The 135,000-nt window shown below is 46.8% G+C and overlaps 3 protein-coding genes and 1 long non-coding RNA gene across 9 annotated transcripts in view; 3 read left to right on the top strand and 1 right to left on the bottom strand.

Moving 5' to 3' along the window:
* The first annotated feature begins 45,039 nt into the window (after window positions 1-45,039).
* On the top strand, window positions 45,040-98,525 carry glra3 (glycine receptor, alpha 3). 4 transcript variants are annotated; one of them, XR_014911916.1, is made up of 11 exons: window positions 45,040-45,433; window positions 64,469-64,605; window positions 66,129-66,196; window positions 78,525-78,748; window positions 79,613-79,695; window positions 84,149-84,286; window positions 86,125-86,339; window positions 87,970-88,119; window positions 89,407-89,535; window positions 91,384-98,277; window positions 98,389-98,525. XR_014911916.1 is itself a non-coding variant. In XM_085408199.1 (10 exons), exons 1-10 carry the CDS (start codon window positions 45,372-45,374, stop codon window positions 91,708-91,710), a joined length of 1,533 nt encoding a protein of 510 aa, XP_085264325.1. In that variant the 5' UTR covers window positions 45,040-45,371; the 3' UTR covers window positions 91,711-98,455. The 4 variants fall into 4 exon arrangements, 2 of the variants coding, with proteins under 2 accessions (XP_085264325.1, XP_085264326.1); XR_014911915.1 differs by having other exon boundaries at window positions 91,384-94,196; window positions 97,856-98,455; XM_085408199.1 differs by having other exon boundaries at window positions 91,384-98,455.
* An 85-nt stretch (window positions 98,526-98,610) lies between these two features.
* On the top strand, window positions 98,611-113,966 carry hpgd (15-hydroxyprostaglandin dehydrogenase). 2 transcript variants are annotated; one of them, XM_085408235.1, is made up of 8 exons: window positions 98,611-98,851; window positions 99,242-99,365; window positions 101,819-101,925; window positions 106,279-106,375; window positions 109,136-109,177; window positions 110,359-110,435; window positions 110,524-110,687; window positions 113,427-113,966. In XM_085408235.1, exons 1-8 carry the CDS (start codon window positions 98,759-98,761, stop codon window positions 113,548-113,550), a joined length of 828 nt encoding a protein of 275 aa, XP_085264361.1. In that variant the 5' UTR covers window positions 98,611-98,758; the 3' UTR covers window positions 113,551-113,966. The 2 variants fall into 2 exon arrangements, with proteins under 2 accessions (XP_085264361.1, XP_085264362.1); XM_085408236.1 differs by lacking the exon at window positions 109,136-109,177.
* Window positions 113,967-116,871: 2,905 nt separating this feature from the next.
* Window positions 116,872-135,000, bottom strand: part of wdr17 (WD repeat domain 17) — a 27,606-nt gene continuing 9,477 nt past the window's right edge. Inside the window, exons 10-32 of one of the 2 annotated variants that reach the window (XM_085408161.1) lie at window positions 131,749-131,840; window positions 131,587-131,669; window positions 131,415-131,501; window positions 130,159-130,323; window positions 129,889-130,004; window positions 129,707-129,793; window positions 129,467-129,616; window positions 129,020-129,150; window positions 125,981-126,106; window positions 125,485-125,640; window positions 125,300-125,364; window positions 124,856-124,988; window positions 124,684-124,772; window positions 123,941-124,040; window positions 123,711-123,850; window positions 123,044-123,155; window positions 122,739-122,880; window positions 122,136-122,238; window positions 121,932-122,033; window positions 120,522-120,620; window positions 118,538-118,605; window positions 118,324-118,421; window positions 116,872-117,306 (exon numbers count right to left, since the gene is read on the bottom strand). In XM_085408161.1, the coding sequence (XP_085264287.1) occupies window positions 117,187-117,306; window positions 118,324-118,421; window positions 118,538-118,605; window positions 120,522-120,620; window positions 121,932-122,033; window positions 122,136-122,238; window positions 122,739-122,880; window positions 123,044-123,155; window positions 123,711-123,850; window positions 123,941-124,040; window positions 124,684-124,772; window positions 124,856-124,988; window positions 125,300-125,364; window positions 125,485-125,640; window positions 125,981-126,106; window positions 129,020-129,150; window positions 129,467-129,616; window positions 129,707-129,793; window positions 129,889-130,004; window positions 130,159-130,323; window positions 131,415-131,501; window positions 131,587-131,669; window positions 131,749-131,840 (2,564 nt within the window). In that variant the 3' untranslated portion in view covers window positions 116,872-117,186. Of the gene's footprint in view, window positions 117,307-118,323; window positions 118,422-118,537; window positions 118,606-120,521; window positions 120,621-121,931; window positions 122,034-122,135; window positions 122,239-122,738; window positions 122,881-123,043; window positions 123,156-123,710; window positions 123,851-123,940; window positions 124,041-124,683; window positions 124,773-124,855; window positions 124,989-125,299; window positions 125,365-125,484; window positions 125,641-125,980; window positions 126,107-129,019; window positions 129,151-129,466; window positions 129,794-129,888; window positions 130,005-130,158; window positions 130,324-131,414; window positions 131,502-131,586; window positions 131,670-131,748; window positions 131,841-135,000 lie in introns of both variants that reach the window. The other variant, XM_085408160.1, reaches the window with a different exon arrangement.
* Window positions 132,291-133,177, top strand: LOC146668902 (uncharacterized). The gene is made up of 3 exons (XR_014911917.1): window positions 132,291-132,611; window positions 132,747-132,857; window positions 132,990-133,177. It is a non-coding gene; the product is annotated as an uncharacterized LOC146668902 (long non-coding RNA).

Below are 135,000 nucleotides of genomic sequence, written 5' to 3'. Positions count from 1 at the left end.
GACACTCACAGACACACTCACACACACACTCACACACACACTCACACACACACACTCACACACACACACTCACACACACACTCACACACACACTCACAGACACTCACAGACACACACTCACACACACACTCACAGACACACTCACACACACACACTCACAGACACACACTCACACACACTCACACACACACTCACAGACACACACTCACACACACACTCACACACACACTCACAGACACTCACAGACACACACTCACACACACACTCACAGAAACTCACACACACACTCACAGACACACACTCACACACACACTCACAGACACACTCACACACACACTCACACTCACACACACACTCACACACACACTCACACTCACAGACACACACTCACACACACACTCACACACACACTCTCACACACACTCACAGACACACACTCACACACACTCACACACACACTCACACACACACTCACAGACACACAGTCACACACACACTCACAGACACACACTCACACACACTCACACACACACTCACAGACACACTCACAGACACACTCACAGACACACACTCACACACACACTCACAGACACACAGTCACACACACACTCACAGACACACACTCACACACACTCACACACAGACCCACTCACACACACTCACACACACACACTCACACACACACTCACAGACACACACTCACACACACTCACAGACACACACACACACACACACACTCACACACACTCACACACACACACACTCACACACACTCACAGACACACACTCACACACACTCACACACACACTCACAGACACACTCACAGACACACACTCACACACACTCAAACACACACTCACACACACACTCACAGACACACACTCACACACACACTCACACACACACTCACACACACACTCACAGACACACTCACAGACACACACTCACACACTCACACACACACTCACACACTCACACACACACTCACAGACACACTCACACACACTCACACACAGACCCACTCACACACACTCACACACTCACACACACTCACAGACACACTCACAGACACACACACACTCACACACACTCACACACACACACACACTCACAGACACACTCACAGACACACACACACTCACACACACACTCACAGACACACTCACAGACACACTCACACACACACTCACAGACACACACTCACACACACACTCACACACACACTCACAGACACACAGTCACACACACACTCACAGACACACACTCACACACACTCACACACAGACCCACTCACACACACTCACACACACACACTCACACACACACTCACAGACACACACTCACACACACTCACAGACACACACACACACACACACTCACACACACACTCACACACACTCACACACAGACCCACTCACACACACTCACAGACACACACTCACACACACAGACACACACTCACACACACTCACACACACTCACACACTCACACACACTCACACACACACTCACAGACACACTCACAGACACACACACACTCACACACACTCACACACACACACACACTCACAGACACACTCACAGACACACACACTCACAGACACACTCACAGACACACACACACTCACACACACACTCACAGACACACTCACAGACACACTCACAGACACACACTCACACACACACTCACAGACACACAGTCACACACACACTCACAGACACACACTCACACACACTCACACACAGACCCACTCACACACACTCACACACACACACTCACACACACACTCACAGACACACACTCACACACACACTCACAGACACACTCACAGACACACACTCACACACACACTCACACACACACTCACAGACACACTCACAGACACACACTCACACACACACTCACACAGACACTCACAGACACACTCACAAACACACACTCACTCACACACACACTCACAGACACACACTCACAGACACACACTCACACACACACTCACAGACACACACTCACACACACTCACACACACACTCACAGACACACTCACAGACACACACTCACACACACACTCACACACACACTCACACACACACTCACTCACACACACACTCACAGACACACTCACACACACACTCACAGACACACACTCAAACACACACTCACAGACACACACTCAAACACACACTCACAGACACACTCACAGACACACACTCACACACACACTCACACACACACTCACACACACACTCACAGACACACACTCACACACTCACACACACACTCACACACACTCACACACAGACCCACTCACACACACTCACACACACACTCACACAGACACTCACAGACACACTCACACACACACTCACACACACACTCACACACACACACTCACACACACACACTCACACACACACTCACACACACACTCACAGACACTCACAGACACACACTCACACACACACTCACAGACACACTCACACACACACACTCACAGACACACACTCACACACACTCACACACACACTCACAGACACACACTCACACACACACTCACACACACACTCACAGACACTCACAGACACACACTCACACACACACTCACAGAAACTCACACACACACTCACAGACACACACTCACACACACACTCACAGACACACTCACACACACACTCACACTCACACACACACTCACACACACACTCACACTCACAGACACACACTCACACACACACTCACACACACACTCTCACACACACTCACACACACACTCACAGACACACACTCACACACACTCACACACACACTCACAGACACACTCACAGACACACTCACAGACACACACTCACACACACACTCACAGACACACAGTCACACACACACTCACAGACACACACTCACACACACTCACACACAGACCCACTCACACACACTCACACACACACACTCACACACACACTCACAGACACACACTCACACACACTCACAGACACACACACACACACACACACTCACACACACTCACACACACACACACTCACACACACTCACAGACACACACTCACACACACTCACACACACACTCACAGACACACTCACAGACACACACTCACACACACTCAAACACACACTCACACACACACTCACAGACACACACTCACACACACACTCACACACACACTCACAGACACACACTCACACACACACTCACACACACACTCACACACACACTCACAGACACACACTCACACACACACTCACAGACACACACTCACACACACACTCACACACACACTCACAGACACACACTCACACACTCACACACACACTCACACACTCACACACACACTCACAGACACACTCACACACACTCACACACAGACCCACTCACACACACTCACACACTCACACACACTCACAGACACACTCACAGACACACACACACTCACACACACTCACACACACACACACACACACTCACAGACACACTCACAGACACACACACACTCACACACACACTCACAGACACACTCACAGACACACTCACACACACACTCACAGACACACACTCACACACACACTCACACACACACTCACAGACACACAGTCACACACACACTCACAGACACACACTCACACACACTCACACACAGACCCACTCACACACACTCACACACACACACTCACACACACACTCACAGACACACACTCACACACACTCACAGACACACACACACACACACACTCACACACACACTCACACACACTCACACACAGACCCACTCACACACACTCACAGACACACACTCACACACACAGACACACACTCACACACACTCACACACACTCACACACTCACACACACTCACACACACACTCACAGACACACTCACAGACACACACACACTCACACACACTCACACACACACACACACTCACAGACACACTCACAGACACACACACTCACAGACACACTCACAGACACACACACACTCACACACACACTCACAGACACACTCACAGACACACTCACAGACACACACTCACACACACACTCACAGACACACAGTCACACACACACTCACAGACACACACTCACACACACTCACACACAGACCCACTCACACACACTCACACACACACACTCACACACACACTCACAGACACACACTCACACACACTCACAGACACACACACACACACACACACTCACACACACTCACACACAGACCCACTCACACACACTCACAGACACACACTCACACACACTCACACACACACTCACAGAAACACTCACAGACACACACTCACACACACTCAAACACACACTCACACACACACTCACAGACACACACTCACACACACACTCACACACACACTCACAGACACACACTCACACACACACTCACAGACACACTCACACACACACTCACACACACACTCACAGACACACACTCACACACACACTCACACACACACTCACAGACACACACTCACACACACACTCACAGACACACACTCACAGACACACTCACACACACACTCACACACACACTCACAGACACACTCACAGACACACACTCACACACTCACACACTCACACACACACTCACAGACACACTCACACACACTCACACACAGACCCACTCACACACACTCACACACTCACACACACTCACAGACACACTCACAGACACACACACACTCACACACACTCACACACACACACACACTCACAGACACACTCACAGACACACACACACTCACACACACACTCACAGACACACTCACAGACACACTCACACACACACTCACAGACACACACTCACACACACACTCACACACACACTCACAGACACACAGTCACACACACACTCACAGACACACACTCACACACACTCACACACAGACCCACTCACACACACTCACACACACACACTCACACACACACTCACAGACACACACTCACACACACTCACAGACACACACACACACACACACTCACACACACACTCACACACACTCACACACAGACCCACTCACACACACTCACAGACACACACTCACACACACACTCACAGACACACTCACAGACACACACTCAAACACACACTCACAGACACACTCACAGACACACACTCACACACACACTCACACACACACTCACAGACACACACTCACACACACTCACACACACTCAAACACACACTCACACACACACTCACAGACACACACTCACACACACACTCACAGACACACTCACACACACACTCACACACACACTCACACACACACTCACAGACACACACTCACACACACACTCACACACACACTCACACACACACTCACAGACACACACTCACACACACACTCACACAGACACTCACAGACACTCACACACACACTCACAGACACACACTCACACACACACTCACACACACACTCACACACACACTCACAGACACACACTCACACACTCACACACTCACACACACTCACACACACACTCACAGACACACTCACAGACACACACACACACACACACTCACAGACACACACTCACACACACACTCACAGACACACACTCACACACTCACACACTCACACACTCACACACACACTCACAGACACACTCACAGACACACTCACAGACACACACACACTCACACACAGACCCACTCACAGACACACACTCACACACTCACACACACTCACACACACACTCACAGACACACACTCACACACACACTCACACACACACACTCACAGACACACACTCACACACACACTCACAGACACACACTCACACACACTCACACACAGACCCACTCACACACACTCACACACACACACACACACACTCACAGACACACACTCACACACTCACACACACACTCACACACACTCACACACAGACCCACTCACACACACTCACACACACACTCACAGACACACTCACACACACACTCACACACACTCACACACACACTCACAGACACACACTCACACACACACTCACAGACACACACACAGACACACTCACACACACACTCACACACACTCACACACACACTCACAGACACACACTCACACACACACTCACACACACTCACAGACACACTCACACACACACTCACACACACTCACACACACACTCACAGACACACACTCACACACACACTCACAGACACACTCACAGACACACACTCACACACACACTCACACACACACTCACAGACACACTCACAGACACACACTCACACACACACTCACACAGACACTCACAGACACACTCACAAACACACACTCACTCACACACACACTCACAGACACACACTCACAGACACACACTCACACACACACTCACAGACACACACTCACACACACTCACACACACACTCACAGACACACTCACAGACACACACTCACACACACACTCACACACACACTCACACACACACTCACACACACACACTCACTCACAGACACACTCACAGACACACACTCACACACACACTCACAGACACACTCACAGACACACACTCACACACACACTCACAGACACACTCACACACACACTCACACACACACTCACAGACACACACTCAAACACACACTCACAGACACACACTCAAACACACACTCACAGACACACTCACAGACACACACTCACACACACACTCACACACACACTCACACACACACTCACAGACACACACTCACACACTCACACACACACTCACACACACTCACACACAGACCCACTCACACACACTCACACACACACTCACACAGACACTCACAGACACACTCACACACACACTCACACACACACTCACACACACACACTCACACACACACACTCACACACACACTCACACACACACTCACAGACACTCACAGACACACACTCACACACACACTCACAGACACACTCACACACACACACTCACAGACACACACTCACACACACTCACACACACACTCACAGACACACACTCACACACACACTCACACACACACTCACAGACACTCACAGACACACACTCACACACACACTCACAGACACTCACACACACACTCACAGACACACACTCACACACACACTCACAGACACACTCACACACACACTCACACTCACACACACACTCACACACACACTCACACTCACAGACACACACTCACACACACACTCACACACACACTCTCACACACACTCACACACACACTCACAGACACACACTCACACACACTCACACACACACTCACACACACACTCACAGACACACACTCACACACACACTCACAGACACTCACACACACTCACAGACACTCACAGACACACACTCACAGACACTCACAGACACTCACAGACACACACTCACAGACACTCACAGACACACACTCACACACACACTCACACACACACTCACAGACACACTCACACACACACTCACAGACACACACTCACACACACACTCACAGACACACACTCACACACACTCACAGACACACTCACAGACACACTCACAGACACTCACAGACACACACTCACACACACACTCACACACACACTCACAGACACACTCACACACACACTCACACACACACTCACAGACACACTCACACACACACTCACACACACTCACAGACACACTCACACACACTCACAGACACACTCACACACACTCAGACACACTCACAGACACTCAGACACACTCACAGACACACTCACACACACTCACAGACACACTCACAGACACGCACTCACAGACACACACTCACACACACTCACAGAAACACACACACAGACACACTCACAGACATGCACTCACACACACTCACACACACTCACAGACACTCACAGACACACACTCACAGACACACACTCACAGACACACACTCACACACACTCACAGACACACTCACACACACTCACACACACTCACAGACACTCACAGACACACACTCACACACACTCACAGACACACACTCACACACACTCACAGACACTCACAGACACTCACAGACACACACTCACAGACACTCACAGACACTCACAGACACACACTCACAGACACGCACTCACACACACTCACACACACTCACAGACACACACTCACAGACACACTCACAGACACTCACAGACACACACTCACAGACACTCACAGACACTCACAGACACACACTCACAGACACACACTCACACACACTCACACACACTCACAGACACTCACAGACACACACTCACAGACACACACTCACACACACTCACACACACTCACAGACACTCACAGACACACACACACTCACAGACACTCACAGACACACACTCACACACACTCACACACACTCACACACACTCACAGACACACACTCACACTCACAGACACACACTCACACACACTCACAGACACACACTCACACACACTCACACACACTCACAGACACACACTCACACACACTCACACACACTCACACACACTCACAGACACTCACAGACACACACTCACAGACACTCACAGACACTCACAGACACACACTCACAGACACGCACTCACACACACTCACACACACTCACAGACACGCACTCACAGACACACTCACACACACTCACAGACACTCACAGACACACACTCACAGACACACACTCACAGACACACACTCACACACACTCACACACACTCACAGACACTCACAGACACACACTCACAGACACACACTCACACACACTCACACACACTCACAGACACTCACAGACACACACACACACTCACAGACACACACTCACACACACTCACACACACTCACACACACTCACAGACACTCACAGACACTCACAGACACACACTCACACACACTCACAGACACACACTCACACACACTCACAGACACTCACAGACACTCACAGACACACACTCACACACACACACACACACTCACAGACACTCACAGACACACACTCACACACACTCACAGACACTCACAGACACACACTCACACACACTCACACACACTCACAGACACTCACAGACACACACTCACACACACTCACAGACACTCACAGACACACACTCACACACACTCACACACACTCACAGACACTCACAGACACACACTCACACACACTCACACACACTCACAGACACTCACAGACACACACACACACTCACAGACACACACTCACACACACTCACACACACTCACACACACTCACAGACACTCACAGACACTCACAGACACACACTCACACACACTCACAGACACACACTCACACACACTCACAGACACTCACAGACACTCACAGACACACACTCACACACACACACACACACTCACAGACACTCACAGACACACACTCACACACACTCACAGACACTCACAGACACACACTCACACACACTCACACACACTCACAGACACTCACAGACACACACTCACAGACACACTCAGACACACTGTGGGGATTCAGCACCAGTCAGGACCTTGCAGTAATATAAACTTCCTGTCACGCTGCTGTGGAACATGAAGGATCCAGAATGACTCCGGGTTATGAAACAGTCAGCAGCAAAGGTCACTGCTGAATATAATCAGGACCAAACCTGCTGCTACATCCTTCTGAGGAGGAAGCCTCAATATTCAATTTCAATTCAATTCAATTCATCTTTATTTATATAGCGCCAAATCACAACAAAAGTCGCCTCAAGGCGATATATATTTTCTTATGTGAATGAATTTATTCTAAACCTCCTGTAATAAATGAACAATTCAGTTTATTTGTATGGCAGCGAATCACAACAACGCCCGCCTCAGGGTGCTTTATATTGTAAGGTGAAGACCCTACAGTAGAAAAGCCAACAGCTTTCTGCTGCGACCGGTTGGTGTGAGGGCCAGACTGGAAGACAGCCACTGACAAAGACGCAAAGACATCGTGGGCTGATTCACCACCGAGCGGGCGACAGCTCCTCCTTTAGCTCCCAGAGCCGATTGGCAAGAAGGAGACTCTGCCAACAGGTGGAGCACCCGCCCACAACTCCACCTGACAGCAGAAAAAGAGTCTTCACACTTAGGACACAAATGGAAGACAAAATATAGAAATAGTGTCAAATAAAATAATTTTAATTGCAGGGACATCGGTTGACTGGTTACAGTAAAGTAGGCATTATGTAGCAGATTTATTTGACTGTGGGACTTAATGTTTTCTAAGCTTTGATAAAATTGTGGAGTTATATAAGTTGCAGCGTAACCAATTCTGGAGATATGTCCAAATACATAGTTCATTATCGAAGTGGCTGCGAACCCCCTTGAGTTGTCCTGTGGGCGGCCCTGTGGAAGTCCTGCTCTCAAAATCACCCTTGGGTAAAGGCATCACCACTAAGATTTATCATTTATTGCAAGAACGGTCAGCTCACCCTCTCCTGAAAGTTAAGGGCTACTGGGCCCAGGACGTGGCATTGGACATATCTTCAGTTGAACGGGATTCATGTTTTCAAAATGTTAATACTACGTATAAAGAAACAGGCAGCAGATTTATTCAACTTAAGATAGTCCATAGGTGGCATCGAACACCACAACAGTTGTATAAATGGAACCTGGCCTCTACGGACGAATGTTGGAGATGTGATGGTCAAAACGCTTCGATCTTACGTATCTTATGGAGATGTTCGGCACTTCGGGATTGATGGGAAAACATGATGGAGGTAATTTTCAGTGTTTTGAAAAGGAGATTTGGTATCTCACCAAAACTGTCCATACTTGGTATAACCACAGAACTTTCTGATGGAGATTTTTCCAGTTATACAAAAAGATGGATTATTCTGGCTCTACGGCCAAACGGGTGCTGCTAAGACATTGGTGGAAAAAGAGCCCCCCTCCCTATGAAGAGTAGCTAAAGACAATGGCTCAGTTACGAAAAAGTGACTCGTGGTTTATTGGACAAATTGCATCAATATGATTGTATTTGGTCCCCGTTTACAAGCTGGCTGTCTGTAACTTGAAGATTGGTGTGTGAAGAAAGAATAGGATGACTTCCCTTTGTTTTTGTTTTTGTTGTTGTTGTTTTTGTTTGTTCGTTTTTTAAATTATTTATTTATGTATTTATCCTTAAGTTCTGTTATTAAAGTATAAAGTGAAATAAATAAAAATTGTTGATGATACAGAAATAGTGTCAAACAAAGGCAGCAGGTAAACTGAAGGGAATGAGAGAAGTTTCATGTTGAAGCATCAGAAGGACTGAACGCAACGCGAGGAGACGGACGATGTAGGAGGAGCTGGAGACAGAGGTGTGTAAGAGTTACGCTTAGTCAGGAGTGTTTTTAAATTGTCTGTGGGTGCAAAGGGTTGTCTGTAGCTCTGTGACAGACTGGTGACCAGGCCACAGTGTACCTAACACGCTCCAGTAACTCTGCATATAAGAAGATGGGTGGAGTATAAAGTGAAGGGCAGGACTTCTGTACTTCTTTCTTTGTTTTATTCTTAAGTGATTAAAAAAGTAAACAGACTTCAAACAAACTGTAACACTTGTTTGTGGGATGGGAACCTCACATCTGTAAGTGGGACACTCGTACCGTAGCACCCTGAAGGATTGATGTAGGCACGATGTAGAATTATAAAACACGGTTTATTCTGGTCTTGACAACCTGTGAGAAAACAATAAAACAAAAACATCACATCAAAATCTGCTCTTGTACTTAGTATCAATCAATCAAAAGTCCTTAATTACAGAAAAACAACATTTCAAATACACAAAGCTCGTGAGCTGACATCCATGATGGCCTTCTTCTCACTTATCTCTCTTTGAGCGATGTTTTCTCCATGTGTGACGCTGCCCGCGAGCTGCAGCATGCTTGTAACATGTATTCCACTACAGATTACAGATTACATGCCCCAAAATGTATTCTGTAACGTATTCCGTTACTTTACTCAATACTTTGGATTACTTAATATATTATCATGCTGTTTACAACTACATGGATGTGATTTATTACTATTACTGAAGGTTACTCTCCACACCAACACCAACCAGATGTTTAAATCTTAATATAAATGAGTAACAGCAGGTGGACATTAGGTAAGGCTGCACTTTTTGCAGCGATCTCATAAACTATTATTATTATATTTACATGCTTCCAGCTCCCGTTTCTGCTCGGTCACAGCTCCTACTTTTGCTTTTTCTCCCTCCCTCGCTCACAGACACATCACGGGTACAGCCCATGAGGCTGCATGCTTTAGGGCGATGCCAGTAACAAATAATTTTTAAAAATATTTCTTCACGTCATTATACGGGCAGCAAGTAGAGATGACATGGGCTGCAAGATAGAGACACAGACATTAGAGCCTCTTAATGCGTGTTTTGTTTGGGTTTCCACCAGAGATGGACCGGTCCGATATCAGTATCGGACCGATACCGATACTGATTTCGGTGAGAAGTAAAAAATGTAATTTGATCCATTAAATATCACAAAAGCACCTCACAAAACTACGACATGGCGTAACTCAGCTCATAACCTTAGCACGGCGGCTGTGGCGTGAGAGACCTGTCAGCGGTGTGGTTGATACGGAGCCCCTCGGATGACTTGGTCCAAAAAATAAATAAATTGTGGCCACAAAATACTATTTCGTGGGCACGAAATGACCACCGCACCGATAACCGTGATCCTTCAGGCCCTTGCAGTTGGTTGACAATAAAATCTATCCCAGCATCCAGGTCGCACGTTATCTATTTTGTGGCCACAAATGCGTAATTCGTTGCCATGTTAGATCCAATTTGTGCCCACAAATTAGCATTTCGTGTGCATGTTATACCTGTTTCGTAATATTTATACATTATATATATATATTATTTATACCTATTTCGTGCCCACGAAGTAGTCTCATTATCTATCAATCTTATCAACAGTACATTTGCATAATGACTGAAACCAGCCTGCTGAAGGAACAATGGGCTGGAGGTCAGTTCCTTAATCTTAATTTACAAAGCCCACTGATTAATGGCCATGAGTGGCATTCACAGACAGTTGGGGAATGGCTGCAATCACAGCATTGTAAGATGGCGAAAGATGTACCCTTAGGCCCCCTCCTCCATTCATCTCAGCCCATTGTTCCTCAGTGGGCTGGTTTCAGTCATTATGCAAATGTGCTGTTTATAAGATTGAAACCTGCAGTCAGCTGAGACTGAAGACGTCACCTGGATGAGTGACGAAACGTTTCTCCCCCAAAACGCTACGTCCAGAATCAACTTTTGGAGATTTATTTACCTGGATGATTGAGATGCATCAAGAAGATACCAAACGTGTTCTGAGAAATCGTCCTGCCCGTATTATAATTTGACGGTGACTTGTGACTAAACCTAACCATAACCTTAAGAAGTATTCCGGATGGGTGAGAGAAAAAGAGGTTAATTCGGCGTTGGTGTTGCACGCATGCGCCGCGTCTGCGCAGAAACATTGGATAGGATGTTTTTTGAGTTAGGATGGATTCCCAGAACACCGGCATTTAAAATCCGAGAAAGTTCTCCCAGAGAAGTAAAGCAAATGTGCAAGTTCACCTCTGAATGTTTGTAAAGCATTCCCACGTTAAGCTAATAACCCTCTCCTGTTGCTGCTTCAATCATGAAACTGATCAATGATCAGCTGATCGGCTCTCTTGTTTGTTTTTGGCCCACTTTGCACCAGAAAGAGGAAACCAGCGGCTGAACAACAGCAGCACGTTTAAGCTTGATCAGCTGTTGTTAGAATTTATTTAATATTACTTTCTACACCAGGATCTACACTGGCGGCTGTGGCTACAATGTAGCTGCCATCACCAGTGTGTGAATGTGTGGATGATTGTGTACAGTGTAAAGCGCTTTGGGATCCTTAGGACCAAGTAAAGCGCTTTACAAATACAGACCATTTGCCAGGATCTTTTTCTACAGCTGACGTAACTGTGCAGGGGCGGATCTAGCAAAGTTTAGCCAGGGGGGCCGATAGGGCATGAACAGGAAAAGGGGGCACAAAGACATACTTTTCTTTCTTATTCTCATGTCTGGCTTTTAATAAATAATTATCTGAATCTTACAACCAAAGTTTTATCTGATGTTAAATGTATAGAAGTCCATTACTGTATATAGTAACTATTAAGTGTAATATATCCTACTAAGCTATAGTACTTTTTCCTTTGGGACGGTACCATCTGTCATGGTCCTGGGCCACGTTGGCCCAGTATTCTTAGTTTTTGTGTGTTTTGTATTTTGTTCCCTATTTATGCCTTGGTTCCTAGGTTGTTTAGTTAAGATGTTCCTTATTTGGTTACCTGCTGTGTGCCCCTGTGTATCTGTGAGCCCTCGTCTCTCCTTGTGTTTTATTCCATGTTTTCCCAGCCCGTTATGTCTGTGTTCTCCCTGTGCTCTCTCTCCTCCTGTCTGAACCTCCGTGTACTTCCTGTTTTACTTTGACAGTCTCTCGTCAGTATGCGTCATGTTGTGTTCACTCCTGCCCTGTCTCGTTATGGTTATCTGTGTCAGCTGTGTTCACACTTCCCTCGTTAACCCTCTGTGTATTTCTGTCTGCGTCTCCCTCATGCTGTGTGTTTCTACCTGTAGCTCCCTGTGTGTTTTGTTAGAGTCTTCCCAGTTTAGATTTTGTAGAGTTTTTGCCATTTTGAGTTCAGTCCTGTCTCCACTGAGTTTGCGTTTGGGTCCTATTTCCTGCCTGCCACACAGCCTGATCATGACACCATCTGTGCAGTCTGCAGTTCTGTTGAAGAAAGATGTTGAATCTATTGAATTATTGTAGAAAAATTATTGATCTCTGTGCATTTTTTTTTCATGTGTATTAAATTAAAGTTGATTACGTCAATTAAGCATTATGAGGCAGAGGGTGGGGGGTGGTTCCCTAGTTTTTTTGTCCGGAGTTGGCGGCCCTATTATTTAGGTTGCTTAATACACTCAACAAAAATATAAACCCAACACCTTTGTTATTGCTCCCATTCCCCATGGGATGGACGTAGAGACCTAAAATTCATTCCAGATACACAATATAACCATCCCTCCCAAACAGTGGTCACAAATCAGTCCAAATGTGTGGTAGTGGGCACATCTGCTATATTGAGATAATCCATCCCACCTCACAGGTGTGCCACATCAGGATGCTGATCTGACATCATGAGTAGTGCACAGGTGTACCTCAGACTGCCCACAACAAAAGGCCACCCTGGAATGTGCAGTTTTGTCTCACAGCAAAATGCCACAGATGCCACAAGCAATGAGGGAGCGTGCAATTGGCATGCTGACAGCAGGAATGTCAACCAGATCTGTCGCCCGTGCATTGAATGTTCATTTCTCAACCATAAGCCGTCTCCACAGGCGTTTCAGAGAATATGGCAGCACATCCAACCGGCTTCACAACCGCAGACCTCGTGTAACCACACCAGCCCAGGACCTCCACATCCAGCAGGTTCACCTCCAAGATCGTCTGAGACCAGCCACCCAGACAGCTGCTGGAACAATTGGTTTGCACAACCAAACAATTTCTGCACAAACTGTCAGAAACCGTCTCAGGGACGCTCAACTGCATGCCCGTCGTCCTCATCGGGGTCTTGACCTGACTCCAGCTCGTCGCCGTAACAGACTTGTGTGGGCAAATGCTCACATTCGATGGCGTCTGGCACGTTGGAGAGGTGTGCGCTTCACGGATGAATCATGGTTCACATTGTTCAGGGCAGATGGCAGCTGAGAATGTCCCAGTTCTTGCATGGCCAGCATACTCACCGGACATGTCACCCATTGAGCATGTTCGGGATGTGCTTGACCGGCGTATACGACAGCGTGTACCAGTTCCCACGAATATCCAACAACCTCGCACAGCCATTGAAGTGGAGTGGACCAACATTCCACAGGCCACAATTGACAATCTGATAGACTCCATGCGACGATGTGTTGCACTGCATGAGGCAAATGGTGGTCACACCAGATACTGACCGGTTCTGGGTCCCCAGACCCCCAATAGCGCAAAAAACTGCACATTCCAGGGTGGCCTTTTGTTGTGGGCAGTCTGAGGTACACCTGTGCACTACTCATGATGTCAGATCAGCATCCTGATGTGGCACACCTGTGAGGTGGGATGGATTATCTCAATATAGCAGATGTGCCCACTACCACACATTTGGACTGATTTGTGACCACTGTTTGGGAGGGATGGTTATATTGTGTATCTGGAATGAATTTTAGGTCTCTACGTCCATCCCATGGGGAATGGGAGCAGTAACAAAGGTGTTGCGTTTATATTTTTGTTGAGTGTATTTCCACTAAGTGCTCTTTAAAACACCAGAACAGGGAGGATGCTGCAGGTTTAAGTTTATTAGATTGATCAGTTTTGCTGATCTATGAAATATTTTGGGTGCAGTGTGTTTTTGCATACAGGTATAACTGAATAACTTTAGTTTAGTTTGTTAAACTTGAGTATGAACTCATACAAAATGCAGCAAGATATTTAAAAAACCATTTCATTAATTATAAAATACGCTATATCGGATTTATATCGGTATCGGCAGATATCCAAATTTATGATATCGGTATCAGACATAAAAAAGTGGTGTCGTGCCATCTCTAGTTTCCACCAGCGTGTAAGCTAAAACTAGAGAGGGCATAGCCTAACATATGAAACAGGAAAATACCGCTGTGTAATCCCTTTATTTCAACAAAGTAACTGTATTCTGAATACCACCTTTTTAAACGGTAACTGTAACGGAATACAGTTACTCATATTTTGCATTTTAAATACGTAACGGTGGTACATGTACTCTGTTACTCCCCAACACTGGCTACCATAAAGTGGCTGGTGGAGACCCAAACTGCAAACAACTGAACCCTCTATACTTCACCACCAGAGGGTGCAAAAGAGCAAAATCTGGACATACAGCTCAACAAACATAAAATGCAAAAGACCATTACACCATCCATCCTCCAGCCCAGCAGGTGGCAGTGCTGCAGCCAAGTGTAGAGGAAGAACAAACTCTACCCTCACTGGCTGCACCTATAACTGTTTGCTCACCTGTTCTGCAGCAGTCTTGGCCCCAGTCGAGTTCTCTGGAGCTTTATGTATTTATTTACTTTATTTCTTTGAGTTTTCACCGTCCAGTGAAATGCTGTTTGTGTGGATACGCTATGTGGGAGTGAATGTGAGCGCGAATGGTTGTGTGTCCCTGTGTGTTAGCCCTGCAACAGACTGGCGACCTGTCTTGTCCCCCTTACCCCCCGTGTACCCCGCCTCTTGCCCTTTGATAGCTGGGATAGGCTCCGTGACCCTGAAAAGGATAAGTGGAAGCGAATGGATGGATGTTTCATGAGCCTGACCTGATGTAGGGAGCAGCTTCTGTTTGGAATCAGTCTGAACACCACGAGGAGATTGTTTGATTGAACCCAACTTTGGACTCAGCCTTTACCGGTCAGTTCAGTCTGCGAAGTCTGAATCCACTTTGTTTTGTGATGTAATAGAATAGAAATGTTTGCGTTCCCACAAACGTTTCTCTGGGGAAATCTGCCACAGTATTGATTCTGCTCGTCCATCCTGACCATCAGCCTTCTCCTGAAACAATCGATTCAGCTCCACCAATTCATTCACTCACTTTATTTATTAAAGATGTGCACACTCAGGGGGCGCGTGGGGGCGGGGCTAACGTTTTAACCTTAATAATATAAAGTGTCCTGAGATGAATGATGTGATAGTTTGACCTGATATCAATAAAACAGAAGTGAATTTATTGACCTGTGCGGGTTACAAATCTGTCCCCACAAGGACGGGCTCCGACCGGTCGATAGCTGCAGATTTAGGGTCACTGTTCAGACCACAAAGGGTAAAAGGTCAACGAGCTGAACTGAACCGTCTAATCAGCCTGTCAGTTTTCTCACTTTAAAGACTCTCACTCTGCAGAGGGCCGATGATGCACGAGGACAGTTTTAAACGATAAATATGCTTGGTTTTAATTTGGACTCCTTCTGTCCTACCAGAGGAATGAAAGCATTGTGTTTCTCCTCTGATCTATCGCTGAGGGTTCTGTTTTTTCATTGTCTCTGGGTACAAACAAATGTCTTGGTTATTTAAATGTTTACTTACATCTACAGCAAAGTCAGAACATGTTCTCATCCCGGGGTGTCAAATAATCCAGTGTTTTCAGATCCCACGTCTCACCATCACACACAGGGTGTTGGCTGGTGTCAGTACCTTAATAGAAACGTGACTGTGCTTTTTCACATGCATGTAAAGTCTGCACACCGGGCTGGATGTGTAGCATTGGTTTATCACTGTCTGCGTTCTTTAGGTACATAAAAAATAAATTACCTGCGTAGTTTTAGGTCAAGATTGCAGTTTGGGTTAAAAATGTATATAAACTTCATATACATATATATTTATATTTACTACTTTCTAAACTGAAGACATCATATATGAAACAACAAACAACACATGGAACTATGTAGCAAAGAAAAAATGATAAATAACTCTAAATATGTCTTTGCTTTGTTGACAGCGCTGCAGACGCTCAGTGAGCTTCATGATGTCATCACCTGCGATGGTTTCCCTTCACAGGTGAGCCTGTCAGGGTTCAGTTGTGGGATTTTGTCCTCTTAATGAGGTTGGGACCATCAGGTGTGCAGAAGTCAGGTTGGTGCACAGCTGACAGCCAGGAGCCCATCACTGAGATGCACCAGCAGATTTTTAACAAATCCCTATTATTTGACTCCCAGGGAATCAAAATTAACTGACACTCTTTATAAATCAATAATAATAATATCAACTCGTTGATTGACTCGTGGGTGTGTCTCTGTTCTGGTAACAGAGGCTTGAGTTTGACAGCAGACCTTTCTGGCTGTTTGCTCGTTTGGTTTCTGACCAGAGCTGCTGACAAGCTGCCACTAGTTTTGCTTTCACTGCACTGGGATCAGTTACCATCAGCAGCTCGTGTGGAAATGAAGCTAGCAAATAAACAAGCAGCCTGTGATTTACCATCTTAATATAAGTTTCCTCTCACCAACATGTGAGATGTAGGAAGCTTAGAGTGTGATGTGAAAATGAATAGCTCATCACTGAGTACCTTAGCTTAGCTCCAGCAGCGTCTGGTTAAATGCAACAGGCAAAATGAACCAGATGCACCATCAGAATAGCATCTAGGAGAACATCACAACCACATGTTTAGCCGCATGTTCTCCTTAAACTGCTGGCTGTCTGAGTGGTGTCCCAGAAACGATGTGGGCTTCATAGATAATTGGCAAACCTTCTGGAGGAAACCTGGTCTTGTTAGGAGAGACGGCACCCATCCCACTTTGGATGGAGCAGCTCTCATTTCTAGAAACATGGACAAATTTATTAAACCCCCCAAAATATGACTATCCAGAGTTGGGACCAGGAAGCAGAGCTGCAGTCTTACACGCCTCTCTGCAGCTTCTCTCCTCCTGCTACCCCCCCAAAAACCCATCTCCATAGAGACTGTGTCAGCTTCCAAAAAGACAAAAAACAAACTAAAAACCATCAACAAACAACTTAAACATAAACAATCACAAAGAAAGAACAATACAGTATCCACATCTGAACCAAAGAGTAACACAGTGAAATGTGGATTATTAAATATCAGGTCTCTCTCCTCCAAGTCTCTGTTAGTACATGACTTAATAATTGATCAACAAATCGATTTACCAGACAGGTAAAGATGCCCATGCATGCAACAAGATATCCAAAGGCTGCCAGCATGCGTAGAAGAAGAAAACAGAGGCAGCTCAAAGTCATGAAATTGTGTTTTTGTCATGATCCTGGGTCCTTTTGACCCAGCGTTTTGTGTTTTCTCTTCGCGATTTTGGTTCTGTTCTTCCTCTGGTTAGTGTTTACTCTGTTCTGCCCGTGTGTTCCTGTATCTAGTCCGCGTTTCTTAGTTTGTGTCCTTTCATGTGTAAGTTCCTGTTTTATTGTGAAGGTCTGTGTCTTATGTGAGTGTTTTCAGTTTGCTTCCCTAGTCTCGTCATGTTAATCACTCCCAGCTGTGTTCCCACCTGTATGTAATCAGAGAGTTAATACCCTACAGCTTATGACAAAATTTGATCCGAAGTGATTGATGGCCCTAATCACGACCTTTTGACCTCCCGCCCCTCCCCCCCGGAAGCGTGTAATGAGCGTGACGAATCGCATCCGGAGAAGGGGGGTGGGAAACCCCCCGCGTGTCGAATTGCATCCTGAGAAGGGAGGAGGGAACCCCGGAAGTGCGCCATCTGTTGCTAAGCGTGTCGAATTGCATCCTGAGAAGGGAGGGGGGAAACCTCCGGAAGAGCGCCATCTGTTGCTAAGCGTGTCGAATTGCATCCTGAGAAGGGAGGGGGGAAACCTCCGGAAGAGCGCCATCTGTTGTTGGGAAAAAAAGTTTTTAGTGGGAGGGACTGCAGCGGGGGAGGAGAATAAAAAGCAGAGAGGAGGAGTCCGTCACAATTTCTAAGTCACAGACACACAAGATGGATTTCCTTCTGCAGCCCAGCAGCGTTCCTGTGTCCGATGAGATCTGCTCTCCCAAAGAAGAAGGCTTTGAATATGACATATTCAAATACAGCATATTTACTATGGAAGGCCTCGATCCGGACCTTATGACCCTACCGGAAATACTCCGGAAGTGTCTAGTCATTTTCAGACCTGATGCGTCATGTTCCCTAAGCACAGCGGTGATGCAGCAGCTGATTCTGTGCTGTATAGAGAGACAGAGCGGCAGCTAGTTTTCAGCAAACTCATAGTTTGAATTCTGTTTCGATATTATGACAATTTTCTCTGTTTTTTACAATAGCGGGTGTAATTTTACTTTCTTAAGCTGCACCGGCGTTTGTAATGGGAATAAAGAGGGACTTCCTGTAGAGATTTCAATAGTATTTTATTTTCCTATAATACAGACGCTGTAAAAAACCTTTAAGATACACCATAGCTTGTGATGAAAAGAAGAACTTTCTATCCGCTTGTAACCTACAGGCTGCCTATGTGTAAAAAATGAATAAATATCCCTTAGTGAATACTACTTTTCCTTTTGAGAGACTGAAAAACAAACCATAATTGCAGCGACAGGCGATCTTGTTTCACACACACACACACACACACACACACACACCCCGCGGGTCAAGGAGGAGTGAGACGGCGGAAGTTTTTTTTTTTTCTTCATTACTTTTACAATGGGTTTTCTCAATAGATAGAAAATGATGACGCTGAGGAGTCAACATCCGATATTATCATTGCTTGTAACCCGGTAAATAATTTCGTACATCTCCCCATAAAACAAGTCTTAGTGGAAAAAAGCTCATATTCGAATACGTTTATTAAAGCACCCCCCCCCCCCCCCCTCTGTGGGAAAGAGTCAACCATGAGGCGAGTTTTGTCAACAGGAGACGGGTTTTGTCCATTTGGTAAAACAAATATCCGCCTCAAAGTCGTAATTTTACCGTTGCAGAATGTGGAAAACAGACAGCCCTCACAGGAGGCACCCAGGGGCCCACCTCACACACCATAGTTAAAATATTTAAATTTCAACTAAATTTGTAGTAATGATCGGATTTCCTCACTTATCTACACCACACTCCTTGTCCTTGATTTCTTATCGTTTCTTATCGTTCCTCTGTCCCTTAATAGAAACCACATATATAGAAACTATCCTCCCTTTCAGTTGTCTTTTGCACTTCCATATCGCAAAGCAGTTACTGTAGGTTATTTTCTGCTTATGCATTAATGTAATTAATTAACTTATTTATCCTTAAGTAAGGTAATGACTTGAGTTCTAATGCTTTTTGTCTCTTGAGTTAGCTGTCAATGTGGGATTTTTTTCCCCTTTTGTCCAGTTAAAGCTGCCTTTCATTCTTCAACACAGCTTAAACTCTAATAGGTAAGCTTTCTTGTAATTTCTTAGTTCTGCAGGCTTCTTGAAAGACATCCGAGACTCTTCTTTGGATGCTGGCTGCCTTTTGTTTTGTTTTCTGTCAAGATGATCCCACACTGCTTCGATTATCTTGAGGTTCGAACCCTGGAGAGATCAATCCATGACTGATGCGTTGTTTCATCCAGGCATACTTTGACTACATTGGCAGTATGTTTGCGATCATTGTCGTACTGAAAAATGAAGTTGAAGCCAATCAGACACTACGTGGTATTACATGGTCGATCAAAATCTGGTGGAACTTTTCTACATTCATAATTTGATTAATTTGGATAAGAGCTCCAACAACACTGGCTGAAATCCATCCTCAAAGCACGGTAGAGTATCCACGCTGTGTTAAAGACGGCTATAGACATTCACTGTTGTATCTCTCTTCGGACCTCTTCCGTGCATATTTCAAATTTGGATTCATTACTCCATAAGACATATTACAGCTGATTTCTTTTTCCAGTCAATTTCTTGTGTAATTTGGCACACCTCAGCCTTATTTTTCTCTGTTCTCCTTCCTTAAGAATGGCTTATTAACAGCCACCCTTCCAACTCAGATAACTTTTGATGAGGTTTCATGAAATGTTTACAGCACTTGAGTTACTCGCCACGGCCATCCTAAATGCTAAAAACACTCAACTTTAATTCTAAATTACGTAATTAACGTTAACCAGAAAAAACAAGCCAAAGTCGAAATGTTGCTGAGCTGACCTGTGGTATGCTATGTCTTCTAAAGCACGTATAATGTAAACAGAACTGGTCTTTGCACAGAAGCCTGTGGAGCTTCATAATTAACCTCAGTGTGTGAAGAGGACTCTCCATTTAATAATAGCTGTAATAAAATGTTATGGCCGACGGTGTTAAACGCTGCACTTGGGTCTAGCAGGGAAGATTTCAACTTTTCAATACGAATGAAGGCTGCAAACTGATTAGATTAATGTCTGATGATCTTTTCCGTGCTTCTTCAAGTTTGTAACACCAAACATATTAAAGGATGATGTAAGGCTCACAGGAAGAGTTTAATTAGACACACATTTACTATTTTCTTTATACTCTTTCTTTCTTGACATGTTTAATATGCTTACTATCAGAGGAGAAAATGAACCTTGTGTAGTCTAAAAACTTTTTTATTTAATCAAACTGTAATGTTGTTGAACTCTGACGGACGTGTCTTTTAATCTTGTCAACAAATCCTTAATCACCTAAATCTGCCATTTATCATCTTGTAAAATGTTCCCTCTGCTTCTGTTGCACATCTCCCCGGACACTCTCTGCTTCACCAGCCCTGTGCAGCTGGTTCAACCCCTGCCTGCCTCCTTAAACTGGGGTGTTTAAATCTCTTTACCTCTGTTGTGAACTTCACACAAAGTTTGTGGTAACAAAATCAAACTGACGAGGATCTCGTTTGAAAAACACACTCACACTCACGAGACAAAATAAAAACAGACTGCTCAAAGCAAAAGCAGAGCCCTCGCAGCTGGTAGTACAAACACAGTGACAACATGCGTATTAGATATCCTCAGTGCCAAAAGCATAAATATGAAAAAAATGTGATCACCAAGAATATCCTAAAAATGGCATTGAGGTGCGTGTTACAGTAAAGAAACAAAAAAAGTAGCCAAATTTTCATCGGAAAATGTTGAATTTTAGTAAAAACAATGCTCTGTAGTTTGATACTGTCGTTACAGACAAAGCAGATGTTTAAAGCCTTTGGACGCTCATTTGAAACGCACTCATTCTCCTTATCAGCTGGAAACATTAAAGCCGTAAAATGACTTTTTCAAACAGATAAAAACTATTGAACAGCAGCAATGTTGAGCCTGTTCCAAAATTTGAATGTACATGTGTTGAAGGTGCGGGTCTTGTTGAATTATTAAACATACTTTCTTTAATTTTTCGAGCCACAAAAACAACAACTTTTAATTTTCTTCTGCTTGAGTATCGGCCTCGGGTAGTTCTACTTATCACTGCTCAGTCAGTCGTCTGTTTGTGCTACTTTTTTTCAAGGAGCAGTGGATTATTGGTAAGGGTGACTTTATGTGTTTAGTTACTTAAGTGGAAGTACTGTGGAAAGTTTTACCTTACATACATAGATCTACCAGTACAGCTTCTGAGGTATCTGTTTACAAAATGTTATAATCTATTCAAAGGTTCTTTGCAATTTTACATTGATAAACATTATCCTTAACACATTTGGCCCACATAAAGTACCATGGCCATCACACGGTCATTTAGAATTGTTTAAATAACTCGTGTCTTAAGTCCTTCCATCAAACAGAAAATTAAAAAAAAAAAAAAACATGGTTCACTTTTACATCACAAAATGTTAGAAATATAAGCCGTTCATAACAACCTGAAAGGTTGGGAGTTTAAAATGCAAACCGATGGAAGCAGAAGTAGAAGACTATAATGTCTCAGAGCACACGGTGTCTATTAATGTGTAGACATGTATAAATAAGAGCTTAATAAAGATGCTTAATTTCTTAAGAAATAAACAGGTGGCGTGATCTTTATCAAAAGTGGATGTTGCATCTGTGGCTAAACCCCTGTACCCAAAAAAACTTTAAAAATCTACTGTGTGTGAGGCTGTGTAAGTAAAGCTTGCCCTTCACACCTGCGTGTAATAAACCATTTGTTGGGGGTTGTGGATTTGGCACCTCAGCATTGTGAAAGTGGGGAAACATGTTTCTGGCTGTGCATAAGATTCCTCCTTACAACTTAGAATCTCAGTTCTAAATGAAATTCAGATGTTTTTTTAAGTATGGCTAATGTATTATTTGACTTCTAAGGCACGCACACACACACACACACACACACACACACACACACACACACACACACACACACACACACACACAAGAACAACACAGAGAAGAAGAAGAGGGGGTCGTTTTACTACACATCATAAAAACGCAATCATTCATCTTCCAACTGTATCTTTCTGTTCTGGCTTTAGAATCATAGGTTGTTTACTGAGCCGTACTTTGGGAGTCATACTGTTGTGATACTGAGGAGAAAAGGGTAAGGTTTGATAGACTAAACCCTTACACACACACATAACGTGAAAAACCTAAAGAGTGTGTGAGACTGCTAGCTGTGTTGTTCAGCATTAAACTCATCTACAATGTGTTAGTAAAGAGCGACTTGTACTTCTGTCCCATTAAGCAACGGTTTAACAAATTTCACTGCAAACTATAAAAGGAATCTGGATTTATATAGAACATAGTAGTGATGGATTAAGTGCAGGAAACACTAGTATAAGGTGTCTATTGAACAAATCTCCTTCAGCGTTCAAAATGACCAAAGTGAGGCCTACAGGCGTTTCTCTCGGTTGGTTGTGTTCAGGGAAAAAGCAGCTAAATACACTGAGACTGCTCCACATTGTTAGTGAGTTAACTCTGGATATCTGCAGGTTTTGTCAAACTTGGAGTGAACAAAAGCAGAAAAACAGTAAAAGATGCAGACGGTGAAAGTCTGGTTTATTTCATGAACACAATGAAACATTTTACAGTCCACAGAGCAAAGTAGCACACATGATAAATAGATACACATAACATGAGAAGTAAAACTCGTCGTCTTACCACATGTTATATTCTGTAAACTTAAAATAACCACAGAAATTAGAGTTTAGTGTTTTAAGTCATCTATTAAAAAACATGAGTCAACATTACTGAAGTGACGCTTTAACGATGCGTCTTATCACCGTGTTTATGATGATAAAACATGTTCTCTCGTTAGTAGTTGTCTGCGCTGTCACTTGTCATGAAAATGTCCAGAGCCAGGGTTCCTCTTTAATCACCATTGATCATTAATAAGGTCACAAAAGATTTGTCACATTATCCCCATAAACAAAATGCTTTTATAGAAATCATTGTGATACAAATATTTAGATTCTTGATTCACAATGTGCACGAACTCAAAATCTTTAGAGGTTCATATTTATAAAGTATCGCAAATAATACATTTATACCATTGTATGAGCTACACTTCTTGTAAAAAACTGATTGAAAAAAGCTCCTGTCGTGACCTTCCTTCTGTGAGGACACACACACACACACAGAGAGAGAGAGAGAGGGGGAAGATCATTAGGATTGGAGGCGTTTTTGGATTTTCACTTATTGTCGGCTTTACAGTCACATAAAATTCATTCCAATTTTTTTGCCTTTGCTTCAATTAAGGTGTTTCTTTAAATCTACAGCAGCTTCCTTTTCAAAAAGTTTACTGACATAGTAAGGAAGTAGCTAGGGAACTCAGTAAGTATGAGCAACAACAGCTTAGGGACTGTTTCTACAATAAAGAGGAATTCATCATCATCCGCAGTTCATCAAAAAAAAAAAAAAAGTGCCATTAAAAACAATTCAGCAGATCCTCAAAGACATTTATGCGCTGGATGTGCGTTGGATCCGACTTTGCTACCCACACAGAGCGTTTCTGACAGTCGGGCGCTGCTTATACAATAGAGAAAAGCAACAATACACCGTGTTTCTCTGCTCCAAGGTAAGGATGTCTGTTATACCCAGCGCATAAATGTCTCTGTGTTAACGCTGATTATTCAAACCCTGTTGAAAATGTGACACATTTGTTATCCAAAAACATTTCCTTTTTATAATTTTTAAAAATTATATTTTTGAATTTTTAATTGCATGACAAACATACAATAGACTCTTGAGCATATTTATATAGCTAAATACACAATGGTATAACCGTGCTAAATAAAAGAGGCCCAAGTACCAAAGCACTCTAATGCAAGCCTCTAAACTGCATGTTGATAAGTACGTGAAGCGTACCTCTACAGCTGAAAACAGATTGTATCCATACTTTGAGGATCTGCTGAATTGTTTTTAATGGCACTTTTTTTTTTTTTTTTTGATGAACTGCGGATGATGATGAATTCCTCTTTATTGTAGAAACAGTCCCTAAGCTGTTGTTGCTCATACTTACTGAGTTCCCTAGCTACTTCCTTACTATGTCAGTAAACTTTTTGAAAAGGAAGCTGCTGTAGATTTAAAGAAACACCTTAATTGAAGCAAAGGCAAAAAAATTGGAATGAATTTTATGTGACTGTAAAGCCGACAATAAGTGAAAATCCAAAAACGCCTCCAATCCTAATGATCTTCCCCCTCTCTCTCTCTCTCTGTGTGTGTGTGTGTGTCCTCACAGAAGGAAGGTCACGACAGGAGCTTTTTTCAATCAGTTTTTACAAGAAGTGTAGCTCATACAATGGTATAAATGTATTATTTGCGATACTTTATAAATATGAACCTCTAAAGATTTTGAGTTCGTGCACATTGTGAATCAAGAATCTAAATATTTGTATCACATTGATTTCTATAAAAGCATTTTGTTTATGGGGATAATGTGACAAATCTTTTGTGACCCTATTAATGATCAATGGTAATTAAAGAGGAACCCTGGCTCTGGACATTTTCATGACAAGTGACAGCGCTGACATCTACTAACGAGAGAACATGTTTTATCATCATAAACACGGTGATAAGACGCATCGTTAAAGCGTCACTTCAGTAATGTTGACTCATGTTTTTTAATAATGACTTAAAACACTAAACTCTAATTTCTGTGGTTATTTTAAGTTTACAGAATATAACATGTGGTAAGACGACGAGTTTTACTTCTCATGTTATGTGTATCTATTTATCATGTATGCTACTTTGCTCTGTGGACTGTAAAATGTTTCATTGTGTTCATGAAATAAACCAGACTTTCACCGTCTGCATCTTTTACTGTTTTTCTGCTTTTGTTCACTCCAAGTTTGACAAAACCTACAGATATCCAGAGTTAACTCGCTAACAATGCGGAGCAGTCTCAGTGTATTTAGCTGCTTTTTCCCTGAACACAACCAACCGAGAGAAACGCCTGTAGGCCTCACTTTGGTCATTTTGAACGCTGAAGGAGATTTGTTCAATAGACACCTTATACTAGTGTTTCCTGCACTTAATCCATCACTACTATGTTCTATATAAATCCAGATTCCTTTTATAGTTTGCAGTGAAATTTGTTAAACCGTTGCTTAATGGGACAGAAGTACAAGTCGCTCTTTACTAACACATTGTAGATGAGTTTAATGCTGAACAACACAGCTAGCAGTCTCACACACTCTTTAGGTTTTTCACGTTATGTGTGTAAGGGTTTAGTCTATCAAACCTTACCCTTTTCTCCTCAGTATCACAACAGTATGACTCCCAAAGTACGGCTCAGTAAACAACCTATGATTCTAAAGCCAGAACAGAAAGATACAGTTGGAAGATGAATGATTGCGTTTTTATGATGTGTAGTAAAACGACCCCCTCTTCTTCTTCTCTGTGTTGTTCTTGTGTGTGTGTGTGTGTGTGTGTGTGTGTGTGTGTGTGTGTGTGTGTGTGTGTGTGTGTGTGTGTGTGTGTGTGCGCCTTAGAAGTCAAATAATACATTAGCCATACTTAAAAAAACATCTGAATTTCATTTAGAACTGAGATTCTAAGTTGTAAGGAGGAATCTTATGCACAGCCAGAAACATGTTTCCCCACTTTCACAATGCTGAGGTGCCAAATCCACAACCCCCAACAAATGGTTTATTACACGCAGGTGTGAAGGGCAAGCTTTACTTACACAGCCTCACACACAGTAGATTTTTAAAGTTTTTGGATACAGGGGTTTAGCCACAGATGCAACATCCACTTTTGATAAAGATCACGCCACCTGTTTATTTCTTAAGAAATTAAGCATCTTTATTAAGCTCTTATTTATACATGTCTACACATTAATAGACACCGTGTGCTCTGAGACATTATAGTCTTCTACTTCTGCTTCCATCGGTTTGCATTTTAAACTCCCAACCTTTCAGGTTGTTATGAACGGCTTATATTTCTAACATTTTGTGATGTAAAAGTGAACCATGGTTTTTTTTTTTTTAATTTTCTGTTTGATGGAAGGACTTAAGACACGAGTTATTTAAACAATTCTAAATGACCGTGTGATGGCCATAGTACTTTATGTGGGCCAAATGTGTTAAGGATAATGTTTATCAATGTAAAATTGCAAAGAACCTTTGAATAGATTATAACATTTTGTAAACAGATACCTCAGAAGCTGTACTGGTAGATCTATGTATGTAAGGTAAAACTTTCCACAGTACTTCCACTTAAGTAACTAAACACATAAAGTCACCCTTACCAATAATCCACTGCTCCTTGAAAAAAAGTAGCACAAACAGACGACTGACTGAGCAGTGATAAGTAGAGCTACCCGAGGCCGATACTCAAGCAGAAGAAAATTAAAAGTTGTTGTTTTTGTGGCTCGAAAAATTAAAGAAAGTATGTTTAATAATTCAACAAGACCCGCACCTTCAACACATGTACATTCAAATTTTGGAACAGGCTCAACATTGCTGCTGTTCAATAGTTTTTATCCGTTTGAAAAAGTCATTTTACGGCTTTAATGTTTCCAGCTGATAAGGAGAATGAGTGCATTTCAAATGTGCGTCCAAAGGCTTTAAACATCTGCTTTGTCTGTAACGACAGTATCAAACTACAGAGCATTGTTTTTACTAAAATTCAACATTTTCCGATGAAAATTTGGCTACTTTTTTTTTTCTTTACTGTAACACGCACCTCAATGCCATTTTTAGGATATTCTTGGTGATCACATTTTTTTCATATTTATGCTTTTGGCACTGAGGGTATCTAATACGCATGTTGTCACTGTGTTTGTACTACCAGCTGCGAGGGCTCTGCTTTTGCTTTGAGCAGTCTGTTTTTATTTTGTCTCGTGAGTGTGAGTGTGTTTTTCAAACGAGATCCTCGTCAGTTTGATTTTGTTACCACAAACTTTGTGTGAAGTTCACAACAGAGGTAAAGAGATTTAAACACCCCAGTTTAAGGAGGCAGGCAGGGGTTGGACCAGCTGCACAGGGCTGGTGAAGCAGAGAGTGTCCGGGGAGATGTGCAACAGAAGCAGAGGGAACATTTTACAAGATGATAAATGGCAGATTTAGGTGATTAAGGATTTGTTGACAAGATTAAAAGACACGTCCGTCAGAGTTCAACAACATTACAGTTTGATTAAATAAAAAAGTTTTTAGACTACACAAGGTTCATTTTCTCCTCTGATAGTAAGCATATTAAACATGTCAAGAAAGAAAGAGTATAAAGAAAAATAGTAAATGTGTGTCTAATTAAACTCTTCCTGTGAGCCTTACATCATCCTTTAATATGTTTGGTGTTACAAACTTGAAGAAGCACGGAAAAGATCATCAGACATTAATCTAATCAGTTTGCAGCCTTCATTCGTATTGAAAAGTTGAAATCTTCCCTGCTAGACCCAAGTGCAGCGTTTAACACCGTCGGCCATAACATTTTATTACAGCTATTATTAAATGGAGAGTCCTCTTCACACACTGAGGTTAATTATGAAGCTCCACAGGCTTCTGTGCAAAGACCAGTTCTGTTTACATTATACGTGCTTTAGAAGACATAGCATACCACAGGTCAGCTCAGCAACATTTCGACTTTGGCTTGTTTTTTCTGGTTAACGTTAATTACGTAATTTAGAATTAAAGTTGAGTGTTTTTAGCATTTAGGATGGCCGTGGCGAGTAACTCAAGTGCTGTAAACATTTCATGAAACCTCATCAAAAGTTATCTGAGTTGGAAGGGTGGCTGTTAATAAGCCATTCTTAAGGAAGGAGAACAGAGAAAAATAAGGCTGAGGTGTGCCAAATTACACAAGAAATTGACTGGAAAAAGAAATCAGCTGTAATATGTCTTATGGAGTAATGAATCCAAATTTGAAATATGCACGGAAGAGGTCCGAAGAGAGATACAACAGTGAATGTCTATAGCCGTCTTTAACACAGCGTGGATACTCTACCGTGCTTTGAGGATGGATTTCAGCCAGTGTTGTTGGAGCTCTTATCCAAATTAATCAAATTATGAATGTAGAAAAGTTCCACCAGATTTTGATCGACCATGTAATACCACGTAGTGTCTGATTGGCTTCAACTTCATTTTTCAGTACGACAATGATCGCAAACATACTGCCAATGTAGTCAAAGTATGCCTGGATGAAACAACGCATCAGTCATGGATTGATCTCTCCAGGGTTCGAACCTCAAGATAATCGAAGCAGTGTGGGATCATCTTGACAGAAAACAAAACAAAAGGCAGCCAGCATCCAAAGAAGAGTCTCGGATGTCTTTCAAGAAGCCTGCAGAACTAAGAAATTACAAGAAAGCTTACCTATTAGAGTTTAAGCTGTGTTGAAGAATGAAAGGCAGCTTTAACTGGACAAAAGGGGAAAAAAATCCCACATTGACAGCTAACTCAAGAGACAAAAAGCATTAGAACTCAAGTCATTACCTTACTTAAGGATAAATAAGTTAATTAATTACATTAATGCATAAGCAGAAAATAACCTACAGTAACTGCTTTGCGATATGGAAGTGCAAAAGACAACTGAAAGGGAGGATAGTTTCTATATATGTGGTTTCTATTAAGGGACAGAGGAACGATAAGAAACGATAAGAAATCAAGGACAAGGAGTGTGGTGTAGATAAGTGAGGAAATCCGATCATTACTACAAATTTAGTTGAAATTTAAATATTTTAACTATGGTGTGTGAGGTGGGCCCCTGGGTGCCTCCTGTGAGGGCTGTCTGTTTTCCACATTCTGCAACGGTAAAATTACGACTTTGAGGCGGATATTTGTTTTACCAAATGGACAAAACCCGTCTCCTGTTGACAAAACTCGCCTCATGGTTGACTCTTTCCCACAGAGGGGGGGGGGGGGGGGTGCTTTAATAAACGTATTCGAATATGAGCTTTTTTCCACTAAGACTTGTTTTATGGGGAGATGTACGAAATTATTTACCGGGTTACAAGCAATGATAATATCGGATGTTGACTCCTCAGCGTCATCATTTTCTATCTATTGAGAAAACCCATTGTAAAAGTAATGAAGAAAAAAAAAAAACTTCCGCCGTCTCACTCCTCCTTGACCCGCGGGGTGTGTGTGTGTGTGTGTGTGTGTGTGTGTGAAACAAGATCGCCTGTCGCTGCAATTATGGTTTGTTTTTCAGTCTCTCAAAAGGAAAAGTAGTATTCACTAAGGGATATTTATTCATTTTTTACACATAGGCAGCCTGTAGGTTACAAGCGGATAGAAAGTTCTTCTTTTCATCACAAGCTATGGTGTATCTTAAAGGTTTTTTACAGCGTCTGTATTATAGGAAAATAAAATACTATTGAAATCTCTACAGGAAGTCACTCTTTATTCCCATTACAAACGCCGGTGCAGCTTAAGAAAGTAAAATTACACCCGCTATTGTAAAAAACAGAGAAAATTGTCATAATATCGAAACAGAATTCAAACTATGAGTTTGCTGAAAACTAGCTGCCGCTCTGTCTCTCTATACAGCACAGAATCAGCTGCTGCATCACCGCTGTGCTTAGGGAACATGACGCATCAGGTCTGAAAATGACTAGACACTTCCGGAGTATTTCCGGTAGGGTCATAAGGTCCGGATCGAGGCCTTCCATAGTAAATATGCTGTATTTGAATATGTCATATTCAAAGCCTTCTTCTTTGGGAGAGCAGATCTCATCGGACACAGGAACGCTGCTGGGCTGCAGAAGGAAATCCATCTTGTGTGTCTGTGACTTAGAAATTGTGACGGACTCCTCCTCTCTGCTTTTTATTCTCCTCCCCCGCTGCAGTCCCTCCCACTAAAAACTTTTTTTCCCAACAACAGATGGCGCTCTTCCGGAGGTTTCCCCCTCCCTTCTCCGGATGCGATTCGTCACGCTCATTACACGCTTCCGGGGGGGAGGGGCGGGAGGTCAAAAGGTCGTGATTAGGGCCATCAATCACTTCGGATCAAATTTTGTCATAAGCTGTAGGGTATTAACTCTCTGTAATCCCCCTGTGTTCTCTGAGTGTATTTAAGTTGTGTCTTCTGTCATAGTAGTTGCTGGTTCGTCTGTGTTGTTTCCCCTCGGTCTCCCTGCGTCTCCCCGTATGTGTTTCCCCGGACCTCCCTGCACCGTCATTCCTGGTTTGTGTTGTTAGTTTACCCAGTTTAGGTTTCGGTTTCATGTTCACACCCCGTTGCTGTTTGTACCCACTGCTGTAAATAAACACTCACCTGCACCAGAGCTGCTGCCTTTTGGGTCCTTACTACAAATCCACACGGCTTGCCCCGCAAACCGTGACAGTACGAACCAGCCACCATGGACCCAGCGGCAGTGAATCCGTCCGAGGAGCTCCAGGACGACATTGCGTACAATGTGGAGATCCTCCTCGGGCTGTGGCTGGAGAATCCTCCGTACGAGCTTCGCCGCGCCATGGAAGGTCGGCTACAACGTCTCTTTTCCGGCCTGCCATGGCTACTGAATTCACTTCCTCCGACCATACAGGCTTTTCTCCGGCACACACCTCACCTTCTCTCAGCCACTCCTGCCTCGCTGCCCAACTCGCCGGATGTGATCTTGCCCGGCCCGTCGGAGCCGTCTGCGGGGAGGAAACGCCGCAAGCGCCGCAAGCGCGCCACCCCACAGCCGGACGTTCGGGCTTCTAAATCGCCGGCTGTGGTGAGTGAGGACTCTTTTTCATTTTCAGACTGCATGACTGTTCATTCAGGGGCTGCGTTTTGTGTGGCGGATGTCAACGCGAGCTGCTTATCGCCTGTGCAGCTACCGGCAGCTCAGTTAGCTCCCCCGCAGCCACTCTCAGCTCAGTTAGCTCCCCCGCAGCCAGTGCTCCTTTCAGCTCAGTCTCCAGTGTCCCCTTCAGTTCAGTCTCCAGTGCCACCCTCAGTTCAGTCTCCAGTGCCACCCTCAGTTCAGTCTCCAGTGCCGCCTGTAGCGCAGGCCCCAGTAGCTCCAGTGCCCCCTGTAGCGCAGGCCCCAGTAGCTCCAGTGCCCCTGCTACCCGTAGCTCTGGCTCCAGCAGTACCGGTTCCACTCATTCACTCCATGCAGGGAGAAGATTTAAGGTCCAGTCAGGGAGTTTCTCGCGCTTTAGCTGCTTCAAGCACCGTTCTGCACTCCAGGGCTTCCCCAGAGGCTAGGTCTCAGTCCCCAGCTGATTCTGGACCCCTGAAGATTGAGCAGCCCTCAGAGAACAACTCCGTGTCAGTGCTGTCTGAGCAGGGCCAGTGCTCAGCACAGCACCCATTGCCTTCATGTCTGCCAGAGGACTCCATGCCTGCTGGCTTTGTGATGGCTTCTGCTGGAGGGTCCAAGGGGCCCGTCCAGCCTTCGTCTCGTGTCTCCTCTGGAGGGTCCGAGGGACCGCTCCGGCCTTTGTTTCCTGTTTCCGCTGGAGGGTCCGAGGGACCGCTCCGGCCTTCGTCCCGTGTCTCTGCTGGAGGGTCCGAGGGATCGCTCCGGCCTTTGTTTCCTGTTTCCGCTGGAGGGTCCGAGGGACCGCTCCGGCCGTTGTCTCCAGTCTCCGCTGGGGGACCCGAGGAGCCCGTTCAGCCACCTGTCTCAGCTGGAGGGCCCGAGGAGCCCGTCCAGCCACCTGCTGCAGCATCATCATCATCCTCGCCGGCTGCAGCATCATCATCAGCCTCGTCTGGTCCAGCCTCAGAGCCTTCAGCCTCGCCTGGTCCAGCTTCATCCGAGTCTTCATCCTCGCCTGGTCCAGCCTCATCCGAGTCTTCATCCTCGCCTGGTCCAGCCTCTGCAGCCTCGCCTGGTCCGGACCGCCATCGCCTGAGTGGCCGCCGTTGCCTTCCGCACGGCCGGCCCCCGGACCGCCATCGCCTGAGTGGCCGCCGTGGCCGCCGTGGCCGTCCGCACGGTCGGCCCCCCGAACTGTGTCCACGTCGCCGCCGTTGCCGTCCGCACGGTCGGCCCCCTGAACTGTTTGGACTCCTGTGCTGTCGGCCCCCTGGCCGGCCCCCTGAACTTTTTTGGACTCCTGTGCTGTCGGCCCCCTGAACTCTTCTGTTTTGGACTCTGTTTTTTCCTGTGTTCTGGTGTGCTTCGTTTCTTTTGGTTTTGGGCTCGTTTTTTGTTTTTGTCTTTTGGCCTTCTGGTGCTCCGGTTTTGTTTTGCTTTGAGCCCTCCTTCCTGGGCCCCCGCCGCCCGCCCTGGTCGGGTTGTTTTCTGTTTTTTCTGGCTGTTTTGTTTCTTGTTGGGCTGTCTGGAGCCAGCCTTTGAGGGGGGGGGTACTGTCATGATCCTGGGTCCTTTTGACCCAGCGTTTTGTGTTTTCTCTTCGCGATTTTGGTTCTGCTCTTCCTCTGGTTAGTGTTTACTCTGTTCTGCCCGTGTGTTCCTGTATCTAGTCCGCGTTTCTTAGTTTGTGTCCTTTCATGTGTAAGTTCCTGTTTTATTGTGAAGGTCTGTGTCTTATGTGAGTGTTTTCAGTTTGCCTCCCTAGTCTCGTCATGTTAATCACTCCCAGCTGTGTTCCCACCTGTGTGTAATCCCCCTGTGTTCTCTGAGTGTATTTAAGTTGTGTCTTCTGTCATAGTAGTTGCTGGTTCGTCTGTGTTGTTTCCCCTCGGTCTCCCTGCGTCTCCCCGTATGTGTTTCCCCGGACCTCCCTGCACCGTCATTCCTGGTTTGTGTTGTTAGTTTACCCAGTTTAGGTTTCGGTTTCATGTTCACACCCCGTTGCTGTTTGTACCCACTGCTGTAAATAAACACTCACCTGCACCAGAGCTGCTGCCTTTTGGGTCCTTACTACAAATCCACACGGCTTGCCCCGCAAACCGTGACAGTTTTCATGTTGTCCAGTTAGTCCTGGAGAAAGATCTTTCCTGGGGCGTGAGGAATCATCGTTGCTGACTTTGTAAGAAACCATATTTTAAATTGTTGTTTGAATTAATATGTTTGTTAGAGATAATTCTTAGGAACTGAAATCCAAATGGCAGAATTGCCAGACAGATGCAAAATCATCCAGACAAATGAATATCTGGTGTCTTTGTCTTAGGCGAGAATATCTCATCCACTGCCTCAGATCTATCTCAGAGCTCCTGGTGCTGCTAACAAACCAGTGAGACCACAGTTACTGTGGGTCATGTGCTCTGTGACCCAGACAGGCTCTTTGCTCATTACCCATAAATCACAGTCCTGCGTTCCTTCTTGGTGAGTCCTGCTCTCCACACAGGATGATTTCCACAGTAAAAATATACAGTTCTAGGACATTCGGGGTGATTTTACTGTGCGGCACACTGACCCCTTTATAATAAATATATCCTGCTTAGCTGCAAAAGTGGATTATCATATACAGAAAGCACATCTGTGAAAGAGTCCTCTTCCTAAGCAGCTCGCTGTGGTTAATTCTTCTCGCCACCCGGAGCTGCCTGATTAGGCCTTAATTCTGTGGGACAGGTCAGCATGGACGGAGCAGTCGCTTAAACCACCGTCACAGGTAGACCAACCAAAGAGGCTCAAAGATACCAGGACACACGCTCCTACTTCTTTGCTTTTAAAAGATGCAGTGAAGAATGTATCTTATTATCAGTTAATGTCAGAATCAAAATACTTTATTAATCCCAGAGGAAATGATGTGATCGCTGCAGGACAGTAAGAACAGTAACCGCCAAATTAAAGCATCAATTAAATAATACAAAATATATAAACATCCCAGTAGTTACACAAAACTGGACACACAATGTTGAAGATACACATATTCTGGTCTCTCCATCAGGTGATCAGTGATCCAGGGCATCAGAGAGGATCCACCTGCATCGCTGTCACACGGTCGAGCAGGTAGACGATGAGTCTTTCCAGGGTCTTCGTGACGTGGCGAGTCCTCCTGTAACTGTCCTTAGCCTCCCTGATCTTGCCCCTGAACCGTTCTCACCTCCTCTCGGTGGCCCGCTCTGAAAGCCTCTTCTTGTCATTGAGGAGAGCTTTAATGTTCTTGGTCGCCCACTGCTTGTTATTTGGGTAACAATGGACAGTCCAAGCTGGGACAACGGAGCAGAAGGTTATAGTCAGTGAGCCCATAGATGTCCTCACTGTGGGGCCCACAGAGAGCCTGACGATGAAAGCATACTTACACAGCAGGAGCGGATTGAAGAGAAGAGTTTGTCTCCCTTTTCCATAAGTATCGACTCGCCACGGCTCAACTTGATTCGACTGGTTTGCCATTAAAATCGCGTCCCACCTAATGGTACTCATCGTTATGGCAACAGGGCTGAGCATCCCGTGATGTAATTATGCGACACAAACGCTACAACAAAGGTGGACGTGGAGGCGACGATGCCCCTGCTGCTATGTCTGTGGCTTTTCATGAGATTCCCAGGTGTCCCATCCGTTTTGGTTTTCATGAATGAGATGCTCGAAGGACTCTTCAAGTGGCGCCACTTACAGCCAATCGGTGGCCTTCAGTCTGTTGGCGTCACATTTCGGGAGCCCCTCGGCTCACTTGGAACCCCAAGCAGGTAGTGAAACAGCACCTGGTGCTATGAGCTCCAGTAGTCGTGGCTGATTTGTGTTTAGCCACAAAAAATAATCCTGCCTTGTGGTCGAATGTTTGGAGGATGCAGACGACAGAAGAGCTTTTATTTCATATTAACAACCTTTTAAGCGAAACCCTCAGGAGTACGGCAGATCCAGCTCTGTAAATTAATAATAGTATTGTTCTAATTTAGGAAAATGCCTTTTGACAGGTTTGGGGAATGGAAGCCCTCTGGCTACGACCGGTCGGTCTCCTTCTATTTGCTCTGAGGCAAAAAGATGAAGTGACGTCTGCGATGTCTTCAGAGGCAGATTAAGGTTAGTCGGAATCGCCTGCAGCGGCTCCACCTGCTTTGATGCATTCAAAGGCTGTTTGTCTTTCCAGACTACAGTACATCGTTTATTTATTCGTACGTGTGCAGCAGCTGACGTGGTGCAACCGCTCATGATGGCTGTTTATTAATGAGGAGCATTAATAATAAAGAGCTGAGAGCATGTTGGGCTGTGACGGGTGAAGGAGGAGAAACCACGGGGCAGAGGAGCGCGTTTGAGACGGGAGGTGTAACCTTCAACGCTGTCAGATGGAGATGGCCTATGAGGTCGTCCCTCCCTCAGAGGAAGGTCACCTCTGCGCACGCTGAGCGCACGAAGCGGCGGATGTTTGCTGTTTGTCTCTAACAGATCGTGACTACTTTGCACTTCTGGCTGATCTTTCACAGATACGCCCACAGAGGATAGTGATTATCATTCATGTGATACTGTGTGCTGCTGTTGGCTCATTGGTGGCACAACACCGCCCTGATGAACACAGTGAGGATTTAGGACCTCTCAGGTGAGCCTCGAGCACAGAATGATTGAAAACCAAAGGATGGCAACATTTCAGGTGCACCTGATTTTAAAGAAAGAAAAGAAGAAGAAGAAACAAAGTCCAAAATCCAAATCTGCAGAAGTTGAGTGCAGAGCCAACTGGTATGTGTTGCTGCCACAGAGGACCCGCTGATAGCAGCAGGAGATCCTCCTGCACCAAGCAGCATGGTGGTGCTGGACCAATCATGCGCTTTGCCTTAGATGGAGTTTATCCTGGTCTTTAGGTCCCAAAGAGGAATCGTTCTTTTGTAGCACTTTATACAACTCGCCTCAATCACACAAGCACTTTTTTTTCTATCCAAGTGCTTCGGCTAAGTTTCTTGCCCAACGATATTTGGCATGCAGACTGGAGTAGACGGGGATTGAACCACCAACCTTCCAACGAGTAGGTGACCTGCTGTACTTCCTGAACCCCTGTGGAGCTGACAGTAGCCGACACCGCCCTCATCCCTGCTATTTAATCTGCTGTAAGCATGCAGACTCAAGGACTGCAGAAGACGAGCTGCCCGGCCAGATGTCTTCAGGTCCATCCACAAAATCCACTCATGATGTCTGCAGCTGAACTCTGGACAGTCGGGGACTCTAGCTCTCGTTCATGACCAGCAGTGATCTCACAGCTCCGTCACACCGTCTGCTGTTTGTGCTGTTTGTGCTGTTTGTGCTCCATTAGGCTCAAAGCGCAGCGAGGCCTTAAAAAATATATGACAAAATATAAAATAACATTCAAGTTATGTAGATACTCGAGCTTTATATGGTGATCAGCGATGAACTGAAACGTGACTCAGATGGAAGACTGGTACAAAAATAGATGCAAGAAAGAACATGTTTCTATGTATGTGTAAATATACATAAATAAATATGTAAACAAAACAAATGCAGCACATTGTAAAAACAGATTTATGAAAACAAAAAGGAAGTAACTGTCACAGGCTGGGTCTCCGACCCAGCACTCTGAGTTTTCTTTGTATTTTTTGATATGTTATTAGTTTGTGTTATTTCCTATTTGCCTTTAGTTTAGGCAGTTATTGTTCCTGGGTTTTCTATGTTTTGGGGTTTTGTATTTATTCATCACGTATTAGGTCTGTTAAGTTGTGTTGTCATGTTTAGTTTTAGTGTTTCCTGTTTTATTCTGACAGTGTCATGTGTTCTTTGTTCATTGTATTTAGCTTTCCTCTCCTGGTCCTGTCATTAGGTTTATGTCAGTCAGCTGTTCCCCCATGTGTCTCTCCACTTCCCCTGATCACCTCATGTATGTATTTAAGCCCTTTATTTTCTGCATGCCATTGTCGGGTCGTCTGTTTATTTGACCTCAGTCTTGGTCTTTGCTTGTTATTTTCCACCACAGTCATAGTTTAGGTTTTGGTCTCAGTACCGTTTTAGTATTTTGTTTCTTAGTGTCTTGTCAGTTTACTTTGGTTTCCTGGGCCCTATTTCAGGAAGCCGGTTTAGAAAACTCAGAGTGAAAAACGATACTCAGGGTTGAGTAACCCCGAACTGTCCAACTCGGAATATTCGGTTTCAGAAAGGCTGATAACAATTAGTTCAGTCAACGCGGAGTTGCTTTAACCCCAAGTTAAGCGCGCGCACGAGGATACATAAAGCCCTGATTAGTGGAGCACAGATTAAGCGAGTCACCATGGAGACGGAGGGAAAGAAGGCGCGGTCAATGTATTTTACAGCGCTTGAGGCCGAAATTCTGATGGCAGCATATGCCGATAACATGCAAATTTTGCGGAAAAAAAGTAACACAGCCTCAGCTGCAAAAGAAAGAGAGCATGCATGGCAAAACATAGCCGACAGAGTCAATGCGTGAGTGTTAATTTAAACATTGATCGAGGGATTTCCACCCATTTAACACGTTATTTTATTATTTTTTATTTTTTATTTTATACATTTTATTTTGTGATGTGATGTGAGCGCAGGAGCAACCCAACAGGCCCCAAACGTTCCTGGCAGCAAGTAAAAATGAAATATAAAAATATAGTCCAAACAGGTAAGGTGCAATTGTATTATGAGCCATAGTGCTTGGTCTGTTTGTCCGATGTAAATCGATTGCAGTTAGAGGCTACATTAATTTCCCCTCTGTAAGCACTTATTGAAATTATCTGAGCACATTACAAGTACATATTTGCTTACTCTGTATGCTCAAATGTGACCCGTTATAGCCAACAGAAAAAAAGCGGAGGCCTGAAAAACAGGTGGGGGTCCTCCACCACCACCACTCACAGAGCCTGGCCACTTGGCTTCCACATTTGTGATAATGTTGGCAGCATCACATATGATCTTCACAGTGCAGAGAACACAAATTAGCATCCATTACTATAATGAAATAATTTGTTAGTTTGAAATGCTACAGGGAACTATGTACCTGTACATTAATGCTGTGGAAAGACTTCCTGTTCACATAGTCTCCTTCATTTACTGAAGGAGCAATGATTGGAATGTGAGTGCCATCTATACAGCCAATCACGCCTGGGAACCCTGAGAATAAATGTAAAATTTAAGTAGTAGTTCAAGTATCACCACATCATGAATTAAGTTTTGTTCATCCTGATACCTGCAATTTTGTGGCATCCCTCTTTGATAAATCTTGTGGGTCTGTGACCGGGGAACACCACAGACGAGTACAGGAGACGTTTCAGTGCAACTGTAACATTCCTGACTGCCCGACAGACGGTAGCCTTGGAAACGTGCTCAGGGTCACCAATATTATACAGAAAGCTCCCGTTTGCAAAAAACTGAAGTGCAATACAAATAATATGTACAGAACTGAGAGGATGTCCGCGATGTGTCACATGAGCAATATTAGGCCTGAGGATGTTATTCAAATAAATTATAGATTGTGCTGAAAAACGGTGACGTTCACACAGGAAATCATCAGGAAATGATAAAATGTCCAAACGCGCTCTGATCACTCTCTCCCGGCGGAGAGCTCTGCGGAGAATTTGGGCTTCAACATCTACTGGCTCTTCAAGGAAGGGGCACGCCATGTCTGACACTTCCTACAGTCAGGTTTCCGACAAAGAGGCGGAGAAGGTCAGGGTTAGTTGAAGTAAACCTGCTAGGGGGCAGGTTAGCTTCACGGAGTGTGTCGTCATAGTAACTCACTCAGAATTAATCTAAACTCGCTTTGTGAAACCGAAAACCCAGAGTTTTCGTTAACTCAGGGTATACTTACTCAGAGTTTGCACTAAACCGGCTTCCTGAAACAGGGCCCTGGTTTACTTCTGCCGTCATCTAATAAAGCCTCACCTTTCTGTTAAAACTTTACTACTCCTCGTCGTCATCTGCTTTTGGGTCCTGTTTCCACACACATCGGCGCACCCCGCCGTGACAGTAACAGTGTGGGCTGAGTTTAAATAACAGCGTGCTTCTTCCTGCTTCTCTTGTTGATATATTTAATATTTATCATTATTATTATTATTATTATTATTATTAGTGTTGTTGTGTTTTGTGTGTAAATCATATTCAGCTCTGGTCGTAAAGAAAGGCTGTGAAGAAAATCAAGTAAGATTCACCTTAAAACAAAAAGATTTGACATCTTTTATTGGACATATGCTGGAAACAGAGCTGTGTGTGTGTGTGTGTGTGTGTGTGTGTGTGTGTGTGTGTGTGTGTGTGTGTGTGTTGGACCTGCGGCTCGGTGTTTTCATTGTCGTTTCTCTTCAGATGAGATCACATGATCGTTGGAGAGTCGGCTCTTCACAGGCTGTAATCTGCTGCACGGACTCGCTGCTGTGCTGCGCATCCTTCGGGATGTTTACCATGAGAAGGGGGGGTCTGAGGGGGTCGGCGGCTCCAGCCGCAATGATTTGACTTTTTTGGGCTCCTGGCGACGCTATAAAAAGTTCTTGGTGATGTAAAGGATGTGTCTGACAGGCTGCAGTCATCCATGATAGATGTGGTGAAAGTGGAGTGGGATCAGTCCAGGTACTGACATGTGAGCTTTGAGTGTTTCTGACTGTGATTCTGCTGTGCAAAACGAGGATCGTTTAAAAACTCCTCGAGTTTCTCAAACTGAATGAAGTGAGAACACGAGCTGGAGACAGCCATCATGGCTGCTGAGTTTTTGGAAGTAGAAGAAGCGTAGCACACGCACTGCAAGGCGAAGCCTCAACCCTGAAATCATCATAATGACCAGCAGGGGACGACGTGCTGGATCGTAAGCCCGTGTTACTGCTCTGTGCACACCTTCCTGGTGGGTTTATGTTCTCAAGCTAATTTCATTCTGAATAAAACATGTTTAATTTGGACATTCAGTCTCATTCGAGCCCAAAAGGAGAATAAAGGCTCACCTGTGAGCATGAAGAGGCCTCTGACCTAGGGCTGGGTATCGTCACTGATTTCTAGAATGATTCACAAGGTTCCCAATCGATTCGATCCACGATTCAATTTGCTTTGAATCTGGGAAATTTTGACAGTCAGAAATATTATAATTCAGATCAGTACATTTACATATTTTTGTATCTATAAAAAGGAAGCTGACACTTTCCAGACTTTATCACAGGTGTGAGCGTCACAGCAGAGGCCTTTGTGTCAAAGTAGCTGAAGAAAAAACAGAAAAACATGAAGGTGATTTTTCCTGGCCTGGATTTTATACAAATATTCTGCAGTAGATCAAAAACGAAAGAAAACCTTGAATCAACACATGAACGTTACCTCTGAGTTGCAGCGGTTTTATTAGAGACACAGCGTTTTGCATTTTCCATAATTTTAGAAAGTTTAAATTTGTTCAGTATTGAACGGCAGAAATTAGGTTTTCTTTTCGGAAGTATGTAAAACGAAAAAAAAGGGGGGGGGGGGGTTTCGTAGTTTGGATCTTCTTTTGCTGCTGGTTCGGTCAATAATGTTTGGAGACATCAAACTAACAGCTTTAGAATCAGCGCAAAAATGGCGTGAACACAAAGCGCGGACCCGGCAACGCATCAGAATCAGCGAGCTGTCGGCTTTCAGCCCCGACCGTGTCCGTGCCGTCGGGTGAGAAAGTCACGTCTCACTGATTCTGATCCGCGGGTCCACGCTGTGTGTTTACGTCTCTGTGCAGAAGCCGTGTTCCTGCTCTCGTTTACTGTCTTAGCTGTTTGGTGGTTGTTGAAATTTTGAGGTTTCACCTGAGATTCTGGCGTTTCGGGCAAAATAAATTTATATAAAAAAATCGATTCAGGATTTTAATGAATCGATTTCACGTTATCCAAGCCAGAATCGATTTTAATCGATAAATCGATTATAAAAAGCCACCCCTACTCTGACCCCTCACTCGGAGGTAAAGCGTGCTGTGGTGCTGCACAGACGCTGAGAGAGCCGGGGCAGGGACCATGCATGAGGGGCAGGTGAAAGGAGTGCGTTAAAAGTGTCACCGCGCTGATGTCTCGTTCATACACATTACTGTGAACATGATGATGAGTGCCTGAAAGATGTTCTCGCTTTCAGCACCTTCATCATCCCATCAGTGTCACATGTGCACGTGCGGCGCAGAGCCACGTTCTGGGTCGTTCAGTCAGCTCAGGAAATGAATGGAGGCAGCAGGAGGAGGAGGAGGGGTGAAGGTTCCTCCATCAAAGCTGAGGCTTCAGTACATCTGTTCCCACCCACTCCTCAGGTAACCTGAGTGTTACTGGTGTTCAGCATCCAGGATAAAAACATTCCCGACAACATCCCAAGAAGTCTGCCACACCTAAAGCACACCTGTAGATTCATCCACCCAGGCCCCGTTACAAGCGTGACATCACCTGAACCTCCGATGACCTCACAAGGAAAACAAAATAACCTTAATACCTCCACATGTTAAAATCATGTTTATTATTCCTGCAGCTGGAACTCCACACGTGAAGTCATAACTGAGGGATTATCACCATGGCCTCCATCCAGCGCACGGGAGCGCCGTCCTCCACACAGCCGCCAATCACAGACACATGTGGTTCTCCAAACTCCTGCTCAGCAGAGCAGAAAGACGATGAACCAGAGACAGATGGAGCCAGGAGAGGAGGAGGGGGGCAGCAGGGAGAGAAGAGGAGGAGGGGGGCAGGAGGGGAGGAGGAGGAAGAGGAGAGGAGGAGGGGGCAGGAGGGGAGGAGGAGGAAGAGGAGAGGAGGAGGGGGGCAGCAGGGAGAGAAGAGGAGGAGGGGGGCAGGAGGGGAGGAGGAGGAAGAGGAGGAGGGGGGCAGGAGGGGAGGAGGAGGAAGAGGAGAGGAGGAGGGGGGCAGGGAGAGAAGAGGAGGAGCAGGGCAGGAGGGGAGGAGGAGGAAGAGGAGAGGAGGAGGGGGGCAGCGGGGAGAGAAGAGGAGGAGCAGGGCAGGAGGGGAGGAGGAGGAAGAGGAGAGGAGGAGGGGGGCAGCGGGGAGAGAAGGGGGGGGGGCAGGGAGAGAAGAGGAGGAGGGCAGCAGGGAGAGAAGAGGAGGGGGGGGCAGGAGGGAGAGAAGAGGAGGAGGGGGCAGGAGGGAGAGGAGAGGAGGAGGGGGCAGGAGGGAGAGGAGGAGTGGGGCAGCGGGGAGAGAAGAGGAGGAGCAGGGCAGGAGGGGAGGAGGAGGAAGAGGAGAGGAGGAGGGGGGCAGCGGGGAGAGAAGAGGAGGAGCAGGGGAGGAGGAGGAAGAGGAGAGGAGGAGGGGGCAGCAGGGAGAGAAGAGGAGGAGCAGGGCAGGAGGGGAGGAGGAGGAAGAGGAGAGGAGGAGGGGGGCAGCGGGGAGAGAAGAGGAGGAGCAGGGCAGGAGAGGAGGAAGAGGAGAGGAGGAGGGGGGCAGCAGGGAGAGAAGAGGAGGAGCAGGGCAGGAGGGGAGGAGGAAGAGTACAAGAGGGCAGGAGGGGCAGGAGCAGGAGGGCAGGAGGAGGGGGTAGACACATACAGGCGGAGATGAGAGCGGTAAAGACGCCACTCTGGCTGCAGCTCGCGGGCTCCTGGTGTCAGACACGATTGGTCGAGCTGCCTGCCACTCACGTAATCCGGAGCGGGGGCGGGGCTTGGTGCCCCGTGCCTCGCGAGGGCACAGAACGAGCCCAGTTCGGGTCTGCACAGCTGCGCGCGCTGTCCGCGGTGATGGGACCCAGCGGAGCGCGCTCCGTTTCTCCGGCATGTGCGTGAGCTTCCCCCCGCGTGCCGTGTGAGCACAGTTGGAGCGCGAGCGCTGTTCGCGGTGCTGAAAGCATCCAGAGGCGCGAGGACAGCAGCGCGAGGCTCTGACCGGCATGAGGAGGACGCTGTCCGCGGCGGGCTGCCTGCTCGCGTGGCGGGTAGTGCTGCTGCTCAGGTACGACCCCCCAACCCCCCCTTACCTGTGTGAAGCACGCTGAGGACTTCCTGTTGGAGTCACAGGTGCTTCAGGATGGAGCTGAACTTCAAACTGTGTTTGAAATGTTCATGTGAGAGAAACGTGGCTGCTGATGCATTTATTTTAATGTTTTTATTTCATTTCATATTTATTTAGTTTTATTTTTATCGCTGATGTTTTCTGTGTGAAGTCTCCTCGGTATAATTTGCTGGGATCAGGGTTATCAGTGACTGCGTGGGCAGAATGACCCTCGCCTCCGCTCGCGCCCATGTGTCACGTGACAGCTGACTGATTGAGGAGCCTGGAGTGGCTGAGCACGTGCACGTGATGATGCTTGTCCTGAAGCAGCTGTTAGTCCAGTAGTTTACCTGTGCAGGTAAAGTCGTTAATTATTAGTAGTAGGGATGGGTACCGGTGTCCGGTGCCATGATGGCACCGGTTCTGACATAAACGGTAGTAACCAGACCGAAAAGCAGCGCACATTTCGGTGCTTTATTTCGGTGCTTTATTTCGGTGCTTTTTTTTCCTGAGCTGTGATACACTTTAGATTCTAGCCAATCATTTTACGTTTCCGAGGATAGTAGGCGGGGCCAGGTACGTACGTTCTGTTAGAGCAGAGCTACAGATTAAAAATGCCCAAGGCGAAGCGGTTAAAAGTCTGGCTGTACTTCACAGCAAAATATGCAAACTCAGCAGCAACAAGTGCTTTAAGCTGATACTGTGATACTGTCAAAGGAGGTAACACCTCGAATCCGATGAAACACCTGGCGACACATAGCGTTTTTTTTTTTAAAGCCGAGAAATGCGCCGTATTTGATAGCTTGCTGCGAGACCTCACACCGAGCACATCTACTGCGGGTGGGTTGCCTGTTATGCAACATCCCCCAAAAACAAGAAGAGGAGAGTCCTGGCCCCTAGCCCTGCCAGTGTAGCAGGAATGATGAGGATGATGATGCAGCAGCAGCCGTTCTTCTCTGCGTGAGTAGCTTAATGTTGTTTGTGTGTAATTTACGTTGAGTAGGCTAACCACGTTATTACATTAATGCATGTAAGGTGAACTAGCAAACATCATCATAGCTACATGCGGCTGTCCTCTTGTTTGATGGCAGATACTCCCTTCACCCTGGCCAAAAAGGCTAAAATGACCAAAGAAAAAGTGGAAAACAGTTAAACATGAGAGGTTTAGGACAAAGTTTGTGTTTTTTCCATTGTTTAAGCACTGCTTCCAGCCAAGAGTGATACCATATATGCCCCATAGCTGCAGAAAAGGCTAACATTGTTATCTTTTTACAAAAAAACAGCTGAACATGAGAGATTTTTGGACCAATTTTGTGTTCTCCATTCTTTAAGCACCGGTTTGAGCACCGTTTGAGCACCGGCACCGTTTCAAAAGTACCGATTTGGCACCGGTATCGGATAAACGATACCCATCCCTAATTAGTAGTAACCCGATCCTGTTGTGGGTCTGCTGTGGAGGCACCAGGACGCCTCAGCTCCTCTCTGAGCCCTGACGACGCTCCGAGAGTGAAAACATGTCGCTTGTATCAGATTTCATTGATGTGGTCAGTCAGCAGAGATGGTAAATGGTCTGTATTTATATAGCGCTTTACACACCCAGTCATCCACCCATTCACACACTGGTGATGGCAGCTACATTGTAGCCACAGCCACCCTGGGGCGCACTGACAGAGGCGAGGCTGCCGGACACTGGCGCCACCGGGCCCTCTGACCACCACCAGTAGGCAACGGGTGAAGTGTCTTGCCCAAGGACACAACGACCGAGACTGTCCAAGCCGGGGCTCGAACCGGCAACCTTCCGATTACAAGGCGAACGCCCAACTCTTGAGCCACGATCGCCCCGGATGGTGAACCCCAAACACTTGAAGTCCTCAGACTGGGTGGTGCTGATCCTCATCGCAGCTGCTTCACACGCAGAGCTGCAAACTGTGATCACGCCAACAACTGACTCGCTCCGCCCCTTCACTGCGCCTAAAATTCTGTCCAGAAAATCTCACAGCTGTTTTAATCTGCAAGGGAGCGATGGCAGGCTGCTCAAGGCTGCCGTGGACTTCGTATCTGCGTGTCTGTATCTGTACGGTCGGTACGATGGCCTCTTTACCGTCCTGTGGTGTGAACATGTGTAAACGTGCTCATCGCTGGCTGAGTCCACGATCATGTGACCACATCTCTGAGTCACACATGCAGGGATCAGAGCGTGCACTCGAGGGACAGCCGTGGGACAACTGACTCCTTTTATAGGACGCGGTTTGAGTCTGCTTTACAGCTTGTTCACTTCCTGTTTGGATAATTAGGCACAGTGATCAATATCACCAAACAGTAATGTGACGGATCGTGACCTGGCATAACTCTGAGGCTGCCCCTCAGAGTCTCACCAACTGGGTCAGTCCTTCAGCTCCGGCGTGACTCATTAAACTCTCTCATCATTCAGTCCCAGTTAGTTTCCAGCCAATCCGCTGACAGCACGCGCTCGCAGGCCATCCTCGCTCTGCAGGAAGCGCTGCTGAATGAAACGTCGCTCACACAGACAGCGAGGTCTGTCCGAGGAAACAAAGTCAGAGGAGGTTTGAGAAGCTTGAGCCGTCAGTGCTCTGATGGCTTGCTGACCGCCAGCAGCCTCGATGATTGAGCTCAGGGAACGAGCTCACGTTCAGCTTTCAGCAGTGACAGCAGTGTGGCTGCACACGAGGAGCTCACAGTTTATTTGCCTTTCACTTATTTAAAGAGCGAAGTACTGATCCTGGATCATGTCCAAGCTTGCTGTAGGCCGGCACGTAACCCTCACATATTTAAGACTGTGAGTCTTCAATGGCGATTCTTCATTTTTATTGATTTCTTGTAAGTTTACAGCATTAATCCTCCGTCTCTCTCGATGTAAGGAGTCACGCTTTTGTTCAAACCTGCTGAGCCTGAAGATCGACGAGTCTGGAAAACTGGGATCAGTTTCTGAAGTGTCACATGATCTCGGTGCAGACCGGAAAAACCCTCAGACAGGAAATAAAATATTCACATTCAGTTTGTTCTGCGTGCAATCGAGTAAATGCAAACTGAAGGTTAGAGCCACATTTAAGGTGTCAAGAGTCGCACCAACATGTAAAAACCATTCCACCTTAAAAGTGCGTAAAAGCTGGCACGGTGCCTCCTTTCAGCCTCTTTTCCTTTGGTCGTGTTATTTAAATTACCCTGTTTATACAAACTCAGTGTTTCCTGTGGTTGTTTCACATTAAAAGCTTCTCTGTGTTTCACATATTTTTCTTAATAAGGCTTTTATTGTGAAACATTTAAAGAGACGTGTCAAAAACTCAAAGCAGTTTTAACTTGAAGAAATATCAGAATACCCGGGCTGCTGAGCGGGGCAGTGGTTACAGAAAGAGGAAGAGGAGGATGTCGAAGCTTTAATCTTCAGTCTAAGATTGAATCATGGGGTCGGTTAGCCTGTACTGGACTAATGTGTGCAAACTGGGCCTGAGCTCACACAGCTTTGGGAATGAGCCACGACTCAGCTGTGGCTGACGCTTCGACGCTCTCCGCTCGTTCAGCAGCTCGTTGCTCCTGTAGCAGCAATAACCTAAAGTAACGGTTTCATCCTCCGTTTCTCACGTGGACACAGATTTTCACGCACACGTCTTCACAGCGTTGCTTCAGTTCACTGAGGTTGATGCACGGCTGTCTGAGGGTCACACACTGAGGTCTGGACCGGACCGTCGCAGCAGCTCGGCGGTCCAGGACGAACATCTGCAAACGTCAGCCGTGCTGCCGTGTTCTTCCCAGAGAGGAGAGGCTTTCTCCTGCAGCCCTTCCAAACCAGCTTTAACTTTAACCTTTAGCGTGCTAACGGAGGCCTGGAGCTCTCTGGCACGATTGCAGCGTGGTGTGAACACGTGACTGGATAATGGATATCACATGACTGATATTGGTGTAACTGTAGCTCCTGGTTCTGGTGGATCCTGTGGATTTACAGTGGATCTGCCTTCCGCGATGTGAAACTTGAGGCTCGTGAGATTTTGTCTTTGAAACCACAAATAGTTCCTGTGAAGTCAGGCTGAGGCCGACTGATACTAAAGCGATTTCCTGTTCTGTCGCGTCGACTCTTCCTCCTCCCGCAGCCTCACATCCTTTATTAATGAGCCAACTTTTAGATGGAGATACTCTTCTCTGCATTTTTTATTATCAGCTCTGGAATGAAAACAATGGCGGTTTCCCAAAAGTTTGAGCGAGCTGAACAAAAGGCTGAACACAGGAGATCAAAGCTGCGGTAAATCTTCTTACAGGGTCACGGATGGATTCAGAGACAAAGTTTAACAGGCTTACGGTCCGTCTCTCAACAGCGCTGGATGGGCCGTCGCTCCTGCTTAATACCCAAAGGTCTGCTTTGTCTTTTTCCCTCCCCGCCTGATATCGCAGAGGCTTAAATATTAGAGCTTCACCATCTCTGTGGGCGACCAAGGGGAGCACTTTATGCTGACATGTCCACTACTATAAAAGCTGTTTCAGGGAATTGAGTAGCTTTTTCCTTAATTTCCATAATTTCCCTGCATAATGCAGTAAACATGTAGACTCCTGCAGACTCTTTAATGTTTCAGTACTTGCTGCTGTCTCCGTGCTCGTTACAAGCCTCCGTGCTTTGTCACGATGACTTTTTCTGCACTCCGAGTGTTTCATGCAGATACTGGAAAAGAAAGGTCCATCTTTTCCCCGGGACGCACAGAGATCTGATAACTTTGCATGGGTGGATGAAAAGGACGGAGGTCACGGTGGCCTGAACGCTAATACGAACACAGGAAGCCATCATGTAATTTCAGTCCAGCTGTCGGGAGGAATGACATTAAAACAGCTGTTCTGTGTTATTGTGACAGTGACAGTGTGTCGCTGTTCCTCTGACTCACAGCCCGTATATAAACACGGATGACGCGTCGCTGCTTTACATTAGCGAGGCCCAAATATGATGGAAATGGGCCGTGTCATCTCGCACCGGGGAAGTCGAGCTTGTAAAAACCCACCGAGTTAGCTAACAAACTGCAGCCGCCTCCCTGACGCCCAGAACACAGCAGAGCGTCCACGGCAGGGCGTCCACGGCAGGGCGTCCACGGCAGGGCGTCCACGGCAGGGCGTCCACGGCAGGGCGCCGCTCACATTATTAACTGAACTGTAAAAACACTGATGTGAAGAAATTATGTTCTGGAACATTTTAGGTGCATTATATTTTTAGTGTCATGAGGCGTGTTTTTAAACCTTCCCCGACTCCTCTGAACTTCTTCCAGTTTGTTGCTTCAGCTCAGCTTCAGTGTCATTTGGAGTGACAGGATAAACTCTGCAGGAAGGAGTGGGTTTGATAGTGAGTGAAGATCGTGTTGGTGTCACCAAAAACCCCAGAAACTGTCAGGTGAGTGGATACACCAGGTACCCCCCAGCTTCAAACCGGCTCAGTGACTCCGTCCTCAAGAAGCCGGCCGGTCTCCAACCCCCCTCCCCTCAGGAAAGAGCCGTGTCCACCCATCCAATGATCTTCTCATCACTGCTCACTCTGGCCACATCCTCGTCCTTCAGCCTTTGACACGTTCCTCACAACGTCCTTCAACTTGCTCACCGCCCACTGTCCTGTTTGGGTTTTGCACCAGAGAGGCTCCAGAACTCAACAACATGCACTCCGCCCTGGGGTCACGTCACCCCCACCCTCACAGATCTCCACTGACTTGTGGTCAAGTCACCACATCACATATACGACCCTTCTGCTCGCTTGTAAATCTGTCAGCGACCCGGCCCTCAGCACCTGTCTGACCTGCTGCACCTGTACACACAGTCCTCTGCCATGGGTCTGCTTCCTGTCCCATCCACAGAGCCTTCGGTGGGACGGCCCCCACCCACTGGAACTCCACAACGCCTCATCGCTGGACTCAAAACTCACCTCTTCCACAAAACCTTCGGACCTTGTTGTTCATAAATCGTAGTTGGCCCTCTTGAAAGATGCTAAACTAATCTAAATGATGATGATGATGACGGTGATGATGATGGTGATACAGTTCAGCGCTGACGTTCAAACACGGGTGACGAGTGAGTTCGTCCGTGTGCGCTAGTCTGACGTTTTAATGGATACAAAGTTCATTTTGGTCCCACTGAAGTCAACAAGCCGATGAAGCAGAATATTTACTACTGTAATGCATCGCAGCGCTTCTCCGTGAGCTTCTCCGTGAGCTTCTCCGTGAGCTTCTCTGTCCAGTTTAAGAAAACGGCCTCAGGGTTCAGATAGGACCTCGCTAACGTGTGATCGACTCTTCAGGCAGCTTCTGAAATGCAGAATTGGTGCAAAGCTGCACGAGGAGAAGACCTTAAAGGGGAGCTTGGCCGAATTTCATGTTTTCATTAGCTGAGCTACAGGACACGATGAATGTCCTGAATGATTCCCAAGTTCCTGCTTCAGATTTCGTCCATCATCATACCCCGTGGAAATGTCAAGTTTATTTACGTTTGTTCTGACTTCATGCTTTTCTCCCTTAAACATGCTTCTTAATATGTACTTTATACTTGCTTCAAAGGCTGCTCTAAGTGTACATACAGAAACATGTCATGATGGTTTATGTCAGCCCAAGGAGGATGTCACAGGAAAATAGTCGACACTCCAGAAACCGTTCCCGAGGCTCCACGTCGGGTTATCTCTTGCATTAGCACGAGGGAATTGCTGCAGAGCTACTTCATGAAGTCGGTGTTTATCTCCCATTTCGCAGCTCCTGGGAGTTCATAATTCAACAGTCCAGCTACAAAGATGCAAATATACACAGATGCAGAATGAGATCATCTGAGTGCAGATGGCACCAAACACGATGAAACATATTTCACCTGCAGACGTGCTAAAGAAAACGCTGCTCCCAGCTTTTAATGTGTGTTTCCTGTTAATCAGAGAGCAGCTGTCATGATTACATTAATGAAAAACACGAAGGAGCACATCCTCTGCCGAGGCCGGTGCCCTGCACACGCCCCCAGTCTATCTACACAAAGACCTAATGGCTTCCTCCTTTCCACCGAGTTTCCTCAAACGTGCCCACGTCACATGTCGTCCTTGGTGACCAATCACAGCCTGTTGCTAAACAATGTGACATTTCCAGATGCCAGCGGTCGATGTTGGTCCATTGTGTCAGCGTAGCTTTGTGCCGGTTAACGCTCACTGATGGTGAGTAAACCATTTGAACACTTATTTTGTGGCTGTGGCTAAAAACCATCATTTCCATCCCATTTTATGCTCAATGCAAACGCAGTAAATATTAATACACAGCATCAGGATGCACATTCAGACGTGAAGCACACATTTGCATGTCAGAAAGAGGCACAGGCACCTTAGAGATGATGCAAAAGCTCCTTGAAGTTTTAGGATGGCTCCAAAAGTTGCAGTGGCAGCTGAGCGTGTGCAGGAGGGATTGTTCGGCTTTGTGCAGAGAAGCTCGTTTCCTGTGCCCTGCCTTGCTGTTACCCACAGTCTGTGGACGAGCTCAGCTCTCGCCTCATCGCAGAAGACTGCTCAGAGAATCAATATCAAACAGTTTCAGTGACCTTTGACCTAGCCCACCCCCACGCTCATGATGCATTGGGTGAAATTATGGGTTCTCCGAAGATGCTGCGTGGACTAGAGGAACCGGGGATTGAACCGCTGACCCGTGGGTCATGACCCAGCTACGAGTGAGTGAAACTGGGGGAATAACCGGAGTCACAACCCCGAGTGTGGGGTATAACAGCGATAAGTGTGTGTGTCCGTGGCCTGCATGACAAATACGAGTGAAACAACACTTGTTACTGCTGAAGGAAGCATGTCGCAGTTAAGTGGTGCTGCGGCTGGTTGTGTGTACGTGGGGGCGGGCGGCGGGAGGGGGCGGTCTCTACGCTAAGTGAACATTTGGCCGAGGGCAGCAGTCGACCCCGGCCCTGTCACGGCACCGGGCTGTCCTCGGCTGTAATGCCAGAAAAGACCCCAGGGGGAGCTGCAGAACATACGTGTTCATCTAGCAGCTAATTAGTATGAACAAGTTCTACAGCGGCAAACGGACCAGAGAGGCTTCAAATTAACACGAGAGACACGAAGAGAGGAGCGTAGGCGGGAACCGTTTTCACCTCACAGCAGGGTCAAGTGTCTGCAGACGCCTCGGTTCACAATCACATCAGACCGGCTCTGTGGCTGCGAGGCCCGAGTTACGAGAAGTATGGGCTCAAAATGTGGTCATAAATATTTTGGACTTGTAAAAAAGATTTGTGTGTGGACTTAGAAAAAAACCCCTGCAAGTTACAAGTACGGATTTTGACCCTATTTTTCTTCCCTTCATCTGATTGGCCAATGTCATGTCAATCACAAATGTAACAATCCAATCAGAGAACAGATGGGTTTGGCTGTCGAGGGGCGCTTTTTTGAACTGCCTCAGCCAGATAACGTAGAGCTCAGAGGGTTTACATCACGCTCGGCGGTTATCAGGATGCTTAGTAATGCACCTCTGGAGTAGAGCGCCACACGGTTTAAAATATTAACCAACCACATGTGGCTTTGCTGGTATTGCTACTAGAAAGAGGCAGCGTGGCTGGCAAGTTTGAGGAAGGTGTACGATGGCGGCTGTAACACACAAACACGCCCCTCGAGCACCGGCAGGTTCGTGATTATTGGAGGATGAGCTCTAATTTTGCATGAATACTGTAGTGGTGCTTATCAACGTCAGTGTTCAGAGGCCAGCCCTCCAGAGGAGCCGATCCAGCTGTTCGCGCTGCAGTGGGCGGGTCAGAAATAGCCTGCAGCTGTGGTGAATGACAGGGCGATCAGATACTCAGAATCTGAAGAGCAGTGCTGGCAGAACTGAAGAACCAGCTGTACGCAGAAGTGCTAAAAGGACAGGCCACCGGCAGACGCCATAATTATGTCACGTGCAGGTGAAGCAGAAGACAGACCTGCATTCATATTTCAGGCTGAACATCGGGCCCAGTTTGTTTGTTCCTCAGCATGAAGGAAGTCGTGCGTGCAGGATGGGCGTTGTTCTGCTCGGGCGTCGGCTGCGTCTCTGCTGAAGTGCAGGAGACGCCCACAGGAGTGAGTTCTGGTGTTTGTGGGACCTGCCTGACATCAGCAGCAGCTACACGGCACTAAATCATTTCTAAACCCTCGACTGGTTTCAGCAACATGATAACAAAGAGTCTGACGAGCTTCGAGCTCGGGTTGGCTCAGGTCAGAGACGCGGTGAGTTTAAAGGGTCGATCTGAGTGGCGTCTCTGTGAATGCCGCAGTCCCTGCACTCTTTGTCCTTCTTTTTCAAACCAAAGCACTCTGCCTTCATTTCTTCCGCTCCCTCTGCTCGTCTTTATGTTGGAAATCACTGTTCTGGACACGCTCGTCCTTTCTCTTCCTCTCTGATGGTTCCTGTCGTCTTTGTTGGATGAGTCGGTTTTGTTCGCCATGCTCAGCGTCGCTGTGTTTCTCTGACACCCGTTTTTACTTCCTGTTTTTATGCAACCCTCTGGGTGTGAGACCACCTGAAGAGGCAGCGAAGGGAGCAAATATAACGTGGAGTGCTGTTAAAAAATGAACTTTATTCAGCAGCGGCCTCAGGGCGCTTTATATGGTAACGTGGAGACCCGACAGTAATACCGGTGGGATGAAGTGATCACAGAAAAGAAAGGCTGTAAATGTGGGATTGACGGGCGCCTCATGTGGACACCAGAGGAACTGCAGACTTTATCAAAACATGATTTTTTTTATTTGACTAAAACATCAATGACTGTGTCACACTCATGCTCAGCTAGATTTAAGGCGCTCGCAGCAGATTGTTGTCAGGTTCACTGTGTTGGGCACATTTTAAATATGCTTTACGAAAAGTTCTTAAAGCATAGTGGTGTCACTGGGTTTTAGCTGACATTATGATGTAATTAAATTTACCTACAAACCCTTACCTGTAGGTTCACTAATATAGTGAGATAACGATCCAACATTTACAGGACAGGAAGTGATAAAGAAATAATTCTACTCTGAGTAGTTTTAAGTAGCGTGGCCCCGCCCCTCCCTGAGCCTGGTTCTGCTGGAGGTTTCTTCCTGTTAAAAGGGAGTTTTTCCTTCCCACTGTCGCCAAAGTGTTTGTTCATAGGGGGTCATATGATTGTTGGGTTTTTCTCTGTATGTGTTATTGTAGGGTCGACCTTACAGTATAAAGCTCCTTGAGGCGACTGTTGTTGTGATTTGATGCTGTGTAAATAAAACTGAATTGAATCAAAGCAAACAGAATTGGCCCATCGTTATTTAAAACGACTTACAGTATAATTGTTCCTCCTGTCTTGAATTGTTGCTGCCTTATTCTCGTGTCCCGCAGCGTTTGTAGGTAAATATAATTACTTTTTGCTGCCAACTTTTAAAATCACGAGTCAGCTGATGATTTTGAAGTCCTCGTTGTTTTTCACAGCCCACACACCGGGATGACGGATTACCGACAGTTTGTCATCAACGTTATTTTCTCGTTTTGCTGCGAGTGTCTCTCCTGCCGTGCTGACGGAGACGGGCGTTACGTAATGAGAGGGATAAGTCGAGGTCTCCCAGCCGCTCAGTGCGGCCAGATGCGAAAGGCCTCTTCTCTCTGTCTCTTCGTGTCGGCTTCACGGAGCCGTGTTGTTGCATAATCAGAGAGCTAGTTATAAATAATTCTGTCAGCGCTTCGAACCGATCCTCACCAGGACGCTTTTTAGCACCGTGGTGGGTGAGAGCGGGTGACACGTCGTTAGGATGTCCAGATGAGTGCAGATGTTGAATCCTGTGGGGTTTGTGGGAGCTGCTGCCTCCATAAGAAACATCTGCAGCATTTCACCGTATGGCTGTTTACTGGGCAGAAATACAGACATGCCGTGCACACTCTGCTCCAACGCTGCCAGGTACAGAAGGATATCTCCAGCAGCTGACCATAATCCGTCAGCTGATTAGTAGGGCGGGATCAATATGAGCTCAGTGCCTCTGTGAGGAAGGTTTACGCCATGTATGCGGGATTTCTTCTTCCCTCAGCTCCCTGCGTGTAAAACTTTGGATTTTGTGGTACATGGAGGCTGTTGCCATGTGGCTGCAGCCACTCGTGTCTCTGAGACACGAGTGTCAGGCTTTCTGAACTCCTGAGAAGCTCCGCCTCTTTTTATACCTGATAACTGTTTATGATTACGGCCAAAATGATAAAATGTTCCTCCAGCTGTTTTGTTTTTAGTAACTCTTACTTTTGTTGCTTCTTTAATTCCCACTGATGGAATGTTCAAATCATTACATCCTATATTTATGCTTTTCACACATTCTGCCAACTTTTTCGGGTTGCGGTTAAATGTGCAACCCGTGTCATGATGCATGAGTAACAGGTCAGTATAATCAGCAGGGAGTGTTTCTGATTGGCTGAATCTCCACCAGCTGGCAGTCTCACCGAGTTCTGGGTGAGACTGCCAGCTGCAGGACGCGTCGATCAGAGACGAGCTTCAGAGTCAAATAGAGTGTGTGCGTGTGTGCGTGCATGTGTGCGTGCGTGCCAGTTATTGAGCAGCTCACTTTAAATGAATGCCGTCTGAATTACAGTAAACATATTCAGCTGCTCCCTGGAGGTTCCTTTTGCATGCGCGATGGTACTTCCAGATTAAAGGCTCATCCATTATTGATAAGGATCAGCTCTTATGCTGTGCCGTCTCCATCACTTGTTACTGTCCTGTTGTGTTTCAAAGCAGCAGAAAGCCAGAGGAGGAGGAGGAGGAGAGATGGTGAGAGTTGTGAAGAGAGGCGAGGCGAGCAGAACCAAAGATTGGGAGAGGTATCGCTACAGCAACCTAAGCAGCTTAACGTCTGATTGAAGATGCTGCAAGCCGACAGCTGAGCATGTCACTGTTAGCGGTACGGTCCAAAGAAAGACGCCGGGTCACACGATGACTCTGTAGCGCCTGTGGGCACGTGCACAGTTTTGGGTTTAATGCACCTCTGTCTCTGTAAAAACGGTCCTCTCCCATCTTTAGCCTGCGTGGCTTCAATCCACAGCTGGATGTTGGAAGGCTGGCGTGCAGACAAGAAACCGAGAAATGTAATAGGTTACCACCATCAGACGACCCCTGATGGACCTGAGACACACACACCCTACATGATGCTGGCACGTGATGAAATCAGACACATGCTGCTGTTTGTTGTGTCCAGATGTTTTTCATCTCTGTTCAGGCTGAAAGCCTCAGCTTTGGTGTGTTGGTTTTATTTGCAGCTGGAGGCGTCACACCTGGCTGACAGGTATGATGTCACACAGACACCTGCCGATCACTAACACCCTTTAACATCCTAGAATTTAACGGTGTGCACCAAACTGGAGCTCTGCCTTAGACGGTGTGTTGGTGCAGTTGTGCTGTTAACATGGGCGTCTATGGGCCTGACTCCCCGCTGCCTCTGGTGGACATCAGAGGAACTGCAGGTGCTTCAGCTTGGCTTCATGCTGCAGCTGTTTGGTATAAATTCAGTGAACGCTGCCTGAATGCTGACATGTGGTGTTTTAATGTTACATGAACTATTATAGAAGTTATTAAAGAAACTATTCCTGCAAACAGGCGATGATACGGTCGGCCTCAGCTTGTGATTTACGGGACCTGACTGAACAGTGAGAGGAGGCTGCTGACCTGCTGCTGTTTTCTTTTTGTGTCTGAGGTCTAAATGTTGCTCTCGTCTCCCTCAGCTCATTTCAAATGAATGAGTTGCAAACTGTTTGTCCTCATGCCTTTGCTGTCGCTGCTGCTGCATCTTTATTGGAGGAGCTGAAAGCGCGATCGAACCCACGGTAAACAACCACGTCGTGTCTCTGAGACTGTGGGAGCTTCGTCCCCGCTGGGCTAAATGGAAGCTAATCCAAATGCCACGGTGAAGGTTGATGATCCTGAAACTACACTTGGATGTAGCTGTGTGTGTGTGCGTGTGTGCGTGTGTGCGCGTGTGTGTGTGTGTGTGTGTGTGTGTGTGTGTGTGTGTGCGCGTGTGTGTGTGTGTGTGTGTGTGTGCGTGTGTGCGCGTGTGTGTGTGTGTGTGTGTGTGCGCGTGTGTGTGTGTGCGTGTTAGACAGTATGACCCATGTTAGATAAGATAAGATAAGATAAGATAACTCTTTATTGTCATTGCACAGTCATACATAGTACAGTAGTACAATGAAATTGGAAAAACTGTCCTACGTCGTCACTACATGTAACACAACACGACACGATATGACACATCACAACGTAACAAACAACACAACACAGTATATTAACTTAGTATAAAAAAGAAGAATAAGTGTATGTGTATTGCACACTGTTATTATTGCACATTAATTATTATTGCACCTTGTTATAAATATAAATATTATTGTTATCGTTTTAAACATTGTTACCTCCCCCTAAAAAGTCCAGGGAGGTATCCAGTCAGGTCAGCTATTTACATTGATCAGGGCTGTTGCCCTGTTGTAAAAGCTGTCCTTGAGTCTATTTGTTCGGGACCTCAGCAGCCTGAACCTCCTGCCAGACGGCAGCAGCTTAAACACCCGGTGTCCTGGGTGTGTGCAGTCCCGTAGGATGCTGCGTGCCCTCTTGAGACAGCGAGTGCTGTACAGGTCCTTCAGGGAGGGAAGAGGATGTCCAATGATTTTTTGGGCCATGTTGATGACCCTCTGGAGTGCCTTTCTGTGTGCTGTGGTGCAGCTGGAGAACCACACACCGATGCAATATGTCAGCACACTTTCAATGGAGCAGCGGTAGAAGACAGTCAGCAGCTCCTTCTTCAGGTCCATTTTTCTGAGGATTCTCAGAAAGTGGAGACGCTGTTGGGCCTTCTTTAAGACCGCAGAGGTGTTAGAGCTCCATTGGAGGTCTGTGTCTATGTGCACACCCAGAAACTTGAAACTGGAGACCCTTTCCACGCACTCCCCGTTGATGCTGACAGGCTGCAGCTCGGACTTCCTCCTTCTGAAGTCAACTACCAGTTCTTTTGTTTTGGTGGTATTGAGGTCCAGGTTGTTGTCTGCACACCAATCTGACAGCCTCTGAACTTCAGCTCTGTATGCAGTCTCATCTCCCCCTGAGATGAGCCCCACCACAGTGGTATCATCTGCAAACTTGATGACTGTGTTGTCTGGGTGGGAACTAACACAGTCATGTGTGTACAGAGTGTACAGTAGGGGACTCAGTACACAGCCTTGTGGAGAGCCGGTGTTGAGGCTGAGGGCTGAGGAAAGATGAGGCCCCACTCTAACTCTCTGTACACGGTCTGAGAGGAAGTCTCTGATCCAGCGGCAGGTGGTGGAAGGAAGTCCAATTTCCAGCAGTTTAACTATTAGTCTGTCCGGGAGTATCGTATTGAAAGCAGAGCTAAAGTCAACAAAGAGCAGCCTGGCGTAACGGCCCTGCACTTCCAGGTGAGAGATGGTGGTGTGGAGCGTTGTAGCAATGGCATCTTCAGTTGATCTGTTAGCTCTGTATGCAAACTGGAGCGGGTCGAGTGTGGGTGGCAGGCAGGACATGATGTGACGTCGGACCAGTTTCTCAAAGCACTTCATTATAACAGGTGTTAGAGCAACTGGTCGGTAGTCGTTGAGGCTGCTAATGTTAGTACGCTTTGGCAGTGGGACAATTGTGGCTGACTTTAGGCACGGCGGGATGCAGGACTGGGACAGTGAAGTGTTGAAGATCTTAGTGAAGACCCCATCCAGCTGGTCTGCACACTCTTTTAGGACCTTTGCGGTTACCCCATCTGGTCCGGTGGCCTTCCTGGGGTTCACTGCCCTCAGTGTGCGCCTCACCTCATATTCCTGCACTATGAGGCTTGGGCTGCTGCTGTCCGATGTTTTTGCTGCTGCTGCCTCTGGTCCCTTCACCTCAAAGCGTGCGAAGAAGTGGTTCAGCTCCTCTGCAAGCTCCGCGTTACCCTCAGTCAACGTGGTATTGCCAGGTTTGTAGTTGGTTAAGTGCTGAACTCCCTGCCATACCTGTCGTGAGTTGTTGGTGGTGAAGTGGTCTTCGATCCTTCTCTTGTACGCTGCCTTGGCCTCTCTGATGCCTCTTTTCAACTGAGATCTGGCTGCACTGTACTGCATACCATCACTGGATCTAAAAGCGGCGTCACGTTGCTTCAGCAGGACCTGGACCTCTTTAGTCATCCAGGGTTTCTGGTTGGAATACACCCGGAGACGTTTGTCCACAGTGACACTGTTGACACAGAAGTTAATATATGAGAGCACTGATGTTGTGTGCTCTTCAAGGTCCTGATGTTCGAACACGCTCCAGTCCGTGTTTTCAAAACAGTCCTGCAGCTGATGTGATGCACCTTCTGGCCAGGTTTTCACAGTTTTTGTGACTGGGGGGGCTCTTCTCCTAATGGGAGTGTATGCAGGGATCAACAGCATGGACATGTGGTCTGACAAACCTAGATGTGGTAGAGGGGTTGCTCTGTAGCCTTTTTGGATGTTGCTGTAGGCTTTATCCAATGTGTTTTTCCCCCTCGTTGCACATTTAATATGCTGTTCAAATCTGGGGAATACTGACCTTAAATCAGCGTGGTTGAAGTCCCCAGCTATAATGTGCACTGCGTTTGGATGGGAGTTCTGCTGGTTGCTTATTGTTGTGTGCAGAGTTATTTTTGGATATGTTCCCTCTTGTCCCAACTGACAAACACACACATGCACAGGAGCAGTTTCAGGATCATCAGGCTTTACCTTGGCATTTACCTACCCATTCACCCCAGAGTACACGCACACAGACACACACAGACACACACAGATCTGTATAGTTGGTGTTAATTTAATGCTAGCAGTGATGATTGTAATTAACTGTGATTAACATGACGATATCCTGTGACATTAATGGGTCTGCAGCACACGCATACATCACTTACATGAGAGGACAGCTCATCTGCCAACACACATCTCACGCAGTGTTAGAGGAGCGCACTGAGCAGCTTTGCTCTAAGTGTGCACATGCATAATAAATACATAATAAACTCAGTAATTCAGTGAATTGTTGACTTTATTCTATCACTTTGAAATTGTAATATAATTGTCGGACACTCTGTTGCTACAGTAACGTCACAGCAGCCATATTATTGGTCACATGATGCCATTAAAAACGCTCCAACAGCACAAACACATCCAGAGGTCCAGTAGACGTGAAGCTACAGCTACCTGTGTCACCATCCACCTGCCAGTCAAAGAGGCCACGCCCCCTAATAATCCAGACTTTAAGCCTTAATACGATTTAAACAGGTGAGTTATATAAATACATGCACGGATGTCCTGAAGCTATAGATCAAGAATTTTATAGATGTGAACTAAACTAGATGTGAATAAACCTTTTAGTTACATTTTACTGAAAAACTAGACTTAAAATAATTGTTAGCTTTAGGCCAGTAAACTGGAGACCCTACAATAATACATGCAGAGAAAACCCAACAGTCATATGATCCCCTATGTGCAGCACTTTGGCGACAGCGGGAAGGAAAAACTCCCTTTTAACAGGAAGAAACCTCCAGCAGAACCAGGCTCAGGGAGGGGCGGGGCCATCTGCTGTGACCGTTTGGGGTGAGAGAAGGAAGACAGGATGAAGACATGCTGTGGAAGAGAGACAGAGGTTAATAACAGATATGATTCAATGCAGAGAGGTCTGTTAACACATAGTGAGTGAAGAAGAAACACCCAGTGCATCATGGGAATCCCCGGCAGCCTACGTCTATTGCAGCATCACTAAGGGAGGATTCAGGGTCACCTGGTCCAGCCCTAACTATATGCTTTAGCAAAAAGGAAAGTTTGAAGCCTAATCTTGAAAGTAGAGATAGTGTCTGTCTCCTGAATCCAAACTGGAAGCTGGTTCCACAGAAGAGGGGCCTGAAAACTGAAGGCTCTGCCTCCCATTCTACTTTTAAATACTCTAGGAACAACAAGTAGGCCTGCAGAGCGAGAGCCAAGTGCTCTAATAGGGTGATATGGTACTACAAGGTCATTAAGATCAGATGGGGCCTCATTATCTGATTAACTACAGCTGTTCTGGGGTTGCACAGTTTTGCCTTTAGTTTTTCTTCATGTGGTAAAAATTGCTGTCACAGCTTCACCGATGATGATTTTATGGACGTGATGTTTGTTTTTTGTTGTGATAAGTCCTAAAAACAATAATACTTAAAAAGACAAACTGAAAGTAACTAAACTGAGTTAAAAACAAAGATCAGGTCAAAGCTGTCGTTAGTCTGCTCCTGTATCAGGCTGTAAACATGTTAACTCTGGGCTCGCCTGATTGGTTTATTCCCACAAACACATCTGGACCAGCTGCTGTGTCATCACTGCAGACTCGTCCGTGATGTTAGAGTGGTCAGATCCTTTCGTGCACGCTCTGCAGACGCTCAGAGCGCTCCACAGCTTGTGGTTTCCACCATTTCCTGCAAAGGTCAGAGAACAAATGTGAGCTTTTATGTGAAAGCTGATCAGAAGTGACACGGTCAGCGACTCCCACGGTTCAGCTGCGGTGATGCACTGAATTATGATTGAACTTTATTGTGGAGGGAGCTTTTTGGAGGCGTCGTCCTCGGCGTGTTTGAATCTGCTGTCCAATGCTCATCGAGTGTCAATAAGTGTGGGTGTGTTCTGAGCCCCCTGCTGTACTCTCTGTACACATATGACTGTGTGGCCACTACCAGCTCCACCACCATCATCAAGTTTGCTGACGACACCGTCGTGGTGGGCCTGATCTCTGATAACAACGAGACGGCCTACCTGAAGGAGATTAGGAATCTGGAGAACTGGTGCCAGAGGAACAACCTCCTTCTAAACGTCAGTAAGACAAAGGAGCTGATAGTGGACTTCAGCACTAAGCAGGAGAGGAACTACCAGACCCCCGTCATCAACGAGTGCCCAGTGGAGAGAGTGGACAGCTTCAAATACCTCGGAGTTCACATCACGCAGGACCTGTCATGGTCCTGTCACATCAACACCGTGGTGAAAAAGGCCCGTCAGCGTCTCTACCACCTCAGACGCTTGAGAGACTTCCAACTGCCCTCCAAGGTGCTCAGGAACTTTTACTCCTGCACCATAGAGAGCATCCTGGCGGGAAACATCTTAACCTGGTTCGGGAACAGCACCATGCAGGACAGACGAGCTCTACAGAGGGTTGTGCGGTCAGCTGAGCGCACCATCCGCTCCGAGCTCCCTGACCTGCACTCAATCTACAGCAGGCGGTGCTGGACCAAGGCCAGGAAGATCGTGAAGGACCTCAGCCATCCCAACAACAGACTGTTCTCTCTGCTGAGGTCAGGAAAGCGATTCCGCTCCCTGAAGACCAACACAGAGAGACTGAGGAGGAGCTTCTTCCCGCAGGCGATACGGTCTCTCAATCACACCACCACACAGTACTGACCCACACATATGGTTCTTACACACACACTGGACATTCTGGACTTTGGTTTCACTTCATCACTTAAATCACTTTAAGCATATTTGCACTGCACAAGACATAATGTGGATTGCACAACACTGGTCACTATATTCTTCATTTCCAGTTAATACTTGTACAGCTGCTGTTATTGTGTATATATTTATTTATATTTCTTCATACATTCTTATATAGTTCTATATTGTGTATTTTGTTGTACAGTTATTTTATTTTCAACTTTAATTTATATATTTATCTTTATCTTATTCTTCCCAGTTAAATTTACCCTTCATTCTAATTTGTGTTGTACAGTTATTTTATTTTTAACCTTAATTTATATTTTATTCCGTCCTAGTTAAATTTACCCTTTTTAATTTTTCATATTTATTTCCTATCTTATTCATAGCCTTTTCCTTTTTTGTTTTCTTTAGGTCACGAGCAGTTGTCCAAGCATTTCACTGCATATCGTACTGTGTATGACTGTGTACGTGACAAATAAAAATTGAATTTGAATTTGAAAGTGGAGTCAGATTCATAACGTAAGCGTTTAATGTTGGCAGAGAAGTAAAGTCCTCGTGCTGCAGCGATGCCGTGACCATTACGTGTGCTGTGTTTCAGTGACAGCGTGGCTCGATGTAAGGAGCTGGACCATGCTGTGAGGACACGCCAGGTCCCGATGTCTCCCTCTGACTTCCTGGACAAACTGATGGGGAGGACTTCTGGCTACGACGCCCGGATCAGACCGAACTTCAAAGGTAACTACAGAGACGTCCGTGTTTACTGCAGGAAGTCGTTTGGCCCGTGAGGAAACGTGCTGACGCGTGGCGGGCCGAGCCGCTTGATGCAGACGGCTCCCGGCGTTCGTGACTGAACTTTGAATCAGCTCCACGTCTGCAGCTCCGGCTTCACAGCAAGCCGGCTAAACATTCATGATTACTGATTATGAAACACCTGCAGCCATGTCACCTCCACTTTCTCCTCCTTCAGACGCAGAAACACACCAAGCTGCCACAACCGTTAGGACACACACAGCGCCTGATTTTATTCATGCGCTCCACATCAGTTCATCCAAGAACCGTTCTAACAGCGACTGCTGCAAAGAGAATAAATAATATTACTGGAGAGCACATTTCCACCAATCAGAGAGCGTGTTTGTGTTTGTTTCCACGCATGGACGCTCATCCTCTGTCAGAGTCTGTCGAGCCTACGAATGAGTGAGAAGCACAAACGTCCTCTCTGCTATGTGAACATCACACACATCTGCAGAGACATGAACATGGAGGTGAAGGCGGGACTTCCTGTTGAAGTAAAGATTAATTTACAGTTTAATGCAAACTGGATTTAAAACGATGTTGATGATTCACTTTCTGCCTAAAAGAAGAAAAACATGAGAATAATCTGCATTTCGTGTCTGGCGTGTCCCACAGCTTCGGTCTGTCTGAACTAACCTCAGACTGATGTGAAGTCTAAACTATTTCTCACTGATTGTTCAGTCACGAAGTCTTTCCTTTGACTTTCATAACTTCCTGCAGTCGCACCTGCGCTCTTTACGAGTTTTTATGTGTCTGCACATAAAAACTCGTAAAAACTTCTGCAAATCTGACACAAAAACAGTGACTTTGATTTAAAAAAGCACTTCTGAGAACATGAATGTATGTGCTGCGACAAACGTTTGCACAAATGTTCAGAAGCTTCACTAAAACCTCCAAAGCTCCTGAACATCAGAGCAGACAGGATGTAAACCACAACTGGTTGGCCCAGGCATGCGATCTTTTCACACATTCCTCCACCCGTTGCTGTGCAGCTAAGACGGAGGCAGACGTGCTGGACGCATGCTTCATGGTTCAGCCCAAACCTGCAGTGCTCGCCCCACGGCTGTGGTTCAACGGCTGCAGGCACGACTTAAAACACGTAATCCTTCATACGCTCAAGGAACGTTTTAGTATCTCTATATATAATGTGTAAACACACACACGTGTCGAGTATTCATATCTTAGTGAGAACGTCTAACCCTGAACCTAACCATCACCTGTAACTGTAACCCTGACACTAAACCACATTTAGAGTCTAAAAGATGCCTTCAAACTTGTGGGGACCAGGACCCCACAAAGATATGAATACACACACACACACACACACATACACACAGCAGACGTAGACTGACTGTTACTGGCTGAACTGGTGTACGTGCACCCAAACCAGTCCTGTAATCAAACACACACAGGAGGGAAGAGGTGGGCGGAGGATGAAGCTGACGCATGTCCTTGTCTCTCGGCAGGTCCTCCCGTCAACGTTTCCTGCAACATTTTCATCAACAGCTTTGGCTCCATTGCTGAGACGACCATGGTGAGTAACAGCTTCATGTTTGTAAAGCAGTCATAAACATATTGTAGCTTCCTCCACCTCTCAGGAACACTGGACACCGTCAGGTGGTGTTGCTGCTGCACTTTGCAGCGTGTGTTAAAGTCGCCGTTCGTCCTTGACTGCTCGATAGAATACTTGAGTGCACAGGGCCGAACGCTCAGCGCACGGAGAGGAAGCTGTCGGGCTTATTCAGCTCAGACATCACCAAACGCACACCGAGGGCAGTATTAGTAATTTAAGCCTTTCATCACTTCCTGATTAGTGAGTACTGTCGGCATGTTCTCATTCCGAGAACAGGAAACGCGGCGAGGTGTCATGCTCCATGACGCACGGCAGCGTCATTTTTCAGTGTGCACGCTCAAACCACGATCGCTGTCACAGGTCAGAGGTCATCGTTCTCTAAAAATGTTTGACCCGTCTTCATCACATCCATCTCTGGACCAAATCACAGCCACAGTCAGGACTCCCACAGAAGGCCTCTGTGTAATCAGGATTCATGAGTCTCACTCAGAAAAGATGCTTTTATTGTTTTAAGTCCAATCAAACGAGCTGCAGTGTCAACCAGAGCTTTCTCTGTGAGACGGTGACTAACCAGAGCAGGTCTGTGTCCGTGCTGGGAACACTGGGAGCTGGCTTCGCTTCCCGATGATGTGATTACTGTGAGCTGCGCTCGCTGCCAGGATGATCCCACCCTGCTGCGGTGATGCTGAGGTCCGGGCTCTGCAGGGTTGCTTTCACTGCACTGGCGCTTTGTGAAACACCAAGCCTCTGCCAATCAGAGGCTTCCGTTAGGCTCCCTGTTGTCGTCCGTCTGAGCTCTGCATCCGTCTGTCTTCAGTCTCTGTCCCCGGTCCTGGTGTCACGCTCACGCGTCGTAATCAGAGTCTCGCTGTGCGTTACTTCCTGCTTTAATTTGTTAGTCTCCTGTCTCGTGTGAGGCAGTTTTGCTTGTTCTGTGTCGTTAGTTAGATTTAGTTCACCTGAGTTCTCAGGTGTGTTCCAGCTGTGTGTCCCGTCTGTTTCGTTTCCTGTGATTTCTGCTCAGTGCAGTTCCTGGTTTCTGTTCAGCGATAAAGCTGTTTTGTGTTCTGCAGATGTCCACGTCTGCCTGCACACGGAGCGTATTTTCAAGTAGCTGATGTCCAAAGAAGGAGAGCTGCGGCTCAAGGCCACCGTAGAAAACATAAAACTGTGCGGCTCCTGTGCAGCACAGTGTTGTGTGATAAGAGGATTGTATATGGTAGTTAACTTGTAATCTGTATTTAAAGGCCAAATAATCAGTTAAAGAAAAGCTTCAAACTGCGAGCAGACAGGAAGTCACGGTGACGAGTGGAGACGATGACAGAGCGAGGCAGACAGAGACAGAAATCAGAAGAGACAGACGAACAGACAGGAATAGCAGATGTGCGCCACGGGCATTTACCGAGTCTGACAGCAAATACTTTAAAGTGACGTGAAGGCGGTCCGCCGTGCACGCGAGCTGCTTTGTACACCGATACGATACGCGCACACGAACGCGGCTGCAGACCAGGATCGGGTTTCGTGGTCTCGCTGCACCGACACTGTTTGAATGTCCCCGAATGCTCCGAGCGATGCACGTGGCCTCTGACGTTCAGGCAATAAAAGCATTTTTTCATCAGTTTTGTAACCTGTGAAAGTCACTCCAGCTCCTCCAGGATTTAGGAGTGCTGCAGAGCTGTCCCACCCTGTTAGGAGTCCCCCCGCCCGGCGGCAGGACAAACAAGAGTGCACTCGAGGAGACGCTGGTGGAATAAAGTAGCTGTGATTTCTTCCAGGATGTCGTGCATTCATACTTTATCAGCTAAGACATAAATTTACAACAACCATGGTGATTTCTTTCCCCTTAAAACACAATGCATATTCAGAACTTCACTCTGCAAATGTAGTATTAATATTTATTTTGGTTTGTCTGTCATTAAAAGCATCCGTGACATCACGACTCGCTGCACACAAACGATGCTCAAAGTCAGAAAACATATTCAGAGAGTAGAAGCAGGAAGAGGAAACAGGAAACAGGAAACAGAGTGGGACAGAGTGCTGAACCTTTCTCATCCCTCGTCATGTAAAAACTGCCTGAAAGCCTTCAGGCCCTGAGTTATGCTGCTACAGGCTCAGGCCGCTGGGGGACTACCCATCATGCACGGGGCTTTTCTTTTCACACCTCATGTTTTTCACGTTATTAACCTTCATCTTTTTTGATCTGTCCGTGTCTCCCCTTTTCTCGTCTCCTCACTCCAACTGTTGGAGTTTCTTCCTGTCAAAAGGGAGTTTTTCCTTCCTGTTGTCACCGATTGCTGCTGCTACGGGGTCATGTGATCGGACTGTCTGCTTATCTGGTTAACAGCTTTAAAGTGATTATTAATAAAAACTGAAGCACTTGATGGAAAAAGCACCAAAACGCTGAAACATCTGCTCGTCACAGAGGCGGTCTCTGTGGGTTTATAACGAGGGAGCTTTGCTTTAGACGCCTGTAAACCCACAAATGTCTGAGACTTTACATCTGTAAATATAAGGTATGAAATATTTCTGTGGTCTGAACTGCTCTGACACCGGGTCACTTCCTGTGGCGTTCCTGCATAATCATCTGAGCAGAGCTGGTCGAGATCCGCGGAGCGCTCTCGGAAGATGGATGGACGAGCTGATGGATGACTGAAGCGACAAGGTCTAAGTGCTTTGTGCACTGCTGGGAGCTGCTCTGATGGAGCCCTGTGTGTGTGTGTGTGTGTGTGTGTGTGTGTGTGTGTGTGTGTGTGTGTGTGTGTGTGTGTGTGTTCACCTGTCACTGTATGGTTTATTGCAGTGAGGATGATTGAAGCTCTGTGGCTGCCTCGGTCATGAGGAGGGGAGCAGCTGTGATGTTTTCCCTGATGGAGAGCAGTTTGTTCAGTGACCTCTGACCTTAGCTGACTCAGATGCCAGTAATGGTTCCAGCTCCTCACCCATGTTTTCACAGTGTTAGTCGCAGTTGTTTTCCTCTGGAAGGCGACCACGTTCTCTTTTGTCCTCCTGACATTCAGGAGAAGGTGATTTCTGATGGACGTCTCCACCGAGCTCCTCAGCAGCTCTCTGCACTCTGACTCCTGCCCACCAGTAATACAGCGAGCCTCTGCAGGGTCACCAGCGAGCATGATTCAATGTTTGGGTCGCTGGAGTGTTAGGAAGTGGTTGGACATTGAAGACACTGGAAAACTAAAAAAACATGATTCTCACCGAGCCACCAGTGCCACCCAGGTGAGACTGAGCACGCTGCAACAGGTAGATAACAGCATCATCCACCCTCACAGCAGGGGCAAGAACCAGACTGTCCACCTCCGTGATATGTGACCTTCTGATCAACACATTTTTATTTTTTTATGTGGACTCGTTGAGTTTCTAGACCTTTTATCGCGTCTGTCCTCTTCACACGTGGCGCTAGGACACCACGCTCCCTGGACGTGAAAGCGTTAGATCTAAAATCAGCTGATGGGGGGCGTGGTCAAGCACAGTTTAATCTGGTATCCGTAAAGAGGAAGAAGACAGGGCAGCCATACGTCAGGTCAGGATTCAACCATCGCTCCTTTCACACAGCTGAGCGCTAACCGTCTGAACACGCCCACCTCTGCTAAGAACCCCAGAACGATAACTGGAGCAGAAACTGGGAGGGCGGTGATCGCACTGATGAGGACCGTAAACACGTTCATACTGAAAAGTTCAGCATCTGCATTTCTAGGAACATGTAGGCCTTCAGCACCGGTACATCTGAACCCAAAGTGCCCAGTTTGTCTTTGGATCGCTGTCAATAAAGTTCATCAAACATGTCACAGCTGCCCTAAATCAATATTATTGGTAATTACCGAAATCACTCTTTATATTTCTGAAACAGTGGATCCAAGAGCATGTCCAGACTCGTCAATCTAAATAATGTTTTTGATTCTAAAATATAATTATTGCTGTTGTTTCCATGCATTTAAAAAAAGCATAAAAATGTGGTTGAATTAGTGATAAATAGTTTTTCATTACTAAAGAAAACTTATAATGAATTCAGGTTGAGACGTCTCGCTCTTGTTCCGAGCAGTAAAAAGAGAAGTGACTGTAAAGGAGAGGGTGGACGTTACAGCGCGTCGTGATGCTGGACGCTCTCTGAGACTAACAGCGTGAGACATGAAGTGTCCTCGCTGTGCGGTCGAGTACACTTCAGAGTCGATGGAGAGACGAGTACTTAGAGAATGCACCGAGGACGAGGCGGCAAACGCAGGCTGACGGAGGCAGATGTCAGGAAACTCAAGAATTTAAATAGTAGAGACAGAAGGAAGTCCACTGCTGACCTTCAGGCAGAGATCAGAGTCTGACAAAGTCTCCAGTGTGAGTAAAAGCAGACATCCATGCATCATCCATCCATCCATCCATCATCCATCTATCCATCCATCCATCCATCCATCCATCCATCCATCCATCATGCATCCATCCATCCATCCATCCATCATGCATCCATCCATCCATCCACCATCCATCCATCATCCATCCATCCATCCATCATCCATCCATCATCCATCCATCATCCATCCATCCATCCACCATCCATCCATCCATCCATCCATCCATCCATCATGCATCCATCCATCATCCATCCATCCATCCATCCATCATCCATCCATCCATCCATCCATCCATCCATCCATCATGCATCCATCCATCATCCATCCATCCATCCATCCATCCATCCATCCATCCATCCATCCACCATCCATCATCCATCCATCCATCCACCATCCATCATCCATCCATCCATCCATCCATCCATCCATCATGCATCCATCCATCCATCATCCATCCATCCATCCATCCATCATGCATGCATCCATCCATCCATCCATCATCCATCCATCCATCCATCCATCATCCATCCATCCATCCATCCATCATCCATCCATCCATCCATCATGCATCCATCCATCCATCATGCATGCATCCATCCATCCATCCATCATGCATCCATCAACCCATCCATCCATCCATCCATCCATCATGCATCCATCACCCCATCCATCCATCCATTCATCCATCCATCAACCCAACCATCCATCCATCCATCCATCCATCCATCCATCAACCCAACCATCCATCCATCATGCATCCATCATCCATCCATCCATCATCCATCCATCCATCCATCCTTCCATCCATGCATGCATCCATTACTTAAATATTTTAGAAATCTGTCAAACAGTTGTTTAAAACAACAGCTATATTACTATTTATTAGTATGATAAACTGAAACTACTAAAATGTCCTTATTCACACATGATAACCAAAGAATAATATCTATTTTTAAGGCCTCATTTTCCTTGATATCAGTATTCTTTTGCTATTGAATATTGAAGACTTCCCAGCTGTTCCTAGAGCCTAATTTCTAATGAAACTTTGGTGCGATCCATTGTTGAATCCACTAAATCCCAGATCTGATCAGCAGCATTCAGCGGGACTTTGAATTGGCCCGTCCTTCAGTCCCAGGACTCCAGATTCTTTTTCCTGCTCAAAGACTCTGCACAGCTTTAAAGAATGGATGGATGGATGGGTTGATGGATGCATGATGGATGGATGGATGGTTGGGTTGATGGATGGATGGATGGATGCATGATGGATGGATGGATGGATGATGGATGGATGGATGATGGATGGATGGATGGATGGATGGATGGATGATGATGGATGGATGGATGGATGGATGATGATGGATGGATGGATGATGGGTGGATGGATGATGGATGATGATGGATGGATGGATGATGGATGGATGGATGGATGGATGGATGGATGGATGGATGATGCATGGATGGATGGATGATGATGGATGGATGGATGATGATGGATGGATGGATGGATGGATGATGGATGGATGGATGATGATGGATGGATGGATGGATGGATGATGGATGGATGGATGGATGATGGGTGGATGGATGATGGATGATGATGGATGGATGGATGGATGGATGATGCATGGATGGATGGATGGATGATGATGGATGGATTGATGGATGATGGATGGATGGATGGATGGATGGATGATGATGGATGGATGGATGGATGGATGGATGGATGATGATGGATGGATGGATGGATGGATGGATGATGGGTGGATGGATGATGGATGATGATGGATGGATGGATGGATGATGATGGATGGATTGATGGATGATGGATGGATGGATGGATGATGATGATGGATGGATGGATGGATGGATGGATGGATGGATGGATGATGGGTGGATGAATGAGTACCAAATATAGGTAAAAGCAAACTATGCAGAGCAGATAAGATGGAAATGATTTGTGTGGAAAAAAGAGTAAAGCTACTTCAGAAATAATAGCTGCAACAACAACAATAATAATTGTTCACATCTTAAAGGGCACGCTGTCAGGAATCCTAGAAGCACATCAAACATGTCCTGATGTAGCACTCATCCATCCGAGGGGCTGTGGAGGTCTGATAGAGATCTGACACACGTACACCCCACCGATCAGTACAGCCGATCAATCTTTAAACATGAAAACTCTTAATAAGCACTCTTATATTCATGAAAACATCTATTTTGGAGTTATGAAATTATAAACACACCTTTAATAAATAAAAATATGTGGTACTATTTGCTAAAAATGCCCGGGTCAGCACCAGTTTAACTTCAGCTGATGTGTCTTCAAGTCCTGGACAAAAAGTCAAAGCTCACATTCTTTTAGCAGCTTTAGTTCATTTTTAGGGTTTAAACGATTTTAAATGCAGGAATTTATAAAAAGTACCTTTCAGAGAAACATCAGTTTAATGGCAACGAGTCAGTGTTTGTAACACCTTTTCTTTGTTTAACACACTTTTCCCCCAAAACAGTTTTAGCATCACATCAGACAGAGGATCAGAGCTCCAGAGTGATTTTTTTAACACACAGTACCACACATACTGTACGTGCGCACACACTCTCACACACGCACACACACACACACACACACACACACACACACACACACACACACACACACACACACACACAGGGCTTAGAGCCAGGTTGGCTCACTCGGCTCCACGCTATCTCTGATAAACAGATTTACTTTTGTTAAACAGTTTTTTATTTGTTCACTCAGTCTCTCCATCCTCTTTAATCCAGTGTGTGTGTGTGTGTGTGTGTGTGCGTGTCTGCACAGAGAGACATGATGATGGTTGTCCTCACTGGAACCTTTTTCAGTTAAACCCTGTGTGAGAAGGTTTTTGTGCACCTGTGCGTCGGTTTACAGCCGACCCCTTAATGTGCTTGAATGCTTCAGTTTTGGTCGCTTGGGTGCAGTAAACACCCACAGCTTATCTTAAGCATGCGTTTCCAGTGGGTGTGCTGGCTGCAGAGGTGGACGGGTGGACGTAGCTTCTGTTACCTGTTGGTTGGGTGAAGATTTCACTCAGAGCAGCTCCCTGCTGTCGCAGACAGATGACTGTGTGGACAAAGGGAGCACATGTGCTTTGTCCTTTTAAATATGCCCAGGATTATTGGTTTTAAAATGTTTGAATTATTAGCCGATCGCACCACATTTCTTAAATATCTGAAGCAAGGACTGTGGACGGAGCTCTGGGACCAGAGGTGGTGCTGGAGCAGCAGCGCTAAAGGCAGGAACACCTAAAGAAATGCTTTGAATGTCCTTCAAGAAGCCTGAAGAACTTTTCCTGGAGATACTCAAGAGTTCAGTCTGTGCTGAAGGATAAAGGTGTTCACACCAAACGCTCACTTTACAGCTCGTTAGACTTGGACACACACTGCTTTTGCCTGATTTGCTGCATTTCCATGTATGTTTGCACATTTCAGTCTCAGAGAAACCAAAGCAGTGAGCTTAAACACGCGATGAGAACGACGTCCTCTGGGAATTTTCCTGTGATTCGTGACAACAGCCGACACATTTACAGCGGACTAACACTACTACACAGCAAATCCAGCATGTCCAAATTAACACTGTCGGATTTGATTTCAACACTATTAAAGTGTCTATATGGGTCCACACCAGAGAGTGTTAATTTAACTCTTTTTGGAGAGTTGGTACGTTAACTCTGATTTAGTGTTAAACACCAAATCTGTCTGGAGTTGATAATTTAACACTTGGTGTTAAGAGTTTATATATTAACTCTCAAAGAGTATTTTAGTTTAACTACGTAAGAGTTATCTTCTAATTCATTCTAAAAAGCGGGAATTTTACTGTTCTGAACTTCTAGAAATTTCTTTTGGAAATAAACATTTACTAAAAAGATGCAATGGTTTTTGAAAAACATTTATTCTGAACTGTGCACCACAATTTCAAAACATTTTCTGAAAGATGTAACAGTGTACATGTTCTCACTTTCATTAGAATTGTGTTTATCAGAAGGTCTGACATGGTAAATGCAAATAACAGCATCTCATCACTTATTTCTTCAATACAATATGCATGTCCTTCATTCATCCCTTTGTGGAACTTCAGCGCACTTCTGCTCTCCCCCATATTCCATCTTCACAAGCATATCCTGTGCGGAGATCGAATAAAAATTAGTTGACACTAATTAATGGCACAAATAATCCAGTAAACAATTGCAGCACAGTAAAAAAAAAAGGAATCCTCTTTGAGCCATTACTTGTGTAAAGTATTTTCCCAAAAGACAAGGACACAGGCAACAGGTAATACTGAACTAAATGTAAAACCTCAACCTTTTTCATTTTTACTTAAACCGTGTGCACAAAACTCTGGAGGGATCTATGCTAACGTAGAATCCAGTCAGGACGTCAGCTACTGCTGTTTGCTCGTTTTTTTTTATGGGCGATCGTTTTCAGGCTTCAAGTAGCACCATTATACCAACATTTCACATTCTAGACATTGTTTTAGGTGTATTTGACCAAAGGTTTGACTGAAAATTCACATGCAAGCTTTTTTTCAAGGCTGTGGTATTTGCCTGCAAACAATACCTTTCAGCTAGCTAAAGCAGAATATTATGCTATCAGCGAGCAACATGGCTAATGCCTTTCACACAGCTTTGTCTCAACTCCAAAGAGCCACAGAAGTAAAAGCTAATAGAAATAATTGAAACAATCTTTGAAAAAATGACTTACCAAGCATGGCAAACAACTCAAATATGTAGAGCAAAATGTTCTGAAACGGCTTCACTTCAGCTTCGATTGGAGCCGTGCTGGGGGCGGAGTCTGTGAATTTACTCTGTTGGTGTCATAGCCCCTGTAGGAGTTCAGAGTTAAGAGGTCAAGAGTTAATGTTTCCATTGTAACACCTCCAGATTTGACAGAGAAACACTCATTTTTAACACTCGATTTTAACTACTATCATTTTACACCTCAGAGTTACATTAAAAGAATGTGACTCTGCTTAGAGTAAAATTAACTCTACTTTTGCAAGAAGACTATTAACACCAAAACTGCTCATTATTTGATCCGTTTTGAAGCATTTAAAAAAATGCAAACTCAAACTAATGTGTTGCATTTGTTTACCTTCCCCTCTCCTTCATTAGACTGCAGTAAATACTTAAAGCATGGGGCGAGTGTGTACCGGGAAGGATTTTGAAACAGGACTATGAAAGAAAGGTTCTGTGTTTCACGCATGGTGCAAATACTGCGTGAAAGCTAAAATAATTGATAGCTGAACAGATGCAGGACTCTCTGGCTGCCAGCAGAGATCAGGAGTGTGAGAGCGTGCAGGATCGCCCCGGGTCAGCCACTGCATCGCTGCACAGTGAATAGTATTTCCTGAGTCCTGCGTCAGTGAGCGCTGAGACACCAATGAATCTGCAACATGACTCCCTGGGAGCCGTGATCATGACGTTCGCTCTCCTACGACTGCAAATGTGATGCAGCGGTGCAGAATAAGTCACCTGTGAAATGTAATATCCGCACAGCTCTGCCCTCGCTCCACTTTTATCCACCTTCTTACTCTGCTGTCCTACAGTGGGGGTCTGATCTGGGTTTCACTTAGGTGCACCTTGCCCTCCTGTTGTATGTCGGTAGGCTACACAACGATCTGAAATGTCTAAGCTGAAGCTGTGGCAGGGCTGTTGTGGGTTTGGGCCCTGCGACACGTCTGAGGAGAAGTCGCAGCTCGTGAAATAAAAGCAGCGCGTTCAGAAGCATCGACGCTGCTTGAGTTAGTTTCATCAGCCACATGTGCGCTCGCTGCACAGCGACTCCAGCTCCGCCCGAGCTCTGCTGAAGTGGAAGAGCAGTGATGTCACTTCCACTCAGTGAGCACGGCGAGCGGTGATGCTCACTGCCTTTTACAGTGCATTCTGGGAATTTTCTATGGAGCTGTCGTGCATTGGAGTGATAGTGTCATCGGGGCACTCGCTTCACCATCGAGGGACCAAACAGTCGTGTTTCCTGCAGATGGCTGTGCTGCTCTTATCCTCGTGGAGCGTTAAACCTTCCAAAAAAATCCTCCAACAGACAAATGGAGCTGGTTCCTTCACTAAACTGCGTCCTTAGGAAAAGAGGAAGGATCCTGCTGAGTCATGCAAACTCCCCTGTGGGGTCTCCAGCTGTTATCCCAGCAGATCAGCTGATCTGAGTGCTCAGCTGAACAACATGATCTGATGTCGTCGTGTTGGTGTTGTTCCTGGATCATCATCACTGATGTTGGTCCAGGTTAAAGTGACCAATCACACTGTAGTGATGCCATAGTTCTGGGACATGGAAACACAGTCACACCCTAACCACCCTCTTTGTTAGATTTTCTTTCCTGAGTGGACATCTGCAGGTGATTGGTCAGATCCAATGTTGGTGCATAAACAACACTGACACAAGGATATCAGATTGACCAAACTGCTTTAGCCTCTCCAAAGCTGCTGCACACCTCCCTGCAAGCCACTTTGCAACCCACGTCCACCCCAGCTCCTTCTTTTATATTGCCTGATGCGGTCGTTGTTGGTGTTGATACCCAACCCAAGAAATATGGTTGTTGATAATGAATTAGTTATCTTATATATTTTTAATGCTTCCATGGGATCCCTGCTGTGATCAGATGTCTCTGGAAGATTAACGATGTCACATAAGAGTTTGTGAGTCACAGAGTAAAGGATGTGATGGTTTGACTTGATGAATTTGCCCATTCTTTTCACCGTTCCTTCAAAGACCATTTTTCATTTACTTTTACTTCTTTCATCTCTAGGTAGGCTGGCTGGAGCCCAGTCGAGTGTGGCGCCATCTGTTTAAAGGTGCACTTTAGCTGTAGACATGGAAATAAAACAGGGCCTAAAATTGAGCCTTGTGGGATTCCTTACAGGAACTTGATTTACATCCATCTGTACAAACACACTGAACCAAGCTGTGGCCCCTGTAGTCACTCCAACTATCATCTCTGAGTCTTCACAGCAGCAAACAGGGCAACGCTACTTCCTGTCCAAAGCATTAAAAATATAACTTGTTGCTGCTGCTGTTTTTGCGCTTCGACTGAGCTGTAAGAAAGGAGTCGCCTCGAGGACCCTTCAAGGCTGAAGCAGTCACATTGCTGCACGCTCATGCCTGCGTATACTGATGGGAGTAACGAGGCGTCAGCCGCCTATAAGGTGTGCCTGTGCATGAACACGTGTTCACTGACATGTTTGCATCACGCTATCCTCCAGCACAGCTGATGCACAGGTCTATAATTGATTACAGGCCTCTGTCTCATCTGTGTACACCTCAAGCCTTTCAGTCAGGATAAAAATATGACGGGTTCAGTGATTGAGTATACGAATCAGGTTCCAGGACTTCTGTGAAACGACACGTAGCCCAATTTATATCCGCCCTGTGAGAACATGTTCAGGGAACTTGTCCTGTTCAGACAACACGAGCATGCATATCTGTGTGTCAGGGGAAATGCAACAATATGCAGGGCCTCCTTTGTCATGCTTTTCATTCCCTAATACGTCAGTGTGTGAAAGGTCTGCGCTGCAGGCCAGTTTAGACTCTATAGACTCACTCGCTGTTGGATTTGAGTCTCTCGCTGAAAAAAGATTCCATCAGCTGCCTTCAGAGCATCAGAGCTTTGATGGGGCTTCGTGGACGTGGACTAACGTCTTCCTTGTTATCTTTGACCTGATAACAAGCTGGATGTTCGCCTCCTCATCAGTCTGGAGAACGCGGTATCCTTGATTTCCAGTCAGTCAGGCCACAGGATGGTTTCCACGTGGTCACGAGGGACAACTGTATAGTTTCTCCTCCTGTTCTCGTGTAAATGATCTCTGTGGTTATTTATTTTTACGTTTCTGACAGTCGCATGTGCTTCTCTATGTGTGACTTAGTCGTGTTATGTTGTGTGTCTGCAGGACTACCGAGTGAACATCTTCCTCCGTCAGCAGTGGAACGATCCCAGGCTGGCGTATTCCGAATACCCCGATGACTCTCTGGACCTGGATCCCTCTATGTTAGACTCCATATGGAAACCGGATCTGTTCTTCGCCAACGAGAAGGGAGCCCACTTCCACGAAGTCACCACAGACAACAAACTGCTCAGGATATTCAAGAACGGCAATGTTTTGTACTCTATAAGGTGAGCAGCAGCACGGTTAAGAAAAACCTTCGTGACACATGGAGTCATGTCACTCTGACTTCTGTTTATTTCCTGTAATTTGAAGGTACAAGCTCCTTTATGCGTGAAACCAAGGATCCGTGTGCAGTGTACATACATGCATGCATGCTTTCATAGCCAGAGGCACGCAGCGAACTCTGAGATACCGAGGAAGACGCATCTGCAGAATGAATATATGCACGTCTGCAGTCGTGTCTATTTAATCAGGTCACTGATATAAAAATGTTTAGAATATCTTCCTGTTGTTGGGTTTAAGTCCATCGCCTCAGACTTCATGGTGCTAAATGTAAGTCTTTGATATGTGAAAGTAAAGTGCTTTACAGGTTAGTTAATGAACAGGTCCAAACTTTGGAGCAGTTTTAGGCTGATCTTCAGAAATGTTCTGATTTGAGCTCGCTGCTGCCTCGCCACATGTCCTCTGGCCTCACACTGTTTTCTCACTGCTAGCTCGTCGCGTTTAAACACTGGACCGCATTTATTCATTTGACTAATCTGACTTGCAAATGTTATAATATGAGCTCCGATTAAACATTTATTCTTCATTTTTGGGTTTAGTGGAACTTTTTATGTCCATCGTGAGTCAAAGAGAGAAGGTCTTCATGTGCCTGCTTTAGGATTTAAACATTAGATGCTGACAGTGGTTCTGTAAGTTTGTCAGAGTGGGATCTCGTTTCTGAATATTTTGATGTATAAAGTCTGATATTATCGGGTATCCTCTTGGTTCCAACAGTGCAGGTGGCACATTGATATAAACTGACATGTTACGATGTCTGTGACTTTGAACCCACGGTCTCGGTCTTCAGTGTCTCCTCTCTTTCTTTTCAGGCTAACGTTAACTCTGTCGTGTCCCATGGATCTAAAAAACTTCCCGATGGATGTTCAGACGTGCATCATGCAGCTGGAGAGCTGTAAGTACTGCATGACTGTACACACTCGCAGCACTTTCAGTATGAACGATGTACAGTGTGTCTTTAACCCTTTAAACCCTAACCTGTCGCCGGTGACGGAAAGGGTTTCAAGCAGGCGTGGGTAACTCCAGGCCTCGAGGGCCGGTGTCCTACAGGTTTTAGATCTCACCCTGGGTCTTCACACCTGAATCACATGATTAGTTCATTACCAGGCCTCTGGAGAACTTCAAGACATGTTGAGGAGGTCATTTAGCCGTTTAAATCAGCTGTGTTGGATCACGGACACATCTAAAACCTGCAGGACACCGGCCCTCGAGGCCTGGAGTTGGACACCGGCCCTCAAGGCCTGGAGTTGGACACCCCTGGGTTAAAGGGTTAAGAAACACCTTTCATTCAGGCTGTGAGCCATTGAGCTCCGTTCTTAATTACAAAGAAGCTCTTTTCAGCTCCAGATTTTTGGTTTGGCAGCGTTTTTACATCTGATGCGATTAGTGTCACTACCTGGAATCAAACCGGTGACTTGAGCTTGCCGGGTAAATGTGCTAACCACTACACCACCAACAATTAGAAGGGCAGTTAAATATCCACCGTCAATGCAAAACTGCAGGAGATGCAATGTTATGGTCAAGGTGCAGAGAAGGATGCATCATCGAGGAGCTGCGACTCGGTCACATGTGAACATTTAAAATTTATGGTCACAACACGACAGGGCGGCTGGTGATGGGGCGGGGTCTTTGACTCCAAGTCAAGCTCGTTGTTGCAGCTGTGCCCCGCGACTCCTTCAGGCACACCTGGGAAAACAGAGTCCTCGTCTTCACATCAGCAGCCAAACTGCAGCTGACAAGCCGTGTCGTTCTGCCACACGTGTGTTCATACGTACGCGGAGATGCTTCTTCTTCACCTGCCTGCATCTCTCTCTCTATCCCAGCATCCTCCTGTGTCACACCAACCTTCACACGTCCACAGAACAAACTCTGAACTCGCCTGCGACACATTTTGAAGGTTTCCTCGGTGGGAGATGAATCCCTACACGAATACAGGAAAACACTAACAGATCGCTTTCTTGGTGCCAGAATGCAGCTGACATTTAAAGAGCCTGTTTGCTCCATGGATGAACAAGTTCCCCCTGCCATGTGGACTACTGCACCCCTCCCTCTTTACCATCTGGAGGACCATCTTTGAACTGACAGTAAGCCAGATGGTTCCTCATCCTCAGTCCAGAGGACACAGCGTCCGTGATGGGATGGGTTTCTACTTGGTCACAGTCCACCTTAAATGGACCATGAGCCAAAATGCAGCTGACATTTAAAGAGCCATTTGGGGAGCTGTTAGCAGGGTCTGCTCTCCTGTCGGCCGTCGCCTTGATTCTGAAGCAGACGTGTGCTGCGGCTGGATCAGCTAAACTTTCTGACCAGCTGATGGGAGATGCTTCAGAGGCTGCGGCTCTGGGCCGCTGTGAATTTGCAGAGATAGACAGGAGCTAATTACAGCGGCAGTCATTCCCAGCGAGGCTCAGAATGAGATTAAAACTCTGATCCGTGTAGATAATGTTTAAATCCCCCCCTCACAGACAGATAAAAGCAGCCCGAGTGTGGATTAAGACTTCTGTCATGGAGAGGGAAGTTCCTCGGGTTAAAGCTGTGTGCTTAAACATACAGCAGCCCCCCGCCCGCCGCCGCCGCCTGTCGTGTTTCTGCTCCGCGTGAACATGTATATTCCATATCCCAGCGATACGTCTCCTCCGATCCGTCTCCGCGCCCACAGAGGCTCGGTGCGTGACTCTGAATATGTAGCACGCTGCTTCTGTTCAGACGTGTGCTGCCTGCACACGCAGGAAGTCCGTGCTGCAAACAATACCATGATTTCAGAATCTGTTGATGTCGTGCGGATGATGCTCCAGAAAGCTGGATGGAGATTCATTCATCCATCCTGAAGTATATTTAGTCTCCCTCCATGGGAACATATTTTAGCAGCATATCTTTTTAAGGAAGCAGTCGTGTTTAATGATGTTGATACAGTTATGATGACGAATCCATCGTCTGCCCAATCAGAGGCCTGGCCTCTGGGACACAGCCCTCGAAGAGCTTATTCATCTTCACTGGTAGTTCCAGTCCTCTCTGACCCACATACACACACATAGAAACACACACACACTGAGACGTAAGCACACGCACACACAGACACGCACAGATTATTTGCATTGCTGCTCCCTGATGTCAGACGAACCATAAGGACGCATCAGGACATACTGGCATGCAGAGGAAATGAGTCGTGACGTGGTCCGTGTTCGAGGACAGAAAGTCCTCGGTCCAGGTTTATGTCTCGTTCCGTGAAACATAATTGGAGGCTGTGGTTGCAGCCTGACCCTGTTCAGGTCGCGTCCGGGACCAGCCGAGCTTGTAAGTGCAGCGAGTCGACAGTCACGGCCGCCGCTGCCACCGGAGGCCGTCGTAAGATTTAAAAGCATCCCGAGCCGAGCACAGATGCTCGTGTGGAAGGCTGCAGGCCTCCTCTGTTTTTCTCTTTTTTAACATGCAAACACTTTTCACGCACTTTCAGCCGAAGCTTAAGAAGCAGGATGAACTCATTCTTTCTGTGCATGGCTGCAGGCTTGCACCAGCACATACCAGCTGCTTCCTGCGCTCGCCGAAGAGCCCCGCAGCGCTCCGACCTCACGCATTGGGGCAGGGATAGCTCAGTAGGTAGAGTGGTTGCCCCATGATCGGAAGGTCGGGGGTTCGATTCCCCTTAACAGCTACCCTGAGGTACCCCTGAGCAAGGTACCGTCCCTACACACTGCTCCCCGGGCGCCCAATGGCTGCCCACTGCTTCACTGAGTGAATGGGTTAAATGCAGAGAGCAATTTCCCCACGGGGCTCAATAAAGTACAATAATGTACAATAATGTACAATAATAATTCATACGTGGCTTCCGCTCTCCCTCTGCCTTCACCCGGACACAGAAGAAGAGGGGCCACTGAAAGCTGGATATAAGACGCATGTGTGAAAACAAGAATAATATCACGGCATCTGTTTGCATTAACATCAAGCCTCCTGCATCATCCAGCCATCTCTGGCCCGTCCTCGGGCACGTTGCAGTGCCTCTCTGATGTGTGTGGTGATATCTGTGCTGGTGGTGTGTTTGGCCGTGAGCTCTATCTAAAAACATCCAGTGTCCTGTGTGCTGAGGACGGGACGCACCAATGAGATGCACGAGTCCTAAAGATGGGAAAACTAAGGAAGCTAAACAGAGCCGGAAATCAGGGCTGACACAAAAACAGGCTGCAGCGATCTGCAAACGTCGTCCTCGAACATCAGTCTGAGAGCGTCTGCGAGCTGCGGAGAGCAGCTGCTGGACTTTCACAGCTCAGCAGTCCTCGCTCTGCTTCCTCCTTTTTTTGGTATCCAGATGTGCCAGCTGTGAGTCCCACAGGCACGCCCCCTAAACATCAGAGCTGCAGGCGTTGACCTGAGCGCTGATAATGAGCTGGATGCTCTCCTCTTCAGTCCGAGGATGCGGCGTCCATGTTTGGATGAGTCTGACCTCAGATCAGTTTTAAAGGAGCTTTGGTCCAGAGGAGATGGCGCCGGTCACATCTGGCTTCTTCTCTGCGCACAGAGATTCCTCCACATGATGACGATGAGATGTTCACAGTGAGGAGCATCGTTCTGAAAACCAGTTTGTGGATGCAGTTTCTGAGAACTTCTGGCCCTCTGAGACGATCTTTTTATACCCGATCATGTGACTGACCTGCTGACAGCCTGATTAGCAGCTCAGTGTTCCTCCAGCTTTTTCTTTCTCGTCCGAACTACTTTTCCAGCTTCTTGTTGCAGCCCTGCAGATCTTTTAGAGACGTGTTGCTGCCCCCAAACTCAAAATGAGCTCATAGTTTTTTCACTTTAAACATTTGATGTTTTTTTTATGTTGGGTTGTGAAAAAATCTGAGATTTACGAATCATCGTGCTCGTGTAAATGAGGCATGTTGTACAGAGCAAGAACCAGGCCAGTTACCATGTGAGGCACAGGTGAGCCGACACAGGTGAAAACACAGCAGACGGTCACAAAGGGGGAAAAATCAGAACAAGACACGAGAGAAAAGTACCCTTCAAAATAAAACAGGAAATAACCAAAAACACAGTGATGCTGAAACACAGAGACCGAGGACCACCGAGGAAACGATGCCGACACAGAGATGCACATTTAAAAACAATAAAAACATTAAAAACACTGAAGCTGCATAAATGGAGACCCTGGGTGTGTTCAGCATCCGTCGTAGTGCGGGCCCCACGAGGAAGGAAAACGTGCCTGCTGCCCTGAAACACCGACAGTCTGCAGACACAAGAGTGCGAACACAAGTCGACACAATCTGAACAAAAGATGGTCAAACTACACACAGACTTGTGCTCTGTGGCCTTTTTTAAATCTTTTGTCTCTCATAATTTCTGTGTTTCAGTCGGCTACACCATGAACGACCTGATCTTTGAGTGGCAGGAGAACGGACCTGTTCAAGTGGCCGACGGCCTCACGCTCCCACAGTTCATCCTCAAAGATGAATCAGACCTCCGATACTGCACCAAGCACTACAACACAGGTAACACACACACACTGCCGTAAGCATCAGGATGCAGGTAAGATGCACACAGGATGAAACTGTTGCCACGTTTCATCCGTCACGTTTGTGCTCCAAGGATTGAGTCGAAAAACAAAGTGAGGGAGAAACAAACCGACTGACAAAGCAGGTCCTGACCAGACATGGATGTAGTGTGTGTGTGTGTGTGTGTGTGTGTGTGTGTGTGTGTGTGTGTGTGTGTCTGTGTGTCTGTGTGTCTGTGTGTGTGTGCGTGTGCGTGTGTGTGTGCGTGCGTGTGTGTGTGCGTGTGCGTGTGTGTGTGCGTGCGTGTGTGTGTGCGTGTGACCAAAATTTGGAAGTTTACTATACGAGTTCAATTCAATTCAGCTTTATTTACACAGCGCCAAATCACAACAACCGTCGCCTCAAGGAGCTTTATACTGTAAGGTCGACCCTACAATAACACATACAGAAAAAAACCCAACAATCATATGACCCCCTATGAGCAGCACTTTGGCGACAGTGGGAAGGAAGAACTCCCTTTTAACAGGAAGAAACCTCCGGCAGAACCAGGCTCAGGGAGGGGCGGGGCCATCTGCTGTGATTGGTTGGGGTGAGAGAAGGAAGACAGGATAAAGACATGCTGTGGAAGAGAGACAGAGGTTAATAACAGATATGATTCAATGCAGAGAGGTCTATTAATACATAGTGAGTGAGAAAGGAAACACCCAGTGCATCATGGGAATCCCCGGCAGCCTACGTCTATTGCAGCATAACTAAGGGAGGATTCAGGGTCACCTGGTCCAGCCCTAACTATATGCTTTAGCAAAAAGGAAAGTTTGAAGCCTGATCTTGAAAGTAGAGATAGTGTCTGTCTCCTGAATCCAAACTGGAAGCTGGTTCCACAGAAGAGGGGCCTGAAAACTGAAGGCTCTGCCTCCCATTCTACTTTTAAATACTCTAGGAACAACAAGTAGGCCTGCAGAGCGAGAGCAAAGTGCAGGCTAATCGAGTAAATCGATTTGTTGATCAATTATTAAGTCATGTACTAACAGAGACTTGGAGGAGAGAGACCTGATATTTAATAATCCACATTTCACTGTGTTACTCTTTGGTTCAGATGTGGATACTGTATTGTTCTTTCTTTGTGATTGTTTATGTTTAAGTTGTTTGTTGTTGGTTTTTAGTTTGTTTTTTGTCTGTTTGGGAGCTGACACAGTCTCTATGGAGATGGGTTTTTGGGGGGTAGCAGGAGGAGAGAAGCTGCAGAGAGGCGTGTAAGACTGCAGCTCTGCTTCCTGGTCCCAACTCTGGATAGTCATATTTTGGGGGGTTTAATAAATTTGTCCATGTTTCTAGAAATGAGAGCTGCTCCATCCAAAGTGGGATGGATGCCGTCTCTCCTAACAAGACCAGGTTTCCTCCAGAAGGTTTGCCAATTATCTATGAAGCCCACATCGTTTCTGGGACACCACTCAGACAGCCAGCAGTTTAAGGAGAACATGCGGCTAAACATGTCACTCCTGGTCTGATTGGGGAGGGGACCAGAGAAAACTACAGAGTCCCACATTGTTTTGGCAGAACAGAGTCAGAGTTTGACCCGCGGCGGGTGTGTCGCCGAGTGGGTAAAAGCGGTTAGACACATGAACAAGTTGGTGGTGTCTTAAACAGAAGCCCCAGGTACACATATGTTACAAGTATCATTACTGCTAAAGGAGGCCGAGGGACAGGTGAAGCGGCCATGCTGCTAGCGAGTCGGCTACGAGGTGGGAGTATCCTCTCGCCCCCGTCGCTCATGCCAAAGCCTATGTTGAAGTTTTCCTGTCTGCAGGTTTGTGACTGTCGCTCCTTTGTCACAGGAAAGTTCACCTGCATCGAGGTGCGCTTCCACCTGGAGCGTCAGATGGGCTACTACCTGATCCAGATGTACATCCCCTCCCTGCTCATCGTCATCCTATCCTGGGTCTCCTTCTGGATCAACATGGACGCCGCACCGGCCCGCGTGGCCCTGGGCATCACCACCGTCCTCACCATGACGACGCAGAGCTCAGGCTCCAGGACCTCACTGCCTAAGGTGTGTGTGTGTGTGTGTGTGTGTGTGTGTGTGTGTGTGTGTGTGTGTGTGTGTGTGTGTGTGTAAAAGGCCTCACGCTGCACACACTGTGAGGACTGTTGCTACCTGAATGCATGTAGATGAAGGATAATATTAGCGCGACATGTTGTTCGTTGTGAGGCTGTAATGATGACGCGGTTCACAGTAGGCGGTCCTCAGCCGCCGCTGCGTGTCCAGCAGAGGTGATGCTGCATCCATGTCTTCTCTTCTCTCCGGCAGACTCAGCCTTCCAACCATTCCATCTTTTTTTCCTTCCCATCACAGACTCTCAATTATTCAATCAGTATTTATTTCTACAGCACATTTAAAAAGGGAAGTGTCCATGAAAGTGCTTCACACAAGGCAGATTCCAACGAATGGCAACAAAAACAGTTAATAAACAGGTTTAGTTACAGTTACAGTGACAGTTACAGTTACATAGCACAAATGCAGACCGGGTGGAAGTCCGAACTAGTTTGCTTCAAAGGCTAGGTGGAACAGGTGAGTTTTTAAATGATTGAATGGAGTCTGACATGCGGGGTTTAGGTGCAGCCATTGCAGAAGCTTGGCACTTCAGTTGGTATTGTGGAGGTGTAGCTGCTCTGCAGCAGAGTAACATCTCCATCACAAAGTGCTGCCGTTCCTACCCCAGAAAAACAAAAGCACACACTCAGCTGTTCATGATGTAAAACCTCACAATTCAGAGCAGCTTCCACCACAGCCCAGACAAAGCTCCTGCATCCACTCTGGAGACAGCTGGTGAAGCAGAGCAACACAAAGCCTGCAGGCACGGGGGTCACACAGTGACCCAGGGACGTTTTGAATGTGATTGGTCGATTGGACAGGGGTTTATACATGTTAATGTCTCATCTGGAGTTTGCTTTGGACCAGGTTAGGTCTGCGGCAGATGTTACCATGGTGACGTGCTGCTGAGTTTTTGTCCTCCGCCATCTTACCGGATGTTTTGCACGCACAAACCGAAATCTGTTTATTCCACACATCATGCGTCTGGCAGAGCGTGAGTGAGAACAAGCCCCACAGTCCTGCTCTGGTATCGTGTATGCATGAGAAACAATCAGACACGGAGCGCTCGTTACATAAGCCTTATTAACTCATCAGCACACTCATCCCTCCCTCACATACTGTACACACACAAAGGCTAGGCCGAACAGCTGTGTGTGTGTGTGCGTGCGTGTGTGTGTGTGTGTGTGTGTGTGTGTGTGTGTGTGCGTGTGTGTGCGTGTGTGTGTGTGTGTGTGTGTGTGTGTGGAGGTTAGGAGGTTTCTCATGTTTCCAGTGCTTAACAGAGCTTTGCACTCCAGTATGTTACATGTGTCTGAATAAGTCATCGTTTCATAAAGGAGGGCAGTTACATCTTCTTGACACCACGGGCGTCACAGCAGCGCACTCAGACACACACACACACACACACACACACACACACACACACACACACACACACACACAGCTGCAGCCCTGAAATAAAGTCTATAATTATTGCAGAAAATGAAACATCTGTGCAGTCGGAGTTACGTTTGAGACTCACTGTGAACTTAAACCACTGACGGTGAGCGCCTCCAGCCTGCTGAATGAAGCGTGTGTGTGTTTACAGGTCTCTTATGTGAAGGCCATCGATATCTGGATGGCCGTGTGTCTTCTGTTCGTCTTCTCTGCGCTGCTGGAGTACGCCGCCGTTAACTTTGTGTCGAGGCAACACAAAGAGCTGCTGCGCTTCAGACGGCACAACAAGAATAAGAGCAAGGTACAGAAAAGTCCCACACACTGCACAGCACAGCGAACGCAGCACCATCCAGAGTGAGGAACACCTACACACAGTTTGTGACCTGCATCCACAGACTGATGGACCGCTGTGACTCGTGTGCTCTGGGCTGAGGCTGCCACCGTGTGGTGACACGTTGTTGTTGCAGCGTTCTGCTCAGAGACGGCACGAGGTGAGAAAGGCCCAGATCCAATCCGGCTCACTGTGAGGAGCGCAGGTCCACGCCGTCCAGGCTGAGGCTGAGCACCCCGGCTGAGGGGAACGCTGACAGCAGCACAAATCATTCATCGTGGGAATTTTCAGCCTCGTCCGATGTTTAGAGTTCAGGAAAACTAAGGAAAACTTTGACTCGCTGCATCCAGGAAAAAATCTCTTCCAACTTCTGTTATTTAAATTTTTCATATATCTGTGCAGAAGTCATAACTACACTTTTGGCCCATCCCAGGGTGGAAAAATCCCTGAAAGATTTCAGGATAAAAGTCTGGATTAGCTTTAGACGTGTGTCACGTATAAACCTGCACACACATCTCGTTTGTTTCTATGGAAACACTTTTGAAATGTGCTAACTCGTTATTTTTATTCTTATTAGAATTTATAGAAAGACAGAGATATGTGGGAGCATGTCAGAAATGGATTTATCACTTCCATCTGACGTTTGAGCTTCCAGCTCAGCGTGGAGCGCCAGGTCGGATTGGAGCTGGGCCGGAGAGGGAGGAGGAAGTGGTGGAGGAATCGGTACTTCTCGCTCCGCATGTTTGAGTCATCTCGCTGTATCGGTGCATGACGCAGCATGTAACCGCATCAGTGTGATGATTCTGTGTTTCTGCAGCCATCCAACCCGGATGAGCCTGAGCTCGGTGCGTGATCACGACCTCGGCGGGCTGGAAGATCAGCATTCAGTCAACTCGCCAACACAAACGTGTCACTGACACGTCCTGATGAAAGCACAGACGCTGAGCCTGTGGGTCTGAAGACTGAATGTGAACAGAGACCTGCAGACACACTAAGTTTACTGTTTAACACAATGAAATAAAAACAAACACACATGGAAACAATTTTGGAAAAGAAAACACATAAAAAATCATTTTACGGTCGATTTAGCTCATAGACAGCGTCTGATGCAAATCCATCAGCGTTCCTATCTGTGCGTCTGTGCAAGCAGCTGAACGTTTCCCTGCGTTGACTGAACGGCTGAGCGGCCCAGCCTGCTCTTTTTCTTTTGTTCTTCCTTTTGCTTTCTGTTGACGTGTGCATGCTGTCGGTCGGTAGATCAGTGGAGGTGCCGTTGATCCAGAGGAGCTAGCCGAGTCCCTTCGTCGTATTAACACTGACGACGGCCTCAAAGCGGCAGAGCCTCTGTACGGATCTATGACCAACATCTACACCAGCAACCACGGGGTAATGCCACGCTGCATGTGTGTGTGTCTGTGCGCATGTTTCTCTTGCAGGAGCTCCTCCTCCATCAGTCTGACACTTTTCACACAGCAGCTTCATAAATAAGACAGGATGTGTTGAAGGAGTAAAATGGTGACACGAACATAAACGTATTTCTCTGATGTGTGCGAGTCGTGACTGTTTCTGTGGTTTTTAATGACATATTTCCAGATGAGTGCACATCTGGATCAGGACAGTTTGAGTGAGCATGTAAAACTTCAGCCTCCTTTCTTTCAGTTTAGAAGTCATATCTGGGCTTAAGGTAATGCAGCTGAGCTTAACTGTGCTCAGAAATGTCTTCAGCTTACAGAGTATGTGTCGGTTTGTCCAGACAAACACGCGGCCGCTCAGTGATGATGAACAGCTGGAGGCTGGGACATTGTCTCCCACCGGCCGCCTGCAGAGCGGCCTGACTGTGTGGACAGTCTGAGGATGCTGTAAGCTGACAGGAAGTCTGTGAGCCAAAGAACAAAAATCACAGGACGCCAGCACAGACTCTGACATCACTGTTTATACACAGGCATGGTTTTTAAATGATGATGTCACTCATTAAGGGAACAAAGGTATCCACACCTGCCTGTCCTGAGTGTAACCTGATACCTGCTGTTTGTCTCACTGGAGGGTTTCCAGCATCAAAGCATCTGAGTCTGGTTTAAGTCCAGACTTTGACTCGGACGCTCCAGAACCTTTATTTTGTCCCTTTGAGCCAATCAGAGGCGGAGCTGCTGGTTCCTGCGTGGTTAGTCTGATGCACACGTGACTCAAAGCTTCCAGAAAGTTCAGCTTCTGTCTCGTCAGCCCTCAGAATATTATCCTCCAGATGTTTGTTGGCAGATGTGCGACGAGACTTTGTGATCTTCTTGGTCAGCAGTGGTTTCTGCTTGGACTCTCCCATCTTTGCCCCGCCTCTTTCTTACCGTTGAGTCGTGACCTCTGACCCTAGCTGAGCTTAATAGATGTTGTTCTGGGCTCTTCTGTGACCTCCTGGATGAGTCGGCGATGGTTCCCAGGCTCTCAGCGTGGGTCGCTGGAGTCCCACAGCCTTAGAAATGTCTCCGTCACCCTCTCAGGCTGATGATGTCACTGACTTTGCTCCTCAGCTGCTTCTTGAGATCGTGGCGTGCTGCCGTTTGAGATCTTTCAGTCTGCTTCAGTTGGTCTTCGTCTATTTTAGTGATGGCAGCAGGCCTGGCAGTAATCAGACCTCGTGATTTTTCACGCAGGGCAGGAAGGTTTGGATACATACAGCTGTTTACTGATGGCTGACATCTCTCTGCACATTTAACTGAAACCGCAGCTGTAACACCTGAACTAATCTTTAGATTATTTTTGTGAATCAATGGCTCCCAAAAACATCTTCATCCTTATTATGATCTCATATACAAACATTTCTCGGCTCAGTGTCGTCACATTTCTGCCTAAAATTTGATTCAAAAGCACGCGGCAGGTGTAAAGATACCTTTTGTAATTTCCTCAGCAGAGTTTAACTAAAGCTTTCACCACCAGGGGGCAGAGTTTAAACTCTGAGCTAAACTCTTAATGACTCGTTGCACTGCTGGTTTCTCTTTGACGCCTCACAGCTGGTGTTTGTCTGTAGGTCAGCTTCAGAAGGTTTTAAACAGGAACGTAGAGAAAGTAGCTCCGAGCACCAACCCGAGGAAATCTGAATTCATTTGCTTCTTCGTTTTTGTGCTTCGGTCAGGTGTGGTGCCTCGCTCAGAGGCCAAACCGGTGAACAGATTCACAAATAATCCGTGACCCCCTACCCCTTCCTCCCCTTGCTCCTCCTCTTCCTCCTCGTCTCTCCAACAGGAAGGGGGGGCACATGATAGCAGGCTGACCCCTGCTGCCGCCGTGACCTCCACCCCGAGTAACAGCAAGGAGTCGAAGGCCAGCGCCAACAACGCCGTGAGTGCACTGAACACGCCGGGAGCCACGGCGCAGAACGCTACCCAGAATGCACCTGCAGCAGCCAGTGGGGGTAAAAGCATGGAGGAGATGAGGAAGCTGTTCATCGACCGAGCCAAAAAGATTGACACTGTGTCGAGGGCCGGCTTCCCGCTGGCCTTCCTCTTCTTCAACATATTCTACTGGGTCCTGTACAAGATACTGCGGCACGAGGACGTGCATAAGCAGTAGAGACAAAGGACGAGAGATTATTCAGACGCAGGCGCACGAACATCTGCATTTCCTTTTCCATGAACCCCAGAGAGCCAATCAGGATGATCTTTGTCATGAAGGATGGATAAACTGGATCTCTGCCTGAAAACCACAGAAAACTTTTTTAAAGGTTCATCTAGTTAAAAATAATCTTCTGATAGTCTTTGATACCAAGTCTGTGATGTTGAAATTAAAAATGTTGTTGAAGAGTGCGTGGCAGACGTGACGGAGCAGCAGAGAGGGCGCCACGTGTCGGGATTACGTCCTCCACGTGGAATTCATTCTTTTCCAGTCTGATAATATTTTAGTGGTGGAAAAGCTGACCTGCCAAAGACAAAGTGGGGGATTTCAGTTAACTGAAACCAGCTCGATCAATAGCGTGAAGGATACTGTGACTCACGGCCAGCTGGGCTGAACGTCTCAACCACACGTAAGTGCGAGAAACTGCAGTTCCTCTAATGGCCTCTAGAGGGCGGCGCCAAAAGTGAGTCAGCGCCTGTAGACTCGTAGACCATCTGGTCTCTGTAGCTGATTTCACCATTTGTAACAACTCTATCCATTTAAACTGTAAGGCTTCGCATTATGAGGGGCGTGGCCTCGTGATAAACAGGTGGGTGGAGACACAGGCAGTGTATCAGTCAGCACAGTGGTCTTGAGTTTGAAGCACAGCCTGCAGCTTCACTTCCAGGTCTGCTGTGTTGTGTATAACAGGTGTGAGGATTCGATTTCCCTGAGAGGCCCAGACGCTGATGCAGTCTCAGCGATCACAGGTCTGCTATCAGCTGAACGTAAAACTTCTGGAAGCTTAAAAGTATTTAGAAAAATAACCAGTAAAAAGACAAGTGTGTAGATATCCTGTGTGCTGTGGACGTATCTCATCAGCATACTAATGTAAAAGTCTGAAAAAGCCGGATTCCCAGACTGAAATGCGGCAGGCGGCGTGCAGCTGAGCTCGGGCTCCGGGTGGAGAAGTGCAGCTTAGATCTGTCTGTCTCTGCTACAGTTAAAGCCTCCGTCGCTCCACCGCAGTCTGAAGTCTGAAAAGTGTGAGCTCGTCTGTTTAATCCTCTGAAACAATACTGGTTCAGACAAAGACTGCACATAAAAGACAGACAAAGACACTGTACCATAGTCCTGAGTTTTCTGTGAGTTTTAGTATTGTGTCTGTTCTCGTGACAGATCTGTTTCAGATCAGCTCAGGCTGACCTGATCTGAAACCGCCTGGAAAGAAGTGAAAGCCACAAACCTGAGAAGGACTCTGATGTCAAAGCCTTAATGTTACCGTTCTGGCTGCCAAAGGGGAAGCGATTACATGAGCTAGCCTGGTTAGCAGACTGCATGTAAGGGTGTGGCAAAACAAAGTGTCATCCAAGTAAAAACCTTGAATTTCGCTCACCAGATACGACTCCAAGTGCAGTGACCTCACAGCAGCCATGTTATTGGTCACATGATGTCATGGCTCCAAAAGGCTCCGAAAGCACAAACACGGTCCAGAGGTCCAGTTCAGGTGAAGCTAGCAGCCGCCTGTGTCGCCATCCACCTGCTGCAGAGGCGGGAGTCTATCGGGACTGGCTCACTGCCTCTAGTGGACGTCAGAGGAACTGCAGCGCTGGTTTCATCTTTCAGCTGAAGATCAAAACACTTGAGCCGCCCAGTTCAGGTTTCCTCTCCGTTTAAAGTGACGCTTGCAAAAGAAAGAACAGCCAAACAAAAGCTGTGCATCTTTGCAGCTTTCTGTTACTCAGCATCATGGGATCTGTGTGAGTCAGGTTCGATGCACCCATTGTGAGAGTTGTCCTTTCTGCACTGATTTCCTCCCTGACACGCTGACAACGCCCTGATGTTTCATTACAGATGTGTCATACATGCTTACACGACCCACACACTCAAACCTCACTGCGTATGTCGGGAGTGGCCGTCCCACGCTGCGGCGGCGGCGGCGCACAGTCACACTGGAAGCTCACACTCACTCCCTTTAAGAACATGCGAGCAGCTAGACCCAGGTTCATCACATTTCCAGTCTTCATTTTCATTTTTTGTGCGACAGAGTTTTGACATTTGAAATTCATTTGGAGAAAGTGTGAGGTGCAGTCAGTCGCTTCAGCTTTGTGACTTTAGTTCAGGTCTGAAACGCAGCGATTCTCTGCTTTGCTTGTTTTTGGGATGAATTACTGCTGGCTTACGTCACTTTGACCGTTCACGGACTTTCTTTGGAATTTTGTTGTGTTTTCTAGGAAGCAGTGTGGTAACTTTAATTACTTTCAGCTGCTGACATGAGCAGTGAGGGGGGAGCTGCAGCATTCAGTCATCTCCTTTTATATCCTGCAGTCATTTGGCACGTTTAGCCAGTTTCCTAATAATGAAACCTCATTTTCTGCACAAAGTTCACTGACACTGTGTCACAGTGACGTAATCGCTGCAGCAGCGCAGGGAGAAGGCTCCAGGTTTGAGGACTCTGCAACGAGGTGAGGAGGCGAGATTAACCAAACGTTGTTCAGGTGTCTTCTGTTCAACAGGACTCGGGTAGTCGTGGTCAGCCTGTTCCAGCTGTGATGCCAGTTTAGCCCTTTTATTTGTTTTTGAGAAATCTTTGTTTGTTTAAAGCGAACAGAATGTGATGGCGGCACAGTCGCACGCTGCTCTCCTCTGTGCTGTGTGCAGCACTCCTGTTGAACCAGCTTCACGCTCAGGCCACGTTTGTCCAAACTGTTTCCTGGAAGGATGTTCAGTTAGCTTAACACGACGCCGTTGCTGCGTTATTTACATCAGTGTTTCCCTCCCAGAAATATTTGCATAGTTGTGATGAAAACAGCCGGCCGTCTGCAGCTGTGTGCAGACTCTGCATCACATCCTGACTGTGCACATTTGCGTCATGTCTCTCATTTCTGTGCTCGTGTCCATCGTCTTAGTCCACAGTCAGATGTGCTGATTACTGCTTGGTATAGCGTTAGGACACAGTCGGTGTGGAAATCTACTTGTTTTGATGATGTCCCAGTTGCGTTGCTGCTTTATGTGCTTTGATTTTGTGTTTTTGGTCAATTTTATGCAGCATGTGTTTCAATCAGCTGATTTTCAGAGAGTGAAATAAGTTCAGATTTAGCAGCTCAGGTTCAGAGTCGGCCTGGAAAGAAAGGCTGTGGCACAGGGAGATGACACTGTGACGTAACAGGTGTGTAATCTATTCCCAGAGGAACCCACCCGAGGGATTAATAAAGTTCTATCTTATCTTATCTTATCTTACATCATCTTTACTTTTTGTATTGGAGATTATGGTAAATGGCCTGCATTTGTATAGCGCTTTACTCAGTCCCTAAGGACCCCAAAGCGCTCCACACTACATTCAGTCATCCACACATTCACACACTGGTGATGGCAGCTACATTGTAGCCACAGCCGCCCTGGGCCGCACTGACAGATGACTGATGTATCGGAATTTCAGGAGCGGGACCACGCCTCCAAACACGCTTCTCCGGCTGTCACCTATATCGGTTCCCCCAGTTCTGCAAGCCGATCATTCTCGTTTACATGCCCCTCCCTCCTTGTTCTCCACTCTTTAGCTTCTTCACTTCTATTTCGTCCACGGGGATCCGCCCGGGAGCCTTCGCCAGTCCCCTTCGAGGCCTTCCCCAAACCGCAGCTCAATTCATGTCAAAGCATCACTTTTACCTGCTAAAACGCTACCAAACTTACATGAGGACGTGGGCCCAGCTGTGAAAGATAATTCGTTACATCATCCATTACATTAACTTAAAGCGGCCTCGTCTGTTCTGTTAAAAAGACCATGTTTAGCTACGTGTCACAGCCTGTATAGAAAAGATGGATTTTGTAACACTGCCAAATGTTTTTAGAGCCAGAAGTCACCGTACTTACAGGAGAAAGTTATTAGCTAATGTTAGCAGTCTGCATCCACAGGCAACAAATACCAGCTGATCACTAAAATCACATTAAAAACCTGGAATTTCACTCAGTAAAACTGTTCAGACTTGTTGGACAGTAACCTCACAGCTGACATTTGATGGTCAGATAATCATTAAAACAGCACAAACACTGTCCAGACGTCAGTTCAGGTGAAGCCTAGCAGACAGCTAGCAGCTAAAGCCGCCTGTGTCCTCGGCCTATCAGGAGGAGAACGTGTTTCTGCGGACTCACTGCTGGAGCCTCTGCTGGACGTTAGAGGAACTGCAGCCTGTGTAGATGTTTACTTCTGTTGGAGCAGTCGGTCACATGTCCGTCACTCTGGATGAGTTTACAGCACTGTTTTCACTCTGTGACACACACACACACACTGTACATTTGTGTTGTCGGTCCGAGGTTATTCATTTCTTTGAAACACAAATAAGGTTTAAAATCTTTAAACGTTCATATCGATGTGTATCTGGATCTGTGTGCTTTGTTCTTTTTGCTTCTGTTTTATGGGCCGAGCGGCTCATACAGACTGTCTGAATCCAGCTCGGCTCTGGAGCCCCGAGGTCCCTCGCTGCATCTGGATACGAAGAAAATAATTTCACAGCCATTAATTTTGCATCTGTTGTGTTTGTATTTCTACTTGCGCTGTGGTGAACGTGTCAATTTGTGGACATAAAGTTGTCGAGCTGTGTGCGTACTGCGACTCTTTGTTCACTGCACTGTAAAAACAAAGCCGACTGCCATCACGTCAGAGCCGCTTCGGGTCTGACAGGTTTTATTTCATCACCGCATCCTTGTAGTCGTTGAACATCCGTCAAACATTCCTTCTACATTCCAGTTCAGAGCGCGCGCACACACACACACACACACGTTTTTGTAAAATAAGCTGTGCATATTTTACATGAAACTCTCTCAGACTAAAATAAACTTGGGAGCCACTTCTTAACAACGATGGTCTGCTGTTTCTTGTTTCTAGTAACCGTAAGAGACAAACGTGCTTTCTGCACGTCGCAAAGAGGAACTCAGATGGACCGCGCTCCGGTTTTAAAAGGTTAAAGTTCTTCACGAGGGCTCTGCAGCACCTGTAGCTCAAAAAGCCTCAAAAGACTTTAAGATCCAGAGACGATCAATCAGAGCCCAGAGCGTCTGCGATTATAATCAGTCAGAAATTTCATAAAATAATCTCAGAATTACTCGATTTATTATTTTTGTCTCACACTTTGTCTTTTACATGCTCCCCTTTAAATGTTCTCTCTCGTGTTTCGCCTACTTTAGTGTGTTTATACCACCTCACTGTTATCTGATAACGAAGGCTAACTTTAGTCCACTATTGGATACGATTAGAGAAGCTCTATAGGGATATATGCTCGTTAGACAGGAGTCCATTGAGATGAATGGTCCCCAAAGAGGATGATTCCTGTCCACTCGAATAATAACTGAAGGTTTAGTTCTTCCTTTTGGAATTCGTGAGGACTGGATCTTGTGGATATTATGAGCTCATTGCTCTTTTAGACATACCTGTATGGAAACATAAGACCTCCTCAGTTTGGGTTCATATTGAATCATCAGTGTGTCTGAAATGTGAAGCCGACTGGAGAACGAGGAGCTACTGGACTTTCATCAAGCTGAGCAAAAGCTTTAAGATATCTCGAAATGTCTCTGCAACAGTGTCGACGTCTCTGACATTAACAAAGCAGATCTTTGTTGTACAGACAGACCGGGGCGAAGGATTTGGGAGGACTTCAACTATCTGGGAAAAAACAACAGTTTAAAATCCTGCACACACTTCGTCTGTGACACAGTCGCCCTGATTCAAAGCTTAAGCTTTGTTCACCTCCATTAAGGAGGAGCTACATACTAACATGTATACACGCATCGTTGTTATTATTGTTTATGTCGTGTTGTTGCTGATTCCTTGTATTACTGTGCATGTACTGTTGTATTTGTAAGTGCATACACAGACTTAACTCGCTTCACTTTAGCTTTATCACTACAACACAAATGATTTCCTAAAGGTGCATTAATATCTCCCGTTTCTGCTGTCGCCACCTGCTGGCCACCAACAAGAATGCAGGTTTAGGAGAGCAGAGCAGGAGGAACATGTGTCCATCTTTATTATCCAGTTTGTGCACAGCGACCTCACTTCCTGTGATGTTTGCCGTCCGGTCCAGGCTGGCCTCACCTGGCACACAAAATATTGCCTCTGCTGCTGTTTCAGGTCCTCGGAGATCCTAGAAATCTAAAGAGCGCCTGCTGAACACGCTGCAGATCATCTCCAGATCCAAGAATGAAGGAAGGATGTACAATAAGAAGGTCAAAGGAAGAGAGCGTGTACAGGAAGTCAGAGGAACGGAAGCGTAGCGATGTTCCTCGATCTAAAGTGTGCAGAATATAAATAGTGAAGTTCATGAAGATACAACAGCTTTTCCTTTCCTCATGTGTCTTTATTATTTTTAAAGAATAGAAGGAAAACACACTGGAGCGGGTGGTATTTTCACATATTTGGTCATTATCAGCTGCTGGTTCCCATTCAGTGTGAGAGTGGACGTGCAGAGACCTGAAGCTCGCTGTAACGTATCCCCGAGCTGCGCTCCCGCTGTTGTGTAACGCCACTTAAGCCTCGCAGGAGAAAAACCAACGGTGAGGAAGAACAATGAGAGACTGACAGCTCTTTAAAGAAGCTGCTGTCTGAGGTTTTGTCTCTGACATGTCCTGAAATGCAGACTTTATATAAACAGCAACACATTTCAGGAGCTCAGGTGTGCTGATCAAACAGGAGGAGGGGAGGAGAAGAAAGGGCGTGGAGGAGGAGCCGGGAGGGCAGGTACAACAAGTTGGATTAAACCTGTAATTATTATTCTACGGAGTTTACTTAACCTCTCCCTCTCTCGCTCTCTCACACACATGCAGTGTTTGTATAGACTGATAAGGCGAGGGGGGAGGGGGGGGAGGAGGAGGAGGGGAAAACAGCTTAGCCAAAAGAATAAAAACAGAGCGGTGAGAAAACGTGATTGAGTTGGAGAGAGAGCAGAAAGGTGCAGGAAGACGCAGAGCAGGAGAGGAAGAGAAGAACAGTCACCGAGAGAAGAAGAAGGAGGAAGAGTGCAGCTGTGCTGGGAGCATGTCTCTGAATGGGAAGGTGGCTCTGGTGACGGGGGGTGCTCAGGGCATCGGCAGAGCTGTGGTCCAGTCACTGCTGCAGAGCTCAGCCAAGGTCGGTACTGCTGCAACTTTTGCTTGCAGCTTTTAGTTTCCTTCGATCTGTTGTGTTTTTCATCTTTTCACCTCAAAAGCTTTTTTTCTTCACTGTTTGACTTGTTTTTTTAACAGGAGCAGGGTTTCAAAGGTGAGTCTGTGGTTAATCCAGGTTAATCTGTAATGAAATCATTGTGAAAGACTCGCTTCTCTGCAGCAGCACGGGCGTTTCAGAGAGATCAGTCATTTCTCGGAACTTCCTTTGCCATCTGTTTAAGTAAATGAATGTTTGTTTCCGTCTGAGCTGCACAGTTGTGAAACCACAGGACTAATATAGTCTGCTGAGCAAAGTAAGTGTTGCACTGTAACCAAAGTGCTGCAGAGTCCATCTCAAAGTTCTGTTCTGCAGGTGGCCATGGTGGACCTGAACAAGGACCTCGGTGAGGAGTGCAAGGCCCAGCTGGACGCCGAGTTCGGAGAAGGAAACTGCACGTTCATTGAGTGCGATGTGGCCAACGGAGATGCGCTGCGAGGTAATTATGCCGTGCCGTAAGACGCGAGAAAAGAGCTGACGTCACTCTCGTCAAAGCTTTCAGTGTGTCAGTGCGTTTGGCAGCTGTTCAGTTAATTGTGTAATGCAAACGCAGCGCACCGCCGAGCCTTGGACAACGAGGAAGCGGGCTAATTTAATTTATCACAAACCTGTCACCGAGGTCAAACAGAGCTCCGAGTTTTCTCGCCGCTCCCAGAGTCCCGCTCAAACTCAGCCTGTCCTGTGTTTGATTTACAACCACATGACCTTTTATTTTTCTCCAGTTACCTTCTCCTTTTCTGCTGCTCTGCCGGCGCTGTTGTGTGCTAGTGTGTGTGTGGGGGGGGCGTGCCTGGGTGAGAAAAAGGAGAAGCCGAGTATTTAAGTGTGTGTAAGTGAAAAAGTGTGTCACAGAGTGAGAGAGGAACAAGGATTCATTGTCTGACACTGAAAAAGTCTATCCCTGCAGGCAAACGGCTGTGGAATGCTGTTTGCTGTATCTCCTGTGTGTGTGTGTCTGTGTGTGTGTGGGGTAAGGTGAGATTTACCATGTTTAAATGCACTCATGCATCTTTGCAGCTGTGCGGTTAACAGCTCTGTTTTGTGTCTCTGCATCTTCAGCACTAATTGCGAGGTGTCCAGGTGAGGAATGCGGAAGACACGCAGGTTTAACCCTCTCCGGTTTTTCCCTCGGGGTCTGTTTCTGCTGTTGCTGTTAGCGTAACCAATCGTGCGCGCCCACATGCAGAGATAAACCGGCTGCTGGCGGCTGATTGCGTAACAGCATGATGTATGTGCCCCTCAGTCACAGCGTGTGCGTTCGGCCGACACGTCTGACAAGTTATTTGGGTGTAAACCCCGCGGTGTCAGGATTCCTGCTCTTTGCTGAACCTGTAACTGAAACACACACAAGCTTTTCACACGTAAAGTAAAGTGAGTCCTCTCGAAGACTGCAGTGTGTAGTTACATTTCAGGAAGTAGTCAGGCCACTGACACTTCTTGTGGTGAACTTTAAACATTTTTACAAACTGATCTCTACCTGCTGCTCATGACATCACAGCCAACTGGAAATGTGGACGAGTTTTCCAGCTGGAGGTTGTTTGTTTTGGCTTGGAGTCTGGCTCTGGTCCTGAGACTGACTTCCTCCTCAGCATTTCACTTTTAATTCAGTTTCATCGCCTCGGAGTACTTTTTATTGTACAGTAATACACAACACCAACGGCTGCTGCTACCCCAGACAACCCAGTCTTTGGACACCCCGAGGTAGAAGAGGTCAGCACAGAGGTCAGCTGGGGGGTGCTTAATGTCAAACCTAGTATGCTTGATACCAAAACAAAACCAGCACATGTAGGTAGACCCAGAATGGAGGATACATATCTCATGTGGGCGATCTGGAAAGTTTAGCTTGGTCAGCTCCATGATGATTGGCCCCTCTTGGTCAGCTCCATGATGATTGGCCCCTCTTGGTCAGCTCCATGACGATTGGCTCTTCTTGGTCATCTCCATGACGATTGGCTCTTCTTGGTCATCTCCATGACGATTGGCTCTTCTTGGTCATCTCCATGACGATTGGCCCTTCTTGGTCAGCTCCATGACGATTGGCTCTTCTTGGTCAGCTCCATGACGATTGGCTCTTCTTGGTCAGCTCCATGATGATTGGCCCCTCTTGGTCAGCTCTATAATGATTGGCCCCTCTTGGTCAGCTCTATAACGATTGGCCCCTCTTGGTCAGCTCTATAACGATTGGCCCCTCTTGGTCAGCTCTATAACGATTGGGCCCTCTTGGTCAGCTCCATGATGATTGGCCCCTCTTGGTCAGCTCCATGATGATTGGCCCCTCTTGGTCAGCTCTATAATGATTGGCCCCTCTTGGTCAGCTCTATAACGATTGGCCCCTCTTGGTCAGCTCTATAATGATTGGCCCCTCTTGGTCAGCTCTATAACGATTGGGCCCTCTTGGTCAGCTCCATGATGATTGGCCCCTCTTGGTCAGCTCCATGATGATTGGCCCCTCTTGGTCAGCTCCATGATGATTGGCCCCTCTTGGTCAGCTCCATGATGATTGGCCCCTCTTGGTCAGCTCTATAACGATTGGCCCCTCTTGGTCAGCTCTATAACGATTGGCCCCTCTTGGTCAGCTCCATGACGATTGGCCTTTCTTGCTTGATGATCAGCATCAGTTCGGCTGAACAGCCGGACAGCGAGGGTCCGGGCACTTCCAGAGTTCTTGGTAGTAGCTCGGATAAGTTTGGCGTGTTGAGAACGATGAAGCAGATTAAAGTGTAAACTACATGGTGCTACGATGGTAATGAGGCTCTGTTATAACAGCGAGTGCAGTCTTAATGAGTGAAACCCTGTTTACATTCTGATGGGAGCTTGTCATTGATGTTTTTAGAAGTTCCTGTATTAGCGTCTGAAATCACCCCATTTTGATTTCTTGTCTCTGTGGAACAGACACCTTCCAGAACACCGTGGACCAATTTGGCCATCTGGACATCGTCATCAACAACGCCGGCATCACCAACGAAAAGGACTGGGAGAAGACCATCCAAGTGAACCTGGTGAGATGGCAAACCAAAATAACACGCATGCTGCCTTAATGCATGAACGCTAGATCAGACTGATGCCCCGGGGGTGGTGCATCAGAGGAAGCTTAGCATGCCCATGATATCTTTCCCCATCAGCACCTCACTGATGCTCACCTGATGGAGGTGCAGCATCTGACCAATCGCAAACATGCATTTTACAAAGGATGATAAATCTGTAAGATAATTGAAGCAGAAACATTTGCAGCTTTATCTCTTTTTGTGCTTTGAGGAAAAACCTGAGGAAGCCTAATCAGAAGTATTATTATGTGCAGCACTTTGTGATTCTGTCTAGAAAGGTGCTATATAAATAAAAAAAAATTATTTATTTATTAAAGTAGCATAGAGCTTTTCCTTTCAGATCGCAACTCAGAGGATCCAGAGCACACCGCTCTTTTAGATCCTCAGCTCTTCCTGAACTGTGCAGGTTTTCCAGGCCATGTGGAATAAGGAATGTCGGGTGTAACCTAACACTCAAAGAAGGCAGGGAGTCAAAACATTTTTCAAAGTTAGATTGGAATGTGATCCAGATAGAGCCACAGGTCACAACACAAAAGTTTATCCTGTGGCAGCAACTCACTTGAAAATAGTACAAATGTTGCGTGTAGTCGGGGAATGTCAGCCTGTCAGAAGGTGAACGGTTGGATTCTTCTCATGGTGGCGACGAGGCTCCCAAAACTGCAGGTCCTCATCGATCCATGCGTATACATACAGAAACTGAAAGCGGTGACTAAAGTACTATCAGCCTCATCTTCTGACATTTTGTCTTATTATAAATTCAGCCCCACGCTAACCCGCTGACATCACATCCTGTGTTGTCCACCTTCATTCTGTGTCAGTGCCAACAGGGGGCGACACCGGCACTTGCTGAATAGATGGCGGAAATGACTTTCCTGATAAGTTCATTGGCTTAGCCAGTCGTTTCTAGTTTGGCTGGTAAAAATAACACTCTGTCTGCGGCTGTTGTTGGTCACCTGTCACAAATACCTGCTCTGTTCACCTTTGACCTCTGTGTTACAGCACGGAGAACCTCCAGCTCTCCATCTAATAGAAAGTAACGACAGCTCAGGTTTAAAGTGAAAAAGGACATGAAAATAGTTCAATCGAGATACTTCAGCTCAGTTTGAAGATCCGGACCAGTTAGATTACTTCAGCTGCTTGTGACTTCACACCAAGCCACAGTGGAAAAACACGAGCTGCGCGTCTTACCGTGGATCTTTCCTGCTGTATAAATAAACATGAGTTTTCCTTATTTTCAGTCACGTATCTCTGCTCCAGCAGTGAAGGCTCATGTTAAACATGACCATACTTCAGATAATAAGGTCAGTGTACAAGTCCTCTCTGTGAGCCAAAGCTCGGGCTGCAGACTGCTCTAAACCCTCGGTTTCACAGCTCGTCTTCCTGTTAGCTCTAAATATGTTTCAATAACAACAGCTGAATTGAACTGCATGATGTCACAGAGAGGGAATATCCTAATATGGTCTTCTCAGGCGAAAGGCTGAAATCTGGGCCACAGAAGCTCTACATACTTGCTTTTCAAACGTTTGTTTATGATGGGCAGCCAATAAGTGAAACGTTGGCTTAAAGACAGGTTGGCCTTTAAGGGGAGGGGCTAAAGCAGCTTGTTTTAAACTGAGGCACTCATACGGGGCCCAGTACAGGACTTATCAACTGTATTTGAGTCTGACAGTGGACGGTGATATGGGACTGACACAGTACAAGCACAAGAGGGACTAAAAAAAGCCTCTTTCTTGCTAACAGCACAGCTGGTCGACGATGGGATCCACCATCGAGACTCTGTAAAGTGTGGCCCGCAGAGAGACCTGATCTCTTCTCACAACATACCGCTGTGACTCATTGTTCCTGAATTGGCTCCCGTTCACATCAGCTGTTGGAGTCAGACTCCATCCAAGTTCCAGTTCGAGGATACTTTCCTCCACTTAGTTGCATATTTGGGATGTTTTAAGTTTTCAGATGTGAACTTTCGACTCCAACAGAACTGTATGAAACGCAAATGTGGGACTTAAGATGTGATGGATGTGCATTTATGGAGTGCGGCATGTTACGTAAAGGCCCTTGCTGTGATAGCAAAATAAAAGTCTGCCCATACAGTCAGTGATGCTTTGGCACTGGTAGCACTGGTAGCACTGGACCGGGAGCTGCAGAAAGGGAAATGTGTTGCAGTGGTTTGTATCACATCTGTCTGACAGTGTGTTCATGCAAACGAGGCGTCTTCTTAAAAACAAAGTTAGTCATGGACTTCCTGAGACTGATACTTTTTACATTATTCAACTCAACTTTATTTACACAGCAAATCACAACAGCAATCGCCTCAAGGCGCTTTGTATTGTAAGGTCGACCCTACAATAATAGATACAGAGAAAAAGCCCAACAGTCATATGAGCAGCACTTTGGCGACAGTGGGAAGGAAAAACTCCCTTTTAACAGGAAGAAACCTCCAGCAGAACCAGGCTCAGGGAGGGGCGGGGCCATCTGCTGTGATTGGTTGGGGTGAGAGAAGGAAGACAGGATAAAGACATGTTTTCCTTAGAAAATATTATTATAAAGCACTACATATGTATTCATTGCTATGCAGATGATGCCCACCTATATGTATCTATGAACGCTTGAGCAGGAAATGAATCAAACTACTCAGATTATGATTCGAATTCATATAACTTTATTAATCCCAGAGTTCACAGCCGACCCAGCCTACGCTCTCACAGCCCACTGTCTTTAAACTCTGATTTCAAGAGCGGAGTCAAAGCAGAGGTCAGGAAAAAATTCGATGAATAAAAAGAACAAAATAGATTAACAGCGTGCTCAGAGGGAGCGTTTCTGTACTGCTGCGCCTTAAACTGACGGTGATGTTTGATTCTGTGTTGAGCTGAGTTCCTCATCGACGATCGTTGTGTGTCTGGCAGGTCTGTCTGAGCCCGTCTTTGTGTTGTGGTTCCTGTCAGCCCGTCATACATGCTTTAATCAGTCACAGCCTGATACTCGGATAAGAGCTGATACACTGCTAACCACTTTAAAGGTGCGCTGTCTCACGCTGTCAGTATCACTTCTCTTTCTTAAGCAAACTTCAGATCTGTCAGACCATTTTCATTCCAACACTGACATCAGCTAAACCAAAGCAAAAGTTTAATTCATTAAAAAGTTTTCCATCTTTGTTTTCTTGACTCTCGGGTAAGTTCACACCTGGTGCCCCAAAGAGCTGTTTGTCTTTGGAGTCGGGTCCATTTATGCAGCCCTGCTGGTCTCAGACTGGGGGAGTGTTTGTGTGCACGGCCGGGTGTTGCCTCCTACACGACTCTGTTAGGAGCACATGAGTTTGGTATATTCAGCAGGTCATTGCTGGAGAGGAGACCAGGTGAACACTTCACCTGTGCTCTGAGTCCTGATGCTGCTGGGTGAGTCACCTGACTGCTCACCAAGTGTCTGTGGGCAAGAAACAATCTGCTTTTGTCATGGTGCTGGGTCGTTGACCCAGCGTTTTGTGTTTTGTGATTATTTCCCTCTGTTCTAGTTATTCTGTGTCCTCCCCCCTTGTGTCCGGTTCGGGTTCTAGATTTCCTGTTTTGTTCTGAAAGTCTGTGTCTGTTGTCATTGTGTTCAGCTTGTGTCCTCCAGTCATCATGTGTATTCAGATCAGCTGTTCTTCCCTCCTGTGTGCGATTACCTGATTACCTTGTGTGTGTATATATAGTGGGTGTCGGTCTGTGTTCGTTGTCGGCTCGTCTGTGTTTCTTGGTATCCTGGTCTGCGTCTCTCTGCTCCGCTCTCCGTTTTGTAAGATTTCAGGTTTGCTCTTTAGTTTCTCCCAGTTTAGGTTTCCGTTTGTAATTACTTATGCTTCATTGCCTGTTTTTGCCACCGCCACCGTGTAAATAAACTTCACTCGTATCATCAGTTTACTGCATTTTGGGTCCTCCTTTTCCTCCACTCCACACAGCTCACTCCGCCAGCCGTGACAGCTTTCTTTTATTTGTTGTTGTTTGTTGTCCCTCAGTGCTTCATGACTCCATGCCCAAACACTTTTAACCCAGTCTTCATCCAGACCCCCTCCTGCCCCCTGTTTTGGGGGCCTATAACATGACAGTAATAATGTGACACTAACTGGAGCTTCAATAACCGCATCATTTCTGTTGCTGTGTCAGCTGTTCTGCCAGATATGTGAGCTAAAGAAACAATTCTTTGCAGTCAGTGAAGAGTGAGAAGCTCGTCTTTAAAGCGTGTTATCAGTGGGTTCACGCATGTTTAACTTCCTCATCACGAGCGCATGCCTCAGTTTACAGCTGTGAACACTCACCTTATCTTTGTCTGCAGACCTCGGTCATCAAGGGAACCTACTTGGCTCTGGAGCACATGAGCAAAGAGAACGGCAAGCAAGGAGGCACCATTATCAATGTATCCTCTATGGCAGGTAACACGCACACGTGCAGAAACATGTATTATTAAAACAACAGACACTCTGCCAGGCTTTCAGATTTCATACAGCGATTTTTGTTCAGGGATGTTAAAGTTCGCCAAAGATTACACGACAGTTGTGTCCATAAGGCCACGGCGGCGTGTGACTGCGCTTCGCCTGAGTCGCTGCTGCTGCTGCGGCGAGCTGCCAGTGGCTCTGAGAAAGAGGCGCCCCCACTCATCACCCTCCAAAATCAGCTGACTAATGTTCCCAGTGCAAATACAACAATCAGCTTTTTCTTCCTGTTCATTTCAAAGGGCAGAGGGCAGCGAGTCAAAGGTCAGCAGAAAGCTCAGCTCAGTCTGACCTCATCACAAGGACGTTTTCTGCAGCGGCACACCCGGGCGCGCTTCCTGTCTGTCAGCTTTTCTGCTTCTATTTTGTGCTGCGAGCTGAGCTGAACGCTGCGCTCGCCGCTGTGTCTGTGAACCTTCTTCACTGTGCATGAACCCTGCAGCTCTTTAGAGACCTGCAGCTTAAAAACACGACAGCGGGGCGTCAGCACTGACCTCGTCACATACTTGGAAGCAAAATGGTGCCCTTCCTGAGTAACAGCAGATATGAATGAGTGATATGAGCTCTAGGAGTGGACCAGCTGGGAGCACCTGGCTCTCCGCTGACTTTCTCCTTTCAGAAAATGTGGCTGTGAGAAATCTGTCCTCGCTGGAGGCCTGGCTCATGGAAACATTCCTCTTCTTCCTTGGATGTGGGTGTTGTGTTAGAAACACATGAAACAAAAAGCAGCTATGACAGGTTGGCAGATATCCACCAGGGCTGTGGATCGCTCCGTCATGGAAAAGTTCATTCTCCTCCAACATCTTCTCTCCATCACAGTCCAACACAACAAAGACGAGTCCCGAGCTCTGCTGGTGTTTTATTGTCCTCATGCTGCTCTTTAAAGGCCTGCGAGAGCCGTGATCTTCCTCTACAACATCCCACGCAGAGCTCCGAGGAAGCTGCGTTTTCTGTGGGATTAGCGCCGTTTATGAGACCAGAACACTTCGGGATGTCCCCTCATGCAACGGCAACGTGCTTCATTGGAGCAAATAAACTCCACGTAGGCGATGATTAGATGAGACAGATTATAGTGAGTTCCTGTGTGGTTAGATTACACACAGACACACACACTCCTCATTATGTTGCAGTGACTCGTATCTGCTGTCCCGCTGCAGGCTGCAGATCCAGGGTTGACCCTTCCTTCGTTGTTTTCGCGGCCTCGGGTCTGGGCAGAGGTCTTCGAGCAGGTGTTAGGTTCCAGGTCAAAGGTCGCACTGCTCTGTGCCATAAAAATATTTGTGTTTCACAAAGATTCTGAGTGATGTTCCTGTGGGAGAGCTCCCAGCTACAGATCGGCTGACAGTTATTAGAACTTCACGTCACGCCCAGGCAGTGTGACACAAAGCTCAGCAAAGCCAGGATATCTTCTCTGTGGTCGCACGACGGTGGTCATCAACCCGATAAAGAGAAGAGAAGATAACCTTTATTAGTCCCACGCGTGGGAAATTTGTTTTGTTACAGCAGTGGACAGTTGTATAGAGAAAGAACACTGGAATAATATATCTATGAGACATTGTACACAATAGAATAGAATAAAATAAAATACTGTATACAATAGGATAAAAATAGAAGACAAATGCTATATACAATATGAGTATAATACAACGATGGCAGAAAAGATTATTGCACTTAGTGTTATTGCACATGTGTGGATGTGTGTGTTTGTTCAGTTAAAGTCTTTGTTGTGGAGTCTGACAGCAGTGGGGAGGAAAGACCTGTGAAATCTCTCCGTCCCACACCGTGGGTGCTGCAGCCACTGAAGGAGCTGCTCAGTGCTGTCACAGTCTGCTGCATGGGGTGGGAGACGTTGTCCAACAGGGATGACAGCTTAGCCGCCGTTCTCCTGTCACTCACCACCTCCACTGGGTCCAGAGGGCATCCTAGAACAGAGCTGGCCCTTCGGATCACCCTGTTCAGTCTCTTCCTGTCCCCAGCAGAGATGCTGCCGCCCCAGCAGACCACACCGTAAAAGATAGCAGAAGCCACCACAGAGTCATAGAAGGTCTTCAGGAGTGGGCCCTCCACCCCAAACGACCTGAGTCTCCGCAGCAGGTACAGCCTGCTCTGCCCTTTCCTGTAGAGGGCGTCTGAGTTATGAGTCCAGTCCAGTCTGTTGTTCAGATGAACACCAAGGTACCTGTAGCTGTCCACAGCCTCAATGTCCATACCTTGGATGTTCAGTGGTTGCAGTGGAGAATGCTTGTGCCTGTGGAAGTCTACCACCAGCTCCTTGGTTTTACTGGTGTTGATCTGGAGGTAGTTCAGCTGGCACCAGTCCACAAAGTCTTGGGTCAGACCTCTGTACTCCTTGTCGTCCCCATCAGTGATGAGGCCGACTATTGCAGAGTCATCAGAGAACTTCTGCAGGAAGCACTGGGTGGAATTGTGGGAGAAGTCTGCAGTGTAGATGGTGAAGAGGAACGGAGCCAGAACCGTTCCCTGTGGGGCCCCCGTACTGCAGACGACCCTGTCCGACACACAGCCCTGAGCCCCGAGGCCGACGCTGTCGATGTCATTTCCTGTTTTTATCCTGGTTTCTCAGAGTTGAGGAGATGAACCATCCCCGGGTCATGTGACACTGGTCCAGCTGTGATGTGTGTGGATTACAGATGATCCGTTTGGTCAATAACAAAGTATTTTTCTATCGGCTTTGTTCAGAAACATATCTGATTAACGTGGAGCCGCTCAGACGATTCTCAGGCACGTTTTCATCGTCTGTGCTTCACGTCAGAATTTAATCTGTGTTTGTTTTAATCATGCATCATGATGTCGATCTAGCACAGCTCAGCCTGCACTAACAGCAGACATGTGGTAATCATTTCACCCTCATCCCACTGGTGATAACATCAGTGTGTGTGTGTGTGTGTGTGTGTGTGTGTGTGTGTGTGTGTGTGTGTGTGTGTGTGTGTGTGTTGTTCATTTGGATAGAATAGAATAGAATAGAATTCAACTTTATTGTCATTGCACATGCACAGGTACAGGGCAACGAAATGCAGTTTGCATCCATCCAGAAGTGCTTTAGTGATATAGATATATTACAATATATATTAGCAATAATATAGATATGTGAGTATATTACAGAAATGGGTCTATTATGGTATGTTATAATGTACACGGTATGAAGTATGTTGTGAATATTCTATAACTATAAGTACGTACAGGCTGTAGTGAGTACAAGCTATGTGCAGGCTATGAACAGGATATAAATATGAAAAACTATACAGAATATGAAATAAATAACTTTACAGAATCTGGGATATACAGCTATACAGAAATGTGAACTATGCAAGTTGTAAACAGTTGTAGGATTAAAAATTATCGTATGTACAGAATGATTATTTACACAGAGCTATACAGTAGTGCAGTTAAGATAAGTGAGGGTGTAGATAGTTTCTACAGAGGCTATATAAAGTGCTAGTGGTTGTGAGTGGTGGTTCAGTCCATGTTATTATTGTGTTTGAGGGTACAGTTGTCCATTGTGGGTGTGTGTATGTTCAGTCCATGAGTTTAACGTGGGTCAGATGTCAGGAGGCAGAGTTCAGGAGTCTGAATGTCATGTGGTCACATGACATTTGTGCAGCCAGGTCGCCGGTCGTTGTCTTTGTTGTTCTCGCCAACGCACTGTGAGGACAAAGTGAAGGAAATGTGTATTTATTATGAAAGCCTTCACGGAGCTGAAACAGCAGCGAGTCACGCGGTGACTGTTTCATCAAAGACAGGATGCTCGGACGGGTCTCTGAGTCGGGTTTAATCCCAGTAAACCCGGATCAGCTGAGCCTGCGGCGTTTAAAACGAGGTGCAGCTGCAGCAGCTGTGTTTGGCCTGCATGTTACAAACTGTGATAACATCGTGTTTTTCCCTCTGGGTCTTTCCTTTTTCAGCCTTCATGCATTCCCCTCACCAGCCCGTCTACACGGCCACTAAACACGGAGTCATTGGCTTCACCAGAGCGATGGCGGTAAGACGCACACACATTAGCGAAAGCGCAGCACGAAGCCTTTCGGGATGAGAGGGCCGCTCAGCAGCTTGTTCTCGTGTCGCTGCAGGACGCGGCCATTCAGGGCGACTACGGCGTTCGCATCCACGCGCTGTGTCCGGCCTTCGTCGACACGCCCCTGCTGCAGTCGGTGGAAGACGAGGACAACATGGGCAAGTTCGTCAAGTTCAAGGACGACTTCAAACGGAGCATGAGCAAGTTTGGAGTTCTACAGTAAGTCCATGTGCCAGTCAGCAGCAACGATCACCAAAAGTGATGCAAACGTGTTTATTAAGGTGCCTGTTTAAAGCCTCGTGTGGACGATAGAGGAACTGCAGTTTTTGGCACATCAGCGTTAGCTCCAAAGTTTGGCGCTTGTTGCTGCTGCAGTGTTTCATGTGTGTTTTAAACCTCCTGCAGATGAACGTTGGCACATTGCAGTCCGATCTGGTCTCACCTCAGCTGTCTGCGCTACAGCAGCAGCTGGTGTCAGCTGAGTGTGCTCAGGGAGCTCAGAGGTCTGGGTGAGGACGCGACATTCAGCTTCATATGAATGAAGCTGGACGAGTGAGAGACCTGCTGCTCAGCACGGATCAGATCTGTTCTTAACTCCGCTTTAAACCCGTCTCTGCTCTGATTGCATCACTGCTGTTTGAAAGACTTCTTCTCTTTCAGGAAACCCGATGAAGCGTTTGGAGCGGTTCAGTCCAGCTGTGAGAGACGCTGAACAGTGTCCACACTGTGCAGAGAGCACGCTGTGTGCAGTTTGCTCAACGCTGTGAAAGCTCTGCAGGAGGGAATCATTTAGTGTCAGAGGAAATTGAGTCCAGATGACTTCCTGAACACATGTGGATATATGCATCTGTACATCCACTGACTCGCTGAAAGAGGGCAGAACAGCAGCTGTAGTGTTTTTAGGGAATGTGGTGTTTACTTGTGTTAGTCACTCTGTAAAAACTCAACCTGCCTTTGGAGACAACAGTAAATCCCCATGATGTAAATCGTTATATTTTAGTTCAAAGTTACGGTGAGTTTAGTTTGAGTAAAAGCTTTCTCAGTGACTTCTGAAAGGCTGAACTCTGGAAACAAAGGAAACGGCCAACAGGGATCCACAGTCCTCCACGATGTTACACAGTTGCCTAAATAAGGATTCAGACTCCTGACTGAGGTTCTCCTTCCTCAGATTAAGATTTGGAAGCGTTTATAGTTTAGACTAATGTCAGTTTGAGGATAAATATGATGTGATGGTGGCACTGAAGTGGCTGCAGTGGGTTTGAGATGAGAGTCGTCTGTAGTCGGTGTTGACATTTGAATCAAGAATGTTCTTAATTTGACTTAAATCATGGAGATAAGTAACGGGAGGATAGTTTGTTAGGGTAACCCGCTGGGTCGGCCTTTATGTTCAGGCGAGTTCAAATATTTGAATCAAGTTGTTATGGTTACAGTTGTTTGCTGAGTCACATTTAAATCCAGTTAAGAATTATTTGAATTAAGTGGTTGAGACAGGATGATCCAGTAGGTTCAGCAAGTTTAAAGAGCTCATTGAAATCAGTTGTTTGGATTAGTTTGGATTCTATTCTGGGAGCCAAGATAATCCATCGATTTAGCTTCAAATCCAGTTTTAAAGCTAGGAAAAAGTTCAGTTTTATTTATATAGCCCCAATCCAGGTCTTTATGTCTTTAAGACATTCCTGCAGTTTAAGGCTACATCCACACGTACACGGGTATTTTTGAAAACGGAGATTTTCCGTTTTCGTTTTAAAAAATAATCCCGTCCACACATAAAGGCAGAAATGAAGGAAAACGCTGCTATGAACATGCCAAAGCAGCAGGTGGCGCTAGATTCCTAACCGTGCAGAAATGTTGGCCAATCAGAAGTCTAGAAGCCTCGGTGGGAAAAAGTAAACAAAGCTGGGGCATAGAAGCAGAACCGAGTCGTATGTGTGGAGGGACAGTAACTGTGTGTATATGTAAGCATTTAAACACTGCAGAGAGTAGAATTAACAGTATTGTAGAAATTCATTTCACCGAAACAATAACGTGGCGCACAGTGTGACGTCAAAAAATGCGCACACCTTTGACGCTGTGTTTTCTGCGTTTTCTCCGTTTTTCTCGTCCACACGTAAACGCAAAAACTGAGTTTTCAAAAATATCCACCCTGGCCGGAGTTTTTAAAAATCTCCGTTTTCAGTGACCAAAAACGCCGTTTACGTGTGGACGGAAGGTGCAAACGCATAGAAAAATCTGCGTTTTCAAAAATACCCGGGTACGTGTGGACGTAGCCTAACTCATTGGTGTGTGTTATCTGGCTTCATGGACAGATAGAGCTGGGTGTCATCTGCATAGCAGTGTAAATGTATGTTATGTCTTCTAATGATGCTGCCTAAGGGAAGCATGTATAATGTAAACAGAATTGGTCCTAGCACTGAACCCTGTGGAACTCCATAATTAACCTCAGTGTGTGAAGAGGACTCTCCATTTACATGCACAAATTGTATATTTTTACCTTATTTTACACATTGCTGTAGATCAGGGGTGTCAAACTCAAATACACAGTGGGCCAAAATTCAAAACTGGAACAAAGTCGCGGGCTAACGTTAATATTTATTGAAAAAAAAATCTTCCTCCAGATATAAGAATGAATCTTTTCTTATGGACTCAAATAAGTTTTGCTGGAAAAGTGAATATGGAACAAGCAAAGCTTAATACTAAACAATATATATATTAGCTGTATAATACCAGTAGGCCAGCTCTAATAGTAATTTGGTATGGCTTCGTGGGCCAAATGTAATTAGGCTGCGGGCCAAATTTGGCCCGCGGGCCAGAGTTTGACACCTATGCTGTAGATAATGATGTGTCTGTGGGATGACTTGTTTCTCTAATGGTTAAAATTTAATTTGTGAAGAAAGTCATGAAGTCGTAATTTGTGATGCAAAAACAACAGCGTGTGTTTTTCTTCTTGTTGACCTGCAGGCCGTCGCTGATAGCAGAGGGCATGATGAGGCTGATCACGGACACCAGTCTGCACGGAGCGGTGATGAAGATCACCTGCTCCAAGGGAATCCATTTCCACACCTATGAGCCCATGTCGGCCTGAGCTCCACACTCAGGACTCACATGCTGAAGGAAAGATGCGGCGCTCTAACCCGTCTGACTGCAGCTCACCAGAGACGCTCGGGACGACACGTGGACGCTGCAGGAGCTTCAGTCAGAACTGCGTCTGTTTGGATTCGAATCTTTTTTATTTAATAATCATCTGCATAACATGAAAACAGTGATCATACAAACAATATCCAGCAAGCCAAAGTTACAGATGAGTTTTTTCGTTTTTAGCTAATTGTTTGTGCGTCACAGGAAACGCTGGACCGTCACTGTGGTCCACCTCAGAGATGACGGCTTCTTTGATTAGTGTTATTTAAAGAACTGTAACAGTTACTCTTTTATAGCTGGTTTATGTGACATGTAAACACAAATAAATCAATAAATATGGAGTTTTGATAACCTAAACAATAATTGTATGCTAACATTTGTAGTTTCACAATGTCTGTTTATTTTCCGTGTTTTAATATTTATTCACAGCCAATACGTGGTACACGAGGAGTGAGGTCACAGTATGCACATCACCCATTGGTTTGTAAAATCCAGTTTTTAGACTGCAAGCTAGCTTGGTTAGCAAAGCGTGTACATGGACTGTAAGGATTAAAGACGCCTTGCCACCCTAACTTCTTGAACGTGGAACTGCTGGGGCAAGAAGTTTGCATAATTAGGGGCGTGGCCTCTTTGACGGAACAGGCCGATGGCCGCACAGGCGGCTGTAGCTGCTAGCTGTCTGCTAGCTTCACCTTTGCTAACTGGAGTCCCTGAACAGAGACCTGTGAACCGTTGTTGGAGCCTTTTGGAGCATTTTTAATGTCATCATGTGAGGTTACTGTAGTAACAGACTGTCCAAGAAGGCGGAGCTCCAGGTTTAGTGCCTGCACTAATTAGCATAAGGTCACCTCTAAGATGGCGTGAGCCAAAAACCGGCATTAAGTCTGCACACAGTGGGTAATTTCAAAGTTGTTGCTTCCATCTTTATCCATAGTATAGGAAAGTGTGTGGAAATGCTTAGTAGTCTTTGATATTCTTCATATCAAATATTACGCTTCCAACTCAATCTCCCATTTAAACACAATAACGGCGGCGGTACCCTAAAATTATTCCTCCTGCAGATGTGTTTCCTGGACTTGAGCTGGTTTTTATTCTGATCATCTTCTTGTGTGGCTGGAGGAACATATTTGATACTCATCACTGTGTCAGTCCAATACAGAAAAACGACTGTGGCAGCAGCATGCAGCAACTTTATTTGTACAGCGCAATCCTTTGTGTGTCTTTATCTCCTCTGAACTGTGGGCTGGGACACAGCGTCAGTCAGCCTTAGCCCTGTTTTCACTGTTGACATTCCTCATAAATCCTTGGCCAATTGAATCCTTTCACCGTGGTGAAAATGTTGGCTTTTTCCCAAACTGGGCGCTCTCCAAGAACCCGTGTGTGGTTTGCATGAAGTCACAGGTTGTCATGAAGAGACGGGTATAAACAAAGAGGTTCAGTGAGGCTGATCTCACAGCTGCTGTGCTGAAGTTTCCCTGTGAATGAATCCACAAAGACATGAAATGATTTGTGGTTATGATCGTTGTCTTTTCCTGGTCTGGCTCTCCAGTTATCGTTCTACAGTCTTTGGTCTGTAGAACGATTGGTCCCCGACGTTTAAGTCTGCTTTCTTCGGACTGGCTGCCCCTCACAGAAATTTGAACAGAAAGTGGGTGGAGCTTGTCTTCTTACAATGACAGTATCAGGGAGTGTACCCAGGCAAACTGAGAAACCAAGTGTTCAGAGCAGTTTGCAGCCTGAGCTCAGGAGTAATGTTAGCACAGTGCTCCCTCGCTATATTGCGGTTCATCTTTTGCGGCTGTCGCAATTTTGCATGCTTTATTTTTTTTTTTACAGCCCATTGTGTTCTGCATCCTGATTGGCTGTAAATCGTTGTCAATCAATCCTGTGCCGTGTCTCGTGTACAGTACAGAATGTGTTCAGCTTGTCGATCGCTAGCAGTGGGACAAAAAGTTCTCGACATGCTGAGGGAAGGTAGAAGTTACTGTATTTTTTGGACCATAAGGCACACCGCATTAAAACAGTCAGATAAGTCAAACTTTACTCAACTCATTCTTCTTGCTTCCTCCACTTCCGTACCATTGATTCATTATTGATTCATTAATGTTAAATTCTCTGGCAGCTGCTCTGCTCCCATGTTCTGAAAACAGGGTTTGATCTTTGGTTTCGGTCTATAATACTGGACTTATTCTTCTACGAAGGTTTGAACGAGAGAGAAAAATGTGAAAATGTTCATGCCTGTCTGAGAAAAGTGTAAAGTGTGCAGTGAGGGGTTTTCCAGCCTTAAAACATCTGTAATAATTGTAAAAAATAAAGTTGGCTACTCCCACAATAGACGAGGGACCGCTGTATGTAGAATTCCCAAATAATATGATTCGATTCAAATCAGATTTATTTATTCAGCACCAAATCACAACAACAGTCGCCTCAAGGTAGATCGGACAATAACACATACAGAGAAACACCCAACAATCATATGACCCCCTATGAGAAGCACTTTGGTGACAGTGGGAAGGAAAAACTCCCTTTTAACAGGAAGAAACCTCCAGCAGAACCACACACACCTCGCTTCTCTTCCTGTTAAAACAGTTCTTCTTTCCTCCAGTCACCAAGTGCTGCCAGGAGAGGGTCGTCTGATTATTTGTGTTTTCTCTAATTTGTTGGATCTTTGCCTTTCAATAAAGCATTTTGAGGAGATGCCAGCATGTATGTATTCACATAAATGAACAGTCCTGAGCCGCCCTAATATGATATAACAGTGTGTGGACAGATTCTTTCATTGTGTCTTTGTAGATCTGAGAGAGGAAGTCAGGAGGGTCAGTAAAGTATGTGAGGGTGGTGCAGGAGATGTGAGGACAGAGGTGAGGTGTGCGGTAGGAGTGACAGATGGGTTCAAGGTGGGGGTGGTGATTACATCAGGGATCAGCTCTCAGCTCCTCCTTGTTTGCAGTGGGGACGGACAGGCTCACAGGTGAGTCTCTCATGTTTGCAGATGATACTGTGATCTGTTCTGAGAGCCTGGAGAGGTGGAGGTACGACATACGTGTGTGAACGAGAGGCAGACAGGTGGAGAGGTGAACATGCCAGGCAGCAGGAAAGGAGGAAGACCTCAGAGAAGATTGGTGGATGCAGTGAAGGCGACATGCAGAGAGTTGGTGTGGCAGAGGAGAACGCTGGGATAGAAGGAGGCAGGTGATCCACTGTGGTGACTCCTAAAGGGAGCAGCTGAGAGAAGATTAACACGAACACAAAGAAAGTCTCCCATAAATACTCAGTGGTGTCTTTATTCCAGTGCTTTCTTTGTACAGTAGAAGAACTCAGATCTATACCCTGTATGTACATGATCACATTGTGGGAAATGAAGCGGGAGTCCTACCCAGTACGACACATTCAACACCAGTCCTCCTCCACACGTGAAGCACGATTGGTTGGCTACATTCTCATCACGTAACAGCTAACCAATATCAAAATCTACAAAAGCTTTGAGCTCCTCTGAAGCTTCAGTTGGCAAAAAGTGTTTGAGCTTCAGCCGCTGGTGTCTGTCTCATCGCCGCCGTGACCGTCTTCCTCTTCTTCGTGTGTGTTAAAAGGGGTTGATGCGGAGTCCCGTCCCCAGCGGGGAGAAGGGGTTGACCTTCGCCCACATTAAAGCGTCGTTGAGTGAGATGGCTGATTTATTGTCCTCCAGCAAAAACACCGGACCCTGAGCATTCAAACAGAGCAGACAGAGCTTTGGACACATCAGTGCAGAAACACGTCGGGTAATCAGAGCTCGTGGGGACAGCTAATGGGCGCGATGCTTTCCCTAACCATGACCTTACTGTAACCCAGTGGTTCCCAAACTTTTTTTGCTGGGCCCCCCTTTGTTTTACGAGTACACGGGTGATTTTGAAAAGCAGCTGTTTCGTCCACGTAAACAGCGTTTCGAATCACCGAAAACGGAGATTTTTTAAAATTCATTTTTTGCGTTTACGTGTGGACGAGGAATACAGAGTCACGCAACATCAAAGGTATGAGCCTTTTTCCACATCACGCTGTGGCCACGTTATTGCTTACATGAGAGGAATTGCAGAATGGCAGACAGTCAGATTAACAGTATTTTGTCTCTGTCTGCAGGTTTTACACTCTTACATATAAACACACAGTTACTGTCCCTCCATTTACAAAGGCAGAGGCGTCACGGTGCGATTATTTTACGTGTAGTTGTTTTTTCTGTGTAATAATGTTCAACATTGCTGTCAATGCATTTTTCAAAAAATGCCTCTCTGTGCAAAATGGGTTTAAAAACATAAACAGCTGTGGGATCCTGTTTGTCCGTGATGTAAACAGCCCAGCGCTGCTCCTGATGCAGGGAAGACCAACCCTGCAGGGAGACCTACCTCAGCACCTGTGCAGGTGAAGCCAAAGGGCAGATCTGCTTCACCATATTTTCTAGTCTTTGGCTTAGAATGAAGTTGGTTTGGAAACATATTCAGTGATGCTTCATCTCCTGCTGTGCGTTTGTGTGGGCGCCCGTGCTAGCCGTGTGCAAGCGTTTTGTTTTTTTCCCTTTTCATGCCGCGCCCCCCCTGCAATGGCTCTGCACCCCCCCTAGGGGGCGGGCCCCACACTTTGGGAAAGTCTGCTGTAACCTGACACTAAAACCACATTTTGAGTCTCAAAAATGCCTTCAATGCTGTGGGATTTTGGTCCCCACAAAGATGTTAAAACACACACACACCTGTATTCTCTGCCCGGTGAAGCAGGACAGCTGGAGGTCTGAGTGACTCGGCAGGTTGGAGCCCGTCACGTAGTCAGCACCGCAGAGGAGCAACGCACCTGAGAGACGTCAGGACATGGTTTAATGTTGTCATTATCATTAACACGATGCTTCTTTCCTCGCCCTCTGAGCTGCAGCTGGTGATGCGGCGCTCTGAGGCGTGAGGACTGTTTACCTTTGTGGCTCGGCTGGATTCTCCTCTGCAGGCAGCTGAACTCTTCTCTTTGACACTCTGACGGGGGGCTGTTGGAGACAGACGGACAGGAAGGAAGCACGTTTGCTGTGAGTGTGTGTGGACATGAGGACTGCATGATAACAGCAGCATTTTCTCACAGAAGACGGTTTACAGCATCAGTGCGAGCCGAGCTGAAGGCACTCGGTCGTGCTTTGTTTCATGGAACAGCAGCAGCTTTCAGCGAGTGCTCCACTTTGGAGTCTGGAGTCTGAGGACTTTCACAGATGATACGTACACTTTGTTTTCTTAATATGAAAACATCCAGCTGTGTGGACCGGGCCCCAGAGACCCACTCAGGGCTAGAACTCATCAGTAGGTTTGCCTTCATAATCAAGCTTGAACACCCAAAAACACAAAGAGAAAAACTGACAAAATACTGAGACGTGACAAATGTACTCAGACTTGTCTGCTACAAATGTACCCGGGACGCAGAGTGTGTGAGTGTGTGTGTGTGAGTGTGAGTTTCAAACAGCCGTCTGTGGCCTGCAGCTTGCTGACTGCAGTCACTGCTTACAGGAAACCACAGACTAAAATAAAGAAATGAAACTTGTCCAGCTGTTTGTGACAAACTGATAGCGCGATGTTGTTCTAGAAGCTCATCCCTGCTCTGTTCCTCTTCAAAGGGCCCGTTTCAGGATCAGGACTCAAGTTCTGGGTCAAAGATGGAGCTATGTTAGGTAAGGCTCAGGGAAACTGTGGTCTGCACTCTGGGGTGTGCACTCTTTGCAGCTGAGTCCACTCAGTAATGAAGCAATGAGTCCTTAAACTGGACCAGACTCGCTGCACTGACGGCGTCTGAGCTTCTCTGTTGTGGTGATTGTTCCTGTTTTTGGTGGAAGCCGCAGCTTTGACGTCTCTTTAAGATGAATAATCATAAAAGAGCTTTAATGACTGAACATCAGCCCAGCAACATGCCTACGTGTCCATGCGTGTCCATGCAAGTCCATGCGTGTGCCTACGTGTCCATGCATGTGCCTACGTTTGCATGCGTGTGCATGTGTGTGCCTAAGTGTGCATGTGTGTGCATGCATGTGCATGCACACACTTGCTCGCGTCCCCAGCAGTAAGTCTGCATGTGGCGCTGCTCAGCTGTGGGGATGGTGGAAGCAGAGCAGTTATGTGTACATAAAAACATTTCTGGATGTATTAGGAAGATGCTAGTAATGAATTAACCATGCACTAGTGCTGGGAGACCGTATGCACGGCTCTTACTGATAGGCCGAGTTCATCTTTGATGCTCTGCTTCCTTAAATAGCAGCTTATGAAGTGCAGTTTCAGAACAGCACCACAAGGTGGAGCCGCCTTCATCTGAGTGCTGCTGAGCTGGAGGGGACAGCACTGACGAGACAGTCATATATTTTATTCTGAAGCTCTTCCTGATGTTGACGAGCTCCATGATAAATCATTAAAACTTTACTATCTTATATGAAGTCCAGGATTTGGTTCATTTTTCTTCAAGCGCTTTGATTTCATCGGGCTGTGGTGCAAACACGGGTCACTGTGTGCCGCTGGGACGTTCAGCCCTGAGAAGAAGATCCTCATTCAGTGACGAGCACATTTCCACCCAGACAGAGAGGAAGTAAAGCTTCCACTTCACTGATTTCAGAGTGGGCCGTAATGGCTCCTGGTGCTCTTCATCCATCTGATTTCCCCTCATCAGGAAGTCCTCCAAACCTCAGAGTGACGATTCTTCAGTTAGCCGATCACTCAGTGACCATCTCAGTCTAACGGCAGATGCGGCTCCTTCATGTGTCGTGATGCAGTTGCCTTGGTGACCGGCCTCATCCTGGCCGCTCTTCAGCATCACTGCTACACCTCTGCTCGTTAATGTGAGCACCTTGTAGTGTTATTGATACAACGTGTGTGTGTGTGTGTGTGTGTGTGTGTGTGTGTGTGTGTGTGTGTGTGTGTGTGTGTGACGTACATGCTGTTAGCTTGTGTGCAGGCCCTCCAGGCGTCCAGCTCCACAGACAGCTGCTCGATCTTCAGAGGGACACACACCTCTCGCCGCTTCAGCAGCTGACTGAGAAACACAAAGAAACGCGTTCACAGACGCTGGCGTGCAGCAGATCCAAACAATCATCGTCGATAATTCCAAATCAAAAGCCGATATTAGCTGACGTCACCGCGCACGGTGATATCTGTTCCTGTTTCTGGAAGTTATTTTGACGCTTGTGTCCAAACAAATCAGGAGATGCTGAACATTGATTACGATCAAGGAAAATGTAAACCTGCCTGTAGCGCTCCAAAGCTTCAGCTGAGGTTTAAACCAGGGGTGTCAAACATAAGGCCCGGGGGCCAGAGTGGGCTTGGCAGAGACTCCAGCCTGGCCCTTTGGATGGATTTGGAAAATGTGAAGGAGGGCGTAGATGTTGGAATTTGAACTGTGTTACAACTTTTCCTACTGATGTTTTAGTTTCCTCTTAAAGTTAAAATGGTAGAAATTACATTAAAAAATGTAAATAAACTAAAGACATTCAGGGACATTCATGCTAAACCAACATAATGAAGTCACATAAACAGAAACGGTCTGTATTTATATAGCGCTTTTCTAGTCCCTAAGGACCCCAAAGCGCTTTACATATCCAGTCATCCACCCATTCACACACACATTCACACACTGGTGATGGCAGCTACATTGTAGCCACAGCCACCCTGGGGCGCACTGACAGAGGCGAGGCTGCCGGACACTGGCGCCACCGGGCCCTCTGACCACCACCAGTAGGCAACGGGTGAAGCGTCTTGCCCAAGGACACAACGACCGAGACTGTCCGAGCCGGGGCTCGAACCAGCAACCTTCCGATTACAAGGCGAACTCCCAACTCTTGAGCCACGATGTTTTATGATCGTGTACCAGACAAACTGCTGTTTTTCACAGTCGGTCACAGTAAAAACATTGATGTGGACTAATAAAAACTTTCTGTTTTATAACCACAGGACAGTCTGAGTGCTGACCTCACACTGAGAAAACTGCTCTTTGTGTGCAGGACTGGAAAATCCTCTGTGTGCGCTCCAAGAGAATCCAGCGTCAGCTTTCATGCTGCTGACACACACACACACACTGTGAGTGTGCAGACACACACACACACACACACACACACACACACTGTGAGTGTGTGTGTGTGTGTGTGTGTCTGCACACTCACAGTGTGTGTGTGTGTGTGTGTGTGTGTGTGTGTGTGTGTGTGTGTGTGCACTCACAGTGTGTGTGTGTGTGTGTGTGTGTGTGTGTGCACTCACAGTGTGTGTGTGTGTGTGTGTGTGTGTGTGTGTGTGTGTGTGTGTGCACTCACAGTGTGTGTGTGTGTGTGTGTGTGTGTGTGTGTGTGTGTACCTGGTGTATTCGTAGAGTGCAGGTACGATGCTGCTGTACTGTCTTCTAATGGCCAGCAGAGCTCCAATATAACCACAGAGGATGAGCAGCTCACTGCGGGCTCTGCACACACACACAGACACACACACACAGACACACACTCAGGTCAGTGAGCTCTGTGTGTGGTAAGAACAAACGTTGTTTCTAATAAACAGTCGTTCTCACTCGGTGGTCTTGGTCGTGATGAGGCGGTCAGTTCTAATGTAACTCATCAGGTCCAGGATTGGCTGAATGTCATCCACCGTCCAATCAGATCCAGCCAGCTGTTCTGAGGAGGGAAAAAAATGAAAAGCAAGATTTGAACTAATCAGCCCGTCCATCATTATCCTTATCAGGGTCGCAGGGGGTGGAGCCTATCCCAGCTGCCACAGGGCGAGAGGCGGGGTAAACCCTGGACCCTAACACTCATCAGTGTTTATGACTATTGTGGACGATCGGTTAGCTCTTCAGTTTAAAAAAATCACAACAACAGTCGCCTCAAGGCGCTTCAGGTTGTAATGTAACGACCTACAATAACGCCGAGAAAACCCAACCATCATATGACCCCTATGAGCAGCACTTTGGCGACAGTGGGAAGGAAAAACTCCCTTTTAACAGGAAGAAACCTGCAGCAGAACCAGGCTCAGGGAGGGGCGGGGCCATCTGCTGCGAGCGGTTGGGGTGAGCCATAAACATTAAAAACATGAACTAAAACATGGAGAAAAAACACATGAAATCTTTGTTTTCTGTGAACTTCCAGCTGCTGCACTGACGCTGATGTGTGAGTACCTTTGACGTGGTTTATCCCGATCTGCAGGGCGACCTCAGGCTCGGGGCTCAGCAGGCGGAGTTTAACCGCTGAAAACAAGTCTCCTTCATTCACAGCTTCTTCTGCCAGCACCTTACACTCCTCCAGTGAAGGCAGGCCGCACTTTAAAGACAGCGAGCGACATCATCACGCGTTAATATCGACATGTACACGCCCACGTCCGCTGCAAACATGTTTCTGCTGTTGTCTATTAAATAAAGGCTTTAAGTATTTACCGATCACTGCAACGTTTACATTTTACCCAGAAGGAGTCGAGCGTACGCACCCTTTCATGCAGCTGGTTGATTTCAGCCGCAGTCCCCGGGTAAAACGCGCAGAGTTTAGCCAATAAGACGTGGTTGTCGGGAATCATTCGCAGCAGGTCAGCTGACAGCTCCCTAAGTGTAAACACAGAGAAGATGAGGGTCATGTTTTTATCATGTGCAGCTTTTATGGAGCCACAGAGTGAAGCAGCTGTGTGTGCTCGTGGCTGCGACTGCGTCCGTGTGTCCTGAGTCAGCTTGTAGCTGACAGCTGGGCGCCAGCACAGCTGGATATGTGACGTCACCCAGCGGTTTGTCCGTGAGGACGGACTCACTGTTGGAGCCTCGAGTGGACATTAGAGGAACTGCAGTTTCTCCTACGTGGACGTTTACTTTGTCCTGATTGGTTCGCACTGTGCAGGTAAGCGGCCTGCACACTGATTTGTTTAAGTCTGTACCCGCCCACCTTTGAGCGCCAACAGCTGCACCTGTCAGGGAACAGTTCCCTGACATTGCGAATTTCACAAAAGAGAGCCAATCAAAAGGATGTGTCAAAGCAAAGCCACGCCCTTAAATCCCCCGATCTGATCTGTTCTCAAACTAAACCAAATCATGTGACCAGTTCAGTTAACTGAGCGTGCTCAGGGGACGGCGGTCTTCGTGTGGGGGCAAAGCAACACAAAAGCCTACCATGTCGGATTGGTCATGTACTTCCTGGCAAGGAGCTGAAGGCAGTAAGCCGTGCTCTGATTGGCCCCCTCTCCGAGGACGATGCCCACACACGCGGCCAGCTCCAGCTCGTTACCTCGCATCAGACTGGACATGGCTAACTGGAACCAAAGCACACGTCCGCACACACTTCAGCCATGTTTTAAAGCGGAGCGCAAAGAAATGCCGAAGACGGCGACTGCGACACTCACCTCGACGTCGTCCACGGCCAGGTGGCAGCACGCCGCCAGCACAGAGCATCCGTCCTGGAAGTACCACTCAGCGAGGTCCTTACAAACCTTATGGAGGAGGCTGCAGAGAGAGGAGAGCCACAGAGGTCTGCAGGTGTGACTCACACAGGTGTTCAGTTAAACTAAGGAGGAGAAGCTGACCTGAGATCAGCAGAGTATCAGCATCTGTCTGCTCTGACCTGTGTGTGCGTGTGCGTGTGTGTGTGTGTGTGTGTGTGTGTGCGCGCGCGTGCGTGTGTGCGTGCGTGCGTGTGTGCATGTGTGTGTGTGCGTGTGTGTGTGTGTGCGAGTGTGCGTGTGAGCGTGTGTGTGTGCGTGTGTGCGTGCGTGCGTGCGTGCGTGTGTGTGTGTGTGCGTGCGCGCGTGTGTGCGTGCGTGTGTGTGCGTGCGTGCGTGCGTGTGTGCGTGCGTGCGTGCGTGTGTGCGTGCGCGCGTGCGTGTGTGCGTGCGCGCGTGCGTGTGTGTGTCTGTGTGTGTGTGCGTGCGTGCGTGCCTGTGTGTGTGTGTGTGTGTGCGTGCGTGCGTGCCTGTGTGTGTGTGTGTGTGTGCGTGCGTGCGTGCCTCTGTGTGTGTGTGTGTGTGCGTGCGCGCGTGCGTGTGTGCGTGCGCGCGTGCGTGTGTGTCTGTGTGTGTGTGCGTGCGTGCGTGCCTGTGTGTGTGTGTGTGTGTGCGTGCGTGCGTGTCTGTGTGTGTGTGCGTGCTACCTCTGGTACTGCTGCCTGTTGTCCACGTCATTAGTCGTGTGGTTGGCTGCAGAGCTTTGAGGTGCACGTATGTTCCCCTCACACGCTCCCTAAAAACATTCATGGTTAGGATGTTGTCACCTGTGCGTCCCTCGTCACAGGTGATGCGTCCGTGTTGGTGCGATCTTTGTACCTGTGCTATCAGTAAGGCCTCCAGCAGCTGTCCTCTCCCGCTGAAGAACGTCACCAGTTTTTTGATGTCTCCCGTGGCGACGCAGTACGGGATGGCGTCGTCATTATCCTCGGCCATCAGCTGGTCCGCTCTCCTGCCACAAGCACAGGCTGATATGAAGCGTGTGGAGCAGCAGGAATGTGAGACTCGGGTGATGATGACGATAAACCTTATAAACCGTTTCTTTATCGTGACCTTTGTGGCCTCGCTGCTCTGCGTTTGCAGCCTAACACTTAAACACGTCATGGACGCACGATCGCCTTAAACCTTACAAACAGTCATCTGTGCTGCCGATGGGCCCGACCTCAGCGCACTCATGTTGAGTCAGAAAACATTAAGTGCAGCCTTTCATGTCAGAAACGGGCGCGACGCTCGGTGGTTCTCTGGGTTGGTGCTCGGTGTTACCTCTGCATGAGCTTCTTCCAGTACTTCATGGAGACTCCCGGTGCCACAGACAACGCTTTCTCCCACTGAAACACACAAACGCTCACATCACCGAGCCCTCGGTGCAGCGTCACTCAAACTCTTCCTGCTTTTTGTTTTAGTCAAAGTTTCATTTGAACAGTGAGTTCACACACACACACACACACCTGTCCCAGCTCCACCATCAGCTCACAGTATCGTTGGGTCTGTCCCAGCCTCAGATGGATATCTGCGGCTTCCTTCAGCCGCTCCTCTTTGCTCGGCGCTCCGATTCCTCCTCCGAATTTGGACATCTTCACGATGGTCAGCTCCTGAGCTTCAGACTGGAAGACAAGAAAACAAAAGCTGAGGCTAGAAAATGATCATTAGAATTAGATGTAGAACAATAAGATCAGGCTCATACTGTTTCATACACCAAGGAGTAAACATGGGTTTTAGACGTGTTTTAAACGTGGACAGTGAAGGAGCCTCCCTGATGTGCTGGGGCAGATCGTTCCACAGATCAGCAGCAGCAATAGAGACGTGCTGCACGCCTGCAGCTGCAGGAGCATGAGCCAACAGTCTCCTGCTGGATCACAACTCAAGCAGGAACAGGTGTGGCGCTGACTGTGCACGCTGCGGTAACCGTCAGCTGTGACGGTGAAAGGACCAATCAGGACTCACGGTTTTAAACTTGAGCAGGTGCTTCATGTGCATCACTCCTTTGCTGTAGCTGGCTGGGAGCAGCGAGTCGTCCTGGCCGTTAATCACTGACACCAGGTCCCACAGGTTACTGCTGCCACCTGGAGGCTGGCGCACACACACACACACACACACACACACACACACACACACACACACACACACACACACACACACACACACACACACACGTGTGAAAACCAGCACGCTGATGCGTTCAAACATGTTTAATCAGACCAGTAATCCAGCCTCTCCTCCACCACAGACTGTGGCATCCTGCTAACATGCTGATGTTCTCTGGCTTTACTGCTGCCGCGTTTGCAGGAGGAGCAGGAGGAGGAGCAGGAGGAGATCTCACAGCGAAGACTCCAAATAAACCAGGAAGTAGTTTTAAAATCTGTAACATCTGTAATAATAATAAAAATATGTAAATATGAAAGCAGATTTCACTCTGTCCTGATCTCTGTTCTGCAAACATCACGTTCAGGCTGTGGAGGAGGAGCAGGAGGAGGAGGAGGAGCAGGAGGAGGAGGAGGAGGACGGAAGGAGCAGGAGGAGGAGGAGGAGGGGAGGAGCAGGAGGAGGGGAGGAGGAGGGGAGGAGGAGGAAGAGGAGGAGCAGGAGGAACAGGAGGAGGAGGTCAAACAGACAAACGAGGCTGCGCTCGCAGTGAAAAGCTTGGCAGGAGGAGAAAAGCACCAAACACAAAGGGCGTGTCCAAATTCATGGGCTGCATCCTCCTGAGGACACATTTGTAGACCGATTACGTCACAGCGACGCGCTGAAGGCTGTCCACATTCGTAGACTCCTCCGAATGCGGCCGACAAATGCGTCCTCCTTTTCCCCGAATTTGAAGGATGGGTTGGGTGTGTCCTTCGTGGCGCACCATATCCCAGAATTCATAGCACGGCCCAGCCAAACTCCAGTTTCCAGCAATGGCGGCCGCTACTAAGTTTTTAATATTACTCTTACTAATGTCTGTGAAGGTTCTCAGTCATCCAGGTCATCGTAGTCAAAGGAGCTTGCAAAGAAAAGCGTCTGGACTTCTTTAAGTTGCTTGAAGACGTTTCACCTCTCATCCGAGAAGCTTCTTCAGTTCTAAGGTCGCCAAAACACAGACTTAACAATGTGGTGTATGCTGTACAGTGCAGCGAGGAATGCTCAGACCTCTACATCGGAGAGACCAAACAGCCACTTCACAAGCGCATGGCACAACACAGAAGAGCCACCTCCACAGGACAAGACTCAGCAGTCCATCTGCATCTAAAGGTCAAAGGTCACTCTTTCGAGGATGCCAATGTTCACATTTTGGACAGAGAGGACAGATGGTTTGAAAGAGGAGTGAAAGAAGCATCTATGTCCACTGTGAGCGACCATCTTTGAACAGAGGCGGGGTTTACGACACCAACTCTCTGCCATCTATAATCCAGTTTTGAGATCCCTCCCCAGACGCCTTAACGCCCACTCACATCCTGGGCCATCTGACCTCAGGAATTCGCATGATAAGGTGGGGCCAGGTTTCACAATGAGCTCACCCGAAACTCTGGCTGATTGGGACCCACACCCAGTTTCCCACCTTGGCTCAGGCGATTAGAGGATCATCAGGGGTCCTTTTGTCCCTCTGTGGGGGGTCACTCCCACTAGGTTTATATCTGGGACTCTCCACCATTTGACCTTAGAACTGAAGAAGCTTCTCGGATGAGAGGTGAAACGTCTTCAAGCAACTTAAAGAAGTCCAGACGCTTTTCTTTGCAAGCTCCTTTGACTACTCTTACTAATATTTCTGGGTCACAAAATAAATTTTTAACATATTTTCAGGTGAGAAAGTAGCTGTGTAAACATCAAATATCTGCTCGGTTTATCAAGATATCCCATATTTGCTAAAGTGCTTCGATGTTTTCGGAGGCGTCTGCTACCCACCAGCTCGACAGCTAGCCGGGAGCTCGAGGGTTACTGAAGCCGCCGAGAACGGCACAACTCCCGGCACATCATGTTCAGATCACCGCGGAGTTTCGCTGCTCGGGTTAAACGTGATATATAATTCACTTAGACAACCTACAGATGTTATTGTTGGGCTTTTTTCAGTGTTTTGTTTGTTCGTGAGTAAATCGGTTTGGCTGAGATTAAAGCTATTAGATTCGATTCGATAAAACTTTATTAATCCATCGGGTGGTTTTTACACAGCTGAATAAACGTCAAACAGAAAACCGAGTAAACAGACGGTCGAGAGTTTCCTCCAGTGTCCTGTTATATTTTAGATAGCAAGGAGCAGACGGCCGAGTTTATTAAACTCCACCGAGACAGCGGCGACGCTAATCTGAAGGCGAGACCGTCAGCCGTTTACTTCCGGCCTACCGACCTTCTGAGGACCCGGCCCACGTAGACCGCGAAGGCCGGGTCCTCAGGAGGATGCAGCCCATGAATTTGGACACGACCAAAGACTCTCCCCTCATGTCTCAGTTTAATAAGGATAAATGTCATTGGTCATAACAGAAGAAGCTCCGCCCCCGGCGAACCTTAGCTTTTAGCTCTATTACAGCAGTGAGAGGATGTTACTAAGCTATGACATCGTTCTAGAGCTTGGTAAAAGGACCGTGCGGTCTTTATGAAGAGTCTGAGCTTGTGCTGCTGTGAATTATGGGATGTATCTCCTTTGCTTTCACAAAGGCTGGTCTGAGACTTCCAGGTCACCTCTCTGTAATTCAAAGTCAACTTTATCTATAAATCATTAGTTATTATTCATCTCTGGCTTTTGTCCTGATTTGGTGCCGTATAAATAAAACTGACCTGAATCATTAGAAACGCAGCTCAGCGACAGGCTGGTGACCTACGTATGATGAATGTTATATTAAACAGTGTAGGCAGGATTCATCTCTGTGAGCTCAGTGTGGACGTGATGAGCAGCAGCAAGCTCTCCTCAGCTCCTCGTACTCGGACTCTGATGGAGAGCTACGAGCTCACAGCCCCGCACCTCAGCGCGGGGCTGTCGGCTTAAACAGCACCTGACATCGAGGTCGTTACCGAAAAGCATTCAGAGAACCAGCGAAGCTTCTTGGCTCTGATGTCGAAGCTCAGCTTGTCCAGCTCCTGCTTGATGTCTCTGGATACTTTTCCACAGAGCAGCGGCGGAGAGCCGGGAACCATAGCTGTGTCTGCACACACACACACGCACGCGCGCACACACGCACACACGCACACGCACACAGAGACTTCATTATAATGATAAGAAACAAAAACGGTCATAAAGTTAAAATAGTGACAATAAGACATAAATCAGGGAGCGATCAGAAGCAGTGAGCTCGACGCTTCAACGCTCGCCATGACGAAACTGTAACGCCGCCATAGAAACAAACGTTTGTCACTTTGAAGCAGCTTGTAGGTTCGGGGGTTAGCGACCCCGCAGCACAGCGGTACAACAATGACACCGGCAGCACGAGTGAGCAGATTAAAGTTCAGGTGAGTTCCCACCTGTGTTTCCGATGATCTTCTCCCAGGGCTGGTCAGCGAGGACGTTCAGCAGCAGAGGGGAGATGAGCGGCGTGAGGGACCACAGCCTCACCGTGCTGTCCCTGCTGCAGCTCGCTATGGTGAAGGGACGGCTCTGATGGCACGTGAGACCTGCACACGCACAGAGTGAGCGGCTGTGACAGGAACGCACACGAATGTTTACTGAAGCGCGCCGTAAACGGGAAGCGGAGCCCGACTCACCGTACACGTCGGCTCCGTGGTCGTAGACCGTGTCTAAACACGTGCCGTCTCTGGTGTCCCACACTCTGATGGTGTAATCCCAGGAACCTGCGAAACAGCACAAACGAGCACATCGGTCTCCTGAGACCGCCCACTGCGCACAACTCACACACCAGGGGAGGGGACGCTTGTAGAGACGTTACCTGAGATGAGCAGGTAAGGCACCTCTGTGTTCCACATCAGGCCTCTGACCGGAGCCGTGTGCCCGCTCAGCACATTGATGCAGGCGTCCTGCGTGTAGTCCCAGATACGAACAGTCCTGCACACACACACACACACACGCACACACGCACACACACACACACGCACACACGCACACACACACACACACACACACACACACACACTCTTTGAACCAAGGCTAACTTGGGACGGCGTGCTCCGCCTCCTCCTCTCAGTGTGTCTGCACTCACCCATCATCCGATCCAGAGCACAGGATGCCCTCTCTCAGGGGGGACCAGCGAACGTGGAACACCTTGGCCAGGTGTCCCGTGAACACCTTCAGAGGCTGGTCCGAGCTCGTGGCCAGGTAGTACACGCGCACGTTCTTGTCCTCGCAGCCCGTCGCTATCATGTCCCTGCAGACAGAAGCACACGGTGACGTTCTCACAGCTTTAAAGGATCACTGCGCTTTATTTCAACCTGCTGCTCAGCGTTAACGAACACGCACCACCCACAGCTCCTCCATCAGCTGATGTCGGTGCACACGGACCTTTGACCCCTCAGAGCTGCTGCACACTCTTCCCTGGAAACGTAAACCCGCTGTGATGCTGGTTTAAATAGGAAATACCGACGGGTCAAACCGTGACCTCGTCGTTTGGTCTCTATTCTCGCTCACACAAACACTGCTGGACATCAGAGGAACTGCAGCGCTGGCTTTGTGTGGATGCAGCTATACGAAGCACAGACCTCAGGAACAGACGAGAACAAAGTGCAGACGTTTGTCTGTGAAGCACGTTTGGAGGAAACCAACAGCTCGCAGTAGCCGTCAGCACAAAGGAGGAGGGAGGGCGGTCTGAGTGAACACAGAGGCTACAGCTCGGACCAGACTGGGTCATCGATGGGACAAAGTCCAGGTCTGAACCAGAGGCCAGAGCTGGACCTCCAGAGAGCTGTGCATGAGCAACGCTGTGAAGAAGACTCCTCCACCTGGATGAGACAGACTAATGAAGTCACACAGGAAACATCAGCGCAGGTTCGTCCTGCTACAGGAGGGTGTACACGCTGCTGGACGATGGGGTCAGTGTATCGTGTGTGTGTAGATATTAGCCCATATTTAGCTCTACTGTACACTTTAGCACGTGCTGATTGTTGACACTACAGAGGAACTTAGAAGAACATCATGTCTTCTTCATCGACTGGGACCATAAACTCATCGGACTCACAGAGCTGGTGAGCAGGAGGCTTAAACCGTAACAACAGCACTCAGCCCTGTTCAGTGTGACGTCCAGCTCTGAACCTGCCGTAGACGTTCATGTAAACGAGCCGCTGGGTCCTTTAAAGCACTTGGGTGACACGTTTTGTGCCTGGATAACCTCCAGACAGCCCGGGCTGTGACACTCACCGTCCTCGTCCTGTGTCCCCTGTTTTTCCTTCTCCGAGCTGTGACATCCTACCATGTTGCTTAAATGATTCAAGTGAAGCCCAACGATGTGGACGCAGGTCTTACTTGTTGTTCTGGCTCCAGTCGCAGCCGAACACAGCAGCGGGGTGTTTGTACTTGTGCAGGATTTTACCGTCGATGGTCCGGATGATGCTGTCGCCACAACAACAATAAAAACACGAATCACTGCAAAGGACAAACACGACGCCGTCGTCGGGAGAGAAGGGGAAGCACTCACCAGAATCCGTCTCCGCTGCAGGTAGCGATCCGCTTTGAATCCTTGTGGCTCCAGGAAATACAGAAAATGCCGTTCTTACCGTGCTGGAGGAAGACAGACAGACGCATCACGCTGTGCATCGTGCGATCGGGTTCAGACACACGGGGGCGCGGCCCTACTCACCTCGTTGAAGCGAGTGATGATTTTTCCTTTCCTGACGTCCCAGATGAACGCTCCGTTACGGGACGTCGCCCCCGCGATGCAGTTCAGGTCTCCTTCACAGAGAAACAAACACGTCATCAGCTCATCTACACGACGCAGTGAAACGCTGCTGCTGCTGCTTTAGTGACACAAAGCGTCTCAGATCACCTCAGTTTTTAAACGATGGTTTCTATTATGAAGGAGACAAAACCGACCTGCTCCTCTTATTGATCGAAGAAGAAGAAAACAGGCAAAGATGATTGATTTCTCAAAACAGCATAAACCCTGTGGGCAATCTAAAAGCTCTGTGTGTGAACTTCCTGTTATCTGTGAGCCTCGGATTAAAGAAACTGTCCCTGCTGATGAATTAGAGCGCACAGGAAGCACAGCAGCAGCGAAGCATCGCCAGACGTACAGGAAGCATCAAAGCTGGTCTGAGGGCGTCCACAGCAAACAGAAACTTTGAACCAGCTGGTTTTTCCCTCTGACTCATGATTCTCTCAACATTGAAACGGTGGCTTTGCTCGGAGTTTAACCACACACTTCATCATCGTGTTCATAAATAAGTGTTTTTATTACACAGAGAAAACTCAGGAAACAAGAAGGATCTTAGAAAGTGTCAATAGCAGCTGATGTCGACACCAACCTGCTCCCGGGGTTTCACAGTTAATGCTAAACTGGATTTGTGGGTTTTCCCAAATTAGGCAAAAAGCAGAAATAAAAAGCCCGACCGACAGACGGGATCATCGTCCAGGTGGGAAGTGTTTGTGGTTGAGTTTCCTGTTCCCGCAGAAACATGAAGACTGTGATGCTCGCTGTGCTGCTGCTGCTGGCCGTCAGTCAGAGTGAGTTAACCCGCAGACCTGCTCTCCGTTCATCTGTTACATTTATTTGATGTTTGTAAGACGGTCTGTCGCGGCGTGAGTGAACCGTGGGGCTGCTGGCGACGGCTGAAGGTGGTTCTTTGACGTGTTTTGCAGGTGAAGCCTTGGAGTGTCACTGTGGAGGCCAGAAGTTCTGTTCACGTCCTGTGGAGACGTGCTCCAGCTCCAACGACGTCTGCTCTACTCTCGTCATCACTTCTGGGCCGGGTAAGTCTCGCCTTGCGTCGCTCTGACGTTTATGCAAAGAAAAGAGAACAAATGCATGCTGGGCCGCCTCACGGGCACTGTGAGCGGCTGGGACGATGTGTGACGGTCACTTCTGTCCTTTGGTTTTCACAGTGGTAACGCACACAAAGGGCTGCTTGAAGTCGCTGGCCTGCAGGATCCTGAATCGTCCGCCCGTGATGACTGCCAGCTGTTGCAGTTCTGATCTGTGCAACAGATAAACCGCTGCCACGCGGGACGTCGCCCGATTGGTCGACGCTCTGCTGCCGTGTGTTGTGTACTCTAGAGCAATAAAGATCAGCTGACTGTATTTACTGTCTCCGCTCCGTTTTTATCATCAAACTGATTTATTTTCACTTTGAAATATTTCTCTGACATGTTACCATAAAGTGTCGTTACGCGCGGTTAGCTCAGGTCGCTAATGATGAGACTTCAGGACGAGAAGCCCCGAAAACACCGAGTGATGTCACAGTGGCCATCGTTTATTTACAGTCTGATGTTTTAACGCTCTGTGTGCCGCTGCTGGCTGATGGAGACACCCTCAAGTGGTCAGTAGAGGAACTGCAGCTCGCTTCATTTTCAGCTCCAGAGGTTCCTGCGTCATTATCAGGCGGTGCAGTCCTAAAAATAACCTTTGGAAAGATGGACGTGTGAATACGATTATCGACTTTAGATGTATCCAGTCATTTTATACGCTCATATATAGAATATATGTTTCATGCATGTCAGTGGTATCTCTTATTAGAACCATGTGACCTGTAACTGTAAACCTTTGTTGCATCGTGGGAATAAAGAAAAACATAATAATTTGGTCAAAGTGAAATCTGCATTTCCACAGTGGAGAATAATTTAAAGCCGTGTTATTTAACCACTTCATGGTGTGTGTGTGCGTGTTCGCTGTGAGCCGGCGAATTTTAGTCCAACAGCCAAGAAAACGTGAACGGATTAGAGCGCACACAGGAAGCACAGCAGCAGCTGCCGACTGAGGACGAAGCAAACAGAAACTTTGATTGTGACGTCAGCGCGAGTTCCCGTGGTTTCACAGTTAATGCTAAACTGGATTTGTGGGATTTCTGTGGTTGTGCAAATAAAAAGCCCGATCCAGAGGGTCATCCAACGAGGTCATTGTCCAGGTGGGACGTGTTTGTGGTTCAGCTTCCCGTTCTCGCAGAAACACGAAGGCGTTGCTGAGCGTCAGAGCGAGTTGACCTGCAGACCTGCTCTCTGTGGGTCATCAGTTATTTGTCGTGTTGTGTTATGTTGGCTTGCAGGATGTTTTGACGTGTCGCTGTGGAGGTGATTGTTGACTACGTCTGTGCTTCATGTGTCGTAAATATGGAGTTCTGTACTGTCAGGATGAAACATGCAGTAAAACTTACGATCCATCCTGATCCTCGACTGCAGAGTGTGGGAGAATGACACTCCTGCTGATGAACTGACACCGTGCACAATGTCTGTTTGTACTTTATTATCACTTTGCTGGTGAGACGTGATTTTAGTGGTTGTGGAAACGTCACACGTCACTCCGGGTTTGTCTCCTGTTCAGCAGCAGCACATCGAGCATTTCCAGGCAAAAGCTTCGTCACTTTTACAGCCACAGGCTTCTTCTGTTTGGGCCAATCTGACCTGCATTCTTCCTCATGTCCAGCAGGGGGCGACTCCTCTGTTGGTATAAAGAGGGAGTCTGAGACGATGAGCTGCTTCTCTGTTTGTTCTTCTTTCTTCACGTTTTCAGGTGACTTCAGTTCAGTAGATGAGGCGAGCAGACACAGATCTAAATGTCTCTCCACTGCACGAGAACGCCTTCGACTTCTCTGCCTTTGCGCGCTACAGCCGGTCTGCAGCCGTATACGAGGAACGCGTCCTTATCCACAAAGGAGACGTCCGCTGTATTCAAAATGTTGGGGGAACGTGGCGCCTTCTACAAACTGCAAACCCACTCCTTAGTTTTAATACACGAATTATGAGTTTCTGAGAACACATCAGATTATCAGAAGACGTCATTACACACTGTTCAAAGCATATCTATAAGAACTACATCATGTTTTCTATTAAATAACCTCAGAAAATGACTGACTGCACCTGTAAGGTTTTTCTAAATCATTATTTTTTAAACATGAAGTGT

Source organism: Rhamphochromis longiceps, linkage group LG6, assembly GCF_057381845.1.
Source record: "Rhamphochromis longiceps isolate RC_006_pf linkage group LG6, R_longiceps_female_GT1.1, whole genome shotgun sequence".
NCBI classification, from domain to species: domain Eukaryota; kingdom Metazoa; phylum Chordata; class Actinopteri; order Cichliformes; family Cichlidae; genus Rhamphochromis; species Rhamphochromis longiceps.
This window is presented reverse-complemented; position numbering and strand designations above follow the sequence as displayed.

Bases quoted from the DNA above. Each gene is read 5' to 3' on its own strand.
- glra3 (XM_085408199.1), top strand. From the start codon at position 45,372: ATGAGGAGGACGCTGTCCGCGGCGGGCTGCCTGCTCGCGTGGCGGGTA. The intron at 45,434-64,468 runs GTACGACCCCCC...GCTGTGTTTCAG, and splicing joins CGGGTAGTGCTGCTGCTCAG to TGACAGCGTGGCTCGATGTA. The intron at 64,606-66,128 runs GTAACTACAGAG...GTCTCTCGGCAG, and splicing joins GATCAGACCGAACTTCAAAG to GTCCTCCCGTCAACGTTTCC.
- hpgd (XM_085408235.1), top strand. From the start codon at position 98,759: ATGTCTCTGAATGGGAAGGTGGCTCTGGTGACGGGGGGTGCTCAGGGC. The intron at 98,852-99,241 runs GTCGGTACTGCT...TCTGTTCTGCAG, and splicing joins TGCTGCAGAGCTCAGCCAAG to GTGGCCATGGTGGACCTGAA. The intron at 110,688-113,426 runs GTAAGTCCATGT...GTTGACCTGCAG, and splicing joins AGCAAGTTTGGAGTTCTACA to GCCGTCGCTGATAGCAGAGG.